A 144,179-nucleotide genomic window follows, 5' to 3' on the forward strand; every position below is an offset into this window, starting at 1 on the left:
CACAAGATAGATCTTTTGAAGAAGGAGATCAAGGAAATTACAAATATTGCTAGTTCGGGGAATAGTTTACAGCGAGAGATTCAGCTAAAAAAAGAGATTGAACAACTATAGATGAAAGATGAAATGAATTGAAGTATGAGATCGAGGATTCAATAGATGAAGTGGGGGGGACAAAAATACAAAGTTCTCTCATGCGATAACGATCTGGAGAAGGATGAGAAATTCGAATTTCTATATTGAAAATCGAAGATGAGTCATGGGTTCGTGGCAAAAGAAGACTGTAGCAAATGACACTTGACTATTTTGAGGGATTATATCTCTCAGTAGGCCATAGAAACTTCCAACCTATTTTGAAATGTATTCATGCCTCAGTCGAGAAAGAGATGAATCAACAGTTAATTATGGACATATCTCTCCAAGAGGTGAAGACTGCAACTTTTCAAATGGGTGCTTTGAAAGCTCTTGGACCGGAGGGTTTTAATGGTAAATTCTTTCATTTTCACTAGGAGGATATACAAAATGATGTTTTTAATGCTGTGAAAGATTTCTTTGATTCAAGCTGCATGAATTATGAGTTGAATAAAACACTGATTACTCTAATCCCAAAAGTCCCAAACCCATAAATATTAGATCAATTTCATCCCATTAGCCTTTGTAATGTGGCCTATAAAATTATACCTAAGATCTTGGCCAATGGACTTAAACCTTGGTTTCCCAGTTTAGTTGAAGAGAAGCAAAGCCTTTTTGCAAGTGGGAGACAAATCCAACACAGTATTATGATTGTCCAGGAAGTTCTACACCATCTAAAGACAGAAAGGAGAAAAAAAGTTTCAGGTTGTTTTGAAATTGGATATGAAAAAGGCATATGATTATATAGAATGGGATTTTTTGGAGGCTTGCATGCGAAAATGGGTTTTAATGAAACTTGGATCTGGTGGGTTATGCAATGTGTGACTACGATCTCATTTAACGTTAAATTTAATGGTTAACCACTCCCTTCTTTTCAACCTTCCAAGGGATTAAGATAGTGTTGACACTTAAAATAATTCAAGAAAGCCTCGTGACGAGCACGTGAGGAAGCAATGATCGCCTACGGGAAGGGACACTGGAGCAAGGAACGTGCCAATCAGAAAGGTGCCACGTGTCGGGGTAAATTCTGGCGCCACTTCCTTCTAGAGCAAGAAAAGTGCGCGGAGGAAGGCCACGATCGAAGCGGTTGGCGGTAATTCCCACGAGGTAAAAAGAAAAGGCGCGAAGATTGGGAAACCGTCATCCACGTGGCTTATGGAAAAGAGCAAAGCGTGGGGCCAAAGGAAGAAACCGCTCAGCGGTTACCAAAGAGCTTGCCTATAAATACCTCGCAATAGCAAGATACACACACACACAACAAATCCAAAACACTTGCATTTTCAAACTAGCTCTTAGCTCTTAACCTTTAGCCTTTAGCCTAGCCTAGCTGTAGTTTTCAGATCCCCGTCGTCGATTCAATTCCGGCGAGTATCATATCCAGAGTTAGGTGTCGTCGATTAGATTCCGGCGTCTACTCGTTAGATTCAATACCGTCGATTAAATTCCAGTGTTGTACCCTTCACCCATCTTGTCCAGCACCGTCGATTCGATTCCGGTATTGTGTCCTATAATTCCTCATCCAGTCTTGTCGATTGAATTCCAGCATTGTGTCCTACGTTATCTCCCGATCCCGTCGATTCAATTCCAGGGTCACGTCGAAGTCTGTCACATACTGTTACTATTGCACATTGGGCCGTCAAAGTTGTCGAAAGCCCGTTTGTAACACGCCTTTTTGTGTAAATCTATTGCATTTGACACTCTCGTGTCAAAACCGACCCATAACCCCTTTTCGTAAAACGAACGGATTAAGTTCGATAAAAGATTATCGCGTAAGCAACCTTCTTTGGGCCATAGTCAATCCGGGCTTAGAACCCATAACCAGCAAAGCCTTGTCGAGGGATTTTAACGCGCAACAATCTTTTTTGGCACGCCCGGTGGGACCTTTGGTGTCGGTTCGAGAGAAGTGCTATGCCACGCACACGAGGACGTAACAACATAGACGGTGGTGGAGACGAACCCCGAGAAGAAATACAACGAATGGAGTCGTCCACGGCCCACCAAGAGGACGTCGAGGTCTCTCGACAAAACATTGAGGAGCCAAGGAGAAATCCAGAAATGATGCCTGTCATGTTAACATCGATAAGGCGTACCATCGAAGAAGTCCGTAACGAGTTTGCCGATCACATGGTCCAGCGGATGACCGAAGTTGTCGGGCCGTTAATCATCAACACGTATCACGAATGTCTTTGCGGGGCAACATGGGACTACAATCAACCCACCTCATGCTCAAGAAGGGAATGGTTTCGTGCCAACAGCAAACAACGGTCTACCAGTAACAACACCGCTAAATGGAGGCCTTGCAGGGCAGAATGCTCAACCTTTAGCACCTCCGCGGATTCTGCAACGAGGGGAGACGTTGCCGGCCAATGAACCTAGACCCCCGGTAAATGCAGACACAGGTATGTTCCCTAGACATCCTATTCGACAAGATATACCAACGGATACCGTTATGCTTCCAGGACACCCTGTTCGACAAGACGAGAATATTGCTCGTCGGGAAGTAGCTGCCCAACATAACCCTGTCCCTATCAATGAACAACCGGTACCCATGATTATCGAAAATCGGGGGGCAATGCCCTTTAGGGGGCAATGGCAGGCTAGGGGGCAAGATCAATTACCCCAAGTCAGGGGGCAAGGACAAGATGGACACCAGCCCGTACGACCTGGATATTAGCAGATGAATCGGGCCCTACAACCACCAGGTCCCGAGCCAATGTTTCAGCCTGTTGTGCAACCCATATATCATCCGCCACAACCTGGATATCAAATGCCATATCAACCGCAGTACCATCAGCCAAGATTCGACCAGGTACCCGTATACATTGACCCAATGGTAGGATACCGGGCTAATGTTTACCGAAAACCGTACCCAGATTGGATGGATACGATCCCGTATCCAAGAGGGTTTAAAATACCTGAGTTCACACTTTTTTCTGGCGAGGATGATCGGTCCACGTATGAACATATCAACCGTTTTCTAGCACTATGTGGGGATGCTACACATGCGGATCACTGGAAATTAAGGCTATTTCCATTAACCTTGTCGAAACAAGCATTTACATGGTATACCGCACTACCACCCAATTCGGTGTTGACATGGGAACAGATGGAGCGTTTGTTTCATGGCCAGTTTCAAAGAGCGGTGTCGAACTTGTCAGTAGCGGATTTGTCGACAATGAAGCAAATGACAAACGAGATGGTCGACCAGTTTATTGCAAGGTTTAAACAGGCTAGGAACAAATGCTTAGTTCCTTTACCGGAAAAGACATTTGCTGAGTTCGCTTTCAACGGATTAAAATTCGAAATACGAGATAGGATAGTGGGGCATCCATGTGCAGATCTATTCGAATTATCCACGATGGCAACAAAGCATGAAAGCTTGCTCAAGGAAAGAGACAAAAGGCATACCCGAAGAGGAGATGTAAGTTTTGTCGAGCCACCTGATTTCGACGAAGAGTCAACGGAGCTCGTTGAGGTAGCCGTCGCCCAATTAACCATCGACAAACCATACACTTGCCAAGCACTGAAGCCAGCAAGGATGAAAGAAAAGTCAACTATAATGGCTAAAGCAAAATAGGCAGTGTACTATTCATTCGATGCGAATCGGGCGTAAGAAATTTTCGACATACTGCTGGCCGACGGACAAATCAGGCCGACTGAGGAGCGAAAAATACCGTCCAAAGAAGAATTAGCGGGGAAGAAGTATTGCAAGCGGCACCACTCATGGAGCCATAACACATCGGATTATCTAGTCCTTAAAAAGAACATTCAAGAAGCGATTCGACAAGGAAAGATCAAATTCGCTGAAGACAAAGGGAAACCCCCGATAGATGTGGACGCAGATCCTTTTCCAGTGATGACTGGAATGGTATCTTTAAAACAATCGAGTAAAGGCCATACGTCAACAAATTTATGCGCTTATTGCAGGCGAAAATTGGGAAACATGAATACACCCGAGGAAGGGTACCAAAAGAGCGGTCGAACTAGCCGGAGGGATAAGACGCCTTTTCACATCGAAAGTGCCGGACCTCGAAGAAGTTCCAATCATCGGAGAGTTTATAAGTCATTTAAGCAGAGATACGATGAAGGGGACCCCACAATTGGTACTTTAGGTGAGCCAAGCGGCAAGTTTGATTATTACGTAAGCTATGGTCCACCAACCCCACATTCTCAAGAAAGAGTCCACTATGGATGGGGAAAGGAGTTCGACGTAAATTTTCGACAAGGCCTTCATAAGCCACATCGTTGACGCACTCTTAAGATACCAAGCAACCCCGTAGAGGGGTCATGGTATGAGGTGACGGAAGATCAAGAAAATGAGAAAATCTTGACCCGAACTCAGAAGAGAAGGGTGCAAAGAAAGAACAGGGTCCGCATACTACGGCAACAGGGGATTCCAGCCGGTCATGACTCGATGGCAGCAGCTCCTAACCGTACCAAACTGTGGAGGCCGAGAAATCTGGTTTGGCGACGACGACCGTAAGAGACACACCCAGCTCAAGAAAAAGAGGACAAGGGTACAAAGACACGTAAAACATCTGCGTCTAAATCCCGATTTAAAACCCCTGTTAACATGTCGGTATCCCCTCTAAGCTCTTGTATGGTACGAGTTAAATTGCCACGCGAGTTTCGACTCGAATCGACCGCAGCTGACGGCGGCGACAAAGAAACGACGCAAGAAAAGGAAGGGGCTCGGTTTTGCTTCAGCAATGAAGAAACCATGGAATTCGAGAAACCCATGGAAGATCTCTCAAATCATTTGAGGTCGCTCAATATAAATGCCAAGATCAACGGACGGCCGGTAATGAAAGTACTTGTGGATGGGGGTTCAACGTTAAATCTCATTCCATACCGCTTCTTCAAGAAAATAGGAAGAAATGATGACGAAATAATCCCATCGAATATACAAATGTCTGATTTCATCGGCGAAATTACTGAAGTAAAGGGAGTATATGTCGCTAACCCGACCGTCGGATCTAAAACATCGAGGACGTCTTTCTGCGTCGTCGACGCCGACGGATCTTATAACTTGCTGTTGGGACGAGATTGGATACATGGAAACCAATGTGTCCCATCGACGCTTCACCAGATCCTGGCATTTTGAAATGGGGACAAAGTCGAATATGTAAAAGCCAATCCCCGCACTTGTGTTACCTGGACTCGTATATCCGGCCGGGACAAAGTAATGCCGGATAATTGCCTTCGCATATCCAAGCCGCCTGAAGTGGATCCAAGAGATATTGCATTCTGCCGTTTCGACAAAGGGAATACCGAATGGATCCCAAGAAAGGAACCGGTGGAACCAATCGACCCGTTTTCCGATGGAAAGTTAGTCATTTGCGCAAAACCTCGCTAAGAGGTATGCGGCCTACAGGGCCGAGCAAAGTGATCAAGCTAGATAGCTTGCTGACGGCATTTTAGATTTTGAAGAATCCCCAATTAAGGAGGACGACAAGGTAATTCAAGCTCAAGACCCACTAGAAGAGGTCAATCTCGGAGATAAGGCCTATCCTCAACCTACTTATGTGAGCTAACTACTCGATCAGCGGTACAAGGTTCAAATGGTAAACCCGTTGAGAAAATATAAGGATTGTTTTGCCTCGAATTACCATGAGATGGCTGGTCTTTCGAGGAGCATAGTTGAGCATCGATTGCCAATTAAGAGGGGATTTCGACCACACTAACAGGCTGCTAGAAGGTTCGCTCCCGAAGTAATCCTTAAAATCAAGGAGGAGATCGAGCGTCTCCTTTCGGCCGGATTCATAAGATCAACAAGGTACGTTGAATGGTTGTCGAATATTGTGCCTGTCAAGAAGAAGAATGGCAAACTCCGAGTGTGTGTTGATTTCCGCGACCTTAACGCGGCCACCCCGAAAGACGAGTACCGGATGCCCATGGCCGATGTGTTGATCGATTCGGCCTCCAATAATGAAATGATGTCCCTCATGGACGGACATTCCGGGTATAATAAGATATTTATAGCAGCAGAGGATGTTCACAAGACATCATTTAGATGCCCTGGGGCCATTGGTACGTTCGAATGGGTAGTCATGCCTTTCGGATTGAAGAATGCCGGTGCTACGTATCAAAGGGCAATGAATTACATTTTCCACGATATGATTGGGGAATTCTTGGAGGTCTACATCGATGACGTCATCGTCAAGACGGACCGTGTAAGTCATCCGGACTACCTAGAGCAAGCTTTTGAGAGAATGCGCAAATTTAAGTTAAAAATGAATCCTTTGAAATGCGCCTTCGGGATAAAAGCTGGTAATTTCCTTGGTTTTTTGGTTCATCAAAGAGGTATAGAGGTAGACATGAATAAAGCTAAGGCTATTTCGTAGTTACCGTCTCCTGATAATAAAAAACAGCTGCAAATGTTAATTGAAAAATTAAATTTCTTGCGGCGTTTTATAGCTAACCTCTCAAGAAAAATCGAAGTTTTCTCCCCGTTGCTCAAATTGAAGAATGAGCGAGAGTTTGTATGGGAAGAGAAATATCAGGTGGCTTTCGACGGGTTAAAAGAGTATCTCATCAAGCCACCAGTGTTGACACCACCAAAGTCGGGACGGCCATTGAAGTTGTATTTATCGGCCGCTGATACAACGATCGGGAGTATGCTGGCTCAAGAAAACGACGAAGGGAAAGAGCAGGCCGTGTACTACCTAAGTAGGATGCTCAATGATGCCGAGACGAGATACACGTCCATCGAAAAACTATGTTTATCATCGGATTACGCCTGTACAAAATTACGACATTATATGTTGCCGACTACGGTACATGTAATTTGTAAAACAGACGTGATTAAGTACATGTTGTCCAGGCTAATCATTAGGGGCCGGATTGCAAAATGGGCGTTCACTCTAATAGAAATCGATCTGATTTATGTGCCGCTCAAAGTAGTAAAAGGGCAGGCAATATCCGATTTCATTACCGAATACCCTTCAGGTTTAAAAGTCGAGGATGATGAAAATTATCTGGGTATTGCGCCTTGGATATTATATTTCGATGGGTCGGTGGCATCCGGTTCAGCAGGCGCAGGAATCATGGTCATATCACCTTTTCGACAGAAAACAAAACTCATATTCGGGCTCGACTTTGAATGCTCAAATAATCAAGCCGAGTATGAAGCCCCGATCGTGGGACTGAATGTTTTGATTGACATGGGGATCAGGTCAATTAAAGTGAAGGGCGATTCTCACCTGGTGATCAAACAGCTAAATGGTGAGTATCAATGTTTGAATGAAAACATTATTAGGCATCACCACCTGGCAAAAGAATTGTTGTCGAAGTTCGTCGAATACGAGCTAATCCATGTCAAGAGGAGTGAAAATTCAGAAGCTAATGAATTGGCTCGGATGGCGTCCGGATATCGTATATCAAAGGAACTAGCGGACCACATCATTACTCAGGTAAGGACCTTACCATCAATAGATGCTCGGGTAATGATGATTGAGCGATATGAAAGCTCGGGAGAAACCAGCGGCCAACAAGATTGTAGAACCCCTTTGGTAAACTACTTGAAAAACCCAGGTTCTCGCAGTAGGGACTTCAAAAGAAAAGCCTTAAAATATCTGCCGATCGACAATGAGTTATATCGAAAGACCATCGACGGATCGCTTCTCAAATGCTTGGGGCAAGAGGAAGTAATGCTAGTCATGACGGAAGTCCATGAAGGGATCTGTGGTGCGCATCAGGCTGGATTGAAAACAAAGTGGTTGTTAAGGCGACACGGGTATTTTTGGCCAACAATCACCCAAGACTGCATCGATTACGCGAAGGGGTGTCAATCGTGCCAAAGGCATGGACCAATCCAGCAAGTACCGGCCGCACCGATAAACCCAATTATCAAGCCGTGGCCTTTTCGGGGTTGGGCAATGGACATAATAGGGAAAATTTATCCTCCCTCGTCGAAGAAGCACAGTTTCATTTTAGTGGCCACGGATTACTTCACAAAATGGGTTGAAGCGGCGTCATACAAAAGCGTGACACAAAAAACGGTTAGGGAGTTCATCGAAGAGCGAATTATTCATCGATTTGGAATTCCGGAGACTATCACCGCCGACCAAGGGACAGTCTTCACGGAGCCAAGAAATACGAGATTTTGCTAAGTCGAGGGGTATCAAGATGATTCATTCGACGCCCTATTACGCTCAGGCTAATGGCCAAGCAGAAGCTTCCAACAAAATAATCATCGGATTGATTAAAAAGCATTTGGAGGACAACCCAAGGGAATGGGACTCATTGTTGTCGACGGTGTTATGGGCTTATCGAACTTCCAAAAGATCAAGCACTGGAGTCACTCCTTACATGCTAACATATGGACAAGAGGCCGTGTTACCCCTGGAGATTACGGTGCAATCATTAAGAGTAAAACTCCAGCATGGTATGGCTAAAGAGCAAGACGATGAAATGATGTACGCCAATATTGATGAATTGGGAGAGAGCCGAGCCACAAGACTGGAAAAATTGATGGCTCAGAAGCGAAGGGTTGCCAAGGCTTACAACAAACACGTGAAAGCTAAACGTTTCGACGTAGGAGACTTGGTATGGAAGACTATTTTGCCTATGAACCTCGATAGCGAAAAGTTTGGCAAATGGTCGTCGAAGTGGGAAGGACTATACTTGGTAATAGACGCCCTCCCAGGGAATGCATATCGAGTAATGGAGATCGATGGAAGAGAACTACAACGCTCGATCAACGGGAAGTATTTGAAAAAATTCTATCCATCGATGTGGGAAATGCAAGGAGAATCAGGAAGCGAAGAGTAAGAAAGATCAATTCCATTCATTCAGTAAAAACTTTTTACAATCTTCCTCCATTTCCCTCTCTTTCTCTCTTTCTCTTTCCTTCTTTCCCTTTCTCTCTTTCTTCCTCTTGCTAATTCGCCCCAGAAGCCCTTTACTGGAAGTGCTCCCTAAAACGGACCACGAAGCCTCGCAGCCGGCACTCCAACTTGGCATTCTCTTCTCTCGCGCGGTGATGAGCTTTAGCCAACTCTTCCAGCACCGCCTCCCACTTGTCCTTCTCACTCTCCAGCCGCTGAAGGTGCTCCTTCCGACCCCGCTGAAGACCATTAGTAGAGTCTAACATGGCCTTGGGACCCTCCAAAGGGGCCCCAATGGAAGCCAAGGAACGGGTCTCGCAGGCCTCGGCCGGTTCATGTTCCTACTGCTCGGTTTCCTTGAGAGGCCTTCGTAGGTGTCGCTGGCTGGCGGTCAAGCGATCGGAAACAATGTTCCGAAGTTAGAGGACGTTGGCGTGAGAGGCATGGAGGGCTTCCTGGACGTTGCGGAGTTCTTTGTGCACCACTTCCCCGTTCTCAATCTCTTCGATCTTACACCAAACTTCATGTTCGGTGAGATCATGCCGAGACATGGTCGCCGGATTCCGGCGAAACTTATCCAGCCCGTAATCGAAGAGCGTAACAAACTCTTCGTAGTCCGACTGGAACGGGTGGTCGGAGGGAAGATTTTGGGGCGCAGAGCGGCTGAGCAGGGCATGCGGGTTCTCGAGGGCCCACGGTTTCACCACCAGCATGGTATAGGTGTAACTCAGAAGGGAGATAATCTCCCTCCAGATAGCCGAGAACTCACGACTGAAGTATGTAGGAGGAGATGAAGCCGTAGAAGAAGACGCACGCTCCATTAGGGCTTTGAGAAGTTTTTCTCTAAGAATCAAAGGCAGAAGGGTTTGGATGAAGATGCACTCCCGGCAAGTGATCCTATTTATAGATAAAGGCCAAGGAACGGTTCGTCCCACGATACTGAGTATCCGCCCACAACCTTCCAACGATCGAGGCAGTAAAAGTTAGTGGACGGTTATCGAGGCGAGAAGGTATATCGCGATTGGTGAAACACGTAAGTAACCATAATGACGCGAGTGGCGGGTTTCCCGCTGGCTATTAACCACGACGAACCGTCATGACGATTTGAATTCAGAAGGAGAATCGGAAACGACGTCTTTCATTAAATGCCACATGGAAAAAGGATGATCCCGAGAAGATCATGTCATGATGAACTTTGGAGAATTGACACTAAGACCGGCAGTTCAATGATAGAATAAGACGATAAGGACAAGTGGCATTAATGTGGAACTAGCAACAGATGACTACAAGACGTCTTGTTCAAGACTCAAGACGAAACTATGAAGTTGCATTTCACTGTTGCAGTTGGCGTCAACAATTGCCTCCTTTGGATGACTGGCTTGCATCATATCAAGGTACAGTGATTCCCAAATTGCCTCTTGCTGTTTGATTGCCTTCAATTGTGCAGATAGTACTTGCGGGGTGGTACAACCGTCACTTTCCAGGGTATCAAGAACACTATGTTGATAAGCCGGCTCATTGTCGCCAAGAAGGGAATCTGTTTCCAACTTGTCGATGATCGCTAGTTCACGCTGCCTTGTCCCGAAGGACCTTAGAGTCGAGCCAAATGTGAGAAAGAGTTCATTAATGGCGAATCCAAGGGCACGACATTGGACGAGATAGGGCAAATGGGCGAGAAAAGCAAGGAGAGCTTTGATCTCGTCCTCAACAGATGCTTGGTTACATATGTAGGTATATCCTCCTCCTAGTAAGTCATGCAAGCGTGACCACTTGCCGCGAAGGTATAGATAGTCGTAGTGAAGAGTATTCGATGGGCCAACCGAGGCACTCGCCATGTTCATATGAACAACCCACGATTTGTTGGGTAAGTCGTCCGTGCGGCCATCAGAAGCCAGTGAATCATCCGGGAAGAAAGTCAGATCAATAATTACATCAAGCAAGAATGCAGGGAAGTACCCACTTTCATTATCAGATTGTTTATATCAACAAAGGGTTTACCTTCATCGACGGGTTGCTCAAGTATAATGCTCGGAATAACGAAAGAAGCAGGTCTTCTTAGAGGATGCAGTAAGCCCAATGAGTGTCGACGGACTTTCGAGAGAACGTCCATTGCCTTGGTTGAGAACAAAGAGGAGCGATAGGAGAGCCACCACTTGTCGAAAAATGAGGTGCTACAAGGATGGTCAGAGAAGGCGACAAATACAAAGCGCCCGAGAACGGCATGAACAACTTCGATATGGCCCATCATGTCGGTTACCTCTTTCTTGCGACCGGAGAAAGGGAAGTTCATGGAATACACCACCGGCATTGGAATCCCCCGAGTAAGCCCGAATTGGCGAGCACAATAATGAGGATTATAAATCTCAAATCCTGATGAGAATTTGCCGCCACCGGACAAATTCATGGCTAAGTCATTTGGGGCTAACACGCTCATCCGTAAAAGACAAGAATCGGGATCTGCCTTGGAAGAGCTATAGATATCATTATCGACGGGCAGCCTGGAGAAATCAAAACCGGTGAGAGACAACGGTTCAATAAGGAAGTCGTCGAAAGCGGTAAGATTGTCGGGGGCACAGTGAAGGGTCTGATTGAACACCATGGGTACATCATCCCTTTTAATTTTTGATGATTCGGTTGTCGAAGTGAGCGCTTGATCAAAAAACATATGAGGAAAGTACACTCGGACCCAATAGTGCGGAATTCATAAAGGACCCGAAAAGGGGGCGGGATGATTGTCCATCGGCGAAGATTGAGCATCCGATAATCCCCGATATAATGCAGCCAGGAATATCCGGCCTAGGCCAATATCAACACCACATGCCAGTTCATATGCCATATCAAGGAATTCTGAGGAAATTCGGCATGTGGGGAGACAAAAGACATATTTGCAAAGCCAACATAAAAGGAAGGCTGTATGTTCCCCGAGAAGGATGGGTCCCGAAGATTTAGCATGGCGATCCATGAATTTACCATATGGCAGGTTAATGCAGTAAGACATATCAAGGAAAGATTGGTCGTCCGGAGGTCGAGAGTCACCGTCGATAAATGGAGAAAGACCGGTTAGAAACCAAATATCAAGAAGGGTAGGGGTCACTGGACCAATAGGCAAAAAGAAACAGTTCGATGACGGTGACCAAAAGTAACACAAACTACCGACGAGGCCATACTCCGAGGGGTCAATAGATGTACCACAAAAGGACAATAGGACATCTATCCCGGCTTGTGCCCAGATGGTAGCTGCTTCTCCTTCTAGTCGTTTGTACCGGTTGTAAAACCGGTGATCGAAGGACGGGTATGAAGAAAATCTATAGTTACTCGACGACTAAGCGGAGGTACAAATAATAGATTGCTCAAAGGGTAAGACTTCTTCAGAGCAGCGGAGAAAGCAAGTAATCAGTGAAGAAGGGGGTGGCAAACTTGTGAGATGTGGACCCAAAATTATGTGACCATTGCTGGGTTGGTGATCCATGAAGGATAAGGAAAGTTCCCTTTTGGCATCGTTGTGAGAAAAAGCGTCGAAGCGCGACAAGCGGGGAGCCGCGCGAGTACTCATGTGAACTTGATAGCAAAGTTCGTATGAAATTGGCGTTTGGAGGCAATCATTATTTATAAAGGATTTTGAAGTAACCGACTCGGGATTGAGATGGCAGTTACTCGGGCGTGGGCAATTACATGGATCGTGGCGGAATGCAATACGGAAAATAAGGAGAAAGGAAGGGAGATTTTATTGACGAAAATCGGGATACTGAGCCGTCTTGATCCCCTCAAGCGGTTCACAGAGTAAACGTTCAAACTTCTTATTTTTATCTATGTACATATTCCTAGTATGACGTCGGTCTACTTGCGTCTGCATAACCCGAGCGCAATCGGCTCGTTTCCTCTCTTCTAAGGAAGCCGCGAGCGTTTTTGGTTGATCTTCTATAGAGGATCGACGAGAAAGTCTTGTCGATCGCTGACTTCGAGTCTCCTCTAGTTCTCTCTCTATCGCCGACCTTTGTTGCTCCAGGGTAGCCTCCTTCTTATCTAAAGCAAGAAGCTCGTCGACAGCGGATTGAAGAGACTGTTCTCCTTGAGTTACAAGTTGCCTCGCCTCTTGGGTCTCGGAGCTAGGAGAAAAGAGCCGATCGGGAAAATTCGACAGAGTAAGCACCTTGTTCCGACACCGTCGAAAATGCATAAAGGGAGTAGGAAAGTGCTCCAAGAATGTTTTCAGCCGGCGGACTAAGCCTCCGGGAAGCTTCGCGCTGATTTCCTCTTTGACCGACCACTCCATCACGGATTGGATGTTTCGAATATTCGATGGGTTGTCAACAAAAGAGGCTACCCCTAAATGAACAAGGTCGAGGGAGCAAGATAGCATGATTCCCAGTTTGCTGAAAATCTCTGAGTCGGGTGAGCCGCTTGATTCGGGCATACTCGGGTGATCCGAAGAGCGAGAAGATCCAGCGGGATGAGCTTGAACGTCTTCGATGGACGACGGAAGAAGAGAAGCAACAGGAAGATCCTAGATAATATCCGCAGATGAAGGGTCTTCAGGTGTTGAGGGACCTTCGGCTATTAAAGGAGCTTCGACCATCGGGGTCGGGACAATGGCAAGGGTCATCGAAGAAGGTTCCCCTTGAAGCTCACGAGGCGAAGGAGCCGCGGGTTCGGATGGATCCTCAGCAATGGTAATATTGCTAGACCCCCCAGCGGTTGGATCAAGATCTACCAAAGAATCTTCAGAACAAACGGTTGGAGACGCTTCGACAAGCCGAGGGACTATCGGAGATTCCACCGGAGATTTGCTCTTCTTCGCTATCATCTTTCGCCGTTTGAGAGAAGTGAGCGTCTCCTCATCGGCTCCGTCGTCCGAATCATCACCTAACAGCGAACATAAAGCAAAAATTACCTCGGGCCGCAATATCTGCGAAGACCATGAAGAAAGAGACCCACCTAAAACAGTCGTCGGACGTTTGCGACCACCAATCGAGAGGGCTCTAGTGGCACCCTTTTTCCCAGTTTTCTTCAAAGCAGGACCAAAGGGCTGTATCCGGCTACTCGGGAGGATGGATGAGATGGCGTCTTCGAAAGGGCTTTCGAAGGTAAAGGATGTCCACCAGGTCGTAAACTCGGAAGTCATGCCAGGGCTAGAGCGAAGTATTGTTGGGATATCCCCCGAAAACCGCTGGTACATCATGGTGGTAATCTCGGCACAGCAAGTGAACGGTTCGTCAATCTTGATATTATACATCTTCTTGTCCATCGATGGGAAATTCATGAGATAAGGGATAGGCATAGGCACCGCCTGTCGAAGACCGAATTGCCTGGCGCAATAATGAGGAGAATATGGTTCGAAGCCCGGATAGAACCTACCCTTAAGACATAGCCGGATTGGAAGGTCTCTAGGGAATAGGACAAAGGTCCAAAAATCACGGTGGTTGAACCGTTTCAAGGTTCGAGAGTTGAAACAAGAATTGAATTCGCCTGAGCGGTAAGGAAAGAAATCTATTCGATCAGCCTCGTGGAGACGAGGCTGTCGAAGGAAGAATCGAAAAGGCTGAACATCACCGGGGACCTTTGAGGGGACAGCTTGGAGTAGTCGTATACCAAGCTTCAAAGGAACCATGTTGAGATTGAAGGAAGGGACGCTCTCAAACATGAAAGGGAAGTAGAATGCAACCCAAGCTTGAAGAATCCAGAGCGGCCCCGACAAGACACCATCCTCTTCGGAATTCGACATTAGTCGAGCGGCGTAAGAAATACTCCTGTACGCAGACGCCAGAGCAAGAGGGCCAAGAGCAACAAGATTCCCTTTTGCTAAAAGTAAGGCAAGGTCGTAGTAGTCCTTGGATACTTTAAGGGTTGGGCTAAAGAATAGATATTTCGACAGCTAGAAAAGAAGAAAAGCCGTTCGTTCTTCGAGGGAAACTTCCCCGGATGTTCTACAATGGGCATCGATGAACTTTCCGTAAGCAAGGGTATCGTCGGAAATGGGGCAATCTTTGGTTTTTCCAGCATTCTTGACCGAGGCCCCATAAGGAGAGAGACCAGCTATGGCGAAAGTATCTAGAAGGGTTACGGACATGGGACCCCACGGGAAGAAAAAGCAATTAGTGGAAGAAGACCAAAAGCTTGTAACGGACCCAAGCGGACCTCTATTCAAATCGTGGGACAACATGCCGACCTCAAGTGCTGTCCCGATTTGCGCTGTTTCCCGGAGGCCAATTGTTGGAATATCCTCTTGAAGCCTTTGGAACCAAGTATAAGCCATGTCATCAAATGACGGAAAACTCCTAAATCGCTGAGCCGGCATGGACCAAATGTCCTTTAGCGAAGAAGCTTGAATGGGAAGCTGCTCGTCGGCCCGCATTGGAAAGCAAGACCGAAGAGATGATGGAATGTGGTGGTGATCATGGAGACTAGGCCCAAGAATGAGACCGGCGTGCTCTCGTTGAGTGTTCAACAACTTGAGGAAACAGTGATCGGCGTCATCACTATTGATGATCCCATCGAAGCGGGCGATGAGCTGGTGAGGAAGGAACTCAGGAGTTTCGGTCGCCATGAAAGCTTGAAATGCTCAAAGAAAGGGGTTTAGGGTTTAAGGGAAAACCGCTGATGAAGAAAGACGACAATTGGGAGCTTTTTTAAGATCCTTAAAAAGCAAGATGAAAAAAGCCAGCACACGGTGCGAAGTCGAAAAGGTTGCGTTTTGGGAAAAGAGATCAAGGGGAAAGCGTAATCATCATTTGTACAGTTGGAGATCATCAAACCAGAGGAAGATATCTTAAAAGAGGTAAATCTTCGATTTACATCTTTTAAAGGGGGCATATGTTGACACTTAAAATAATTCAAGAAAGCCTCGTGACGAGTACGTGAGGAAGCAATGATCGGCTACGGGAAGGGACACTGGAGCAAGGAACGTGCCAATCAGAAAGGTGCCACGTGTCGGGGTAAATTCTGGCGCCACTTCCTTCTAGAGCAAGAAAAGCGCGCAGAGGAAGGCCACGATCGAAGCGGTTGGTGGTAATCTCCACGAAGTAAAAAGAAAAGGCGCGAAGATTGGGAAACCGTCATCCACGTGGCTTATGGAAAAGAGCAAAGCGTGGGGCCAAAGGAAGAAACCGCTCGGCGGTTACTAAAGAGCTTGCCTATAAATACCTCGCAATAGCAAGATACACATACACACAACAAATCCAAAACACTTGCATTTTCAAACTTGCTCTTAGCTCTTAACCTTTAGCCTTTAGCCTAGCCTAGCTGTAGTTTTCGGATCCCCGTCGTCGATTTAATTCCGGTGAGTATCATATCCAGAGTTAGGTGTCGTCGATTAGATTCCGGCGTCTACTCGTTAGGTTCAAGACCGTCGATTAAATTCCGGTGTTGCACCCTTCACCCATCTTGTCCAGCATCGTCGATTCGATTCCGGTATTGTGTCCTATAATTCCCCGTCCAGTCTTGTCGATTGAATTCCAGCATTGTGTCCTACGTTATCTCCCGATCCTGTCGATTCAATTCCGTGGTCACGTCGAAGTCTGTCACATACTGTTACTATTGCACATTGGGCCGTTAAAGTTGTCGAAAGCTCGTTTGTAACGCGCCCTTTTGTGTAAATCTATTGCATTTGACACTCTCTGTCCAAAACTGACCCAGAACCCCTTTTTGGAAAACGAACGGATTAAGTTCGATAAAAAATTCTCGCGTAAGCAACCTTCTTTGGGCCATAGTCAATCCGGGCTTAGAACCCATAACTAGCAAAGCCTTGTCGAGGAATTTTAACGCGCAACAGATAGGGAGATCTTTTCTCCCATTATTTGTTCATATTGGTGACAAATGTTCTATCATTACCAATGAAGAAAGCATTCTCGGATGGGACTATAAAAGGAATATAGCTAAACAAAAATTGTCTTACATTATCACATCTATTTTTTGTCCGGATGATTCCATCTTCTTTCTAGGTGGGAGAATCCATGAATGTTGGAACTTAGTGGATGAGATTGATCTTAACAAGTCAAGTATTTACTTCGGGGAAAACTGTCCAAATCAATTGAGAGCTAATATGGCACGAGAGCTGCGTGTTCCAATTTTAGAAAAGACTGGAACATATCTTGGTGTTCCTTCATATTGGGAGATACTAAGAAACAAATGTTTAGCTGGATATTGGGGAGAATGAACATGAAACTGGAAGGTTGGAAAGAAAAATTACTTTCTAGGTGGGCTAGGAGATTCTATTAAAAGCAGTGGTGCAAGCAATTCCACATTATGCTATGTCTATTTTCAAAATCCCCATTTCCATTTGTAAGGCGATCGAACAAACAATAGCCAATTTTAGAAAAGACTGGAAAATATCTTGGTGTTCCTTCATATTGGGGGACACTAAGAAACAAATGTTTAGCTGGACATTGGGGAGAATGAACATGAAACTAGAAGGTTGGAAAGAAAAATTACTTTCTAAGGTGGGCAGGAGATTCTATTAAAAGCAGTGGTGCAAGCAATTCCACATTATACTATGTCTATTTTCAAAATCCCCATTTCCATTTATAAGGCGATAGAACAAAGAATAGCCAATTAATGGCAAAAGAATAGAGAATCACATTCAGGAATTCATTGGAAGAACTGGGGGAGCTTAAAATTGAGCAAAGATCGGGGAGGAATGGGTTTCAAAGACTTGCTTATCGTTAGTAAAGCCATGCTAGGAAAACAAGCTTGAAGAATGATACAAAGCCCTACATATTATGGAGCAAAATCATTAAAGGAATTCATTTTTCTCATCGAGTTAAGGGATGCACGAAAGGAAATAGACCATAATGGGGTTAGTGAAGCCTATTAGTGGGGAGAAATGCAATTTCCAATGTAGTAAAATAGACAGTGCGAACCGGGGAAAATATTGAAATCACTATATTTTCAAGAAGTAAACCCCATATCTAGAGAACATTGTGCAATAGACAGTTGCTTTACATGCATATTACAGTATGTGTAACTCAAAGAAAGAATCAACGCAAGAGGAACTTACGGCGAATAGTTACTGGAAACCCTCAAAGGCCGGAGCTTCAAAGGTAAGTATAGATGGGTCTTTTGATGGAGAAACCATGGAAGCCATGGTTGCAGGTGTATGCAAAAAATCAAAGGGGGTAATAGTGGACGATTTCTCCAACCGTGTTCCCGCTTCTTCGACTCTTTAAGCGGAATGTCGAGCTTTTACGGAAACCCCTGTCTTCCTCTTGTCCAGAAACCTCGAACACGATCGGATCCTCGCGGTTCTCTCCTCCTTCTCTTACTAAGGATATCTAAACCCGATAGTTGGCCAACTTAACAGCATTAGAGAAAGGCAAAGGTAAGGCACATCATGTAGGTACGAGGGTTGGTTTGGTTCGATTTTGTAAATGGCCTTTGGGGGAATGCAAATAGCATTTGGTAAAAAATACTTTGAAAAGTAAATTTGAGCTAACTAGTGTTTGGCAAAAAAAAAAAAATTGCAAATGAACTTTCTCACAATATATTTTTTTTCAATAAAAAGGAAAACCAAACCTAAGGCTAAGGCCGCCGGCAACCGACGAGCCGGATCTAGCATTGACGGCTGTTAACCGAGGCCACCGAGGGTCAACCTACACCAGGTAATAGCCGCTTAAGGTCAGCCGACCCTTGGCTAGGGTTGCTCGAGCCGTGTGACCCCCGACAACCATTGCTGGGGTCACGCATCTGAGGGCCACGGCCACCAATGAGTCAATCTAGCTTGTCGGCCTTCTAAGGTTTGATTTTTTATTTTATTTTAGTTTATTTTTTAATAAAAAATATTGTAACAAAAAAGATGGGGGTAAAATCGAAATTTGAAAGAATAAGTGAGGACAGTTTTGGGAAAAAAAATCCTAGCTCTAGAATTTGGCCAAATATTGAAAGCACATAGCTAGTCCCTACTAGCATTGAGTTTTCAGGTTTTCCAAGGCCAACTTTCATCCCAAAGCCCCTTGAAATTTGTCGCCAAACATTTTTCCCAATGGGCTTTGAGAAAGTTGAACTAAACCTACTTAAACAGTTTAAGTCTTCTAGCTGGATTACGATGTGCATATCAAGTTGCGTGGGATGAATGGCCACTGGCTCCCTTTTCATCCTTAGATTTAGCCCATTGGAACCGTGAAGCAAACTTAATAGTAGATTGGGTTGCTAAAGCCCAGCAAAAGAAAACAATCGCTTCAATCCGGCTTTCTTCCCAACCCTTGACTTATTAGACTTACTTTATACTGATGCTTATTTTAATGGGCTCAAAACCTTTTACTACTAAATAAAAGCAAGGTGTTGTTTTGACTAAAAAGCACTTGACCCATACTATCTTATCATCCAATTTGAGAAATAGAATTTCAATTTTGACATTTGGGCAAGTTCAAAATTTGGTCATGAAGCTCATGAGGCCAATTTGATAGGAATTGAGGAAATTCATGCATTAATTGGTCATTTGAATTGGTTATTTGACCAAACTATGCCAACCCAGATTTTTCAATTGCATTTATTCCTGTCCAATTTCATGTAAAAATTCTTTTGGTTCATTATAATTGGACAAAATAGGAAAATAGGATGAAATTGAACCATGATAGAGCTGGATTGAACACCAGTTCAATTCGGGTCCATCGAGTCTAACCAGATTCACTCGGTTCTAACCGGCATGGACTGGTCGACTAGAGGTACTTCTCTCTCTCTCTCTCTCTCTCTCTCTACTAATTCCTCTCTCTTGATTCCACCAGGTTTCGCCGATCAACGACCGGCTACCTGTCACTTTTCGACAAATCGTTGCCATATCGAGCAGTATCACGAAGTCCTTTGTCTAATCGCAAGGTCTAATCGGCCTTAGATTTGCGATCATGAAATATTTTCGGCAATTTCCTCGATGAATCAATCACGGTGATTTTGCAATTTACTTCTGTTGTCAACTTCGGTGTCCCGACTTCCAATCCTTGCGACACTAGCCTATATCTTGTCCTTGAGCTGGTGGTGGCCGGAGTTCATCTAATCGGCCACTAATCTTCCTACCTTCATATTTTTCTTTGATTTACCAGTGTTATCATCACAAATTGATTCTCATCTACTTCAATTTCATTTTATCAGTAGATTGTGAGCTATTCAATGGCCTTCTCTTAAGCTAAGTGAAGTGGCTGAATAGCTCCGCAAGCTTCACAATCAAATCTTCAAAAGATATGTTGCTCTAATCCTTAATTTTGTTCAAGCAAAAACAAAAATCCTTAATTTGGAAATTATTAGATAAATACTTTGTGGAGTATGGATATTGGCTGAAAAATGAGGAGTTTACGAGGCTATGACTACTGAATAGTTGTTGTTATTAGGCTAGAATGAGTATGTTTCATGCTTGCTTGAGTGTTCGATTGATTGATGATTGTTAGATGCATGTTAAGGCTAATATCTGATTTTCGAATCGAAATTTTTAGAATTTGAAGATGTGATGAACTAATAAAATGAAGTGGATGTATTGAGCTTCGATTTGATATATTATACGTTCGGAATGGATGTCATTTGCTAGGTAAAAAATAGCTCATAATCTATACGTAGAAATTTGAAATCTGATGTTAAACTTGAGTTTCCTCTTATTCAATCTGATGTCCCTTTGTTTCTAATTTTTTTATGAACCGAATTTGGAAAGGCTTTCTTCACAAAAGTTGTACATCACATCTGGATGCATCACATATAAAATATTTAAAAATATTCATGATCATTTGATATTATATAAATCTGAAAAGATTTTCAATTGTGACGGAATTTTCTATTCTCTACAACTACTGTTATGACCTTTGCATGTTACATGGATTATATGACCTCTTTGCGCACATTTTTTCAAAAATTGTTCTTCATAAGTTTTGTAAAAGACATTCATATCTTTAATTTGACATTAATTTCATGAAATTCAATATTATTTTGTTTGGCTAAAGGTTTGATCAACATGCCGATTTGTTACGTACTCAGATCTAGAATTTTGTTCCACTAACCAATCAAACTTATTTTCGTAATTTTGAGATCGCTTTTAGCAAAAGTTCAAAACATAAAAATTGTTTGTTCCACACATGTATAAGTGCCCGCAAAAATTTTAATTTTTTTATAGGTTTGTTATTTTTCCCACCTTTTCAGAAAAGCTTTTACCAATAAAATATGTTTCTAAGTGTTGCGTATATATGCACGATTTAGGGTATCACAATTAGAATCTTCAAAAGTGGTCCCCATGAAGTTTGAACTGTGCATCCTAAGTTTTCTATTGGTACTTGAATGGTTTCAATTGCACCTCGTTTGCTGTGTGAACTTGATTGAAACATAATCACAAAGTAATTGTCGGGCGATGTTCATAAAAAATAAAGTTTATAGCCATTCTCAAGTGTACATGCGCAACAACGATATGGTTCTTGATTCCAAAAATTTGTATACGACAATAACTGGTCCAATTTCGGGTTCTTTGTAAAGAACCGGACCGACAGAACTAGCCTATCTACATATACATGTAGAGTGTTGGTATTTATCCACCCGGATAATATTAATTTTTCACATATAAGAAAAAAAAAGTTACATACATACAAATGACACTCTGCTAATGAAAAGGAACATAGGGGGCCTTATGTTACTATAGAATGTGAGGTTTGACTTTATAATTCCAAGAGCGGCCCATTTAAGCACAATGAAGTCCTCCTATTGCCTTGGTATCCTTTTTAGGTGAACTCCGGAGGAGTGTGAGTTCAAGTGAGTTCAAGTGCATAAGAGCATGATGCAAAGAGAAATCCTGCATTTCTTTAGTAGAATCGCTGGATTTTTGTTGTATTATTTTTTCAACAAGAAGTCAAATAGTTGCAAGAAGAAAAACTCAACTGTTATTTCATAACTCTTGTTTTGAACTCCTTTTTCTATTCCCATTTTAAACAAAGTATTTGTGCACTTCATAGAGTTAATCAACTACTCTGCAAGGGTTCTTTTAATGATAACTTCGATAGTGAATAACCTAATAGATAATTTTCTATTATGGCAGATAATCTTTTGAACATTCGCTCTTTGTAAAATGAATTGAAAACTGTTGATTTTATGACAAGAAAAATTTAAAGAAAAAAAATCAAAGGTAGAAAAATAAACAATGTACAGATTGACTTATGTTTCTCGTCCGGTCGGTTTGGTCCGGTTCTAGGGTTAACAAGGTCGGTTTCCGGTTCCACGGACCGGGAACCCACCCTAACTAGATAAGTTCCGGGTTTTAAGGTGGGAACCGACCCACCTTGGAACCGATCACCGCTAGTCACACTTTTCCGGACCATACCCCAGTGTTGCAGACTCATGTTCTGAAATTGCTATTATACTTATGATGATGAGGGGACATTAGATACAACTAAACAGTTCACCCTATTATTGTAACATCCCGAAATTTTGATGTTTGTAAGATAACTAGATTCAATGAAAGTATTAAATCATGAATTCCAGCCTGGAAAATAAATTTGAATTTTTGAGGATTTAAGAGATGATAATTGGATATCCTTGAGACGTTGGTCAGAGTAGTCTAAGCTCCAATAGTTTAGTTGTTGCATAGTAGTATCGAGACCCTTCGTGCTCGAGCCAAACCCCGACCGAGCCCTAGCCTTGAATGTAACAAAATACCCTATATCGTTCATGCCAAATGACCAACCAGTCCCAAAATACCAAATGACCAAAATACCTTGAGATATTATACACTAGAGGATAAAATATTCAAATTAGATGTGACTTTAGTGGGCCCCCCTTCTTGTCAACTCCCCCAACTACCAATCACATCTTGTCACCTCATCTTCTCTCTCTCTCTCTTCCACTCCCTCTTTCGATGACCACCACCCCCAGCCCCTTTCTCTCCTTGGCCCTTGCTACTCCGGTCGACCACCAGTAGCCGCCGTTGCCCTCCATCCGCCGTCCATTGCCTTGGACGTCGCTGCTCTGTCCAGCTCCATCATGCCGTGTCCACACTACCCCCTCTTAGCCGTGACCCGAACCCAAGCCCGCGACCACCACCTCCTCTTCTCCCTTCTCTTTCTCCTCCTCCTCTTCTCCCTCTCACCCTTAACGCCACCCCCCACCTCCACCCGTCGTCGTTGTGCCGTTTGCCCGCTAGCTATCTATCTCTTGTCAAGCTCGTTGGCTCGACTTTCCGCCCACCTCGCTCCGCGGAGCTTCAAGCCCGTACTCGTGAACCCCGACCTTGAATCGCTAAGAACTAAGGACTCGTAGCAGGACCGCTGTTGCCCGTGACTGTTGCCGCCCCCTCGAACCGTGACCGAACCTTTACCGGCGTTGCCCTCCACTCGAGCTTTCATGGACCCCTATGTGCTCCGCCTACCGTACCAAGGACCTGTGTGGCCGAGAGTCCTCGCCGCTGCCACCGTTGTGTCAATGCTACTCACGTCCCCCTTGTCTCGGATCATTTAAAGTGAGTTAACCCCTAACCATCGATTAGGCTGTTTATTACGTTTTGGGATAGATTAATTAGCGTTAGGCGTAGATTAGCTAGTTAATTGTCGTCGATTTAAATTAGTGACCCTAGTTAGGTTAAATGATCACAATTAGTTAAATTAACATTGGTTAGCTAAATTAGATTGTGGCTAGTTAGTGGTAGACTGCACCGCATTTGATCGCGAGTGAGTTAGTTAGTTGAAGCCGAGTGGACTGATGATTGCCGGGTTAATTAATTAAGATGGACATAATTAATTGTAATTGAATTACTTAATTACGATCAGACTAATTAACCGTAATCAGAAAAATTAATTATTATTAATGAATTATGATTATTGAATTATGATTATTGAATGATTGATGGGTGATTATTGGTTAGCTGTTGTATGCATTGGTTGTGTTTATATTATTTATATACAAGAATTAATCACCCCGTATCAGATACAAAGTCTAGTGGATAATATAGAAGCTGGGGCCCTGGTCAATATTGGATCAAACAATAGAGGGCCGTAGTACTAACCTCTTTTTTTTTCTCAATACAATAGGGGAAAAGATCGTGCAGGTTCCCTACCAAGGCAACAAAACTCGCAACGGATCCGTTGAGCGCTGGGTATACTTTGTCCGCCCTTCTTTCTCATGGTGGGAATAGAACAACAGGGAAAGACCCGATTGACCTGCTAATTGTGCATTCATGTGACCATATGTGAAATCAATTTGCATATTTGAGCATGAAAAATGGCATGGCATATAGTCTTGAGCATGATCGCGTGATCATTTGATTAAATGAAAAAGATAAGAATTGACCGGTTGTCGGGTGTGCTTGTGTGGTCATATGATGGTTTCCTGACAAGTTCGTGTCGTATCGATCGGAATCACACGACCTATCAGATGCACGTCAATCCGTGATGCCAGGTTGGTCAGTTGCCGGCCGCAGCTTATGATGGACCGACGCTCCTTACGGGAATGCTTGTTATGCGGTGCCGTGTCGGTCGAAATCACACGACTTAACAGTCACCGTTGTCAAAGTAATAAAATGATGCTTGGTCATGCCAGTAGAGCACGAACTATCTAGTATGCGGGGACTAATTGTCTAGTATGCTAAGCCAAATGGCCATTAATAATCGAAACACATGTGGGTTTCCGTGCATGTAAATTGTTTAGGTGTTCTAGTTGTATGTCTTAGTTGAAGTGATTGTTAAGTCATGTTGAGTATTGCATATGCATGAACCAAAGCGCAGTAAGCCTACATGTAGTTGCGGATATATTGCTAGGTTGTACCAATTCCTGTTGTAGTTAAAGCGTAGCGCTAGTAGCATGCTATTGATTTGCTATCGACTTATGCTGTATGTTTAGGCTACCTTGAACAAATCTACGCCGTATGCCGAGCTTAGGTGTTGACTCATTGAGATCTATTTTCCACCTTGTTGTTGTTGACCCTTTTTCGGGACTAAGGTAATGGAGACTCATCCGAAGAGGGGCTGGAGCACTTAGTGCCCCATCCGGTCTCGAAGACGGATCGGGTCCGGGAGAATCATGTGATAACCATATGGATAGAGGAGGGGCTGGAGCACTTAGTACCCCATCATTTTAAAGCCTGGTTTGTATGCTACGGTGATACTTTCTAAGGGCCGATCTGTGGATTCAAGGGGCTACCTACCGTAACTCATAAGATCGAAACTTGGGACCCGAAGGACATCTTTACACCTGACGGGGAGGTAGTGAACCTTGAGTACGAATCGATCTTTGACGACCCGAACTACGTACTTACACCTCGAGTATTTTTGATGAGCTACCGTGGTCGTGGAGACCTTTTTGGGAGATGTGTGGATGGGGGTGACGTGACCCCTCTTTTGTAGTAGATATGACTTGAACCCCGCCCCGACCAGCTTATCTTTTTGCTAGTCTTGGGGAACCGCCTCGAAGTATGGGGTTGTATATATTTAGCTTTGTAGGATTAAAGATTATCTGCTAATGGAAATGAATTAGTCTTTTGCTGATTTGATTGTTGTTGATGGCTATTTGCTTTCCTATCCCCGTTCTTTGAATTGTCGTCCGGGAGTTGTACGTTCCGCATGTGCTTATTAAAAAGATAAAATGTATGGGTCGATGACGTGCTTGGGACGTCGTTCTTTATGACCCGAGGTAATTGGTATGGTTGTGGCGTACCTAAGGATCGAAGCGTGACAACCCCGCCCAAGGTGGTATCGGAGCAAAGTCAGCCTGATCCATCTAGTTTTGCTCTAGAGTGATAAGGAGTATTGGGATTTGGGATAGTTAATAGGATTGAAAACCCTGTGCATATAGTTGTTACCTAAGCTTTAAGCCGTAGATTCTATTCTCATCTCCCATTGCTTTGAGGTGAGCGGGGTTCCGTACGATACCTATAAAATGAGCAACCATGGTGGGAAGGTGCCTCGTGGAAGGGCGGCTCGAGAAGACCCAAGAGTGGATGGGATCCTATAGGCACTAGAAGCCTTAGGAGACTTGGTTGGGTAGCAAATGAGGAACCAAACTGCCGTTGCTGCTATTGTTGCTCCGCGAGGACTATTTAGCTAGAAACGGAAATGGAGGACGTTAGGCACACAAGTTGGTGGAGCAGTTTCTAAAGTTAAAGCAGCCCAAGTTCTCCATAATCGGAGATCCCGAGGCTGCCACCTTGTGGGTTAAGGATCTGGAGAAGGTTTTGCCCCGCTTACGTATTCGGAGGAAGACAAGGTCACACCGGCCTCATACCAACGGCAGGTGAATGCCAACACTTGGTGGGAAGCCTCCCGAGGTAGGATTTTACCCGAGGGTACAGTTTCGGTGTGGGATACTTTCATGGAAGCCTTCAACAGCAAGAACTTATCGGACTGCGCAAGAAGTCGGCAGAGTTCCTACGTCCGTGCTAGAATTAGTTAATAGTGGATCAGTAGAAGCCAAGTTTGTTGAGCTGTCAAGGTACGTGCCAAAGATGGTGGAAGACTCTGTTGATAGGGCAAGGAGGTTTAGGGATGAGCTGAAGCCCGAGATCAATGATTTACCGGTGCCGCCTGAATCGAAGGACTACAATGAGTCATGCGAGAGAGCCCAATTGGTGGAGCGAAACTTGGTAGAGAAGGTTGTCATATTTAAATCGCGATTCACGCCTTCGAGCGGGAATGACAGATCGTTTGTGAAGAGGCCGATGTCGGGAGGGAAGTACCCCATTCCGCTTAACCAGAGATGAGTTGTAAGTAAGCTGGTGCCTAACCGAGGAGAATTATGCCATTTGTACCATCAAAGCCATAGGTCTACCCCGTGTCCATTTCATGGAGGAGCCTGCTTTGGTGTGGCCAGCACAGCCACCAAGTGAGGGAATGTCTGCAGAGGCAAATGTTGAGGCAGGCACCGCTGCAACATAGAGGTCGCCCGAGAGGAATTGTACCCCATAATAACCAGAATTGGCTCCCAGCGCAAGGAAGGATATTTACTGTCCCTTGTGAGTATAGGAAGGATTCATCGATCGTTACATGCACGGTCGTCTTACACGATCATGTTACATATGCTTTGTTTGATCCTGGAGCTACACATTCTTTTGTTGTTGAGAAATTTGTTGAGGTAGTTAGTTTGAGTCCGAAACTGTTGGGAACTGTTTTTAGGATTTCTATGCCGTTAAAGGATAGTATAGTGGCTGCAATATGTTATCCTAACCGTAAGTTGGTGATAGTGGTCATGGGGATAGTATAGATCTGATTGTGTTAGAGGTGTTTGATTTTGATCTGATTTTTGGTATGGATTGGCTTATGGAGCAAAGGGCCACGATGGATTGCTATCGTAAAGCAATCCAATTTAACTCGTTAGATGGAATTAGCTTTGAATTTGTTGGAGGTCGAGGAGGAACCTCAACTACGTTAGTTTCGTCGTTGGAAGCGACTCGTCTATTAGGGAGTGGTTGTCAAGGTTACCCGGCGACTATGATTAACACGTTAGTTGAGGAACCAATGATGGAGGACATTGCTGTAGTGTGTGAGTTTTCCGATGTCTTTTCACGAGAAATGCCGGGGCTGCCGTTGGACAGGGAAATAGAGTTTGTGGTTGAATTAGCTCTTGGGACGGAACCGATCTCTACGGCGCTATATAGGATGGTGCTGTCAGAATTGAAGGAGCTTAAAGTGCAGATGGAGTTACAAGATAAATATCCATCCCAGTGCATCGCCATAGGGAGCACTTGTGTTGTTTGTGAGAAAAAAGGATGGATCGTTGCGATTGTGCATGGATTATAGGCAGCTTAACTAAGCGACGGTTAAGAATAAGTACCCATTGCCGAGGTTACACGATTTGTTTGACCAGCTACAAGGAGCTTCGGTATTTTCCAAGATTGATCTACGGACGGAATATCACAAGTTGAGGATTAAGAAGGAGGATATACCGAAAACAGCATTTAGGATGCCCTATGGACATTTATGAGTTTACTATGATGCCGTTTGCTCTAACAAATTCTCTTGCTGCTTTTATCGATATGATGAATAGGGTGTTCAAGGAGTACTTAGATCGATTTGTTATCATATTCATAGACGATATTCCAGTGTATTCGAGGAGTCTGGAGGATTATGAGCAGCATTTAAGGACCGCTTTGGGAACGCTTAGGGAGCATCAGTTGTTTGCAAAATTCAGTAAGTGCGAATTTTGGCTAACTCGTATGGCGCTCTTAGGCTATATGATTTCTGGTGTAGAGATTGCTATAGACCTATTTAACATTGAAGCAATCATGGATTGGCCGAGATCGACAAAGTAACTGAAGTCCGAAGTTTTTTACGCTTAGCGTGCTATTATAGACGTTTTGTGGAAAGGTTTTCTGCTATAGTCTCACCTTTGATGCGATTGTTAAAGGACCGAGGTTTGAGTGGACAGACAAGTATTAGCGTAGTTTTCAAGAGCTTAAGCACGAGCTAACTACGGCTCCTGTTTTGACAATACTGTCTGGTCCTAGAGATTTCGAGATCCACATTAATGCTTCATTGAGAGGTTTGGGTTGTGTTCTGATGCAACATGGAAGAGTAGTTGCTTATGCGTCTCGTCAGTTAAGACCCCATGAGTTGAATTACCCGATGCATAATCTGGAGTTAGTCACGGTGGTTTTTGCCGTTCGGATCTAGAGGCACTATCTGGTTGGAGAAAGGTTTCAAATGTATACCGATCACTATAGTTTGAAGTATCTGTTCTCTCAAAAGGAGTTGTGTCATACCCCAACTCTCGAGCACTCAACATCCCTACCAAATCTCCACAGGTCACGAAGGATAGCATTCCAAGCACACTATCGACCTATGAACTTACTATGCATGCGAAAACGTGAACTCTCCCAAACAATCAAACGTACATGGACATCAACGTAGGAAATAAACAGGACAGTCAATCGGGCAAAAGACATTTTCGTTTTCATAATAAGAATAGATGATCTTTAACCTTACAGAGCTACTAACAAACATGTACAACCCCATACTTTGGGGCAGCTCTCTACGACTTAAAAAAGATACACGGTAGGGTAAGGTTAAACTCTCGCCTACTCCACAAATCTCACAATCACCCTCGCCTTGACATAAACATGGCTAAAACAAAGAGGGCTATCACGCCTAAGCCCAAGACCTTTGACCAGAAGAGGGCTTCAACTCCATATCAAACTCGAGGTCCATTTCTTCCCCATTCGGCGTATCCAAGTCCATAGAATCCCAAGAGGGGATGTAAAGGTATGGGTTAAACGGTCCCTCAAATTCCCGTAGTGGGCCATGAAGCACACCATGGTCATTTAGAAATCAGGCCTTGAAGAGATGCAGCACTAGGTACGGCAACCCTTCGTCGACCTAGATCCGAGTGACATGTTGCTCCCGCACCCGCCCCGAGGGCACTTCCTCATGGTGGATAGCATCAAAGTACTAGTTAGTAGGGACACCGAATCAGATCGAACAGGTCACTCCATCACTTGGGACTTGAAAGGCTTAAATGATGGGGTGAGAAATAAATCTCAATGAGTGAACGCTTAAGCATGGCTAGGGAGTTGATTTGCTCAGAGTATTCTACCAAGCAACCACGAAAGCATCAAGTATATAGATCGACCACATGCAACTTACTAGTCTTCAGCCATACATAATGCAATGCTCGACTTGACTCAGCAGTCACATCAGATAACAAGCGGCAAGGTATTATATCAACTTGCATACACGGGACACCACATGAATTCCATCAAGACAGGTACGAACCGTAGGTCTAGCATACTAGTCGCTTAGTGCTCTTCTAATAGGACCAAGCATTGTCCCTTACTTCCGATGACGGCTTCTGATAGTCTATGTGACTCCGCTCGACCAACTAGAATACAATGATTGTCGACTTGGCACGAAGCTAACTAGAATTCCTATAAAGGCTTTGGTCCTTCACAAGCTACGTTCGGCAAACGAACAACCGGAAGACAATTACTGATAAGCATCCAACAATCAAAAGATAATGATTATCAAGACTGATCAATTAGAAGACAATGATTATCGGGATTCTCGATTACGCGACCACTCAAGCAATTCAACATCTAACCTTTTCATTTTTTTGAGTTTAGTCGAGTGCTCATTCATGCATGCTCAAAGACTTGGCCCAAGGCGCTTTTCATGCCAAAACATGCATTTGATCTCACACATGGTCACATGATGCACAATTTTATCGACTGACCTTTCAAGCAACTTGAGGTGATTAGCCCCCAAAACAAATATCCATGACAATTAGCAATCGATCAACGCATTCAAATCAAACAATTCAAGAGACAATTAATCAATCGAAGCTAGTCGATTACGCTATCGATTCCAATTCCAATCAACAAACGATCGTATACTTGTCTCTAACCTTTCGATCGTTTGCGATCAAACAATCTCAATCAATCAATTCTAATTCCCTATTAGCCACAGCCGACCTATCTAATCCAACTAATTTAATTAATTACAATCATTTAGCCTAAACTAAGTTTCTTACTAAACTGACCGTAATTAAACCGCCTAAACACCCTAACGACCTACTTAACTCACCCTAAGAGCAAATAGACCCCTAATCGAGGTTTAGGAGTTTAACACACAAGTTAAACTAGCTTGGGTGTCAACGACGACAGCGGCTCGGCTCGGCTCGGCGGACTCTCGACGACTCACGGTCAAACTCGATCCCCGGGCTCCAATGCTCGGCTATGGGTGGACGGGTGAGGTTGTGATACTTCGAAACAGTGGCGTTGGGGGCTCGAGAGAGTAGCAAGTAGCTCGAGATAGCCACGATCAGGGCTGTACAACTCGAAACAGGGGAAAAACAGGGCGGATGAGGTATCGGGAACAAGGGATAGTTGAGTTTTGGGCTGGTTTGAGGGATCTTGGGTGGTCTAAGGGCTGAAGAAAGCTCGACCAAGGCTAGGGGGCTTTCGGAGTGGCAGAGGGTGGCGGCGACCACGGTAGAGGGTGGCGGGAGGTGGTAAAACAAAGCTGGACAGAGCTGGGGCGTGGAATAGGGGAATTATATCAGAGTAGGGAACAACGTCGGGGTTTGATTTTCGGGGCTCCACCGATGTCCAAGGGTTACCACCGGCCACGGGAGACGACGGAGGTTGAGGTGGGTCACTTGGGGTGGTCAAGGGTCGACATGGTAGGTGAACCAGAAATAGGGGTCGTCGGCTTCCCGAGCTGTTTCGCGGCTCTACGACAGTACGCGACGGTAGGAGGAGTAGTGATGGTGGCGAGTAGAGGTCGATGGAGGGGGAAAAGGCGTTCGGTGGTGGTGGTGGTGGCGTAAAACAACCAAGGGAAGATGAGGAAGGATGTTCGGGTGGAAGGAGGAGGAGGTCACGCGATGTACAGGGCGGAAAAGAGGGAATGTGGGGGGAGAGAGAGAGAGAGAGAGAGAGAGAGAGAGAGAGAGCGGGTGAGAGATTTGACCAAGACTTGATAGGTTGGTGGTGGGGTTGTAAGAATGAGTTGACTTGAGGGACCCACCAAATTTGAATTGATTTGTCTCTTGTGAATGAATGGAGAGGCAAAAGGGTCAATTCACAATTCAGAACCGATTGGGCATTTGGCGTCTTGGATAGAGGATAGTTTGGCCTTATCGTAGGCTTGGCTCGATCGGGGTTAGGCTTGGGCGTGAGAATCTTGATCCCGCATCGCAATGGCTAAAATTTTCGAAGTCTAACATAAACCGACCGACGTCTTATAAAATATCTAACCATCGTCACTTAAATCCTCAAAATCCAATTTTATTCAACAAATTGGAATTCATAGTTAGACTTAAACCGAGTGCGGTTATCTTACGGACGTCGAAGTTTCAAGGCGTTACAAGTTGAACATGAGGTAGTGTCGCTGGATAGAGCCGCTTAAGGATTATGATTGTGAGATCCTATACCATCCAGGTAAGGCCAACAAGGTTGCAATGCACTAAGTAGAAAATCAATGGTTGCTCAATTACAGGTCCAAGAATGGTGTCTTCTTGAACAAGTGAGAGATTCGGATTTCAAGTTAGAGGTAAGCTGTTTGTCGAGTCTCGTAGCTACTTTGAGGATGGAGGCTGAAGTGCAGGTTAAAGTTAAGGCTTCGCAATCGACCAACCCCGTCATTCAAAAGATCCTTCAAGAGGGCTCATCTAAGAGAATGGTTAACTTTCAAGCAGCCGAGGATGGAATACCGAGGTTTCGAGGACGTTTGTGTGTACCTATCGATGAAGGTCTAAGGGAGGAGATTTTGTTAGAAGCACATCGTAGCGGTTACAGTATTCATTCGGGTAGTACGAAAATGTATCGGAATTTGAAGCAATACTACTGGTAGAGTGTTATAAAGTCGAACATAGCTAATCACGTGGCGAAGTATTTGACGTGCCAATAGGTCAAAGCGCAACACCGTAAGCTGGGAGGATTGCTGCAGCCGTTGGAAATTCCATAATGGAAGTGGGAGCATATCACAATGGACTTTGTGATGGGTTTCTGAGAAGTCAAAGAGGAAATGATTCTATTTGGGTTGTAGTTGACAGATTGACGAAGTCGGCGTATTTCATTGCAATGATGAAGGTTTTTGCCTTAGATAGATATGTAGAACTAGGGAAAAGTATACTAGAAGTGCCATAACTTTTGTACGGCGTTCACTTGAGTGCCATAACTTTCAAAACGTTCACTTAAATGCCATAACTTTCAAAAATCGTTCACTTGAGTGCTACGTCGGAGCAAAATCGTTCACTTGAGTGCTCCAAGAACTTTTCCGACGTGACACATCAGCTTTCCGGCGTGCCACGTCATCTTTCCGGCATCTACGATAACTTTTCCGGCGTGCTACAGTAACTTTTCCAGCTGCCACGTCAAATTTTCCGGTTGCCACGTCAACATGGCACTCAAGTAAACGATTTTTAAAAGTTATGGCACTTAAGTGAACGTTTTGAAAGTTATGGCACTCAAGTGAACGCCGTACAAAAGTTATGGCACTTCTAGCATACTTTTCCCGCAGAACCGTATACGCGACACATAAGACGACTTCATGGAGTGCTAGTGACGACCACTTCAAATCATGATCCCAAGTTCACTATCACATTTTGAAAAAGCCTACATAATGCGTTAGGAATGAAGCGACAGTTCAATACGGCCTATCATCCATAGATAGATGGCCATCCTAAAGGGATGATTCGGACGCTTGATGATATGCCGAGAGCCTATATTTTGGATTTCAAGGACAGTTGGGAGGAATAGCTGCATCTGGTCGAGTATGCCTACAATAACAGCTCTCAGTAGAGCATTAGAATGGTACCTTTCGAAGTATTATATGGCAGACCTTGCGGGACACCAGTGTGTTGGGATGAAGTGGGCGAAAGAAAGATCATTGGCCCCAAGTTGGTACAATAATCGTTAGAAGCCGTCAAAGTTATCGGAGAAAGGCTTGGAACAGCTCAGAGACCCCGTAAAAGTTACACCGATAGGAGGCATAAACCTTTGGAGTTTCTGTGGGAGATCACGTGTTTCTGAAAGTGTCGCCTATGAGAGGGACATCTCGTTTTGGCAAAAAAGGGAAGTTAATCCCAAGGTATGTAGAACCGTTTGAAATTTTGGAACTAATAGGAAATATGACGTATCGTCTTACACTACTGTCGAGAGTTGCTCGGGTGCATAACGGTTTTCACGTGTCGATGTTGAGGAAATATGAGCCTAATCCCGCTCATGTGTTGGGTTTTGAAGAGATTAAGTTGGATGAGCGAGCATCGTACATGGAGGGCCTGGTAAAGATTGTGGATAGGAAAGAGCAAGTACTCCGAAACAAGACGATATCTTTGGTCAAAATGGTTTGGCAACACCATGAGACAAAAGGAGCAACCTGGGAGCGTAAAGACATTATAAAGAGTAGTTATCATTTTCCTTTTGAAGGGTTATAACAGAGGTGTAATTTCGGGGACCAAATTTTCTAAGGGGAGAGTTGTGACGTCCCAAAATTTTGATGTTTGTAAGATAACCGGATTCAATGAAAGTATTAAATCATGAATTCTAGCCTGAAAAATAAATTTAAATTTTTGAGAATTTCAGATACGATAATTGGATATCCTTAAGATATCGATCGGAATAGTTGAAGCTCCGGTAGTTTAGTCGTTGCGTAGTAGTACCGAGACCCTTCGTGCCCAAGCCTAGCCCCGACCAAGCCCTAGCCTTGAAAGTACCAAAATACCCTCCGTCGTTTATGCCAAATGACCAACTAGTCCCAAAATACCTTCGGATATTATGCACTATAGGATAAAATATTCAAATTGGATGTGACTCTAGTGGCCCCCCTTCTTATCAACTCTCCCAACCACCAAGCACATCTTGTTATCTCATCTTCTCTCTCTCTCTCTCTCTCTCTCTCTCTCTCTCGCTTACACTCTCCCTTTTCGATGACCACCAACCCCGACCCCTCCCTCTCCTTGGATGTCGCTACTTTAGCAGACCGCCACTAGCCGCTGTCGCCCTTCGTCCGTCGTCCATCGTCTCGACACTCGCCATACTTCCAGCCCCGTTACGCCTCGTCCACACCACCTCTCCTCAACCGTGACCAAAACCCAAGCCCGCGACCACCTCATCCTCTCCTTCTTACTCGTGAAGCCAGCCCCTTTCCCCCCTTCCCGGTCGCCTCAGCCGTACCGTTTACTAGCCAGCTATCTGTCACCTATCGAGCTTGTCGGCTTGACCTCTAGCCCACCTCACCCTGTAGAGCCTCAAGCCTGTACCGGTGAACCCCGACCTTGAATCGTTGAGAGCCAAGGACCCATAGCAGCGTGCTACCGTTGCCCGTGGATGTCGCTACCCCCTCGAGCCATCGCCGAACCTCCACCGTCGTTAGCGTCCATGCGATCTTTCGTGGACCCCTGTGTGCTCCACCCGCCACGCCGACGACCTGTGTGGCCGAGAGTCCTCGTCATCTCGGATCGTTTAGAGTGAGTTAACTCCTAACCCTCGATTAGGCCATTAATTATATTTAGGGATAGATTAATTAGCATTAGGAGTGGATTAGCTAGTTAATTGTGATCGGTTTAGATTAGTGACCCTGGCTAAGTTAAATGACCATAATTAGTTAAATTAGCACTAATTAGCTAAATTAGATTGTGGCTAGTTGGTGGTAGACCAGACTGGATTTGATCGCGAGCGAGTTAGTTAGTTGAAGCCGAGTGGACTGATGATTGTTGGGTTAATTAATTAAGATGGACTTAATTAATTTTAATTGGATTAATTAATTACGGTCAAGCTAATTAATCAGAACCGCAATAATTAATAATTAATAATTATTATCAATTGATTGATGGGTGATTATTTGTTGATCGCTGTATGTATTGGTTGTGTATATATTATTTATATACGAGAATTAATCACCTTGTATCGGATACATAGTCGGTGGATTAATTATGCATTCATGTGATCACATGTGAAATCAAATTGTATATTTGAGCATGAAAAATGGCATGGGGCCCAGCCTTAAGCACGACCGTGTCAGCATTTGACTAAATGCAAAAGATAAGATTTGACTGGTTATCCGGTGTGCTTGTATAGTCATATGATGGTTTCTTGACAAGTTCATGCCGTGTCGATCGGAATCATACCACTTGTCAGATGCATGTCAATCTGTGACTACGAGTTGGTCGGATACCGGTTGCGGCTTGTGATGGACTGATGCACCTTACAAGAATGTTTGTTATGCCATGTCGTGTTGATTGAAATCACAAGGTTTAACAGTCGCCATTACCGAATTAATGGAACGATGCTTGGTCATGCCAATAAAGCACCAACTATTTAGTATGCTAAACACCAAGTGTCTAGTGCGTAGGCACCAACCGTTTAGTGTATCGGGCTGAATGTCCATTAATAACCGGAATATGTGTAGGTTTCTGTGTGTGTAAGTTGTTTGGGTGTTCTAGTTGTATGTCTTGGTTGAATTAACTATTGAGTCGTGTCGAGTATTACATTATGCATGAACCAAGATGTGGTAAACCTGCATGTGATTGTGGATATATTGCTGAGTTGTACCTATTCCTGTTGTAGTTAGAGCGTAGCGTTAGTCGCATGCTATTGATCCGTTATCTACTTGTGCTGCATGTTTAGGCCGCCCTAAGTGGACCAACGCCCTGACCAAGCTTAGGCGTTGACTCACTAAGATCTATTTCTCACCCCATTATTGTTGACCCTTTTTCGGGACTTAGGTAATGGAGACTCGTCTGGTTCTATTCGGAGTCCCTTTCGACTAGTTATTTGATATTGAGTACCATCCGGTCGCGGAGACAGATCGGGTCCGGGAGCATCATGTAACGACCATATGGGTAGAGGAGGGGTTCGAGCACTTAGTGCCTCACAGCTTCAAAGCCTGGTTCGCGCACCACGGTGATGCTCTCTATAAGCCGATCCGTGGATTCGAGGGGCCACCTACCGCGATTCCTAGGACCGAAACCTAGGACTTGATGGACATCGATACACCCGACGTGGAGGTAGTGGACCTTGAGTACGACCTGTTCTTTGACGACCTGAACTACGTGCCTATGCCCGAGTATTTTTGATGAGCTGCCGTGGTCATGGAGACATTTTTGGGAGATGTGTGGACAAGGGTGACGTGACCTCTCTTTCGTAGTAGATATGACTTTAACCTTGCCCCAACCCACCTGTCTTTTTGCTGGTCCTAGAGAGCCGCCCCAAAATATGGGGTTGTATATGTTAAGCTCTGTACGGTTAAAGATTATCTGCTAATGAAAATGAATTAGTCTTTTGCTGAGTTGACTGCTGTTGTTGACTGTCCTGCTTTCCTATCCCTGTTGTTTGAATTGTCGTCTGGGAGTTGTACGTTTCGCATGCGCTTACTAAAATGATAAAATGTATGGGTCGATGGCGTACTTGAGATGTTATCATTTATGACTTGAGGCGATCTGGTAGGGTTGTGGTGTACCTAAGGATCGGGATGTGACAATTATGGTTGCCACCGTGACTCTCACCTCTAGAAGGCGTCCTCCCAAGAGCTTTCAAGACGCGCGACCTGGCCAATCCAGGAAGCAAAGAAGCCTCAGTTTGATAAGTTGATGAAACACTTCCATACGTAGTCTCGAATGCTTCGGATATCTTCCTCAAAAGGCTTGGTTTAATAGTCCTTGCAGCGTTCAGTGGTTGCTCAAATGGATCCTCAATCTAACCAATCAGCAAAAGACAAAAAGGAGAAAACGAATGATGAATAAGAAGTGATAGTAGTAGCTGTTGATTTTACTTTCTGTTTTTACTTTCACGAAGAAACAGCGCAAAACGGTAATTACGAAGATCGCATAATTCTGAGGCATCCATTTCATATTGCCGCTTAGCGCTTCCCACTTTCCTGTGTAGGGGCAAATTCCCAGATCTTTTTAGCCTTCCGACTTATGTCCGAAAACTGCCAAAAGACACGCATAAGACGAGGCATGTTGCACATCAAAGTTTCCATACGAGTCATATTATATCATAAGAACTAACATCACATCAGCCATTGGTCAAAAGCAAGGGATCAGAAAAACATGATTCTGAAGAATGAAAAAGTAATTTAGGCAGAGCAAGTATCAATTCTACGTTATCTTTCTTTTCTCCAGAACTGTATGGAGTTTCATGGGGAATTATATTGTCAACTATTACCTTAGAAAAGAAGGAAACTGAAAGCTCAGACAAGGAACATAGGTTAACCGGCCTGTATCTGTTGGATTTCCACTTGGCTATGTTAGCAGCGCAAGTTTCGATAATTTTCCGGACTACATCAGCTCTTACACTTGCCAAATGTTGCCGACCAAGTTTGCCACTGAATCATCTCATAGTTGACTCACATAAGTTATCAAACTACAGCAAACAATGGTTTAACCCAAACCCTTGGAACCTCCAACATGCAAACAGCAACCTTTGAAACGGCTCTTCGCATGTTTCATCTTGTTAACGGTACACTCATTCTTTCTTTGTGGGGAGAACCCCCAAATACCTACAAGTTCCCATAATTGGCCGACCGAGGCTATAGGAGAGGAATACAATCTAGAGGAAAAGTGTTATGATTTGAAAGAGGACGTTAGGCGTTACGAAAGTACTCATGAAAAGGGGAAACCGCGGATTGCCTTCGGACTATGGAGTAGTGGCATTTTGGATCCCCAAGCTTCAAAATGTGGTTTTTCACTGAATAATCTAACATAGTTTTTTCATTGAAATATCATGTCAGCATATTTTGTTAACTTTTAAACCATTTAGAGGCTATTGCGTGACAAACAAAGAGTTCAGGGTCCAAACAGCGACAGAAGGAATGCCTTAAGTGTCGAAAAACTTCGATTTCATTTTATTTTTTATATGTTGACCTGGAGTTATTATACCAACTAGGGTGATATTCTGGTGGAGAAGAAAGAGTGGAGAAATTTAGACATGTTCGGATAATAAGAACCATAATGAAACAACAACACTCAGCTAGGATAGATTGTCTTGTGTAGGGAAAACTAGACATGCTTTTGATGATAGAAAGTACCTTTAACTTTAAGATCGCTTGCTATATCTCCCGGATATATATCTTTTAGAGGAGGTAAAATTGCAGGCACACATGTCTGCAAGAAGCCATTGATTCAAGTTATCAAAACAAATTCAAACAATCCAACTTGATACATCAGAATAACTGAACTGAAGAGATTTGTTCCACTTTCTTTAGGAAACGAATTTAAGTAAATATTGTCCATCCACCAACAACAGGAAATATATAGTAAGATCCCTCTAATCTATTCCCTAATTAATGGGAAGTTTCTAAACAAGAGCAAAGATCGAGCTGGTGCTACAGACTCGGTGACAACGATGTCCATACCTCATTTATGCATTCACAACAGCTATTAGGAATTAGGACGTTCTCCATTACATTGTTTTTTTTTTTAAAAAAATACCCAAAAAAAAAAAAAAAAACAAAAAAAAAAAAAAAAAATATAAATAAAACCCAAACAAAATTAATTTTTTATTTCTGGACCCTTCCCCCATTTTTTAACAAAAAAAAGGAGTGTGTAGGAAAAAAAAAAAAGAAAAACAAGCCCAACAAAAAAAAAAAAAAAAAAAAAAAAATATAAAAAAGAAAAAACAAAAAAAATTGACACTTAAAATAATCCAAGAAAGACTCGTGATGAGCACGTGAGGAAGCGATAATCAGCTACAGGAAGGAACACCGGAGCAAGGTACGTACCAATCAGAAAGGTGCCACGTGTCGGGGTAAACTCTGGCGCCACTTCCTTCTAGAGCAAGAAAAAGCGCGCGGAGGGAGGCCACGATCGAGGCGGTTGGCGGTAATCCCCACGAGGTAAAAAGAAAATGCGCGAAAACTGGGAAACCGTCATCCACGTGGCTTATGGAAAAGAGCAAAGCGTGGGGCCAAAGGAAGAAACCGCTCAGCGGTTACCAAAGAGCTTGCCTATAAATACCTCGCAGTAGCAAGATACACACACACACAACAAATCCAAAACACTTGCATTTTCAAACTAGCTCTTAGCCTTTTAGTCTAGCCTAGCTATAGTTTTTAGATTCCCGTCGTCGATTCAATTCCGGCGAGCATCATATCCAAAGTTAGGTGTCGTCGATTAGATTCCGACGTCTACTCACTAGGTTCAGGATCGTCGATTGAATTCCGGTATTGCACCCTTCACCCATCTTGTCCAAGACCGTCGATTCAATTCCGGTATTGTGTCCTACAATCCCCCGTCCGGTGCTGTTGATTAAATTCCAGCATTGTGTCCTACATCATTCCCCGATCCCGTCGATTCAATTCCAGGGTCGCGTCGAAATTTGTTACATACTGTTACTATTGCGCATATTGGGCCGTCGAAGTTGTCGAAAGCCTGTTTGTAACGCGCCTTTTGTGTAAATCTACTGCATTTGACACTCTCTGTCCAAAACCGACCCGTAACTCCTTTTCGGAAAACGAACGGATTAAGTTCGATAAAAGATTCTCGCGTAAGTAACCCTTTTTGGGCCATAGTCATTTTGGGCCTAGAACCCATAACCAACAAAGCCCCGTCGAAGGATTTCGACGCGCAACAATCTTTTTTGGCACGCCCGGTGGGACCAGTTGGTGTCGGTTCGAGAGAAGTGCTATGCCACGCACACGAGGACGTAACAACTTAGACGGTGGTGGAGACGAACCCCAGGAAGAAATACAACGAATGGAGTCATCCACGGCCCATCAAGAGGACGTCGAGGTCTCTCGAAAGAACGTCGAGGAGCCAAGGAGAAATCCGGAAATGACACCTGTCATGTTAACATCGATAAGACGTACCATCGAAGAAGTCTAGAACGAGTTTGCTGATCACATGGTCCAGCGAATGACCGAGGTTGTCAGGCCGTTAATCATCAACACATATCACGAATGTGCTACGGGACAACATGGGATTACGATTAACCCACCTCATGTTCAAGAAGGGAGTGGTTTCGTACCAGCAACAAGTGGCGGGTTACCAAGAACGACACCGCCAAATGTAGGCCTTGCGAGGCAAAATACTCAGCCTTTAGCACCTGCGCGGATTCTGCAACGAGGGGAGGCGTTACCGGCCAACGAACCTAGACCTCCCGGTAAATGCGCACACATGTATGTTCCCTAGACATCCTATTCGACAAGATATACCTGCGGATACTGTTATGTTTCCGGGACACCCTGTTCGACAAGACGAGAATATTGCTCGTCGGGAGGTTGCCGCCCAAGATAACCCCGTCCCTGTCAATGAACAACCGGTACCCATGATCATCGAAAATCGGGGGGTAGTACCCTTTAGGGGGCAATGGTAGGCTAGGGGGCGGGACCAATTTCCCCAAGTTAGGGGGCAAGGGCGGTTTGGACATCGGGCCATACGGCCTGGATATCGCCAGATGAATCGGGCTCTACAACCACCAGGTCCCGAGCCTATGTTTCAGCCTGTTATGCAACCCATGTATCATGCACCACAACCTGGATATCAAATGCCATATCAACCGCAGTATCATCAGCCAATGTTCGACCAGGCACCCGTATACATTGACCCAATGGTAGGATACCGGGCTAATGTCTACCGAAAACCGTACCTAGATTGGATGGATACGATCCCGTATCCAAGAGGGTTTAAAATACCCGAGTTCACACTTTTTACTAGCGAGGATGATCAACCCACGTATGAACATATCAATCGTTTTCTAGCACTATGTGGAGATGCTACACATGCGGATCATTGGAAATTAAGGCTCTTTCCATTATCTTTGTCAAAGACAGCCTTTACATGGTATACCGCACTACCACCCAATTCGGTGGTAACATGGGAGCAGATGGAACGTTTGTTTCATGGCCAGTTTCAAAGAGCGGTGTCGAACTTGTTAGTAGCGGATTTGTCAACAATGAAGCAAATGACAAACGAGACCGTCGACCAATTTATTGCAAGGTTCAAACGGGCTAGGAACAAGTGCTTAGTTCCTTTACCGGAAAAGACGTTCGCCGAGTTCGCCTTCAACGGGTTGAAATTCGAAATACGAGATAGGATGGTGGGACATCCATGTGCAGATCTGTTCGAATTATCCACGATGGCAACAAAGCATGAGAGTTTGCTCAAGGAAAAAGACAAGAGGCATACCCGAAGAGGAGATGTAAGTTTCGTTGAGCCACCCGATTTCGACGAAGAATTAGCGGATCTTGTCGAAGTGGCCGTCGCCCGATTAACCATCGACAAGCCATACACGTGCCAAGCATTGAAGCCAGCAAAGATGAAAGAAAAGTCGGCTATAATGGCTAAAGCAAAAGAGGCAGTGTATTATTCATTCGATGCGAATCGAGCGGAAGAAATTTTCGACATATTGTTGGCCGACGGACAAATCAAGCTAATAGAAGGACAGAAGATACCGTCCAAAGAAGAATTAGCAGGGAAGAAGTATTGCAAATGGCACCATTCGTGGAGCCATAACACATCGGATTGTTTAGTCCTCAAAAAGAACATTCAAGAAGCGATTCGACAAGGAAAGATCAAATTCACCGAGGACAAAGGGAAGCCCCCGATGGATGTAGACATCGATCCTTTTCCAAGAATGACCGGAATGGTGTCTTTAAAGCAGTCGAATAAAGGGCATACGTCAATAAATTTATGCGCTCATTGCAGACGAAAATTGGGAAACATGAGTACACCCGAGGAAGGGTACCAAAAGAGCGGTCGAATTAGTCGGAGAGACAAGACGCCTTTTCACATAGAAAGTGCTAGACCTCGGAGAAATCCCAACCATCGGAGAATTTATAAGTCATTTAAGCAAAGATACGATGAAGGGGACCCTACAATTGGTACTTTAGGTGAGCCAAGTGGCAAGTTCGATTATTACGTGAGCTATGGTCCACCACCCCCACATCCTCAAGAAAGAATCCATTATGGATGGGGAAAGGAGTTCAACATAAATTTTCGACGAAGCCCCCATGAGCCACATCGTCGACGCACTCTTAAGATACCAGGCAACCCTGTAGAGGGATCGTGGTATGAGGTGACGGAGGACCAAGAAAAGGAGAAAATCTTGACCCGAACTCAGAAGAGAAGGGTGCAAAGAAAGAATAGGGTCCGCATACTACGGCAACGGGAGATTCCGGCAAGTCATGGGTCAATGCCAATAGCTCCTAACCACACCAAACTGCGGAGGACAAGAAATATGGTTTGGCGGCGACGACCGGAAGAGACACACCCAGCTCAAGAAAAAGAGGACAAGGGTACAAAGCCACAGAAAACATATACGTCTAAATCCCGGTTTAAAACCCTTGTTAGCAGGTCAGTATCCCCTCTAAGCTCTTGTATGGTACGAGTTAAATTACCACACGAGTTTCGACTTGAGTCGACCTCAGCTGATGGCGGCGACAAGGAAACGACGCAAGAAAAGGAAGGGGCTCGGTTTTGCTTCAGCGATGAAGAAACCATGGAATTCGGAAAACCCATGGAAGATCTCTCAAATCATTTGAGGTCACTCAATATAAATGCCAAGATCAACGGGCGGCCAGTAATGAAAGTACTCGTAGATGGGGGGTCAACGCTAAATCTCATTCCATACCGCTTCTTCAAGAAAATAGGAAGGAATGATGACGAAATAATCCCATCGAATATACGGTTGTCCGATTTCACTAGCGAGATTATCGAAGTAAAGGGAGTATATGTCGCCGACCCGACCGTCGGATCTAAAACATCGAGGACGTCCTTCTGCGACGTCGACGCCGACGGGTCTTATAACTTGCTGTTGGGACGGGATTGGATACATGGAAACCAATGTGTACCATCAACACTTCACCGGATGCTGGCATTTTGGAATGGGGACAAAGTGGAATATGTAAAAGCAAATCCTCGAACTTGTGTTACCTGGACCCGTATATCCGGCCGGGACAAAGTGATGCCAGATGATTGCCTTCGCATATCTAAGCCGCCCGAGGCGGACTCAAGAGACATTGCATTTTGCCGTTTCGACAAAGGGAGCACCGAGTGGATCCCGAGAAAGGAACCGGTGGAACCAATCGACCAATTTTCCGATGGAAAATCAGTCATATGCACAAAACCTCGCTAAGAGGTATGCGGCCTACAGGGCCGAGCAAAATGGTCAAGCTAGACAGCTTGCAGATGGCATTCTAGATTTCGAAGAATCCCCAATTAAGGAGGACGACAAAGTAATTCAAGCTCAAGACCCACTGGAAGAAGTCAATCTCGGAGATGAGGCCTGCCCTCAACCTACTTATGTGAGCCAACTACTCGATCGACGATACAAGGTTCAAATGGTAAACCTATTGAGGAAATATAAAGATTGTTTTGCCTGGAATTACCATGAAATGCCCGGCCTATCGAGAAGCATAGTTGAGCACCGATTGCCAATTAAGAGGGGATTTCGACCTCACCAACAGTCTGCTAGAAGGTTCGCTCCCGAAGTAATCTTTAAGATTAAGGAGGAAATTGAGCGCCTCCTTTCGGCCGGATTCATAAGATCAGCAAGGTATGTCGAATGGTTGTCGAATATCGTGCCTGTCAAGAAGAAGAATGGCAAACTCCGAGTGTGTGTTGATTTCCGCGACCTCAATGCGGCCACCCCGAAAGATGAGTACCGGATGCCCATGGCCGATATGTTGATCGATTCGGCCTCCAATAATGAAATGATGTCCCTCATGGACGGACATTCCGGGTACAATCAGATATTTATAGCGGCAGAGGATGTTCACAAGACAACATTCGGATGCCCCGGGGCCATTGGTACGTTCGAATGGGTCGTCATGCCTTTCGGATTGAAAAATGCCGGTGCTACATATCAAAGGGCAATGAATTACATCTTCCACGATATGATTGGGGAATTCATGGAGGTCTACATCGATGACGTCATCGTCAAGACAGACCACTGTAAGTCATTTGGACCACCTAGAGCAAGCTTTTGAGAGAATGCGCAAATTTAAGTTAAAGATGAATCCTTTGAAATGTGCTTTCGGAATAAAAGCTGGCAATTTCTTTGGTTTTTTGGTTCATCAAAGAGGTATAGAAGTAGACATGAATAAAGCTAAGGCTATTTTAGAATTGCCATCTCCTGATAATAAAAAACAGCTGCAAATGTTAATCGGGAAATTAAATTTCTTGCGGCGTTTTATAGCTAACCTGTCAGGAAAAATCGAAGTTTTCTCCCCGTTGCTCAAATTGAAAAATGAGCTAGAGTTTGTGTGGGAAGAGAAGCATCAAGCGGCTTTCGACAGATTAAAAAAGTATCTCATCAAGCCACCAGTGTTGATGCCACCAAAGGCGGGACGGCCACTGAAGTTGTACTTATCGGCCGCTGATACAACGATAGGGAGTATGCTGGCTCAAGAAAATGATGATGGGAAAGAGCAGGCCGTGTACTACCTAAGTAGGATGCTCAACGATGCCGAGACGAGATACACGTCCATCGAAAAACTATGTTTATCATTGTACTACGCCTGTACAAAATTACGGCATTATATGCTGCCGACTACGGTACATGTAATTTGCAAAACGGACGTGATTAAGTACATGTTGTCCAGGCCAATCATTAGGGGGCCGGATTGCAAAATGGGCGTTCACTCCGATAGAAATCGATTTGGTTTATGTGCCGCTCAAAGCAAGAAAAGGGCATGCAATATCCGATTTCATTACCGAATACCCTTCAGGTTTAAAAGTCGAGGATGATGAAAATTATCTTGGTATTGCACCTTGGATATTATATTTCGATGGGTCAGTGGCATCCGGTTCAGCAGGCGCAGGAATCATGGTTATATCACCTTTTCGACAGAAAACAAAACTCATATTCATGCTTGACTTTGAATGCTCAAATAACCAAGCCGAATATGAAGCCCCGATCGTGGGATTGAATGTTTTAATTGACATGGGGATCAAGTCAATTAAAGTGAAGGGTGATTCTCAGCTGGTGATCAAACAGCTAAATGGTGAGTATCAATGTTTAAATGAAAACATTATTAGACATCATCACCTGGCAAAAGAATTGTTGTCGAAATTCGTCGAATACGAGCTAATCCATGTCAAGAGGAGTGAAAATTCAGAAGCTAATGAATTGGCTCAAATGGCGTCGGGATATCGTATATCGAAGGAACTAGCGGACCACATCATTACCCAGGTAAGGACCTTACCATCGATAGATGCTCGGGTAATGATGATTGAGCAATCTGAAAGCTCAGGAGAAACCAACGGCCAACAAGATTGGAGAACCCATTTGGTAAACTACTTGAAAAACCCAGGTTCCGCAAGTAAGGACTTCAAAAGAAAAGCCCTAAAATATCTATTGATCGACAACGAGTTGTATCGAAAGACAATCGACGGATTGCTTCTCAAGTGCTTGGGGCAGGAGGAAGCGATGCTAGTCATGATAGAAGTCCATGAAGGGATCTGTGGTGCGCATCAGGCTGGATTGAAAACGAAGTGGTTGTTAAGGCGACATGGATATTTTTGGCCAACAATCACCCAAGACTGCATTGACTACGCAAAAGGGTGTCAATCATGCCAAAGGCATGGACCAATCCAGCAAGTACCTGCCGCACCGATGAACCCAATTATCAAGCCGTGGCCTTTTCGGGGTTGGGCAATGGACATAATAGGGAAAATTTATCCTCCCTCGTCGAAGAAGCATAGTTTCATTTTAGTGGCCACAGATTACTTCACAAAATGGGTCGAAGCGGCGTCGTACAAAAGCGTGACACGAAAAACAGTTAGGGAGTTCATCGAAGAGCGAATTATTCATCGATTTGGGATTCCAAAGACTATCACTGCCGACCAAGGGACAATCTTCACAGGCCAAGAAATACTGGATTTTACTAAGTCGAGGGGTATCAAGATGATTCATTCGACGCCCTACTATGCCCAAGCTAATGGCCAAGCAGAGGCTTCCAATAAAATAATCATCGGATTGATTAAAAAGCATTTGGAGGACAACCCAAGGGAATGGGACTCATTGTTGTCGACGGTGTTATGGGCTTATCGAACCTCCAAAAGATCGAGCACTGGAGTCACTCCTTATATGCTGACATATGGACAAGAGGCCGTGTTACCCTGGCTAAAGAGCAAGACGATGAAATGATGTACGCCAACATTGATGAATTGGGAGAGAACCGAGCCACAACTTTGGAAAAATTGATGGCTCAGAAGCGAAGGGTTGCCAAGGCTTACAACAAACATGTAAAAGCTAAGCGTTTCGACGTGGGAGAATTGGTGTGGAAAACTATTTTGCCTATGAACCTCGATAGCGAGAAGTTTGGCAAGTGGTCGTCAAAGTGGGAAGGACCATATTTGATAAATGACGCCCTCCCGGGGAATGCGTACCGAGTAATGGAGATCGATGGAAGGGAACTACAACGTTCGATTAACGGGAAGTATTTGAAAAAGTTCTACCCATCGATGTGGGAAATGCGAGGAGAACCAGAGAGCGAGGAGTAAGAAAGTTCAATTTCATTTATCCAAAAACATTTTTACATTCTTCCTCTCTCTCTCTCTCTCTCTCTCTCTCTCTCTCTCTCTCTCTCTCTCTCTTTCCTTCTCTCTTGCTCTTTTCTTCTCTCTCTCTCCCTCTTCCTCTATCTCGCTCGCCCCAGCAAACCCTTACCGAAAGTGCTCCCTAAAACGAACAACGAAACCCCGCAGCCGGCACTCTAACTTGGCATTCTCCTCCTTTGCACGGTGATGAGCTTCAACCAACTCCTCCAGTGCCGCCTCCAACTTGTCTTTTTCGCTCTCCAGCCAGCTGAAGGTGCTCTTTTCGGGCCTGCAAAAGACCGCTGGTGGAATCCAGTGTGGTCTTGAGACCCTCCAAAGGGGCTTTGATGGAAGCCAAGGACCGGGTCTCGCAAGCTTCAGCCGGTTCGTATTCCTGCTGCTCGGAATCCTTTAGAGGCTCGCGCAAATGTCGCTGGCGGGCAATCAGCGGTCGGAAACAATGTTCCGAAGTTGGAGGACGCTAGCATGAGAGGCATGGAGGGCTTCCTAGACGTTGCAGAGTTCCTTGTGCACCACCTCTCCGTTCTCAATCTCTTCGATCTTACACCAAACTTCATGTTCGGTGAGATCGTGTTGAGACATGGTCGCCGATTCCGGCGAAACTTCTCCGACCCATAGTCGAAGAGTGTAATGAACTCTTCGTAGTCCGACCGGAACGGGTGGTCGGAGGGAAGATTTTGGGGCGTAGAACGGTCGAGCGGGGCGTGTAGCTTATCAAGAGCCCGTGGCTTCACCACCAGCATGGTATAAGTGTAACTCATAAGGGAGATAATCTCCTTCCAAATAGCCGAGAACTCACGGCTAAAGTATGTAGGGGGAGATGAAGCCGAAGAAGAAGACGCACGCTCCATTAAGGCTTTGAGAAGTTTTCTCTAAGAATGAAAGGCAGAAGGGTTTGGATGAGTACCCATTCCAGGCAAGTGGTCCTATTTATAGATAAAGGCCAAGGAACGGTTCATCCCACGATGCTAAGTATCCGCCCACGACCTTCCGATGATCGAGGCGGTAAAGTTAGTGGACGGTTATCGAGGCGAAGAGGTATATCGCGATTAGTGAAGCACATAAGTAACCATAATGACGCGAGTGGCGGGTTTCCCGCTGGCTATTAACCACGTCGAACCGTCATGACGATTTGAATTCATAAGGAGAATCGGAAACGACGTCTTTCATTAAATGCCGCATGGAAAAAGGATGATCTTGAGAAGATCATGTCATGATGAACTTTGGAGAATTGACACTAAGACCGGCAGTTCAATGATAGAATAAGATGATAAGGACAGGTGACATTAATGTGGGACTAGCAACAGCGGACTACAACACGTGCCGTTCAAGACTCAAGACGAAACTATGAAGTTGCATTTCACTATTGCAATTGGCGTCAACAATTGCCTCCTTTCGATGATTGGCCTGCATCATATCAAGGTGCGATGATTCGCAAATTGCCTCTTCTTGTTTGATTGCCTTCAATTGTGCATATAGTACTTGCAGGGTGGTACAACCGTCACTTTCCAAGGTATCAAGAATACTGCGTTGATAAGCCAACTCGTTGTCAGCAAGGAGAGAATCCGTTTCCAACTTGTCGATGATCGCTAGCTCACGCTGTCTTGTCCTGAAGGACCTTAAAGTCGAGCCAAATGTGAGGAAGAGTTCATTAATGGCAAATCCAAGGGCACGACATTGGATCGGATAGGGCAAATGAGCCAAAAAAGCAAGGAGAGCTTTGATCTCGTCCTCAACAGATGCTTTGTTACATATATCGGCATATCCTCCTCCTAGTAAATCATGCGGGCGTAACCACTTGCCGCGAAGATATGGATAGTCACAGCGAAGAATATTCGATGGGCCAGTTGAGGCACTCGCCATGTTCATATGAACAACCCATGATTTGTTGGGTAGGTCATCCGTGCGGCCGTCATAAGCCGGTGAATCATCCGGAGAGGAAGTTAGATCAATACTTACATCAAGCGAGAATGCAAAGAAGTACCCACTTTTATTATCGGAGTGTTTATATGCCTATATCAACAAAGGGTTTACCTTCATCGATTGGTTGCTCAAGTATAATGCTCGGTATAAGGAAAGAAGCGAGTCTTCTTAGAGGATACAGCAAGCCCAATGAGTTTCGACGGACTTTTGAAAGAACGTCCATTGCACCGGTTGAGAACAAAGAGGAGCGATAGGAGAGCCACCACTTGTCGAAAAATGAGGTACTACAAGGATGGCTAGAGAAGGCGACAAATACAAAGCGCCCGAGAACAACATGTGCAACTTCGGTATGGCCCACCATGTCGGTTACCTTTTCCTTGAAACCGGAAAAGGGGAAATTCATGGAATACACCACCGGCATTGGAATCCCTTGAGTAAGCCCAAATTGGCGAGCACAATAATGAGGGTTATAAATCTCGAATCTTGATGAGAATTTGCCGCCGCTGGACAAATTCATGGCTAAGTCATTTGGGACTAACACGCTCATCCGTAAAAAATGAGAACCGGGATCTGCTTTGGAGGAGCTATAGACATCATCATCGACGGGCAGCCTGGAAAAATCAAAGCTGGTGAGAGACAACAATTCAATAAGAAAGTCGTCGAAAGGGGTAAGGTTGTCGGGAGCACAACGAAGGGTCCGATTGAACGCCATGGGTACATCATTCCTTTTAATTTTCGATGACTCAGTTGTCGAAGTGAGCGCTTGATCAAAAAACATATGAGGAAAGTACACTCGGAGCCAATGGTGCAGAATCCATAAAGGACCCGAAAAGGGGCAGGATGTTTGTCCATCAGCGAAGATTGAGCATCCGATAATCCCCGATACAATGCAGCCAGGAACATCCGGCCTAGTCCAATATCAACACCACATGCTAGTTCATAGGCCATATCAAGGAATTCCGAGGAAATTCGACATGTGGGGAGACAAAAGACATATTTGCAAAGCCAACACAGAAGGAAGGCTGTATGTTCCCCGAGAAGAATGGGTCCTGAAGATTTAGCATGGCGATCCATGAATTCGCCATATGGGCAGTCAAAGGCAGATGACATATCAAGAAAAAATTGGTCGTTCGGAGGTCGAGAGTCACCATCGATAAATGGAGAAAGACCGGTCAGAAACCAAATATCAAGAAGGGTAGGGGTCACTGGACCAATAGGCAAAAAGAAACAGTTCGATGATGGTGACCAAAAGCAACACAAACTACCGATGAGGCCATACTCGGAGGGATCAATAGATGTACCGCAAAAGGATAACAGGACATCTATCCTGGCATGTGCCCAGATGGTAGCTGCCTCTCCTTCCAGTCATTTGTACCAGTTGTAAAATTGATGATCGAAGGATGGATATGAAGAAAATCTATAATTACCCGACAACCAAGCGGAGGTACAAATGATAGATTGCTCAAAGGGTAAAATCTCTTCGGAGTAGCGGGGAAAGCAATTAATCAGTAAAGAAGGAGGTGGCAAACTTGTGAGATGCGGACCCAAAATGATGTGACCATTGCTGGGTTGGTGATCCATGAAGGATAAGGAAAGTTCCCTTTTGGCCTCATTGTGAGAAAAAACGTCGAAGCGCGACAAGCAAGGAGCTGCGTGAGTACTCATGTGAACTCTATGGCAAAGTTCGTGTGGATTGGCATTTGGAGGCAATCATTATTTATAAGGGATTTTGAAGTAACCGACTCGGGATAGTGATGGCGGTTACTCGGACGTGGGCAATTACATGGATCGTGGCGTAATGCAATACGGAAAATAAGGAGGAAAAAAGGGGAGATTTCATTAACCAATATCGGGATACAAGGCCGTCTTGATCCCCTCAAGCAACTCACATAGTAAACGTTCAAACTTCCTATTTTTATCTATGTACACATTCCTAGTATGACGTCGATCTATTTATGCTCGCACAACCCGAGCGCAATCGGCTCGTTTCTTCTCTTCTAAGGAGGCTAGGGACGTTTTCGGTTGATTTTCTATGGAGGATCGATGGGAAAGTAGAGTAGATCGTTGACTCCGAGTTTCTTCTAGTTCTCTCTCTATCGCTAGCCTTTGTTGCTCCAGGGTAGCTTCCTTCTTATCCAAAGCAGCGAGCTCGTCGACAGCAGATTGAAGGGACTTGTTCTCCTTGAGTTACAAGTTGCCCCGCTTCTTGGGTCTCGGAGCTAGGAGAAAAGAGCCGATCGGGAAAATTCGACAGAGCAAGCATCTTGTCCCGACACCGTCGAAAATGCATGAAGGGAGTAGGAAAGTGTTCCAAGAATGCTTTCAACCGGTGAACTAGACCTACATGAAGTTTCGCGTTGACTTCCTCTTTGACCGACCACTCCATCACAGATTGGATGTTTTGAATATTCGATGGGTTGTCGACAAAGGAGGCCACCCCCGAATGAACAAGGTCCAAGGAGCAAGATAGCATGATTCCCAGTTTGCTGAAAATCTCCGAGTTAGGTGAGCCGCTTGATTGAGGCATACTCGGGTGATCCGAAGAGCGAGAAGATCCAGCAAGATGAGTTTGAACGTCTTCGATGGGCGACAGAAGAAGAAAAGCAACAGGAAGATCCCGGATAACGTCCGCGGATGAAGGATCTTCAAGTGTTGAGGGACCTTCGGCTATCGAAGGAGCTTCGACCATCGGGGCCGGGACAATGGCAAGGGCCAGCGAAGAAGGTTCCCCTTGAGGCTCTATAGGCGAAGGAGCCGCGAGGTTCGAACGAACTTCCAGCAACGGTAATGTTGTTGGGCCCCCCAACAGTTGGATCAAGGCATACCAAAGGATCTTCAGGGCAAGCGGTTGAAGGTGCTTCGACGTGCTGAGGGACTATTGGAGATTCCACCGGGGATTTGCTCTTTTTCGTTCCCATCTTTCGCCGTTTAAGAGAAGTGAGTGTCTCCTCATCAGCTTCGTCGTCAGAGTCGTCACCTAACAGCGAAAGTAAAGTAAAGTCACTCCGGGCCAGCAACACCGAGAAAATTAGGAAGAAAGAGACTCACCAGAAATAGTCATCGGACGTTTGCGACCACCAATTGAGAGAGCTCTAGTTGCACCCTTTTTCCTAGTTTTCTTCAAGGCATGACCAAAGGGTTGTATCCGGCTACTCTGAAGGATGGATGAGATGGCATCTTCGAAAGGGCTTTCGAAGGCAAAGGACGTCCACCAGGTCGTAAACTCAGAAGTCACGCCGGGACTAGAACGAAGTGCTGATGGGATGTCCCCCGAAAACCGCCGATACATCATGGTTGTAATTTCGGCACAAGAGGTGAACGGTCCATCGATCTTGATGTTATAGATCTTCTTGTCCATCGATGGGAAATCCATGAGATAAGGGATAGGCATAGGCACCGCCTGTCGAAGGCCGAACCGCCTGGCGCAGTATTGAGGAGAATATGGTTCAAAACCAGGATAGAACCTTCCCTTAAGACATAGCCGGATTGGAAGGTCTCGAGGGAATAGGACAAAGGTCCAAAAGTCACGGTGGTTGAACCGTTTTAAGGTTCGAGAGTTGAAACAAGAATTGAATTCGCTTGAGCGGTAAGGAAAGAAATCTATTCGATCAGCCTCATAAGACAGAACCTGTCGAAGAAAGAACCGAAAAGGTTGAACATCACCGGGGACCTTCGAGGGGGCAACTTGGAGTAGTCGTATACCAAGCTTCAAAGGAACCATGTTAGGGTTGAAGGAAGGGACGCTCTCAAACATGAAAGGGAAATAGAATGCGACCCAGGCTTGAAGAATCCAGAGCGGACCCGACAAGACACCATCCTCTTCGGAATTCGACATTAGTCGAGCAGCATAAGAAATACTCCATATACAGAGACGCCAGAGCAAGAGGGCCAAGAGCAACAAGATTCCCTTTTGCTAAAAGTAAGGCAAGGTCATAATAGTCCTTGGACACTTTGAGGGTTGGGCTAAAGAATAGATACTTCAACAGCCAAAAAAGAAGAAAAGCTATTCGTTCTTCGAAGGAAACATCCCCGGATGTTTTACAATGGGCATCGATGAACTTCCCATAAGCAAGAGTATCGTCAGAAATGGGGCAATCTTTGGTTTTTCCCGGATTCTTGACCGAGGCCCCATAGGGGGAGAGACCAGCTATGGCAAAGGTATCTAGAAGGGTTACAGACATGGGACCCCACGGGAAGAAAAAGCAATTGATAGAGGAGGACTAGAAGCTTGTAACGGACCCCAGTAAGCCTTTATTCAAATCGTGGGACAACATGCTGACCTCAATTGCTGTCCCGATCTGCGCCGTTTCCCAAAGACCAACCGTTGGAATATCCTCTTGAAGCCTTTGGAACCGTGTATAAGCCCTCTCATCAAATAATGGAAAACTCCTAAATCGTTGAGCCGGCATGGACCAAATGTCCTTTAGTAGAGAGGCTTGAATGGGAAGTCGCTCATCGGCCCGCATTGGGAAGCAAGATTGAAGAGATGATGGAATGTGGTGGTGATCATGGAGACCGGGCCCGAGAATGAGACCGGCATGCTCTCGTTGAGTGTTCAACAACTTGAGGAAACAATGATCAGCATCATCACTATTGATGATCCCATCGAAGCGGGCGATGAACCGGTGAGGAAGGAACTCGGGGGTTTCGGTCGCCATGAAAGCTTGGAATGCTCGGAAAAAAGGGTTTAGGGTTTAAGGAAAACCGCTGATGAAGAAAGACGACAATTGGGAGCTTTTTCAAGATCCTTAAAAGCGAGATGAAGAAAAAGCCAATGCACGGTACGAAGTCGAAAAGGTTGCGTTTTGGGAAAAGAGATCAAGGGGAAAGCGTAATCATCATTTGTACAGCTGGAGATCACCAAACCGGAGGAAGATATTTTAAAAGAGGTAAATCTTCGATTTACATCTTTTAAAGGGGGCATATGTTGACACTTAAAATAATCCAAGAAAGACTCGTGACGAGCACGTGAGGAAGCGATAATCAGCTACGGGAAGGAACACCGAAGCAAGGTACGTACCAATCAGAAAGGTGCCACGTGTCGGGGTAAACTTTGGCGCCACTTCCTTCTAGAGCAAGAAAAAGCGCGTGGAGGGAGGCCACGATCGAGGCGGTTGGCGGTAATCCCCACGAGGTAAAAAGAAAAGGCGCGAAGACCGGGAAACCGTCATCCACGTGGCTTATGGAAAAGAGCAAGCGTGGGGCCAAAGGAAGAAACCACTCAGCGGTTACCAAAGAGCTTGCCTATAAATACCTCGCAGTAGCAAGATACACACACACAACAAATCCAAAACACTTGCATTTTCAAACTAGCTCTTAGCCTTTTAGTCTAGCCTAGCTATAGTTTTTAGATTCCCGTCATCGATTCAATTCCGGCGAGCATCATATCCAGAGTTAGGTGTCGTCGATTAGATTCCAACGTCTACTCACCAGGTTCAGCACCGTCGATTGAATTCCGGTATTGCACCCTTCACCCATCTTGTCCAGTACCGTCGATTCAATTCCGGTATTGTGTCCTACAATCCCCCGTCCGGTGTTGTTGATTAAATTCCAGCATTGTGTCCTACATCATTCCCCAATCCCGTCGATTCAATTATAGGGTCGCGTCGAAATTTGTTACATACTGTTACTATTGCGCATATTGGGCCGTCGAAGTTGTCGAAAGCCTGTTTGTAACGCGCCTTTTGTGTAAATCTACTGCATTTGACACTCTCTGTCCAAAACCGACCCAAAACTCCTTTTCGGAAAACGAACGGATTAAGTTCGATAAAAGATTCTCGCGTAAGTAACCCTTTTTGGGCCATAGTCAATTTGGGCCTAGAACCCATAACCAAGAAAGCCCTGTCGAAGGATTTCGACGCGCAACAAGACCATATCGCCAAAACGTTCGTCAATGCCTCTAATCCATAACAAGAGCTTGGACTTCATCCGGCCCAACAGATTGTCAATCGAAACATCACAGGAAATGCTTCTGCTCTTAAACTTCACTATTGGAACTCTAACATGGGAGACCAATTGGAGTATGTGAAATCGACACGCCAAACATTGTCACGATGTATAATGATTGCTGAAATCTCTTTTTAATAAAAAAATACTAAAGCGATTCAAGAAGAAGTAACTCATTATGCACTTTGTTTTTGGAAACATATTGCATGACAAAATGTCATCTAAAAATTTGCTAATGTAAATCTCACACCTCTTTTCCGCAATCATAAGAAGAGTGACTTGGGACCGAATCGTAAACCGCAATACTAGATATTTGGTCCCCGGACACGTTTTATCTTGTTACAGCCATTATTCCGATTGCGTGCGCCGATTTCGTGCCGAGAACGGCACATATGCATGCTGTGCCGCGTCATATTTGTTGGGAATATTCTACAAAAAGAAGAGAGAGAGAGAGTAAAGGGAGGTGGAGATTCATGAGAGATTAATCAAATTGCCATAAACCAGGAAATCATGAAAAGATTGTTGTCCCATTTGCAAGGTGGGGACCGTGGGAATGTGAAGCCCATTCTATCTATACATTCAATTTGCAGAAACATGCCCAATGGATTACTTGAATTACTGATCAAAGCGGGTATATCACGATGACATACCTTAATTGTGACAAATTAAGTGCCTCTTTGCGATCTCGGAAGTTCTTTCGTGTTGAATGCCAATCAACAGTGAGTTAGGAGAAAGCATACGTCATTTTTGTCTTCTTGAAAGTGACAGACTAAAATAGGAGGACAGAGAGCAGTAGTTTTTACGTCATTTGAAGAAACGTGAGTTATCACGTTTCAAATAGCAGATAACTGCTAGTGGGCGGGTGATTGCCCGCATGGGCGTACACCGTAAGTCCTACGCACTAACATCTCCCACTCGTCCATGTAGAGCAAATAGTTTCACATGCCCACGAAGGACCAACAACTCTCACTCATCCACAAAGGACCAAACACAAAAAACTTTATCTTCGCAAAGTTCATATTGGCAAATAACTCATGTGACCAGCATATGTTGAGAGCTCGTTGTCATACATCCGTTGAGAGTATATGACAGCTCAAAATGGATATAGTCAAAGATAGATTTTCATATGCGATACCCTAGATCGATCGACCACATACATATTCCTCTCTCTTGATCTCATTTAAGTATGATATGTTATGATCACACTAAATAATCATAACTGACCGGTTTGTGAATATAATCCATAATGTGACTTAAAAACTCCATATCAATCTTCCTCCTCCATTAGACCTCTCAATCTCATTTCAGTTCGCTTTTCTCTAAGTGTCCCTTTAGATCGAATCAATTTCATGACCATAAGCAACACTCTTAGATAGCGAATACTACAAAAAAATCTCAAGAATAATGAAGAGTCATGAGAGTACGAAAATGAGGGATTCTAATCCTCGAGAGTCTCACACGGCTTAGAAAAGTTAAGATCTAAACTTTTGTCTACTCTCATTGGTCGATTCATGCATATGTAATATGAAATACGTATTACGGTATTTTCTCATTCCCCATGAAACGTATGTTTTTCTATTTTAATACCGTACGGATGATAACTTAGACACACTCAATATCTAACTCGAGTTCACATAACAACTTCAGCCAAGAGTTTCCATCAGAATTCCCATCCGACAATAAAGACAGAAAAAGTGAAATATGTGGGTTATTTCATTTTCGGACTTTAGGAATAATAAGTCATCATCTTAACATTCTATTAAGGCGGCTTAAGTATTGTAAGCTTGAGCTTTCAATTATCATCTAGAAAATAAGTTTAAAGTTGCCTCATCCCTATTCAACACGCAGTAAATAGAGGCGATTACCCATGTGAGTGGGTTAATCTCTCCTCCGTCCAACATACCTTCTCAATATAATGCACCAAGCATTAACATGCATAAATATCAAATAGACTTATAGACATCCCTATTGATAAACAACATCATCAACTATAAACATTCAAGGAAAATACAAATATTCAATACATCAATCTCTACGCAGCCCTAGAGTTTTTACATGACTTACGAAAACATCTCTAGGAATCGTCTTTGTCATAGGATCTGCTAACATTCTATGCGTAGATATATATATAGTAGGTTCACATCCTTTTGTGCTACCATATCCTTGACATAGTTATACTTGATGTCCGTGTGTTTGGTTTTACTGTGGAACTTAGAATTCTCAGTGTAAGCTATTCTTGCCTGACTATCACAATAAACCTTTACAAGATTTGCAGTATTTCTAGTAACACCCAAATGATCCAAAAATCTTCTAAGCCAAGCATCCTCTTGTGTTGCCACCGATAATGCTACAAACTCGGCTTACATGGTGGACAAGGCTATATAATGTTGTTTCTTACTACTCCATGATATGGCGCCATTATTTAGTAAGATTACATTTCCAGAAGTGGATTTCATCTCATCCAAATCTCCTCCCTAATCAGCATTAGTATAGCCTTCAAGGTGCGGATCACTTCCTTGATATGTCAGTGAGTAATCAGTAGTTGCTTTTAGATACCTCGGGATTCTCTTGACGACAGTCCAATGTGCTTAACCTAGATTGGATTGGTATCTACTCAACAGTTCTACTATATAACATATATCAGGTCTAGCATACATCATAACGTACATGAGACTTCCAACAGCATCGGCATATGGAACATTTTTTATTTGCTCTTGCTCATGTGGAGTTTTAGGATACATTCTACTACTCAATCCTTCACCTTTTGCAATAGGAGTATCAATGGATCTATAATCTTGCACACGAAATCGTTCAAGAACTTTATTAATGTACGTCTCTTGTGAAAAAGACAACAACTTTTTTGAATGATCTCTCGAAATCTTAACTCCGAGAATGTATGTAGCTTCACCTATATCTTTCATTTCAAAATTAGAAGATAGCTAACTTTTGATTGTCTCGACAAGCTCCATATTGCTTTCGACAATTAGTATATCATCAACAAATAATGATAAAATTACAAAATGACCTTTCGATCTTTTGATATACACGCAATTATCTTCATTAATCATGTCAAAATTGTATGCTACTATGGCATTATAGAAGGGTATATACCATTGCCTTGAAGACTACTTAAGGCTGTCTATCGATCTCAGAAGTCGACATACTTTTTTGTTCCTGGCCTTTAGCAACAAAACCAATAGGTTGCTCCATATAAATTTCCTCTTCTAATTCTCCATTGATAAAAACAGTCTTTACATCCATTTGATGTAACTCTAGATCCAAAAAGGCGAACTGAAGTAAATCTAACCACAAGGAAAAAAGTTTCCTCATAATCAATTCCCTCATGTTGGTTGTATCCTTTCGCAACAATGCAAGCCTTATACCTCTCAATTGAGCCATCGCCTTTACGGTTTATTTTGAGGACCCATTGGTCCCCAATGGCTTTACGTCCTTTTGGGAGATCAACCAAATCTCAAACTTGATTTGACTCTATTGACTTCATTTCCTCTTTCATCGCATCCATCCATTTTTCCTTATCGGGACGAGTTAGAGCCTCATTTACATTTCTTGGTTCATCCTCTTCTAGTAGAGCTATCATGAAAGCTTTCCCTTCAATCTCAAAGCATCGACGGGGAATACTTTTGCAACCAGTTCGTCGTGGAGAAGATTGTACTCTAGGTACTTCATTCTCCATTACGCTCCCACTCGAAACAAATAAAGGTATCATTTCATAAAGTGGCTGTAATTGAGACCGACTTGTACTCAACTCCCCACTTCTCACATTGCTCCTACTTGGATCATTATATCCAACTGTCTCATTATCCCGATCTAAGGTCTCATATAAGGAATACTCTTCATCTATTTCGCCCTTTTTCGAAAATTCATTCTCTATGAATGTGATATCTCGTGATTCAAATTCAGTCACACTTCCACTTTATTGCTCTCCTATGAACACATACCCTTTTAAGTGTTCTGAATATCTTATGAAGATACTCTTTGTACCTCTTGGTCTCAATTTTCCATATTTATGAGTGAACTCATGAGTATAGGTAGCACAACCCCAAGATTTAAGAAAGCTTAAATCGGGTTTTCAACCTGTCCACAATTCATATAGAATGGAAGAAACTAATTTGGAAGGCACACGGTTAAGTACATAGGCAGCAATCAATAAAGCATCGCCCCAAAAGGCGGTTGGTAGATTAACTTGCGCTATCATGAACCTAACCATTTCAAGTAAAGTTCTGTTTCTTCTCTCGGCTATTCCATTTTGTTGAGGAGAATAAGGGATGGATAACTGTCTATCTATTCCATTTTCATCACACAAATCTCTGAACCGATCGGATAGAGATACTCTCGACCTCGATTAGATCTTAAAGCTTTTATTTTCTTGTCTAACTGATTTTTCACTAAGAATATAAATTTCTTGAAGCAACTCAATGCTTCCAATTTATGAGAAATCAAATAAACATATCCAAATCGAGTATAATTGTCAATAAATATGATGAAATAAACAAGACTGTACCTTGCTTTCACATTCATTGGATCACAAAGGTCTATATGGATTAGTTGCAAAGGAAATTCAGCTCTTGTGCCCTTTCCAAATGGCTTTCACGTAGTTTTTCCAGCTAAGCAATGTTCACAAATAGGCAAATTGACTTTTGCAATATTGCCTAATAAGCCATCTTTGGCTAATCTATAAATTCTTTGTTGGCTAATATGACCAAGCTTAGCATGCCAAATATTCATATCATTTTCACTAGAATTGGAAGATGCAAATAGGAAATAACAAACCCTCACATTAGTATTTTCCTCATCCAACACAATAAAGTCATCTACAAAATAACCCGAACCATAAAAAATTGTACTTAACAACAAATCCACACCATTGTTATGGAAATTCATACTAAAATCAAGTTTGACTAACACTAACACAGAGACAAGATTTCGACGAATCTCTGGAGCATACAGGATATCATGCAAGAATAAAGTGCATCCACCACGCATGATGAGTTGCCAGTGCCAATTCCTTTAACTTTCACTCTGGAATTATTTCCTACATAGATTCATCTCAGTCTTCTTGGAATTCGTCGAAATTCCACAAAAGTACTTCTATCTCTGGTTACATCATTTGTAGCGCCCGAGTCTACAATCTACAAAGGATGAGATTCAGTTAAAAATGTCGAACTTGATACAAAACTAACACTTTCAAATGTATAAAGGGTTTCTACCTTCTTCGGCTCGCCACGGTTGCGAGTGAAGTGACCCTTCTTGCCACAGTTGTAACATTTCATCCTTGAAATGGTTTTCTTCATGGGCCGTTTCCCTTTTCTATGTTTCTCAAACTTCGATTTCTTGCCAGATGGTTCCACTCCTTTACCTGTCTTCTTCATGAACCCGCCAAAATACTTGCGCTTGGAGCCCGAAGCTCCATGTGAGCTAGAGCTAGCAAAATATACATCAAATTGTATCTTAGCTGCTTGACGGAAGCCCTTCTCTAGCTCCAAGAGGCATATAGCATCCTCGAAGGTATTGACATTCTCATTGTGAGTCGGGTTAACTTTCATGTGTTTCTAGTTATGGGACAAAGAGCAGATCACTACCCGCACCTGTTATTCATTAGATAATATATGACCAACATCATTTAGCTCACTAATCATGTTTGACATTTTTCTCAAATGCTGCTTCATATTATGCCCATGTGGCATCTTATATGTGTCGGATGTCTCGGCTTAGTGATAGAAGTTTGTCCAAATCTAGCCTTTAAGGCGTCCCACATATCTTTCACATTCTCATGCTGTATGAACTCTCGCATGATATCATTGTCCATGCTGCTCAACAACGTAATGCGAGCAGTTGAGTTGTTTTTCTTCCAAGCAGCGAATGCTTCCTTATCTCTCCTATGTTGTGCAGTAATTCCATCATCCGGCTCAATCATGATCGGGTTAAGAGCTTCTAGTGCCTCTAGCTCTTCTAGTACATACTAGATTTTCATATTCCAAATCTCATAATTTTCACCATTTAACTTCTCGTTCTTATTGAGCTCGATCACAATGTTCTTTGAAGCCGTTGCCATTGTATTTGACTATAAGGTAATTTAAACATTTTTCACGAATCATTAAGTTTATTTGAATGCAACAAATGCATCATATTTATGCATTTTAATTGTATTAACATACGATCTCACAAGAGACCCTAAAATCGACGGTTTACTAAGTTCCCCATCATCTTCTAAGAATTCTAATCTAAAACTAACATTAATACAATAATTCCTTTTATGTTCATGTAAAGTTACTAAAACTCATGAACACTCCCACACAAAAATATTTAAAAAAATTATGTGCGAGATAAGATATTGCATTAAATAATCATATTCCATATTCCAAAACAGAATATCCAACAAACATAATATTCTCAAAGAACACTAATTCAACAACAAAAATTCCTAAAAAAAGATTTCCTAGACATACTATGAAATGAGACTAACATAGAAACAAACTCATATGTAATAATGCATTTTGATTCTTTTTCCGGTTCCAACTTCAACCCATGTTATTTCATTCCTACAAGGAAATGATGATTCAAGATCTCTAGGGGATGTTCTATTATATTGGGAACCCATATCGGTGCCCTCGGATAACCCTTCGAGAACCTCTCGTTGATACGCCAAGGTGCATACTGTCTATGCAAAGATCTGTTCATCCCAAGCGATGATGTCTTCACCGCCATGATCTTCATGTATTCGTGCGAGAAATGTAGCACGTAATTCTTATGTGTCACGCTCAATTATTGCACGAGTGAGCAATTCATGCCATTCCTCAAGCATAGAGTTCCTCGGTGTACAAAAAGGCATCCATAGATGATACTTCATGTTCTTCCCATATGATCTCTTGGAGCATGCTGTTGACCCTCTTTACATGGGTTATAATGTCACATATATTAGCCCATCTATAACGGCCCAATCGACCAACCTTTTCATTCAGGACTTATCTTTGCTCATCTGTTCTTGGCCTTCTAGGTGTTATCGTACTTCCCCTTAGTCGTGTAGTCACGGGGCCTGGTCTTGATGGCATTGTTCCCGTAACGAATGCAGAACAAAGAGGATTACTAAAATCCATCAATCATGTAATTATTACAAACATATTGTAACCAAAAACATGCAAAGCTAGGTATTAAACAAGCCTATGTAGGTTGATTGCTTTTTTTTGGGGTCAACGGTCGGTTAACGGGTCAACGGTCAAACTCGGGTCACGGCGTGGACCGGGCGAGTCGGGACGAACCCGGTCCGCCGACGTCGCCCAAAGGGCTATGGCTCACGTGTTTCGTACTCACCGATGACAGCCACACGAGCGACATTTCACCTACATGCAGCATACGTGGTGCATGGGTCGCAAACACAAGATCCCCGCCAGCACCTATCGGCACGTGAGCTACCGTCCGGCCTCCTTCGGCGCCCATACATCCACCAAAATTCTCATCTCGTCAATACGATTCTGATGGTATATACAAACCTAATTTTTTTTTAACTAAAAGTGACAAAAGATCAACAAAAATGTCGTGGCCTCGAGGGACTCCGCTTTGTCATGGCGCGTGACGCGCATACAGCGGCTGCCGGCGTCGTCTCGCGACGTACGACGACTCAAAAAGGTCGTCTCGGCAAGCCCGTTCCATCTATATATCCAAAAACCATTTTTTATGAACAGAAATCAAACAATCACGAACAAACAATAACATCGCAATTAGGTCTAAAATCACTCAATAATACGAAATCATCGGGAAAAACAATTTGGAAACAAGTAATCACGCTCTAATACCAATGTGGGAATATGAAGCCCATTCTATCTATACATTCAATTTGCGGAAACATGCCCAATGGATCACTTGAATCATTGATCGAAGCGGGTACATCACGAGGACATATCTTAATTGTCACGGATTAAGTGTGTCTTTGCGATCTCGAACGTTCCTTCATGTTGAATGCCAATCAACAGTGAGTTGGGAGAGAGCATACGTCATTTTTATCTTCTTGAATGTGACAGACTAAAACGGGAGGAGAGAGAGCAGCAGTTTTTACGTCATTTGAAGAAATGTGACATATCATGTTTCAAATAGCGGTTAATCGCTAGTGGACAGGTGATTGCCCGCATGGACGGACACCATAAGTCCCACGCACCAATAGGGACAAATGGAAAAAACTTAAAAAACGCATGTTTAGAAATGAGAGAACTACAATCCTTCCGAAAATATATATGCACATAATATTACCGATGGCTCGAAGTATCAACCGTAAAATTGCCAACATATGGTTTTTCCGCTTCTTGTTTGCTGTTGAGGAGATGTCTGAATCGTTAGGTATGTCAATGGAGATGTCCAAGTCCCTCCATCTAGTGAAAAGACCATAGACGAATGATCCAAATGGTTCCACAATCGCACCTGTTTGAACAATGTCAAAAATCTCCAATGCCACAACATTCTATATTTGTGACACATTCAAAATCTACTCAGTACTCATTACACAGGCATCAAGTAAGAGAAGTGTAAGCCTTCCAAAGATGGGTCACTGTTAATACCTAAATTTTATTTTTCAAAAAATCATTCATTTCAAGCAAAAAAAATGAGAACTAGTCATAGTTCTCATCAAAAATAAAATTCTCATGCATTACATATCTATTTTTCATCGATCGTGCATATCAATGCATTCAGGCCAGAGGTGAGTCAATTGAGCTTAATTTGGAAGGCATTTGGACCAAACACAGTTTGAAATTTTCAACCAAGCACAAAACAGATGTGCCGAATTTATTAAGCAAATTGAACCTGGTTTCAAGCCCATTTTAATTCATTCAAGCTTAATTATTTAAATAAGGCTTTCAGTTAAATGTCCATTATTTAGAAAAAAATCCTTAATTGGAATCTGAGAATGTACTATGAGCCCATAGTTTGATCAAGACAAATTTGACTAAGGCATTACAAGGGCTGGCCAAAATTCCATGATGGGTTTGGTCCTCAATTCGATTTCAAACTAGCCCATTTTAGCTCTTATAATTATGTAAGGCCCTTAGGTAATTATCCATTTGATTAATTAAGGTCCGATTAGGCCCGAAATCATGAAATAAGCCCATAAGAGCTTAGGAATTTTGGCCAACTCATATGGAGCTCCATTTGGCAAAAAATTCTTAGTATTTTAATTGATTATGACTCTTTAAAGATCAAAATTCAGAATTTATTAAAAGAGTCTTATCTTAACAAGATATTAGGATTTTAAGGCACTAAAACTCTATCCCTATCTAGCTGAGAATAACAAAGAGTTTTGCCGGATCAAGACTCTTCCGGGATCAAAAAATTTGATCCAACGGTTATCATTGAATCCTACTCTAGCTAGGATTACAAATCCGATGGTCCACGGCAACTCCTACTCCAACTAGGATTGCTTAATTGAAGCTCTATATATACGAGACCTTGGCTTACACAAGAGAGGATGAGGGGCATTCTCTAATATATTCAGTTAAGAAAATTCAGAACAAAGAGAGAGAGGCATGTGTTCGGTTCTTCCTTGGCCGAAGCTCTTGCATCGACGGCACTTTTTACCACCAGCGACGCGTGCTTGAAGCTACTTCTGTTCTTGCTCGTGTCTTTATTTCTGCTCCCGTTGGTGGTCTCCTTTGAGGTGGTAGAATCCCAGCCGTGTCCACTCGGGTTGCGGTCACCATCATTGCGCCATCTGCTCTTCATTCAACCGAAGTGCTATCCATCATCCTTGCCTCATCTTGGCGCCACAAAGAGCTGTTGTTTCTCGTCTTTGAAGGATTTGTGAGCTGCCGCAAATAACCAGGACAAGAATCCCGTCACAGCCTTTTGCACCATTGTTCCAGCCACATATTCAGGTTGATCAGCCCCTGTTTTACCAATTTTGAAAGTCTAACCTTATTACTACTTGTGTTAGGCTGTTTATAGTATTTTGGCAGCAAATCGAGCTCAAAAAGTGATAGTTTTGGATGAAAATCTCAGGTTGTACGTGCTGCAAATTTAGCTTGAAAAAAGGTGAATCTCTCAACTTTTGGATTGCAATTCATGCTCATTTACTTGGAAGCTTGCATAGATGTCCCAATACCTTGATGAACATATTTGATTTGCAATTAAAAATTGAGAAGTTCAAGCTTTTTCTATCAAATTCGTGCTAGAACCGAAAATTGATATTTGCCACGTAAAAATTCTGACCTTATTGAGTAAATTCGGTTTAATCATAGAAATTGCTTGAATAATCTCGAGAATCGATGTAATTTGGTTGGAAAAACTCTTTTCTCAAAGCTAAAATTGGTCAACATTTTTCTATGATCTAAATCGAATCGGAAAAGGTTGAATTTTTGGTGAATTGGATAATGACATTCGGCACACATGTCACACTTGGCCGAATTACTCTATGCTCGTGGATGATCCATGCTTTGAATTTTATCTAGGATTAGTTAATCGACATTATCCTCGGTTATTTGATATTATCTCTATGTGGTGGATGAGGTTTATTAGCCTAAACTCTATCTAATCTTTGAAAACATTTGAATTGGATAATATCGGATTTGCTATGGATTATTCTTAGCTTTGAATGTTTATCTCTAATATGTGAGTTAGTTGGATGCCTTATCTGATCTTATCTTTTGTGGTTTGAGTGAATATCTAATCTTGTGGATAAGGTTTGATCTAGATTTGATGTTTATCTTATTTTTAAGAATTATCTGAAGCTTAATTTTCAAACCTTAAAGATAATTTTCTCAAATTGCATCAAATTTTGGATGAGGAAAGGTGGACCCTACTCTAATATTTTTGGCCAACCCTTTTAATTTTTAAAAATTTAAATTAATTGACTTATTTTTATTTTATTTTTGTCATTTTGTTTGATTGCTTGGTTGTTATAAAGTTTGCACAATCATAAACAAGCATGCCCATAATATATGCTCCCACGGAAAATAAATTGCATGCCTTGATCATGATCTTATGGAATGGGATTGTAATTTAGTATAGAATTTTTGTGTTTTGCCCTTTGGGAAAAGGGATGATGTTATTCTATACGTTTATCCACATACTGGCTCGAATCTTCGAGGATGTAGGTGATAAAATTCTGCTATAGCCCAAATCTTTGGAAATGAGTGAATTTATTAGAAAATTCGGAATTAAAAGGTATATTATGTGCATTTTTGTTTATTTTTGTTCAAACTTTTGGTTGTTTTATTTTGCTGAAAAAACACAAAAAAATCAAATCCTTTTTTCGCATATCATACAGTTCCATTTTTTTTTTCAATTAATCATTAAATTCATTTCGATCAATCGAAAAGGGCTTTTTGCATGAAAATTGATATGGAAAGGGCGTTAATTTTTCCAATTAGCGTAACCAAGTCCCCGAACTCACTTTCTCTAGTTCGTAGGAATAAAATACTCCTCCCGCTATTTTATATAGGTTCCTAATCAACCTACCGTAAACGATTAGTGGCGGCTCCAATTAAATAATTTTTTCATGAATTAAACCTAAGTTGCAATTCGGTATGATTTGGGAGGGTCCGAATTAGGTTAGTTGATTTAATTAACCCGATAATCGGTTAGCCCAAGTTTAGGTCACCACAGCTACACTTCCAAATACAAAGATTGAATATAGTTGAACGGAAATGGAAAACCTAGGGAGAACTTAAGCTCTGAGATACATTTTGAATGGTAAAATCTGGAGAACAAGCATGCACATGGTGCATAATTTCCTGCGAGAGGACACAAGCTATACCCCAACAACCATAAAACACACCGTCCCACTACATTGAAGCAAGCATACCTCGAAAAATGTCCATAGAATGAACACTAGTTCACGGCTCGTCGATAATTTGGTTTTGAGCTATCATGTCCTCCGGTGATGGTTTAATTGCAGAAAGAATATCATCCAGTGTTTGCTCCATTACTCTACCTATAAATCAGTAACAAGAAGTTTAAACATGTGGCGGGAGGTGAGGATGGGCATGAGAACTACTCAAAGAAATGGAATAACACATATACCCTATGCCTTGCACAGCAATGTTCATGTCTTTTATCTTCGATACAAGTAAAATGAACACAATGGCACTAGTTTTTCATATCATTCCATCCAAGAGAAGCTCAAAGCTGCTGGTTTCATGGCATAACAAAGAGCAGCAAATCAATAATACCAATAGGCAGTCATCCAAGAAGTATAGGGAATTTCATTCTCCAAGGAAAATTTTCAAAGTGAAAGTGCTCTCTGGACCACTCAAAAGCAACCATCGACTACATGAAAAGAGAATTTATTGGAAATTAATTATTGTCTAACATATAATGTACAAAATCCTTCAACTGCAGTCCCTTTTGCTTTTGATAATTGTAAATGCTAGCATGATGAGCACAAATCACTCATGTGCATGATTGATGTGAGAGAGTGGGAGAGTGGTTCTTGAAAGAGAGGATGGTGAAGAAAGTGGGGATGATGGAGAAAATGGCATTACAAAGGTAATTTATCCATCAAAATGACAGCTACAACCTCATTAACGCAGAGGAATAGTAACAAGAAGCTCTTTCCAAGGGATATCTTGAAAAACCGATTGAAAAATATATCCAATTACATAGGGTGGGTGTCCTTTATACAGATAGGACCCCTTTAAGAAATTAAATACGAATCAAATCTAATCCTAATCAAATAAGAATCAAATCTAAATCAACAAAATTCAAATCAAATATCGCGATTGGATATATCGCAAAGTTGCCTAAAACATAAAACTACTCAAAAACCTATCTAAACGACTCCGAAATGCGAAAATCCATCGTACATCACGGAAAAGCTGTGAGTATTGATCAGAAGGTCATTTCTCTTCAACGGACCAAATTAGAGCGCAATCCGAGGTCACCAACGCCAAATCAGTGAAATCTACCTCATTTCTGAAAATTACGTTTTTCCAAAAAATCACACGCCAATTGTTCTACATCATTCTCCTCCTCTTCGGAAGAACTCATCCTCGAGGTATGATCGGGATAAAAGGGAGTCACTAGAGAATGATACTCGAAAAGGTCAGCAACATTGAATGTCGGAGAGATGTTAAATCACCAGCAAGATCAACAACATAAGCATTATCATTAATCTTCTTTATGATTTGGCGGGGGCCAACTTTCTTTCGCTACTGCTTGTTATACGTACCAACAGGAAAACGTTCTTTGCGAAGGTAGACCATGACTTCATCACCCACATCAAATACCCTCAAGTAGCGATGTTTATCTGCAGCAACTTTGTAGGTAGCGGTGGAAATTTCTTCACATTGCTTCACACCATCTTGTATCTCCTCAAAACTTTGTTGCTAAATGTTCAGCCGTAACATTATACCTTGGGACTTTAGGCAAAGGTATAAGTTCTAATGTATGCTGTGGAGTTCGCCCATAAATGACTTCAAATGGTGATTTGCTAGTGGAACGAGCAACCGTATTATTGAAAGCAAACTCAGCAGGAGCAAGATATCGGTCCCATTGCTTTGGCATGTCACTACAGAGGCACCGAATGATATCTGCCGTGGTCCGGTTGACGACTTGGGCCCGACTATCGGCCTAGGGATGAAAGGAGATGCTATATTTTAAATCCGTCCTAAATAAATGCCACAAAGTCCTCCAAAAATGGCTCATAAACTTGGTGTCACGATCGGAGGTGATCGTCTTGGGCATACCATGTAGGCAAACTACTTCACAAAAGAATAAGCTTGCCACGTGTGAAGCATCAGAAGTCTTTTTGCAAGGAATGAAGTGTGCCATCTTTGTGAACCTATCTACCACCACAAAAACAGAATCCATACCTCGTTGGGTTCGAGGAAGACCCAACATGAAATCCATTGAAATATCCTCGGACCCGAAGGAATTGGTAGAGGAGTGTATAAACCAGTGTTTTGAGAATGACCCTGGTAGTCCGACAAATGTAGCACTTTTGAACAAATCGCCCAACATCCCGCTTCAATTGAGGCCAATAGAACCGCACTTCAACCAACGCAACAGTCTAATCTCCTCCCAAGTATCCTCCGAGTAAGCCTCCATGACGTTCTCGAATGAGTTGTTCTCGCAAAGAGCTACGGGGAATGCACAATTTATTACCAAAGAACAAGTACTTATCTTCAATTATCATGTCTCCATGAGAACCTGTCGTCGAACACCGCTTCCAAACATCTTGGAAATCGTCATCCTCCTCATAAAGAGAACAAAGATGGCCAAAGCTTACCATGTCGGTGCCCATGGTCACAAGTGTTTCAGCACGTCGGCTGATTGCATCCGCGACCTTGTTCAAGTGGCCCGCCTTACGACGAAGCACAAAGTTGAATTGCTCCAAAAAAGAGACCCAGCGCGCATGCATTCGCTTTACATGCTTCTGACTCTTTATATACTTCGGTGCCTGATGATCGGTGTTAAGGACAAACTCATGCTAATAAAGATAGAGTTGTCAATGCTTAATAGCTTGCACCACAACGTAGTATTCTTGCTCATACGTAGACCATCACTCGCGGACATCATTAAGTTTCTCGCTAAAATAGGCAATAGGCTTACCTTCTTGGGAAAGGACAGGGCCAATTCCAACACCAGAAGCATCGCAGTCCAATTTAAATACCTTCTCAAAATCAAGGAGCATCAATATTGGCGCCATGGAGAGCTTTTCTTTGATGAGTTTAAAACTGGTCGCAGCTTCATCACCCTAATAAAACTTTCCTTTCTTTAGGTACTCGGTGATTAGGGCCATAATGGTAATGAAATTTCGAATGAAACGTCGATAGAATGTCGCAGGCCCATGGAAGTCGCGCGCCTCACCAATGATCTTGGGAACTAGCCAATCGCGAATGACAGCTACCTTTTCTGCATTAACCTGAAGGCCCTCCTCCGCTCCCACAATATACCCCAAGAAAAGAAGTCGATCTGTCATGAAGCTACATTTCTTTATATTAATGTATAGTTGGTCTGCCCGCAAGGCTAACGAAAAGTCCATTAATTGCTCCACGTGTTGACGATCATCTTAACTATATATAAGGATGTCATCAAAGAAAGCCACTACGGATTTGCCAATAAAAGATTTGAGGACTTGAGTCATCAGACGCATGAAAGTGCTAGGTGCGTTGGTGAGTCCAAACGGCATGACAAGCCATTCATACAAACCTTCACTCATTTTAAAAGCTGTCTTCCACTCATCACCAGGGCGGATGCGAACTTGGTGGTATCCGCTACGTAGATCAAGTTTCGTGAAGAGCCTCGATCTAACTAGTCGATCAAGCATATCATACGGTTGAGGAATTGGAAATCTACACTTGACAGTAATCCAGTTAATGGCACGGCTATCAATGCACATACGCATACTTCCTTCTTTCTTTGGCGTGAGAAGTGCAGGGACGGCACAAGGGCTCTTGCTCTCGCGCAAAAAACCCTTTCGAAGCAGCTCTCCCACCTGGTCTTGTAGCATTTGATTCTCCTTTAGATTCATCGGATAATGCGATAAATTAGGGAGGCTTGCACCTGGAAGAAAGTCAATCTCATGTTGGATATCCCTCAAAGGAGGTAATCCATCGGGCAAATCCTCCGGCATAACATCGCTGAATGCCTTCAACAAGGGTTGTAGAGCCTCGGGAATACAAACCACAATTCGTTCATCACCCCTATCCACAAGCATGTACATTCCCTCCCGTTTACGAACATTTAGCATAACATCAACACCTTGCTTCTTCGGGATCCGGGGAGAATCGTTCTTCGATTTCAACGTAATTTTTACTTTTTTCACACAAAAGAATAAGTATTCTCTCGGGCCCGGTAAGTGATGTCAACATCATATTGCCATGGTCATCCCAGCAAGAGATGGCGTGCATCCATCTCCATAACATCGCAAGTAATAGTATCCATATAGGATTTCCCAATTGACATAGGCAAACGATATAATTGCTTTACCTTGAGTTCGGCTCCCTTACGAATCCACCCGATTGTATAAGGGGAGGGATGCGACACTATTTTCAATTGTAAGTGATCCACCAAGGTCTTTAACACTATATTCTCAAAGCTTCCGCTGTCTATGATGATATCACGGACTTTTCTGTTGACAATACATCAACTACGAAAAAGCAGATTTCGTTGGGTGACTTTTCTTTGCGAGGCGAGTAATAATCTTCGGACGACGCAATTAACATGCTCGCCCTCCTCATCCTCATCCTCTTCTTCATCTACCCAGTCGTCTTCATATACGTAGTCATCGTGCTCAACTATATTAACCATCTTCCGTTGTGGACAATCGCTTGAATGATGGCCCCGTTCGTTACACTTGTAGCACTTAATCGATGGCGGTATGGCATAAGGCTTCTGGGAATTCATATTGGAGTTACGATTGTTTGCACCAACTAGTTCCTTGGACGATGGCCCCGTTGTACTCCTCGAAATTCGGTTCGTATCGCCGGGTTGCTGATTTGAAGAGCTCGACACGTCTAATTGCCTTCCTCTTCCGAACGATCCACGACCAAAGTAATTGTTAGCCCGAGTAGTTGGACTCGTCTTCTCCAGTTGCATCTCAATCTTTCATGCCATCTCTTGGGCATCCTCAACAGAAAACACACGGTGTAAAGAAAGGCGATCCCGAATATTTAGTCGCAAGCCGTTGATGTACCTAGTGGTTTGTTGGGCTTCCGACTCGCCTTGGTTGTTGCGGGCGTAAAGTCGAAAAAACTCTTCCGTATAGGCTCGAACCGATCGGTTAGCTGCTTGCAATTCTGAAATTGCTGAAACAATAATTGTTCATAATTAGTTGGGAGGAACCGTACCTTCAACATTTGTTTCATCCGATTCCACGTTCGGATGGGAGCTCTTCCTTGTTGACATCAAGTTAGTTGCGTATGCTCCCACTAGGCCGAGGCGCCGCCCTTCAACTTATATGCTATGAGTTTTACTTGGCGATCCTCTTCGATCTCCATGGCATCGAAGAATTTTTCAACCTCCCAAAGCTAATCAAGAAAATCTTCAATATTTAAATTACCATTGAAGGATGGAAGATCAACTTTCAATTGGTATTGCTCAGGATCTCGTCAGTATCCCCTATGTTGGCGACCCCCACGAACATGGTCATCTTGGAATTCCCCATGTCGGCAGCCTCCACGAACAAGTTCATGCTTGTCCTGGAAATCTCCTTCTTTTTCTTCTTCTTCGTAATCCTCAACATAGGCTGGTTGCCTTTGTCGGAGATTTGCCCCACGTTCTATAGCTACTTCCGGAACTCGAATGGCCTAGTCACGTTCGACTAGAAGATTACCGTGTATGGGATTTGTGGACAAACGCTGGATGGTAACAAGGAATTCTTGAAACCTCCGTTCATTTTGCTCCACGAATTGGTTGAACTCAGCCCGCGTAATCGGGTTGTTCATACGGCCCTCGCCTACGGGGTGATTGATATTGGCGTTATTAACCATCGTCATAGGAGAAACCTTGCTCCGATACCAAATGACGCGGAGGAATAGTAACAGGAAGCTCTTTCCAAGGGGTATACTAAAAAATTGATTGAAAAATATATCTGATTACATAGGGTGGGCGTCCTTTATATAGATAGGACCCCTTTAAGAAATTAAATATGAATCAAATCTAATACTAATCAAATAAGAATCAAATCTAAATCAACAGAATTCAAATCAAATATAGCAATCGGATATATTGCAAAGTTGCCTAAAATAGAAAAACTGTCGAAAACCTATCTAAACGACTCCTAAACGCGAAAATCCATTGTACGACACAGCCCAAGTGTAAGTATTGATCAGAAGGTCGTTTCGCTTCAACCAACCAAATTTGAGCGCAATCCGAGCTCGCCAGCCCCAAATCGGTGACATCTACCAGATTTCGGACGATCACGTTTTTCTAAAAATCACATGCCGGTTGTTCTATATCATTCTCCTACTCTTCAGAAAAACTCGTCCTCAAGGTATGATCGGGATAAAGGGGAGTCTCTAGAGAATGATACTCGAAAAGGTCGGCAACATTGAATGTCGGAGAGATGTTAAGATCGCCGGGAAGATCAACAACATAAGCATTGTCATTAATCTTCTTTATGATTCGGTAGGGGCCAACTTTCTTTCTCTTCACCTTGTTATACATACCAACAGGAAATCATTCTTTGCGAAGGTAGACCATGACTTGAAGCGGCAATGTTTATCTGCAGCAGCTTTGTAGGCAGCGGTGGAAATTTCTACACGTTGCTTCACACCATCTTGTATCTCCTACAACTTTGTTGCTAAATGTTCAACCGTAACATTATACCCCGGGACTTTAGGCAAAGGTATAAGGTCTAATGTATGCTGTGGAGTTTGCCCATAAATGACTTCAAATGGTGATTTGCCAGTGGAACGATTAACTATGTTATTGAAAGCAAACTCAACAGGAGCAAGATATCGGTCCTACAACTTTGGCGTGTCACTACAGAGGCACCGAATGATATCCCGCCATGGTCCGATTGACGACTTCAGTTTGACCGTCGGCCTTGGGATGAAAGGAGATGCTATATTGTAAATTTGTCCCAAATAAATGCCACAAAATCCTCCAAAAATGGCTCAAAAACTTGGTGTCACGATCGGAGGTGATCGTCTTGGGCACACCATGTACGTGAACTACTTCACGAAAGAATGAGCTTGCCGTGTATGAAGCATCAGAAGTCATTCTGCAAGGAATGAAGTCTGCCATCTTTGTGAACCTGTTTACCACCACGAAAACATAATCCGTGCCTCGTTGGGTTCGGGGAAGACCCAACACGAAATCCATTGAAATATCGATCCACGGACCAGAAGGAATTGGTAGAGGAGTGTAGAGACCAGTATTTTGAGAATGGCCCTTCGCGTACCGACAAATGTAGCACTTTTGAACAAATCGCCCAACATCCCACTTCGGTTGAGGCCAATAGAACCGTTCTTCAGCCAACGTAACAATCTTATCTTCTCCCAAGTGTCCTCCGAGTGAGCCGCCATAAAGTTCTCGAATTAGTTCTCACAAAGTGCTACGGGGAATGCACAATTTATTACCAAAGAACAAGTACTTATCTTCAATTATCATGTCTCCATGAGAACCCGTCGCCGAACACCGCTTCCAAACATCTTGAAAATCGTCATCCTCCTCATCAAGAGAACGGAGATGGTCAAAGCCTACCATGTCGGTGCGTATGGTCACAAGTGTTTCAGCACGTCGACCGAGTCTATCACGACCTTGTTCAAGTGGCCTGCCTTATGATGAAGCACAAAGTTGAATTGCTCCAAAAAAGAGAGCCGGTGCGCATGCATTCAATTTACATGCTTCTGACTCTTTATATACTTCGGTGCCATATGATCGGTGTTAAGGACAAACTCATGCCGATAAAGATAGGGTTGCTAATGCTTAATAGCTCGCACTAGAGCATAGTATTCCTACTCATACGTAAACCATCACCTGCGAACATCATTAAGTTTCACGCTAAATTAAGCAATAGGCTTGCCTTCTTGGGAAAGGACAAGTGCCAATTCCAACACCAGAAGCATCGCGATCCGGTTCAAATACCTTCTCAAAATTAGGGAGCATCAATATCGGCATTGTGGAGAGCTTTTCTTTGATAAGTTTAAAACTGGTTGCAGATTCATCGCCCCAATAAAACTTTCCTTTCTTTAGGCACTCAGTGATTGGGGCTATAATAGAACTGAAATTTCGAATGAAACGTCGGTAGAATATCACAAGCCCATGGAGCCGCGCGCCTCACCAATGATCTTGGGAACCGGCTAATCGTGAATGACAGCTACCTTTTCAGCATCAACCCGAAGGCCCTCTACTCCCACAATATATCCCAAGAAAAGAAGTCGATCTATCATGAAGCTACATTTCTTTAGATTAATGTACAGTTGGTCTGCCCGCAAGACTAACAAGACACCCCTTAAATGTTCCATGTGTTGACGATCATCTCGACCGTATATAAGAATGTCATCAAAGAAAACCATTACGGATTTGCCAATAAAAGATTTGAGGACTTGAGTCATCGGACACATGAAAATGCTATGTGCATTGGCCAAACGGCATGACAAGCCATTCATGCAAACCTTCACTCGTTTTAAAAGCCGTTTTCCACTCGTCAATAGGGTGGATGTGAACTTGGTGGTATCCGCTACATAGATCAAATTTCATGAAGACACTTGATCCAGCTAGTCGTTCAAGCATATCATCCAGTTGAGGAATTGGAAATATATACTTGAAAGTAATCTGGTTAGTGGCGTGGCTATCAATGCACATACGCATACTTCTATCTTTCTTCGACGTGAGAAGTGCGGGGATCGCACAAGGGCTCTTGCTCTCGCGCAAAAAAGCCCGTTCAAGTAGCTCTCCCACCTGGTCTTGTAGCATTTGATTCTCTTTCTGATTCATCCGATAATGCGATAAATTAGGGAGGCTTGCACTTGGAAGAAAGTCAATTTCATGTTGGATATCCCTCAAAGGAGGTAATCTATCGTGCAAATCCTCCGGCATAACATTGTTGAATGCCTTCAATAGGGGTTGTAGAGCCTCGGGAATACAAACCACAGTTCGTTCATCACCCCTCTCCACAAGCATGTACATTCCCTCATGTTTACGGGCATTTAGCATAACACCAGCACCTTGCTTCTTTGGGATCTAGGGAGAATCGTTCTTCGGTTTCAACGTAATTTTTACTTTTTTCCACACAAAAGAATAAGTATTTTCTCGGGCCCGGTAGGTAATGTCAACATCATATTGCCATTGTCGTCCCAACAAGACATGGCATGCATCCATCTCCATAACATCGCAAGTAATAGTATCCTAATAGGATTTCCCAATTGACATAGGCAAATGATATAATTGCTTTACCTTGAGTTCGGCTCCCTTACGAATCCACCCGATTATATAAGGCGAGGTATGCGACACTATTTTCAATTGTAAGTGATCCACCAAGGTCTTTAACACTATATTCTCATAGCTTTCGCTGTCGATGATGACATCGTAGACTTTTTCGTTGATAGTACATGGACTACGAAAAAGATGATTTCGTTGGGTGTCTTCTCTTCACGGGGCGAGTAATAATCGTTGGACGACTCAATTAACATGCTCGCCCTCTTCATCCTCCACCTCTTCTTCATCCATCCGGTCATCTTCATATACGTCATCATCGTGCTCAACTATATTGGCCATCTTCCGCCATGGACAATCGTTTGAACGATGGCCCGATTCGTTACACTTGTAGCACTTAATCGATTGCGGTTTGGCATAAGGATTCTGGGAATTCAAATTGGAGTTATGATTGTTTGCAGTGACTAGTTCCTTGGACGATGGTCCTGTTGTACTCCCCGAAATTTGATTCGTATAGCTGTGTTACTGATTTGAAGAGCTCGACACGTCCGATTGCCTCCCTCTTCCGAATGATCCACGACCGGAGTAATTGTTAGACCGAGTAGTTGGATCCATCCTCTCCAATTGCATCTCAATCTCTCGTGCCATCTGTTGGGCATCCTCAACAGAAGACACACAGTGTAAAGAAATGCGATCCTGAATATTTAGTCGCAAGCTGTTGATGTACCTAGCGGTTTGTTGGGCTTCCGACTCAACTAGGTTTTTGCAAGCGGAGAGTCGGAGAAACTCTTCCGTATAGGCTTGGACCGATCGGTTCAGCTACTTACAATTCTGAAATTGCTGAAACAATAATTGTTCATAATCGGTTGGGAGGAACCGTACCTTCAACATTTGTTTCATCCGATTCCACGTTCGGATGGGAACTTTTCCTTGTCGGCGTCGGGTTAGTTGCCTTTGCGCCCACTAGGCCGAGGTGTCGCGCTTCAACTTGTACGCTACGAGTTTTACTTGGCGGTCCTCTTCGATCTCCATGGCATCAAAGAATTTTTCAACCTCCCAAAGCTAATCCATAAAATCTTCAATATTTAAATTACCATTAAAGGTTGGAAGATCAACGTTCAATTGGTATTGCTCGGGATCTCGTCGGCATCCCCCATGTCGGCGACCTCCACGAACATGGTCATCCCGGAATTCCCCATATCGGCGGCCTCCACGAACAGATTCATGCTCATCCCGGAAATGTTTTTCTTCGTCTTTAGAATCCTCGACATAGGCTGGTAGCCTTTATTGGGGATTTGTCCCACGTTCCATAGCTACTTCCGAAACTCGAACAGCCTGGTTACGTTAGGCCGGAAGATTACTAGGTATGGGATTTGTGAATAAACGCTAGATGGAGACAAGTAATTTTTGAAACCTCCATTCATTTTGCTCCACAAACCGGTTGAACTCAGCCCGTGTAATAAGCACGTTTACACGGCCTTCAGCTACGGGGTGATTGATATTAGCCTTTATTGGGGATTTGTCCCACGTTCCATAGCTACATCCGAAACTCGAACAGCCTGGTTACGTTAGGCCGGAAGATTACCAGGTATGGGATTTGTGAATAAACGCTGGATGGAGACAAGTAATTCTTGAAATCTCCATTCATTTTGCTCCACGAACTGGTTGAACTCAGCCCGTGTAATAAGCACGTTTACACGGCCTTCAGCTACGGGGTGATTGATATTAGCGTTGTTAGCCATCGTCGCAGGAGAAACCTTGCTCTGATACCAAATGATGCAGAGGAATAGCAACATGAAGCTCTTTCCAAGGGATATACTGAAAATTTGATTGAAAAATACATCCGATTACATAGGGTGAATGTCCTTTATATAGATAGGACCCCTTTAAGAAATTAAATACGAATCAAATCTAATCCTAATCAAATAAGAATCAAATCTAAATCAACAGAATTCAAATCAAATATCGCGATTGGATATATCGCAAAGTTGCCTAAAATAGAAAACTGCTCGAAAACCTATCTAAATGACTCCGAAACACGAAAATCCATTGTACGTCACAGCTAAGATATATGTATTGATCATAACGTCGTTTCGCTTTAACTGACCAAATCTGAGGTCGCAATCCGAGGTTGCCAATCCCAAATCAATGAAATCTCTGATTTCTGACGATCATGTTTTTTCAAAAAATCACACTCCATTTGTTCTACATCACTCATTTTGCCAGCTAAACACAAATTAGCATCAAGAAAGAGTAATGTGTGAAACATTCAATCAAAACTATCATCAGCTTCCAGTCTTTGCAATAACGAGTGGGCTTGGTGTCGCAACCCTCTCAATTGGGGAAGACAGATTTTGAGGTAATGTTGAGTTTTTTTTTTTTTTTTTTTGGATCGATAAGTTATTGTCGAGTAGAGGACCGTTAAAATATGATCCATTTTTGGAAAGTCCTAGGTCGGCCACAAAGAAATGCAACAAGCAGGAGCAAGGGAAGTCGGTCTTAGGCGGTGAAGAAAAGACAAGAAAGGAAAACCTCCAAGTTAAGGAAATGAGCTGGAAGTTGTAGTCCGCATTTTGAAGTCAAAAACTAAACAAGAAGAGTATCCAGCCAGTTTGTAGTTTATAGGCGGTTATGTTTGTCTTTAATTTTCTAGGCGGTGGACCATGCCTATAGATAGGCTTTTGTGTATCGTTTATGTAGTTTATGCAGTGGAAACAAAAACTACAAACTAAGAGCCTGCATGAAAACTATTCTGGTTCTTTGATTCTACTCCTTAGAACAAAAAAAAGATGAGAATCCTGTTTGGTATTGTAAATTATTCGATTCTCGATTCTGTTCTTAGAATCGGTTTTAGAGCAAAATCCAAAACAAAACAAAAAAAAAATTGGTTCTAAAAAAGAGAATCACTTTGGAGAATCACAAAATAGAATAAAGTCTCATAACTCTCTCTTTTCCATTTCAATTCTCTCGTCACTTTTCCCTCAACCTAATAAAAATAAAAATAAATTGAAAAAAATTGGAATTTTTTTTTTAAAAGATCGCAAAAAATTTAGAAAATTCCTAAAAATAGAAGAAGCTTAGATTATGCTGGTTTGATCTCATTTTCCTAAATTTGGGTCTAAATTTCCTAGATTTCATAGATTTCACTCTTCTGCAAAAAAATGTCGCAAAAGATGAGAGCATCCAACATGCGGATGATAATATATATACTCGTAGCCATGCATCACAAAATGTGACCATTTGTACGTGGAGCTAGAGCCAAACACCAACTTGGATTTAGCACATAAGCTGCAAAATGATAATGAAGAACTTATACTTTGTATCAAAAAGGATAATTTGGTTTTTTTTTTTTTTTTGTCGGTGGATAATTTGGTTATTCGGCTGTTATGTTTGTATGTATTTTGGACAACGCATAACCTATTCAATGATGAAATGCTTCTAAAACACTCAAGGCAGGGCAAATTAGGCTTGTCTTTTCTTTTCCTGAAAGTATATTGGCCTGGATAAAGTCACGTCAATTGCTTTTTCAAGTCATTTCAATGATCGAATGCATTCTCTACATCTTCGTTTTCTCTGTCTTGCATTCCATATTCTCATGGTTACCAATGGCAGTCGGCGTAGTGTCGATGCTGAATCCGAGGCCTGGATGATGATTAAGGCTATCGATAGTGAAATATGTTCAGTATACTGTTGTATTTGTGTGATGAGCTCCACCAAAATAGACTTATATTCATCAAACCTGGCTAAGCCCAAATCCATTAACTAATCAAACCCAAAGATCATTGAGGCTAATCAAACTTGTTTCTATTTTTTTCTTTCCTTCATTTCCATTTGCTAATTAATTTATTTTTCTCTCTCCCATTGTCTTCTTCGTGTGGCCTCCCTCGGTACCAATCCAGAACACACAAAACCCAAATCAAAGCTCAACGTACCAGGCCAGCACATCAACACTCGGAGCTTATCACACCAGAACACCAAAAGATTGAACCTACATACTTAACAATCGATCTCCTATATTCATCACATGACCATTGCCATCGGCTATTACCTTCGACCATTGCCATTCGCCGGACGTTACCCCCCTCTGCTACGACTTACCGAAACCGATGGAAACTGAGGATATGAAGTAAGACCACCATAAGGAGATAAACTAAAACGTTTAAGGTAAAACGGATGGTAAGTAATACCACCATATGGACAAATAGCATATTGAAAAAAATATTTAAAAAACTGATGTTGATCGCTCTTTCTGCGATCCTTAGATCTTTTTAATCGAAGCAATGTCAAATACAATAAAGTAAAGTAAAAAAAGAATGGCGAAGCTTATAAAAAAAGTAAAAATAAGGTCTGACCATATAGATTTCAATGGTAATCATTAAAATTTTTGTCATCAAAGTTTGCACTTCAAGAAGGTTATCCAACAACAATACCATTATCCGATGTCATGTGCGGGAATGTCTCTCTATTGGAAGCATCGAGCACTTCAAAATTCCCAAATAATCGCGGCCCACTATTTCTCAATAATTAAGGCCACTTAGAGAGCTAAGACTAGATTATCTGAAGTAAATCAAGATTGCAAATACTCTTCTAATTATTCTCTCAGATTCTCTACTCCGAATGTTTCTAAGAATAGCATCAGTGGAGAAGAGAAAGAGAAGCAGTCTGACGAAGATCCAACCGTGACCAATGGCGGAAAATGGAGTTAGCGATGATCAACAATGGAGGTCGGTGACTATCACTTCCAGTCGGCCAAAGAGATTCGACTCCCTGACCAAAAGAATAAAAAAAGAAGGGAAAATTTCGTTTAAAGGCCTGAAGTGCTCTCGATTTCTCAAATAAAGTCTCGAAGTGGACGTTGTTTCAAATAAAGACCTAAAGTGCCCTTTTTATTTCAAAAAAAGGCCTAAGTATGGGTATTTTAATCATTTTCCCTTTTTTTTAAACTTTTTTCATTTTCTCTTTTTTTCCTTTCTTTTTTTCCTTTTTCCTTTTTCCTTTTTCCTTTTTATTTATGCCCTAGCTCACCAGTGCTTGGCCACCAGCGAGGGCGGTAGCGGGCTCGCCTGAGCGAGCCGAGGGAGGCCCTCGCTCGGCCTCGACTCGCCCGAGCGAGGTCGAGGCCAGCCCTTGGCTCACCCCGGCAAGACCGACGAGGGCAAGATCCGCTTCGACGCCTTATGCATTGCGATGCTCGCCTTCACGGCGAGGGCCACCCTCACCTCACCCGAGCAAGGTCGAGGCTAGCCCTTGGCTCACCCAAGCGAGGCCGGCAAGGGCGAGATCCGCTTCGATGCCTTCTGCGTCATGACGCTTGCCTTCACGGCGAGGGCTGCCATGTCCAAGGCCGTTAAGCGGTGCTAGAGCTTCAACTTGGGGAGCATGAAGTAGATCTAGTTCTGCACGAGCTTGTCCTCGTTGGCTAGGGCCGGGATGAACTCCTCGCAAGGAGTTGCGGATGAAGCCCGAAGAAGAAGAAGAAGGTGGAGAAGGTGCGCTCTTGGATTTGACATTTTTGTGAGGGCTAGAGGCCCTAGCTAATTACCGACAAGGTCGTTGGCCTTCGCCACCCCAATTGACCCCACTCTAGTGGTGGGTCGGTGACCATAAGCGGGAGGGACAACCCTCTCACCCGTGTGGCTTTTTTTTCCTTTTTTTTAAAAAAATTAAAAATTAGAATAAAAGGAAAAAAAATAGAGAAAAAATGAATAAAAAATTAAAAAGTGAGATGACGAAAATACCCTTCGTGCCAGACCCTTTTTTGAAATACTATGGCCCCTTTAGGCACTTAATTAAAACATACTATGCCACTATAGGCTCTTATTTGAAACAAGATCTACTTGGGACTCTTATTGAGAAAATAAAAGGACTTCATGCCTTTTTTTTGGATTTTTCCCCAAAAAAGAAAATTCCCCCAAATATGTGAATTATGTCTACTTTCTCTCCACTTCATACCTCCAAACTCATTTCGTTATGCCCTTTCCAGCTCAGCATTTTAGAATACTCTAGAAACTTTCCTGGCACTCTCCGATCCTACATCGTTGACGTTTGTTCTCACGTATTCCTCGTCCATCCGGGAATTATATATATATATATATTAAAATTTTTAAAAATAAATTTTAAGGATACAAATGGTCATTTTTATGAATATATTTTTAAAATTATTTATTTTTTATTAAATAAATAAAACTAAGCATTTATACAAATACGATCATTTTGTCGATATGAGGACCGAGCACTTGTCGAAGTAGTGGACCATAGACAAAAGAAAGAGGAAAGGGCACAACCATTGGATCGGCCAAACCCCATCAGAATTAAGAATTATGAAGCTACTTTATTATTAAAGCCGTAAAGCCAATGGGGCAGCGTTGCTTGGCGAACAAGTTTCATGTCGTCTTTTCGGAGAGAATCCCCCCCCCCCACCCCCAAGTTTCGTTCTAAAGATTAGGGGATCAACCTTCTTATTTATCGATAGGAAAGCACAAGAGTCTCACTTCCTATCGACAAGAAAGCACGAGAGTCTCACTTATCGTTGAATGGATCGGGGTTCGGAGGAGCCGCCCAAGCAGGGATCTCAAGGAGGCAGCACCCACTAGATACTAGAGAACTTTTATAATTTAAACCCATATTTTTTCATTTGTAGCTTGTGTTTGAGCCTATGAATAACTATTGTTATACATATATATAATAATTTTCTCTTGTAATTAAAGAATGTAACGAGCAGCGCGATGTGCTAATTATAGTAGAATTATTCGCCGAACGTAACCCTATTTTAAGAGTAAATTAGGATAAATCTTATGTCTATTTCTCTTTCTCGCTTTACGCTTCACTTCATTATGGTTGTGCGCTTAATCCTAACAAGCCATAATGGTAAACATGCAACCGAGTGATCTAAACGTACATTTAACACAATTAGGATGGTCGAAAAAGACACAAAGTCTATCCAATTGGAGTCGTATTACAAGTACAACAACCTAAAAGAGGGTGATGTGCAGTTAAAGATATCTAGAACGCTCAATTTTTCGACCTAGGCCCAAATACCAATATGAGCAACCTCACCAAGCAAGCTGCTATTATGAGATTGTCGCCTCTACTCTAGTTGTGCCTCAAATGAGCCCCGCATGGCTTTAAAACGCGTCATCCTAATTAGTCTTCTCTATCAATGCATTAATTTAGCTATGAGTTGTGTGAGATTAGACACATACTCAGTGCCCATGACACTACCTAATTCTTAGACTATGGTTGATTAGATAAATTACCCTATGCTCTATTTGCATATATCTCTACAAATGTCCACAAGGGATAAAATTTTATATTGAAAAGCACAACTAAAGCACACCAAGTAGATATAGTGAATCTCTTGTCCCTCCTCGGCACCATGCTTGTTCAACATTGGATCGAAGAACAAAAAATCACATCCGTATGTTTAAGCCGAGATTTGCTAAACGGTTGTGATCTATTACATTTTAGTCAAATGATGAATGATTGTGAAGCATTATGCATGTAGGGAATACAGCCAGGCGCGAGAGTATGTGGGTGTATATATGCACACACACTCTATTAACAGCTACATACACTTTCAAGATTAACAACCGTAAGTCGGGCTGGAATGCACTAGTAATCTGCTCAATAAGTTACAATTGGCAAGCATTGATCCTTTTACTTGATAGGTCACATTATTAAAACTTAGCCGTTGCTCTTACTCTTGCATACTTGATCTTTCTTATGATAACAATACCAAAAGATCACTACAGTGAAGAGAGAACAAAGAAACATCAACAAAAAAAGTAGCTCTGAGCAAATATTTGCATTCTACATTATGATTTCCAACATTTTGGCCTAGAAGGGCTTCTATTATATAGTCATCTTCAATCTTCCCATTGGAGATGCTTCAAAAAATCAACTAGCCGTTATAGATCCGTTGAAGGTCCTACGGCTACTATTCTAACGCCGATTGCTCTAACAATTCTAATGACGCTCTGTCATTGTTTCCCTAGAGACTTTTTGATCATTCGTTGCACATTTCCACCTGCAAACAAATATAATCTTTTTGCCAACAAACATCCTCACATGCTCATTGTTCAAGCATCACCAATGAGTCGACAGTTCTAGTATCGATATAAAAATCGTCATCCACTGATTTTTGGGTTCGTTGGTGTTGTTTAGAGAAAAACCGTTTGGATAATTTGTGATCAATTATCCAATGATTTTCTTGAATATCTCGGCTCCCAAAAATGGCAACTTGATGATAGATTGATCATAGTACCTCCAAGTCATTGTGAACGCCTCGTCATCCTTGACTTGTTCTTCCTCTTGTCAAGATCTCATCCTTGTACCTTATCTTCACTAAAGACACATAGGCCACCAATATCATCACACTCTTTGTAATAGCTATATTTTTCTTGATTAAATGTATGAATAGTTGATTAAGTGACCAACACCTTTCAAGACTAAACGTCGGCATGATCCCTTACCCATAATCAAGACTTGCGGATCTTTACTAGTTAGTTGATGTTGTTCGCTAAAAAACCTTGTGGTCAACTTACGATCAATCATCTAATGATCCTCTTTGCTTCTTCAGCATATAGAGACTTTCAAGAACATCAACATCCCCACTGATTCCTCATCATTACCGAACTCACAAGGATCATCAATATTGTCATAGTCTTCCACCTCATCCTTACAAGACAATTGCTCTTTGCCAATAATATGCTATTCCGATAACAACCCACTGTACCTAACCTTTCATCTAGTCCTTCCAAGCATTGCGACTCTACCAAGCTGTTCACATTTAGAAGTGCTGTCCTTCCAAAATTCAACGAATATCACAGTTCTAAGCTTATTTACTATCACCAGGTCCATCTAACCGTTCACCAGATCTTTGTATCTCCAAGCCATAACAAATATCCTCGTTCTTCTTAGTTTGTTCACCCTCAATTAAGGTCCTTCTAAGATATTCATCTTATTTGAAGATCCTTCCATTTTGTAAACATCTTCAACACCCGATATCTTGTTCACCTTAGAAATCGACAGCAATCCCTAAACATCAGCATAGCACTCCATTCCAACTAAAATTGACCATATGGGCAACATTTGAATTCCGCGATAAAGTTTAGAAATAAATTGGCAAAACCGAGAAACTTGATGTTACCATAATTCTTTTTTTTTTTTTTTTTGTTACAAAAAAATTTCCATTTCACAAGATAAAGATGCAAATTTAACAAAATAAATAAATTCAAAAGATAAATCAACTCAATACAACTTGAGACTTGCTCATTAGATGAATCTGTCATAGCATTGAAGTACAACCGATGGCTGATCACTAAATCTTGCATCAACATCCGTGATTCTCTCTCCAATAGCTACGATTTTGCCAAAAGGCGGTATGCACCTAGCTATGGTGTCCATGCACCATCACCGTATAGAGATAACAATAACAATAATAGATTCAATAAATGCAAAAACATTTTGAAAATTCCAAATTTATTTCTAGACCTAAATATAATAGCACCCCAAATCTAAATTTAACTTTAAATCGGGAGAGATAATCTGCAAACGATATACAAGTTGATTACAAAATCACTTTCCGATAAGTTGAACGCTAAAGGTAGCAGCAAAGGAGCTTTGTAAACTTGCAGAGTGCTCGACTATATGGAGCAAGCACCGGAGTCTGAGAGAAAGCATATCCGAAAGAGAAAATTCTTCCAAAATGTTCACGCTTCGAACTTTTGAGCTCGCGGGACAAAACTCTTCACTTTTGTAAAGTAAGTCGACGATGTCGTTCGCGAAATTAATGAAAAAGTCACGAGGATGAGGAGATAGAGAGATAGAGAAAAGGCAAGGGGCCCTCATATGTCTGCTACAGGTGTGGCCGATTAGGGGAAAGGGGAAGAGACAAACCCCAGGAGAGAGGAATGATCTTTTTATTGTTGATGCTACCATAATTCGAGTAATATGATACCAAATGCTTGGTATATTTGTTGATTAGTGTGTGTGATGGGTGTCTCCTCCATGACTTCTCCTCGATTGGACATAGAAGGTAAAACATGGAGTTAACACACCAACCCCTAAGCAAGCAGCAAACCTCCGGATTTTTAAGTGGTGGGGATGGCTGAGGGTTCGCTGAGCCAATATTTCGTGTGGACCAATCAATGACCGGCCCATGCAAAATAAAATTTGGGCCTTGCAAAAGCAGTGGGACGACGCCGTACATGCGACGTGATTTGTGAGGCCAATAATTTGATATGATTTGCTTTGTAACCGAAGCAGGTGGGGGAGAATGTCAATCTTCAGGCGTACGGAAGTGTTGGGCCAAAAGATTTTTAACTCGAAACATTTGCGGTTGCTATTGTGAAAACAAAACATGTGCATATCAAGTTTTGTTTCTTCATAGATGACTCCTCCTTTTACGAATCTCCACATGTTATATGACGGATTATGGTAAGCCCTTTTTGGGTACCCTATGAGGACCACTCTTGCTTTTGGTTATTGAATTGTTCTGTGTCATGAGAAGAGAGAGAGGTGGAGGGTGGGATCAGTGATGGGGCTAGGGGAGGAGGTGCGTTATAGAATGAAAAATTATTGCAATTGTGCTAATTCAATTTCAAATCTTAATGGTGTTAATTTAGGCTCCGTTTGTTTCACGGAAAATATTTTTTCGAAAAAATTTTCCCTAATTTCCGGTGTTTGGGGCAGAAAATGAGCAGTCAACGGAAAATATTTTCCGGTCAACAAAAAAAAACCTTCTAAAACTAAGGAAAATGATTTCCTCATTTTGAGAAGAGGAAAACATTTTCCACACTTTTCATTCCTCCTCTCTTTCAACTATTTTTTTCTTTTTAATTATTTTTTTGCTTTCTTTTCGTTTTTTATTTATTTTTTCAAAATTCAAATATTTCATTTTTTATTTTTCAGATAAAATCTATTTTTTAATTACTTTCTTTATTTTTTTATCCTTTTTTTTTTTTAATATTCCTTCCTCTCCCTCGGCGGGTTGCCGATCACGACTACAGCCGGTGGCTCCGGCCTTGAGCAAGGAAAGCTATAGCGAGGAACAAAGTCGTGACGTTCGTCCCGAACTTCTCGTGCTCCATGCAAAGCTCGGCGGCGGACTCGCCGCGCAGGATGACGTCGGCCTTCCGGTTTTGAGGCTCACCGCCCCGACGCAGTTGACGTCGACGAGTGGGTCGACGAGACATTCAAAGGTCGATTCCGAGTCGTCGCCAAGGGTGGCCTCCAGGAGACGCTGCGAGACCTCCACAGCGTAGTCAACGAGGACCACCTTCATTTGTTTCCACAAAAATTAAAGGCGCATCTCTTTTCCTCTGTTCTTGCACTTTTACTAACGGCCAAGCGAAGCTCCATTCTCTCTATTTTCACAAGTTTGGCCGATGGTGAGCATTCGCCGAGAAAACGATTCATAGCGATCACCCATGAGCTCCCTTACTAAGCAAGGACGACAATCAGGCGACTCTTCCCGCAGATTCTGATCACGGGAGACTTTTGAGGCCACGGAAATTCATTGAAGACTTCACGGCCACAATAGAGAGCACGGTTACGAGTCCCCCGCCTTGCAAGGTGGCAATTTCCGTGGGTGCAATAAGTTGACATACGAAATTGATTTTGATTTGAGATTCCCGAAGTATCCCCGGAACTCACCATGAACCGTGAGGCTCCTTCGTTTGAGACACCGCCGTTCGCACCATCGCCGACCCTATCCGCAAGTAGGATTGAATCGATTTGATATTGTTTCAAATTCGGAAAGGTAACCTTGAACCAATTCACTTTAATTTTCCTTTATTTTTTAATTTCAAAATATAAAAAAAATCATAAAAAGAAAATCCAAAAAATTGCACCTTTGAACTTCAAGTCAGAATTCATCGAAATTGCCAAATTGAGCTTTTTTCATGAAATTGGTACCCGGAAGGGCATTAATTAAAAAATTAATATAATCAAGTCTTCGAACTTAAAATAAGACGAATTTTCCTTACCAAACAGCGGAAAATATTTTCCGGAACTTTTTCAAGTTTTTGCCAAACATCAAAAAAGGAAAACATTTTCCGAAAAGGCCATATTTTCCGCGAAACAAACGGAGCATTAGTTCTAAATACTTTTATATTTTGTCAATCGAGTCCATCCAACAGATTTTGGCCGAAAATCGTTGACATGAACGACAGCCATCCTATATGGCACAATCAATGCTAACGTGGATATTTCTAATAATATTTAAATAAATACATCGATTTTTTGTTCTTACATTTTATTTTCTTTGCTTTTTTTGCTATATATTTTTTTATTTTTTCTTTATTTTTTCCTTTCATTTTGGCCTGCGATGGCCTTTGTGCCCTCCACCGTGGCCAACGGGGCCGCAGAGGCCTTGGACGAGCGCCTTGACGCGAAGCCAAAATGAAAAGAAAAAAATAAAGAAAAAAAGGTGTCAAAATAACAATTCAATTTTTTGAAAAATTTGTAAAAATTGTCTATGTCAGTAATTTTCAGTTAAAATTGACTAGAAATACTTAATTAACACATTATGAAAAGGTTTACGACTAAATTGGTATAATTGAAAGGTTTAGAACTAAATTAACACAATTACAATATATTTAGAACGTTTGTGGTACTTTTTCCCTTGGAGAAGCAATTGGTGTTTTATGTTATTATCAAATTTTGTATTCTTGTCAAGTTCTATCATAGAAAAATCCTATGTTTTTGTTAATTATGCCATAGGATTGATGCATATTAAGTTAGAGTCACAATTCATGTCACTGTCAGATTCATCACATAATCGTGCATAAACTTGCTAATTCGTGTCAAAAATCGCCGGTCCAGACAACTTGTAGGCGACCAATGCCTATGTTTAAACAACGTCGAATACCTATTAAACGTTGTAATGCTAAAAATGGACAAAATTGAAAAAAAAAAATATATCTACATGAGCGGCTACGTGATGAGTTAAAGGCAATAAGTTAGAATCAGGCGTGACAGGATATGAATATGATAGCTATACTAGAATATTTGAATCATTCATATTTTACGATTTTCTTTTTATGATTATGTTAAAGAAAAGTACGTTTAATGATAGCATCAAGAAATCATCGATATATCAAGTAACCCAGAATTGTCGAAAAAAATCCTAAACATATTGCACTTTTGTCAATTGAGTCCTAAACTTTTTCATATTTTACCAGTTGATTCTATTGGATCAATCTAGTCCGGAATTCGCCGACGTAGACACCGATCATCTTATGTGGCACGACCGATATTGATGTGAATAATTTTATTGATGTTGTAACATTTTTGTGATTTTTCCTTTATTTCCCTTTCTTCTTCCTTTTGCCGTGGTTAGCCACCGACCATAGGCGAGACTTGACTGGTTGAGGGCGAGCCGCGGCGAGGGCTCCCCTAGCCAAATTTGGCCTTGGCGAGGTTAACCCTCATCAGGCCTTGCCCGTGGCGAGTGAGGGCAACCCTCACCTAGTCGATGCCAACCCACCTAGTCCTATCCAGTGGCCGACCATCACTTGTAGTTGGTGACCGACCATCGGCCAAAGGAAGAAGAAAGGGAAAAAAAGTATATAATCGAAAAAAATATTAGAATATTATTAAAAATTGTCCACATCAATATCGACCATGCCACATAAGACAGTCGGTGTCAAAATCTATAATTTTCAGTTAAAATTGGTCAAATGGACTCAATTGATAAAGTGTGAAAATGTTTAGGACCCGATTGACAAAATTGGAAGGTTTATGATTGAATTCGCAAAAGTACAATATATTTAGGACTTTTTGGACAATTATCCCGTCAAGGAATTCATTGCAAAGTTAAAGGAATAAGTTACTTAAATAGATTTTAACCAAAAAAATCAATTAAATAGAAGTGACAGGACATTAGATCGATCCAACAATGCTTTATTAAAAGCGGATTCCCTGCATTGACCTGGAATAATTATAATTACGTGGAACTATATTCATGCTTATGAAAATTAAAAACTTCTATTTTCAAGATAATGGATTGTCGTAACGAATACAGATGATTTTCTGCCGTTGATTTACTTGAGTAATCAAATAGATATAGATTTTCTACACTTGCACATTATGGTTTCCTATTATCGAATACGTAGGAGGGCTTTTCTTTTCTTTTTGTGTTTAATCACTACAATGTTAAATTTCAGTAAAGATTTAAAGGGAAAGGAGAATGACAAAAATGAGTCATACAGGATATAATAGAACATATGGAATGGGGAAGAAGCTTCTTCCACTTCGTACTCAGCATGGCCCGACAGCCATTTTAGCTCGGATTCATCAGAGTTGATATCGAAGGACTTGATTATAAAATATATGCAAGTTCGAGGACTTGATTAGACAAAAGAAAAGTTCAAGAAGTTGATTGAAAAACGTGCATAATTTCAGGGAAGAAAACTAGGATTTTACTTAATTCATACATGTGAAGGGAGTACAGTTCCTTCAAGGAAGAAGAGAATGACAATGATCCTTCTTTACTAGAGATAAAACCTGAACACACTAAACTGAATTCAGATGGATATGGGTAGCAAACTTTGACTAGAAAATCATCTCAGCACACAAACAAGTCCACTTCCTGTGCAAGAGCCATGTTTAGAAGACCTAGGTAACGTTTAATGCTTACAAATGTGCCCGGATTCATGTCATCCCAACTGAAAAGCGCAAAGCAATCTGCTAGAGAAAGTTCAAAAGTACATCGAAAATTGCAGATACCTCCAACGCTAAGCAACCATTCGATGCAAGCAACTATTTCAAGAAACTGTGGCAAGGTGCCTTACTTTCATGTCTTCCGACATCCAGCATTTCCCTTCAATAATTTCCTTCCACTCATCTTGATTTTCACAAGTCAAAGAACAGGTCAGTGTTTCTGCGCGGTTGGCTGTTCTGGGCCATGCCACGGTTTTGCAGACTCATGTTCTGGAATTGCTGCAGCACTTGTGATGACGAGGCAACAACTGAACCGTTCGTCCTATTGCGGTTGCCACTGGAACTCCCTGCTCTAGAAGGAGTCCTCCCAAGAGCTTTCAAAACGCGTGGCCTGGCCAGTTCCGGAAGCAAAGAATCCTCAGTTTGGTAGTTTGATGAAACTTTTTGATAAGTTGTCTCGAATGCTTCAGATATCTTCATCATAAGGCTTGTTTTAACAGTTCTTGCAGCATTCTCCGGTCGCTCAAATGGGTCCTCAATCTAACCAATCAGAACAAGACCAAAAAATAAAAATAAAAATAAAGCAAAAAAGAAATGATGAATAAGAAATGATAGTAATAGCTCTTGGTGTTACTTTTCTTTTTTTCCTTATACAAAGAAACATTGAAAAATGGTAATTACGAATATCGCAGGAGTCTGAAGTCACCATCTCGTATTGCTCCTTAGTGCTTCCCACTTTCCTGTATAGGGGCAAATTCCTAGATCTCTAGCCTTCTGACTAATGTCCGAAAACTGCCATAAGAAATGCATAAGACAAGGATTAATGCATATCAAAGTTTCCATGTTATAGTCCAATACATCATAAGAACTAACATCGCATCAGCCATTGGTAAAAAGCAAAAACATCAGAAAAAACATAATTTTCTGATGAATGAAGAAGTAATTTAGGCAGCGCAAAATATCAATCCTACGATATTTTTCTTATCTTCTGAACCGTACAGAGTTTCATGGGGAATAATATTATCAAATATTACCTTAGAAAAGAAGGAAATTGAAAGCTCAGACAAGGAACTTTGGTTAACCGCCCTGTATCTGTTGGATTTCCATCTGGCTATGTTAGCAGTGCAAGTTTCTGTAATTTTCCGGACTACATCAGCTCTTATACCTGCCACATTTTGCTGACCAAGTTAGCCACAGTACCGTCTCATAGTTGGCGTATAAGTCCAACCATAGCAAACAATGGCTTAACCAAAACCTTAAAACCTCCAACATGCAAACAGCAACCTTCAAAACAGGTCTTTGCACGTTTTATCTTGTTATTTGAGGCTATAGGAGAATAATATAATCAAGAGGAAAAGTGTTATTCTTTGAAAAAGAGGATGTTTGGGGTCATGAAAGTACTCATGAAAAGGGGAAACTGCGAATTGCCTTCGGACTATGGCGGTAGTGGCATTTTGGATCCCTAATCTTCAAAATGTAAGTTCATACTAAATAATCTAACATATTTTTTCACTGACACATGATGTCAGCTTATTTTGTCAACTTTTAACTCATTTAGGGGCAAAGCGTGACAAGTGAATGTTCAGGGTCCAAGTAAAGAAATACCTTAAGGGTCAAATAGCTTCCATTTTGTTTTCTATTTTTTTTTAAAGAATAGCGACATATGCTGACCTGGAGTTCTTATATAAACAGTTTAAGAGTTCATAGGTAAAATGCCACTTTTGAAAATTGAGAGAGGCATTTTCCCATAATAAAATAACAAAGCCCACTAGGACAATTGAGTAGAAGAGAAGAAAAAGTAGAAAGATTAGACTCTTTTGGAGATTAAGAACCATAATGAAACAACAGCAGTCATGTGTTATAGAGGGAAAGCTAGACATGCTTTCAATGACAAAAAAGTACCTTGCAGATCGTTAACTATATCTCCTGCATATATATCTTTTAGAGGAGGTAAAATTGCAGGCACACAAGTCTGCAAGAAACCATTAACACAAGTCATCAAAACAAATCTGAACAAACCAGTGGTCATAATTGTTAATGAATCCGAAAGAACAGAGTATCCTGATAAATAAAAAGTAACTGAACTAAAGAGATTGGTTCTGCTTTCTCTAGGAAAAGAAAACAAATAATTTTCATTAATCAAAGACAATAAATATCCTGTAAGATCCCTCTAATCTAATCTCTTTTTCATTAAGAAGCTTCTAAATAGGAGCAAAGAATCGAGCCGGTGCTACAGACTCAGAGACGACGATGTCCATGCCTTATATAGTGCACTCCCAAGACCTATTAGGAATTAGCAAGTTCTACATTAAATAAGTTATTTGCCACAAGGTTTACCTGAAAATGAAAAATGACCAGTAAAGTGAGACTATATGAGTTGAAGCTTCCAGACTTTGAATTGTTGATTTCCTGAGCCTTGGCCCATTCTTTAACCTATCAAAAGAACGGTGTCATGTAATAAGATAGGATCTGGCCCTGCTTTAGGTAAGCAATCTATATCCAGTATTATTTAGAACAGACCAATAAGACCATATCGCCAAAGCGTGCGTCTATGCCTTTGATCCATAACAAGAGCTTGGACTTCATCTGGCCCGACAGATTGTCAACTGAAACATCACAGGAAATGCTTCTGCTCTCAAACTTCACTATTGGAACTCTAGCACTGGAGATGAATTGGAGCTTCTGAAATCGACCTGCCAAACATTGTTTTATGCTGTAAAATGGAATACTAGACATTTGGCCATCAGAGATGTTTATCTTGTTGAATTGTCTCCTAGCAAATGAAGCTGTTGGATTCTTGGGTGAAGCTAAAATAAATAGGTGGTAAATGAATCTCACATGTCACGTTTAAATGAATGGCCAGGCAAGGTTTCGAAGTGTAAGATGCATTAGAGAGAAGTGCAAGAAGCACAACAGTGAGAAGTAACAGAGAAACTAGTACAAAGCCAGAAAACTTGGTGTAAGACTCGAAAAGGTGCAAAAGCATAATTGCAGAAGGTACATAATGGCAATGCCCCTAAAAGTTATCATTTAAATTCCAAGACTTGTTGATGTTGGTGCATTGTAGCATCTCGCTCACCACAGTAGCAATTTAAGCTTATCTTGGCAACTTTCACCTTTCACCATATAGAATAGAGAAGAAAATCAACAAGATGTCAAGTGCCATTGTTAATTGTTGTCGCTTACACTCTCTAAATACAAAGGCCAATGTCATAAACTCGAGTGTCTCTCATATTACAAACCAATGTCGACCATTTGAACTAATAAGTCTTGTTTTGCTGGTAAATATTATAGAGAGAGAGAGAGAGAGGGGACAGCAGGGCGAAGTATCATGAGAGATTAATGAAATTGCCATAAACCTGGAAATCTTGAAAAACTTCTTGTTGCCTTTGCAAGTTGTTGACAAATGGAAAAATTTAAAAATGCATATTCAAGAATCAAGACAACTGCAAACTTTCTGAAAGTATATACGCACATAATATTTACCTATTAGTCTCGACTGCAAAAATCCCAACATAAGCTTTTTCCGATCTCTTGCAGCAGAGGAGATATATGAACCGTTGGGTAACTCAATGGAGATGTCCAAGTCCCCCCATCTTGTGAAAAGACCAGAGACAAATGATCCAAATGGTTCCACCGTTGCACCTGTTTGAACAATGTCATTAACCTTCAATGCCACAGCATTCTGTATTTGTGACACATATAAATTCTACTCAATACTCGTTGCACTATCAAGTAGGAGTTTTTATTCAGTGCACAATTACAATGTTATATTTCAAAACCAAGCTACAGGGAATGTGAAGACACCCTATATAGATAACTATAGTACAACTTCAAAGAAGTGCAAGCCTTGCAGAGATGGTTCACACTTGAATTATAAACATTTCAACACAGTAAATAGAGATGGAAAACCTTGGGAGAACTTAAGCTTTGAGGTACATTTGAATGGTAAAATCCACAGAACAAGCATGCACATAGTGCAGAATTTCCTGCACCACTAAACTGAAGCAAAAATACCTCGAAAGATATCCATAGACTGAACAATAGTTCGCAGCTCCTCAATAATACGGTTTCGAGCTATCTGGTCCTCCCATGATGGTTTGATTACAGAAAGAATATCACCAAGTGTTTGCTCCAATACTCTGCCGGCACTCATCTTTTATCACTGCGGATCAGTAACGTAGAAATTAAAACATAGGGAGGGAGTCGTGGATGGGCATGTGAACAACTCATAGAAATGAAATAACACATGTAACCTGTGCCTTGCACAGCAATGTTATCTTCTATGTTTGATACAAGTATAACGAACACAATGGCACCAGCTTTTCAGATCATTCCATCTAAGAGAAGCTCAAAGCTGCTGGATTGATGGCCATCGCAATTAGTCCATAACAAAGAGAGGCAAATCAATAGCACCATTAGGCACTCATCCTAGCAGAATAGCAAATTCCATTCTTTCCAAGGAAAATTTGCGAAGTAAAAGTGCTCTGTGGAAAATTCTGGGGTAGCAATTGACCAAATGAAAAGGAAAATTTCCTTGAAATTAACTGCTGTCCAACATAAATGTACAAAATCCTTCCACTGCAGTCCCTTTTGCTTTTATAACTGTAACTTCTAGTATGATGAGCACAAATCACTCGCGTGCATGATGGATGTGAGAGAGTGGGAGAGTGGTTCCTGAAAGTGAGGATGGTGGAGAAAGTGGGGAAGATGGAGATGATATTATGATAAAATCAAATCCCTACAACAGCCTTGTTTTGCTAGCCAAAATGCAAATTAGCATCAAGAAAAGAGTAATCGAAACTAATCGGCTTTAAGTCCTTTTTAATTACGAGCAGAAACTTTTTGTTATCCATGAACAGAATTTAGAGGATTACGAATCAACTCATCATGGAACCCAAGAGAAAAAAAGGAACCAGCAGTCTGCATTTCTCATGTTCATGACATCAACTCAAATGCGAAACACAATCAACCCCACACAAAAAGGGTATACTCCAAATGTGTTCTTCAATGGAAATGACCATCTTTAACAATGATCAAAGACAGTACTCCTGAAATTCTCAAAAGAAGCTCGAGAATCAAATTTAACGTCAGACCCACATTTTCTTTTGCTGGGTGGAATCAAACCACAATGAGAATAAGCGAGGGATCCGCCAAAAGCAGTAAAGGGACTGAGCATCAGCCCCATGTACTAGCCACGGACAGAAGAGAGACAAAGGGAAGAGAACGACGTCCGTCGAAGCAATACCTGAGAAGCGGGGGCGTGTTGCTCTTTGAAGTCAAGATTGCAGTGTGACCCTTCCACTGCCTCTGCCAGAGGAAGACGATCACTGGGTCAATGCGTAGTCAACACAAAGGTTCGATTGGCCAAACCATTCAGAATTAAAGAAGTGGTGGGAGCCTACTTTGTTATTAAAGCAGTAAAAGCTAATCCGGCCCCGCGTAGCTTAGTGAACACGTTTCGTGATCGTGTCCTTTTTTTCGGGAGAATTACGCCCCTAATTTCTCAGTGTTCTCGCAATTTGCACGCTCAATGTTTCAATATTTGCAAGATTGCCTCAAATATTCTGGAGTTTAGTTGCAATCTACTCCCCTTGACCCCACCCAATTTTTTTTGTGGTCGAAACTACGGTACTACTTTCATTCAAATTGAAATGGAATTACAATATTCACAAATTCGCAACAAAGTAGACCCAAAGGGGTTCACTTTAGAACTTTGGCCACATACTCTCACGTGGTCGGTGTTGTGCCTACTACCTGCTATGAATGACAAATCAGTTCACTGAAATTGATTTTGGGAAAAATAAGTGGAGAGAATTATTAAAAAAATTCATACACCTATTGCAATTATGTCACTTCATTACTAAAGCTTTTTTTTTTTTTGGATTAATGACACAAAAAATCTCAAACTAGTACACTAGTGATAACTTTACTCTAAACTATTTTTTGACCACAAAAATTTCAAATCGGTACACCTATAACAAATTTACATATAACTATTTTTTTGACCACCAAAAACCTCAAACTGCTATACTTATGACAAATTTACTCAAAATTAATTTTTTTTATTATCAAAAATCCCAAATCGGTACATCCGTGACAAATTTATCCTCCATTACTTTTTATTAAATGGGGTTAATATCACAAAAATCTCAAACTAATACACATGTAACAAACAGAAAGTAAAAATCCCAAATGAATACACCCGTTAATTGTCACATGCCATCCAACTTAGCAATTTGATGATACAATTTAATGAAAACTAATATAGGGTAAATTTATCATAGGTATATCAATTTGGGATTTTTAGTGGTAAAAAAATTGATTTAAAATAAAATTGTCACAGATATACCGATTTGGGATTTTTATGATAAAAAAAAATAGTTTACGGTAAATTTGTCACATGTTTACCAGTTTGAGGTTTTTCGCAGTATTAACATTTTTTAAATTAAGTCTTAAACCTTTTTACATTTGTATCAATTAAGCTCATTCGCACATTTTTTATCGAAAATTGTTGACATGAGCACCGGCCGTCCTACGCGGTGAGGTCGGCGTTGATGTGGGCAACTTTTAATAGTATTTTGATATTTCTTTAAAAAAAATCATTTTTTTACTTTTTTTCTTTTCTTTCTCTTTTTATTTTCTTTTTTCCTTCCTTCTTCCTCCAACCAGGATCGGCGAGGCCCTTACCTCACCCAACTTGCGAGATAAGGCCTCGCAAGGGGTGAACTAGGTCAACCACGCCAAATGTGGGCGACGTCGACCACGCCAAATTTGGGCGAGGTCGAGCCTTGCCAATGGTTGGCGGGGGTGAGCTTTGCCGTAGACCGGCAAGATGGCCAAAGGAAGAAGGAAGGAAAAAAGAGATAAAGAAAAGCAAAAAACAAAAGGAAAAGAATAAATTAATAAATAAATAATTCAAAAAAATATTAAAATATTATTAAAAAGTGATTCCAACGTAAACGTATTTGATAACCGTATAAAAATTATGTTCCTAATTTTTTTCATTTAATTAAGGGGACTCTATATATATATATATATATATATATATATATATAAATTAAGATGTCTTTATCTATTTAACTTATTAAATCATATTAAGTCTCATTTATTCAATTTACTAAATCAAATTAAACCAATATATGCATAAGTAATTTATGCACGATTTATTAAATTACAATATGGATGAGATCAATTATAACAAAAAAAAATTACAAGAGAAAGATGAATTGGAATTGAACAATAAGAACATCAAATATGTTTTCCATACATAGGAAAAATTACAATTACAAGTCATACACAAATGTTCCCAAGTAGTTAAAAATATGATTACGTAATTGAAAAATACAAAGTCATGGAATTTGAGGCATATTGCAGTCCATTGCCATTTTATTTGCAATACTTTTTCTAAGTATGTTCATCTCACTTACCCGCACATCCGATACACCATTAGCAACCTCTTTTTCTGTAGATACATATGCATAGTGAGGAACACCATAAACGGAAAAGTTTCTATCCATCCTATCTTGGTCACGAATATAATTGTAAAGAGCGCAACACGCAATCACAATAAGCGCTTGCTTCCGAATTGGAAAGGAAGGCATGTGTTGCAATATAAAGAACCGTTTCTTGATTGCCCCAAATGCTCTCTCAATTACGTTCCGAAGTGAAGAATGCCTATGGTTGAACATTTCTTTTGTTGTTGTAGCCCGTCTCCCTCTACCTCTACCTCTATAATCATTGAAATGATATCGTTCACCTTTAAACGGCGTTAAAAATCTAGGAAGTGCTGCATAACCATAATCTACCACATAATATTTGCTTGCAACAAGGTACAATATAGATTTGTTATGAAATGCAACCGCAATATGATCATAAGCAAACTACTGGCGATAGACAAAGAAAATACCTGGTAGTGGTCGAGGAAAATTCTGTTAAGAATCTTTGAGTGCGGCCGAGAGCACCCGATAATCATTGGCTGATCTTTCCCATCCAGCATACACGAAGGTAAATTTCATGTCAAAGGAACAAGTACATAGCACATTCTGGGTGGTGGTTCCTTTCCTATTTCTATACGGGATCTGTTTAGACAAAGGCACAATAGCACTAATATGCTTACCATCAATAGCATCTATGCAATCCCGTAATTTGACAAAAGTATATTGTTACATAAGATTATCAATTACAAGTGTAGCGACCCGCCTTCGACCTCCCTCGAGGGTCCGACGGGTTTAGATGTATTGCCATCGGTCAATGGCGTAAACTCTTCCAAGTCCTACATCGCGTAACATTGAATTTCTTTTTACCGATTAGCAAATTAAAATGCTATTGAGAGTTGCCACTAGCCTATTGGGGTCGGCTAGAAACCAATCGAGACATGAGAGCTTCTAGGTTCCTGCGCAACCAAAGCTTCTAGGTTCGGGGACTTGTTTACGCTAACTAGATAATTAGCGCCCTTTCGGTACCTAACCAATTAATATTCCCTAAGGTGACCACACATTCTGCATATCATTTTAAGCTTATCGTGCATCTAACCAGTACTAAATGATCATGCATAATGTTTTTCTATCATTTCGTGCAATTACCTATTTATCCTTAACCTAATAATATAGGGAAAACGATTAACATGCAATTTTTCAAAAGACAGTATTTGTAAACGCTCAATCGGGTAAATATGCCAAATACAAGATCGGAATAAGCACATGTAGATCAAATCTATGATGGCGATATTTAAACAAACAATTTCGACTCGAAGGTCGAATTGCAACGAAGATCGATCGGATTCGAAATCAATCTTCAATCAACGCCACTTTTAGGCTTGAAAATTCACATTAGGGGTAAAAAAAATCATGAGAATCAATTTTCTAATTTCCTGAAATTTTTCTGAATTTTCGAATTTTCATTTTATTTTCGAAAATTTTTATTTTTTATTTTTTATTAATATTTTATTAAAGGGAACTGGGCCCGGGTTAGGTTCTCGAGTGCGGGCCTAGATCGGGTCATTGGACTAGATCAGGCTCGGGAAAGAGGACCCGAAACGGGCCCGATCGTCACAACAAGGTTAGGCCCACTTTTCCATGCCTTGACCGAACCGGGCCTAAAACCTTCTGGCCTAGCCTCCAGCACCCCAAACAAGCACAAGCTAGGCAGGCTTTGTTCATTTTCTCCCAACAAAAAAAACTATGCCCAACTTCCCTTTCTTTCTCTTTCATGCCAGCCTACTTAGCCAACCTAGACCCAACAACTTTTCTTCTTTCTTCACCAGCCCAATCCGCCCAACCCGGTCTCCTCTTCTTCTTCTCGAGCCAAACCATCCAAGCAGCCCATATCGCCCAACAAAAAAGAACGTGGAATGGCCCTTCACATATCGTTCATCATCTTCATCCTACAACATTTTCTCCTCTGCAACGTCGGTGGTGAGGCAGCTCTTCGGACCCCAAACAACCTTCGTTTGCTTTGCCACTTCATTGCCCATTGGGCCCGCTGGAAGCCGATCGGCTCTGCCCACTTTCGACTATTGGCCGCTATAAACCTTATTGTGGCTATCCCCGAATCACCATAGTTAGAAATAGAACGCTATAGGGAGAAAATAAGGAGTTTCGCACTCCGATTTCGAATCCATTGTTCTTCAAGCGGAATCGCAATGATCCGACGCTCTAGATCTTCTCCTCTATTGCCCACCATATGACTGGCTCGATGAGACGTCCTTCACTTTCTTTCCGAACTTTATGTGAAGTGATTTTTGAATCCTTAAGGATTAGAGGAGGGACTAAACGCTATTTATAGAGTTTTCGGCGGGCCCTCTCATCACGGGCTGGGCCGAACTCGGTCCGCACTAGCTAGGCCCATATTAGGCCCATTAAGAATCTTTATATCCAATCTTTATTAAATCGAGTCAATTATTACAATCCCAATTAATATAAGCTCACATTAGGATAACTCTAACATTCTCCCACTTGGGCTATATTAATTGAAAGTGTATTGTAGTGCGCACCTTTATGCTGGTCTAGGGATTATTCTCAACGGCCAATCCGATCCTATAGAGTCTCAAACATCGAATCATGGCATGAATCGCATAAAATTGTACACAGAGCCATCCATGGTCACGAGTGCTCTTAATTCTACTAATATGGATTCAATATGATAGTGTGACAATTGGATGACACTTCATAATTGTCGCGACCCTCGATTTCGGACCCCGATCCGATAGAAGGTAAATGGATTACCGAGCGGGCCCTCGACTTCCTCGTTGAGGAGGCCTCGGGCCTTTCTCGGCGCGGGCCCTCCCAAGCCCATACCAAATCGCGGCAGGAGTAAAAAAAAATTGAGTTTAAGTTTTTCGACGATAAGAGTCGGTCATGCTCGACCTTGATGTGGTCCGGGTGGCATGTGCGAAGTGTGGGTACATTTGGAGTCGCCACCGGTCCTTCTTGGAAGGTGGACCGGAAACCTCACCGAACGATTGGGAGAAATCGTTCAGTTCTGCGGAACCAGAGACTTGGGTTCGGGAACTTGGTTACGTCGATATCATTGCCGACGCCCTTTCGGTACCTAACGCGAGTGATTTTCCTAACTAAGATTCCGTGCGGGCTCGATTTTGGTGCGAGGAGCGGGATCGGGAATTTTCATACATGTCGAGAAGACTAATCCTATCATCCACGGTCAATAAACGTGTAATCAATTCGAGGCCGGAGATAGGTTGGAGAAATTTAGAGACAATTCGCCATAAGGGCGAAGTCGTCATTTTTGAAGATTCGGGTGTCAAAACACCCAAAATAGGTCTTGGCCAGTTGATTGTGGCCCTTTCCTATTTTTGGGATTTTTTGGAATTTATTTTGATTTTTTTGGAGACGACTCGCCATAAGGGCGAAATCGTCATTTTCGAAGGTTCGGGTGTAAGAACACCCAAAATAGGTCTTGGCCAGTTGATTGTGGCCATTTCCTATTTTTTGGGATTTTTTTGGAATTATTTTGATTTTTTTTGGAGACGACTCGCCATAAGGGCGAAATCGTCATTTTTTGAAGATTCGGGTGTCAGAACACCCAAAATAGGTTTTGGCCAGTTGATTGTGGCCATTTCCTATTTTTTGGGATTTTTTTTGAATTTATTTTGATTTTTCCAATATTTACTAATTTTCTATGATTTTTCCATTCTTTTTTTTTTGAATTTTCTAATTTTTTTTTACTTCTTTTTTTTTTATTATCGGAATTTTGTTTATTTAAATAATTCTTCGGACCGGGTCAACCCAGCCCGCGCCTCTCGGACGCCCGGTCCGACCATATGGGTCGAAAACCGGCCTAAAACGACGTAGTTTTGACTTTTTGCGAAAATTCTTTTATTAATTCGTTTTCCCTAATTAGCAGAAATTCTCTTATCAAACGCTCTAGAACATGCCACGTGGCCTCTCCCGGTACGTCCGATCCAACCCTATTATTATTATTATTATTATCGATTATTATTATTTTTTTAAACAAAAGGAGGAGAGCCTCGCGGTCGACGTGGTGCACCACGTGGCGCCACGTCGCTTGCTGACCCGATCAACTACCTTTGACCGGTCAAGAGGTTCACCGAGGAAGACGACCGGTGCCGGGAATTGTCACCGGCGTCTCGCCGGAGCTCCTATTCCGACGCAAAAACACCGCGGTTTCGACACCATTCTAAACCCCATACATCACACAACAATATATATTCATTTTTACATATAAACAACCTCCAAAAATGAAGGAACCAAACACCTACAGAACCGGTTTTCCGACGAGGGTGAAAACTTCCTCCTTTCTCACCGAAACTTCCATCCAGTTGATTATTTACTACCAAACAAAGACAAAGAGACTTACCTGGGTCATGTTTAGGCTCGGCTTGAGCGTGGGATGAGCTCTCGAGCTCAAGACGGGTTTTCGGATTCACGGCCGACTCGATGGATTTTAAACGACGAAAATGCAAAGCCAACACACGAGAACGATCAGGGCAAGCTTATGTGGAAAATGAACTATAAAACACGAAAAATGACGACGGGATTTACGCGTTGCCATAGGAGGCCAAGCTCAAAACTTGAACGTGACTCACCCGTGTCGGAGGTTTCTGGAAAGGCCGACCGAGCTCGGTGTGTTCTCGGGGCTGAAGCGAAGCTAGTGAGCGTGATGGGGTCGGTCGGCGTTGTCCGGATCAACGGGAACCCGAGCTTCGAGCTCTCGGGTTAGGAGCTTCAATGGCCGATTTAATGCGTCGTTCTTTTTTTTCCTTTCAATATCTCACGCCCTCTTTTTTGTCTCTGTTTCCTCCTCCTCCTCTCACGAACGAGTCCCCCCCTCTGATCCTCCTCGACAAAACCTCCGCCCCTCCTCCCGTACACCCGACATTCTCCCAAAACGGCCGTCCTTTTTTTTGCGGATCCCTATACGCCAGCTGCCTTGTACGATCGATGAGGTGCGCTAGCGGACAAAGGTTAGAACTCGCGATGTGAGGGAACGGTGTCGTGCGGAAGGCCGCGTCTGTGGAAGGGTGTAGAAACGGGTGTGCGGAGCTGTGGTGTGTGAGTGAATGAAGGAGATGATGAACAGTTCCGGGTTGGCGGGTCGGATCCGCCCGACCCGGTTTCATCATTTTTATCAAATTGACCCCCAAATTGACATCTTTCCACCAAATTGAAGCTGGAATTGGGTTCTACAACATGTTTTACATCTAAGAGAGGTGTCTTGGGGATTAAATGGTTTGATTTGATACAAAAACCCCAAATTCAAAGTTTGACCCGGTAATGATTTTTCGATAATTCAAAGCCTAAACGGTCGAATCAAGTCGAGCTACCATCACCAATTGGTTCAGAAAGATGAAAAACATGGGGTGGTGGTCCTGGATTTGCATGGGTGTTCATAGGAAAAATTTAATTTCAATATTTGTGAAACCGGGGACTAAATTGTAAAGAACATGTGCAATCAAGCCCTTTTGGTTAAAATTGAAGAAATTGGAGGGCAAATTGACACAATTGCATTTTAGGGCTCTAGACATTGATGTCATGGCTTATTAAAAATGTGAATTGCAAATTAAAACACTCGAAGTGGAATTTTTATGCTCGATTCGGATTCACGTTTGTGAAGGAACATAGTGACCCGAATCAAATTTTCGAAATTTTAAGTGACCAAAGTGAAGAGGGAATTAAAATAAAAATACTGACTATTTTTTTGTATTTTTACGACCACGAATGGCATTTTTTTATGATTTTTTGGGGTATTTTATAATTAAATAAATTCGAAAAAATATTAAAAATTATGAAAAATATTTTTTGTTCAAAATTGGTTCCTAAGCTAGGCTAAGGCTTCCAAAGTTGATTTTGCCATTTTTATGATTTTTTTACCTATTTTTAATAATTTTCTAAAAATAAAATAAAAAATAAAATAAATAAAAACAAAAATAAAAATAAATAAAGGTGATAAAAAGTCGGGTGTCAACAGCTGCCCCTCTTCGAGAGTGAGCTCGTTAGAGGTTGCTCTCAAAGACAAGGTGACACCTAAGTCTTAATCGACTCGACTAGGAAAGGAAAGAAATACTATGACATTGTGTTCTGAGAGTCTCTTCCCTGTAAGCTCAAAATTCAAATTAACCCCCATTTTTGGACAATACTAGCATGGGTTGGAGAAAAGGAGAAGCTTACCCGATACTCACCTGTTCGGGGATGATGCTTCGAGAGTGGTTCGGATGTGGCACTTAGGGGTTGATTCTTGTGCTCTTGGGGCGTTAAAATCGCGAGCTCGGCGTGACTCTTAAATTTAGAGACATGACCAAAAGGATTTCGCTCTTATGGACTGAGACATGACCATTTGGGGAGTTCGCTCTTATGGGTTGAGACATGACCATTAGGGGGGTTCGCTCTTATGGATTGAGACATGACCATTAGGGGAGTTCGCTCTTATGGATTGAGACATGACCATTAGGGGAGTTCGCTCTTATGGGTTGAGACATGACCATTAGGGGAGTTCGCTCTTATGGGTTGAGACATGACCATTAGGGGAGTTTGCTCTTATGGGTTGAGACCCGACCATTAGGGGAGTTCGCTCTTATGGATTGAGACGTGACCATTAGGGGAGTTCGCTCTTATGGGTTGAGACATGACCATTAGGGGAGTTCGCTCTTATGGGTTGAGACATGACCATTAGGGGGGTTCGCTCTTATGGGTTGAGACATGACCATTAGGGGGGTTCGCTCTTATGGGTTAAGACATGACCATTGCGATTTTCTAAAACCGAAGGCGGAAGTCCGGTCCGTAAGAAGATAGCTCTGCGGCTATTAATCCCGCAGCATTTCCCTAACGGTTTATCAAAGCGAACATACCTTGGAAACAATAGGTCGTGAACCGCTTGTCCCTATCTTGGGTTTGGTCCTCTGGCACCTGCATGTTTTAGCTTAAAGGAGAGGTCCCATGACGATGGCTTTACAAAGTCAGAGGGGATTTTGCTTTGATTTTTTTGAAAAAGGTCCTGAAGCTTCTCGGGAATCCAGTTTTAATGTTGTCGAAAATTTCATTTTGGTATGTTAATGATGCATGGGGTTATCCGGAACATTTTGCAATACGATGATCAGAGTTTTCCTATGAGAATGATCTTAATTCAACCGGTATGAGGTTGCCAAAAGAATTTGTCTAAACGCCAATTGGAGTTCACTCGTCTAGGAGGGTTCCTCACAATTTTTAGAAGGGTTTCTTTTCATTTGAAAGCACTCGAAATTTTGCTCGAACCTACGCCCAAGGCTTCGAAACTATTCGCAGTGTATATCCTCCCATTGATCGGAAAGGGACTTTTAAAGGATTGTAATGTTGGGCTTGGTCAATGGTTTTCAAAGGGGACTCGTGATCGAGTCGAGGTCGATGAATTGAAAATCTTCATCATCTACTCCGGGTTTACAAGTCAAGAATCCAACAGAAATGAGATAGAAATAATATTGCCCGTACCTCCTCGAGTGCTACTTAAAATCACTTAACCCTATGTCAATTCAAGTGCCCTAATCGGAAAAGGCTTTCAAGGGTTGTGACGTAGGTGAGGATTGGGGACCGAAAAAGGTCCGATTTTGGCTCGGAGTTTATAGGGGGTTTAATGTCGGTGATCCTTGCAGAGTTTGCCACCGGTCTTGCCTCATTTGAATTGGTCCGATGATGTGAGCTCTTGCTGGTGCTATTGTTGCTTGAGTGCAATTCGATCGGGGAGTGTCTTTCATGATTTGACTCCCTTGAAGATTTTCTTTTACAACCGAGATCTCACCGAGATTTACATGTTGTGCGATTCCTCAATATTCACATGATTTAAGTGTATAAGAATTTGAGTGGGCATTGGCCTTGCTTTTACCGGGCGCTTTGCTCTTTTTTTTTTTTTTTTTTTTTTTTTTTTTTTTTTTTCGGGCCCGGGAATACCCCCTTTTTTTTTTTAAGAAAACTTTCAGAAACAACGCTAGACATATGCGTGAATAACATTCCCGCTTAGCACTTTTGCCAGGTTTAATGAGTAGATCTTTTGTGGACCCGACTCCTTTCCACCCCTCTGCTTTGAAGTGGTGCTAATTTCATTTTGGAATAGGCAATGATCACCCATGGGGCTTGTGAAACGAATGTACAGGCTCAACCGGGCTGTGCAAAGGATGAAAGTGTGTAGGATAGAGAAACGAATGCTTTTCGTCGTCCTAAGGCACTTGAATTGCAATATGAATTTAAATGCAAAGAAACACTCGAAGATCGAGATTAGCTCGGGCAAGAAGATTTCTAACCATTTACCTCTTACTCCCGCTGGAATCGTTTCTGTTCTGCCCCAATGTGGGGTGGTTCTTGACAGGGGTATAAAAATGAAACCGCCGCTCAAAAGGGGATTACGATGGGCAACCTGTAGTGTTTGGGATAGAGAAATGAATGCCTTTCGTCTTTTCAATCTAGATAACCACCGCGAATGATCTCTACATCCTAGAGCACAGTTCCTATCCTAGCGCTCACTCAACACTCGAGTGTGTGGGGACATGTTTGGGCATAGGTTATCTCCTTTCATTCGAGATCCTCCTTGTGGCTAGTTCAAACAAAGGCCTTTTGGGAACATCGCTCCAGTTTGAATCAAAACCCTTCCCCGTAGGCTTCTGGACATCCGACGTATATTTTGAAATGTTCGGATAACCCGGATAATGATGATTTTTTTGAAGACATGCATGTGGATGTTATTTTTTCGAAAATTCTTCAAAAGACTTGAGATTCTTCTCTGTTGCCTTCTGTTCGTTTTCCCGTTTAGGTATTCCGCCCCGACCGATATCGCCTCCGGTGATCATGCGGCTCGCCTCTGTAAAAAGTAAAAGCAGATGATTAGTGAATTTTCACATTTAAGGGCGGTCAAGTTATAACCAATTCTCCTTCGTAGCCTCCTCCTATCTCCCGCTTTGGAGGTCGGTGATTGGAAATCTGTCCTTCTTACTGGTCATTCCTCCCGAAGGTTTCCTGCAAAAACAAGGAAATGCATATGTATACGTGTATGTATGCATGAGATTTTTTCTTTTAAATGTTTGGGAATAAGCTTTTGTTTCGAAAAAGAGGTATGGGGCTAGTCCTCCTATCATCGGACATCCTTGCTTCCCAAAATCTTTTTTTCAAAACTAGGAGACATGCGAGAAATCGGGTCTCGGGTTTTTGCCCTTTTTTTTTCCAATTTTTTTGTTTTGTTTTGTTGTTGTTTTTTTTTTCTCCTTTTTTTTAAACATCATTGACCGATTTCTAGCTCCTGCATGTCTCCATTTTTTTTTATTTTTTTTTATTTTTTATTTTTTTTGATTTTTTTTTTTATTATTTTTTTTTTATTATGCATGATAATAACATTAAGGTAAAAAGAGTGAAGACACGAGGCATCTAATGTGCAGCAGACTTAGATGCATCGAAGAGAGATAGAAATCTCTTTACTCAAGAGTAGGAGTGTCGCCGTCGTCGACCCATTCGATGATGACGTTGACATAATCCTCTTGGAACAGGTTAGCCAGATCTGGCTCTTCAACTACGATGTCGACTGTTTCGTCCTTCAACCATTTGGACGCCCTATTAAAAAATTGATTCAAGGGGGTCTCAAAGACCTTCCCTTTGCCTTTCCGGGCGCTCGACCCCAGAAAATGGCCACTCCGACCTCTCCTGCGGCTACGGCTCTCTGACCCATAAAGGTGTCTTGGCCCCGCCTTATAGCCTAGGCCATTATGATTCTCCACTACTGCCGGACTTATCGGTTTGCGAATCCCTTGGCGGTGTTTGCCTAAACCCAAGCCCGGGATGAACCCGTGTCGTATCGATATCTTGCTCGCCATGATCGACGACTTGGAGAGACTTGGAGTCCTCATGATTGTACCAGCTGGTATGTGCATAATGTACATTCTCTCGATAGCACGGAAGCTCGACTCTTCTCCGGATGGTGGTTCTACACGTGGAATAGCGTCAATCCGACATGTCCGGTGATCGGTTTCAGAGTGGATGATGACCAGCTTGTCGTTAACTACCATCTTAACCTTTTGGTGCAGACCGGATGGCACTGCCCTGGCTGCATGAATCCAAGGCCTCCCCAATAGTAGCCCAAACGAAGCTGGAATGTCCATGACTTGAAAGTTGATTAGGAACTCGGTTGGCCCGATGGTAGCGGACAGTTCAATTTCCCCCAAGACTTCACTCCTGGCTCCGTCAAAAGCTCGGATAATAGATTTCGCAGATTCGATGGTTTCTTCTTTAACTCCCAAACTCCTTAGAGTACTCAGCGGACATATGTTAAAAGCAGACCCATTATCTACGAGGACCCGAGATACCCTCTTTCCACGACAAGTTGCCGATATGTAAAGTGCCTTGTTATGATTGCGTCCTTCCGGTAAAAAGTCTTCATCAGAGAAGGATACTTGATCTTTCAATAACACCGAGCCGACGAAATCCTCTAGCTGAATCTCATTAATAGTTTCTGGTACGTGAGCCTCGTTGAGCACCTTCATGAGTGCGCTGCGATGCTTCTCGGAAGTTTTGAAAAGCTCCAAAAGTGAGATTTGCGCTGGCATCTTCCTTAACCGCTCAACTACCTCGAATTCACCGGTTCCGATAAGAGATAATACTTGTGTGGCGTCATCTTCAGTGATTCCTTTCTTTTGAGTACCATCGTCTCTTTGAACCCGACATCTCCCGGAGCGGGTGATGGCATCTACATCGTCGGTGCCATAATTCCAATGTACCGCCTTAGGGTTATAAGCCTCGACGGAAGGAAGGGCGATCACCGAGGGTCTGTCTTCACTTTTAGAATGTTCACTGGGCGTCTCCACCATTCTAGCCCTAGCCTCATTGTTGCTATCGCGCGTGATACCAAACTCGGCAAGGTTAATTACGAGCGGAGTCACGCCTTCTACCATATAAGTTGACTCGTTCAAATATAACTCTTCGTAATTGTATCCATTCCTTGGACTAGATGGACATGTCTCAATAGACGTGGAGCCCGACTCGGAGGGTTGAAACTCATGATGCGTCTTATTCGGAAATTGGATTGCGCTCCGCATCTTGGAAACTCTTGAGCCTACGATCCGATCCTGTTGCCAAGCCCATTCTATTCTCTCCAATTCTCCTACCAGGTGAGCAAAAGATTGATACCTATAGGCACATATAGACAGGGCGGTCTCATGTGGTATGGCCTTTGTGAAGTACTCCACCAATTCTTCCTCCGTTAATGGGGGATATACTTGAGCCGCGATCTCCCTCCACCCGTACGCATAGGATCTGAAGTCCTCATCCTCATCTTTGATTACGTGGATCATGTCCTCTCGAGTGAGTTGAAAAAATGCATTAGTATCGTATTCTTCTATAAATTGGGCTATAAACTCATCCCGGGTGGCGGACTTGCGACGGTCGAAGGTGAGAAACCATGTCGGGGCGGGGCCCTTCAAGCCGAGTCCAAAATTCTGAATAAGGGCTTCATCGTCCCTAACGGGGCCAAGTACCGTCCCTAAATAATATAGGGCATGCTCTCTCGGACATCCATCCCCGCTATATGTCCGAGGGAATACAACATCATCCATGTGCCTCGAGGAACGGGCTTTGAGCTGCGCGGTATGAGAGTTAACAAGGGCTTTTACTTCAGCAAGGTTGTTGGTCGGGTCCAAATACCGCCCTTCCAGCTCGACGATTTTATGACTTCTGTCTGTTTAGTTCTTTTTGTGTTCCCCTAGCATAAAGCCATTTTCTACTAGCTCGTCCGTCATCATCCGTCGGATCAAATCGATCGTAACATTCACCAAACTAGCTAGTCGTGTCTCCATATTGGCTAGTCGTGTATGCATCCATTGATCCTCCTCCCTTTGAGCTCGCATCGAGGGTGTTTCATCGATTGCCTCTATAACTTCCGGTTCCCGAGGATCGTTCACATCTTCCCAGCCGCTTGGAACTATATCTTCCGGATCAATAAAAAAACTCGGAGGGACAGAGTACGACACCTTGAAATTGTAACCTCCACTATCCCGCCCCGGGTTGTCGACTATCTCACCTCTTCGAAGGGCCTCTCGCATGAATTTTGCATCACCACGACGTGCTTTCTCTAGGCGTTCCTCATACTCGTCCGACTCTTCTATTGCTTCAGTATCTTTAAGATTCAACAAATAACCCGAGGGAACATTCCAGGTTTCTCCTCTAGAGGCTTTCATCACAAATTGCTTAGAATCCACATTAACCCTCACGTAGTATCCCGTAAAGGAACGATCGTCGATTTTGCCAATAACGCCCATGCCGATCAGCTTGGCTAGGCATGACATTTTCTGCTCTCTCGTGACTTCACCTTCCTCGGGGTACTGAGAAGCTATGGTTAGTACCTCTTCCATCCTGGGTGCATTCAAGAGAAATTCCATGTCCCCTTCCAAATCGACGTCAAATACTGCATTTACCGTGTGTTCAGGCAAAGGGTTTTGATGGACATTTGGATCCGTGCCATCAAATTCCAGTAGGTTGTTATCAACGAGGGCTTGCACATCATATTGCAACGTCCGACAATTGTCTACGCTATGCCCCCTTTCACCCATGTGATACGCACAGCTCTGGGTCTCGTCAAAACCCGGAAACCTTGGCGGTTTGACCCTCGGCGGCCTCTTGGCTAATAACCTCGCCTCCGGAAGCTTGGGGAGCAGCTTTGACATTGGAAGAGGGAGCGGCGTAAAAGATGGAGGAGGACCTCTTTTCCTTGGTTCAAAAACCCTTTGAGCTATGCCGGAGGCATTCCCTTGGGTCGTGGTCGAATCTTCAAACCTCCCGGGTTCTGGTGGGTTGGAAACAAAAGCTACCTCGGCATTCGAGTCTCGTTCTTTCTTTACTGGAAATGGCCGCTTAAATGCTGCTTCGGGTGTACGTCTTTCCCTCATCGCCCACTCATGCCTTTCTGCCACTTTGATTAGGTGTGCAAAAGTCTGACATCCAGACGTGTTCAACTTATCGAAGTAGTCGTAAGAAAGCGCCTTCAAAAAGATGTCTACCAATTCTTCCTCGGGAATCGGTGGTTTCACCCGAGTAGCTAAGGCCCTCCACCTTTGAGCGTACAAGCGAACGCTTTCATTTCTTCCTTTAGCAGTCCGAAGCGGGTCTTCTCTAGTAGGAGCGGTCATCGCATTGAACTTGTATTGGCGTAAAAACTCTCCTGCGAACTCGTCCCAATCGTCAAACTTCTGAATGTCCAACTCTACATACCAAGTTAGGGCGGCATCAACCAGGCTCTCTTGGAAGGTGTTGATGAGTAGAGGTACGTAGTCCGAATATTTGGCCATTTTGTACAGGTAATATTTCAGATGGGTCTTGGGGCAGCCTGTCCCGTTATACTTCCTCGAAAAATCAGGCTCTTTATAATCTGCGGGAACTTCGATCTTTGTGAACGGCACAATCTTATCAAATTTTGAAAGTTCGAACCCTTGACTGGTCAAACATTCTTCGATCTTAGATATCCTCTTGACTCCATCGTCGGCCTTGATGACCGGTTTCTCTTTCTGCTTCTCCTCGAGGTCGGCCATGACGGGCGATGCTTTTGTCGGGATTTCAACAGCCGGGGTTTGCTCAAGGTTAACCGCAGGATTTGCCCTAGCAGGCCCATTCACGTTAGAGGTGGTAGGTGAATTCGGATCGGCAGCTTGATTGAGGTCAATCGAAGTAGGGGGCCCCGTGTTGGCCGCGGTCATCATAGCCTTCATCTCAGCCATTAACGCAACCATCTGATTCATCGTAGCTCGAGATTCCCTACACGGGAACCGATTTCCTCTTGCTCCATGCGTGCTCGTCGACGAGCCCGTGCTCGAGTCCTCGTGATTGAAAATCACCTGGTGTGGAAAGAAGAGAATCGGTAATGTCGAAATGAAGGACGGATCACACAACGTGAGGCCTCCTTGATAACATGTCCTAATGTGAATGACCGTTTGTTTGCGAGTGTGCTCCCCCACTCGAGGCTTTTTGTCATCCACACGGATAAACACATTATTAAGAATGTAGTAATCCATGATAATTGCAATGGGGATTTGGGAAAAGATACTTCATATGCATAAACATGGATTAAAAACATTCATATTAAAGTTCTCAAAAGAGTTTTGTTGAAAAGCATAAATGGAAATATTCTGATATCCTAAACTCGACGGGAAATCTCTCTATCCTAGCCTTGGTCTCCCATCCTCCGTCATCTTACGAAGTCACTGCGGGGCCGTTCTCTAGTCGTAAAGCTCTTCGTCTTCGGGGTAGGCGGGTGATCCCACGTCCTCGGGTACGTACGGCTCCACTCCCGGCACATGTGGAACGATATACTCCGGGACATATGGCTCGGCGGGAGTTTGGCGAATCCTCTTGAAGGCTTGAATATACTCCTCGGAGGCCCGGTGCGAGTCCATTTCCTTGCTCAACTCATCCGGCCATTCCACCTCTTGGAGGGGGGAATCCTTTAGTGCTTGCTCTATGGCGTCAATCCTTGCTTGGAAGCGAGCCTTATTCTCCTTGGTTAGTGTTCCATGAGGGAGTTCGAAGGCGTACTCGTCGGGATGACTCGGGGGAGGGATCTCCCGTAGAATACCAAACTGTCTGACGACCCGAATCGGATAATACGCGACCCCTCCAGTGAATCCCAAGAGCGGGATTGGTCCTCCATCACTAGTCATAATCCGAGCCTCATACATCTTGGGCCATGTCAATCGCCATCGGATTTGGTCGGGTTCTAGGTTCTCAAGGAGCTTGTACCAATCGTTGAAAGAACGATCGGTAATGAGTGATTGGCACTTAAGAAAGGACTTGAGGGGGTAAACGTGTTGGCTAATTTCATAGCAGCCAACACGTAGTTTGAGACTCTTGATATGCGAAGTGAACCACATGTACGGAAGACCATTTGACGCTTGGAAGGTGATTTTTCGGGCGGATGCGGAACGATTTAAGGCAGCTTTGTAACGGTTCAATGAGAGGAAGGTTTCGGCGAGAATCATGTGGGAATAATCCAATTGGTCACACACTTGTTGGGCTACATGGACAATGAGAGGGTTAAAGGTTGTTACGGAAGTGGGCAAAAGGACGAACCCGAAGAAGGCTAAGATGAATACCTTGCCAGCTCTATGACCAGTGTTGATGGGAAGGTTGGAGTAGTTGTCAAAGAGGAACGAGAATGGGAATCTATCAGAGTTAGCCTTGAAGATTTTCTCAACTTCAGAAGTCTTGAGGCGAAGGAATCTAGAAAGTAATTTCGAGGGATCTAGACCTAAAGGAGGGTGAACTAGTTGTTCTTTGAACTCAACCCCGATAACGGTCGTATATTCTTCCGATGTAGGCGTAATTTCCAAGCCGTCGAAATTGAAGGTCGGTGTGGTCGGGTCCCAAAATCGAGCCAATGCTTGGATAAGGGCCGGTTGGTACGTCACCTTGAGTAGATCAATGAGATGTCCTAGCCTGCGCTTGACATAAGCCTGGTTGGTTTCATTGAGACGTCCCCACCAAATCAGCAACTCTCTGTGCGGGATCGGAATGACTTGGATATCGTCTTTTCCCATCGAGTCTAGAATAATGAAAATGATGCCCCAAATCAATTATCATGGATTACTAGGCCATGAGACTCATTCCACTCATTATTTCCTCTTGATGTAACGAGGGTCAAGTCCCCTCATTTGATTAAAGAGTATATCCAACGAGGGTTTCGACCCAAGTTTCATCAAAGGATATAATAGGTCGAATGGGAATCACAAAGCCATGCAAATGATATGCTCATGCATGATGCAAACCGGTTCAGTTCCATGTCTCATGCACCGTGAAATGAGGATTAGATTCTCGTACTTGAGTTAAACACGCCAAGTATGAGCTCTAATAAAAATTTCATCGGGATGAGGCATGCAATTGAACGGGAAAATCCGAATGGTTGAGAGAAATTCCAATGTCGTGTTTTTTTGTAAGGACACCTAGACATGACTCTAAAAGGACTTTTGATGTCCATATCTAAAAAAGGGATAGGAGCGGGTTCCACGGGCGGAAACCCGATACGGACTCGATGACTCAAAATAAAAAGAGACGGTCAGAACACGACCCTAAAGAACCTAAAGAAATGCCCCAAGTCGGGTCTTCATGGGACGCTCTTGGTGCCTTCGATCCAGCTACTTCGGGTCATCGTCTTCATCGGATGATACTTGAACTGGGACCGATGAGGATGCATGAATCCCAGGAGGGTCTTCTCTATCAGGCGATACTTCAATGACCTCTGCCGACTGTCTCGGAGTAGTTCTTGCCTTGTGGAAGGCGTCCTTCAACTTCGGGTAGAGGTTCCACATCCTTTCCTTCCGGTGTTTTCGCTCAATTTCTTCTGCGGACTTAGTGTAGAAACAATCCGTTCCTCGGATGAGGCTTCGCCCAGTGAGCTCCCTTCCTTGGATGAAACGGAGGGACCGAAACCCGTTGAACGTCTCGGTGGTTGGTAGGCGAATGGTGTGTCGCTCGTACTCGAACATCTCCGGGATCTTGGAGTGACTTGGGGAAACCATCTCTACTCTATCCGCACTCTAGAAAGGAATTAGACTCAACCATCGGACTCAATGAATGCAAAATGTCGTGCAAATTAAGAGTAAGTTAAACAAACAATTACAAGTAAATTGAGTGGAGAAGTAAAAGGATCTTACCAAGCATGCTACTTAAAGAATTTTGGTTTTAGGTATACCAACCGCCCATAGACACGCGCATGAGACAAGTGAGGCTTGACTCTAAAACTCGAAAAATAGGATAAGGTGTGGACCTAAAAGGGCTCAAACTATTCGGATCGATGAATTCGTCCACAAGCGCAATCAACAACAAGTGGATAAAATCATCGATTCGGATAGTAAGTGGGATCGAATATGGTCAACCCCAGCGCAAGCCGACGCTAGAGCCTCGCATATCGATTCCCTATCTATGGCTACCTAAATGGGTGGTTCGCAGCCTGGGTTTGGGTGCTTTGTGCGATGTGTCGTGATCCTCAAATATGCAAGTGAATCATGCACGACAATTTATATTCAAAACAGCGCTTCAAATTCATCCATATGACATACATTCCTACTCCCAATCTGCATAAAACAATGTTAAGCACGGACTACACCCCTTATCACTCCAATCTGCAAAACCATATAACACCTATCGTGAGCGGACTTACCTCACCTTCAAGAGCATCTGCAGAAAATGCGTTAGAAAAATCACTCAAAGTATTAATTACGGCCTAAGTTCACTTGGAAACCCGAAACCGGAGATTCTGGGTTCGATTCCCCAACGGAGTCGCCAAGTCCGTCGCGACCCTCGATTTCGGACCCCGATCCGATAGAAGGTAAATGGATTACCGAGCGGGCCCTCGACTTCCTCGTTGAGGAGGCCTCGGGCCTTTCTCGGCGCGGGCCCTCCCAAGCCCATACCAAATCGCGGCGGGAGTAAAAAAAAATTGAGTTTAAGTTTTTCGACGATAAGAGTCGGTCATGCTCGACCTTGATGTGGTCCGGGTGGCATGTGCGAAGTGTGGGTACATTTGGAGTCGCCACCGGTCCTTCTTGGAAGGTGGACCGGAAACCTCACCGAACGATTGGGAGAAATCGTTCGGTTCTGCGGAACCCGAGACTTGGGTTCGGGAACTTGGTTACGTCGATATCATTGCCGACGCCCTTTCGGTACCTAACGCGAGTGATTTTCCTAACTAAGATTCCGTGCGGGCTCGATTTTGGTGCGAGGAGCGGGATCGGGAATTTTCATACATGTCGAGAAGACTAATCCTATCGATCACGGTCAATAAACGTGTAATCAATTCGAGGCCAGAGATAGGTTGGAGAAATTTAGAGACAATTCGCCATAAGGGCGAAGTCGTCATTTTTGAAGATTCGGGTGTCAAAACACCCAAAATAGGTCTTGGCCGATTGATTGTGGCCCTTTCCTATTTTTGGGATTTTTTGGAATTTATTTTGATTTTTTTGGAGACGACTCGCCATAAGGGCGAAATCGTCATTTTCGAAGGTTCGGGTGTCAGAACACCCAAAATAGGTCTTGGCCAGTTGATTGTGGCCATTTCCTATTTTTTGGGATTTTTTTGGAATTATTTTGATTTTTTTTGGAGACGACTCGCCATAAGGGCGAAATCGTCATTTTTTGAAGATTCGGGTGTCGGAACACCCAAAATAGGTTTTGGCCAGTTGATTGTGGCCATTTCCTATTTTTTTGGGATTTTTTTTGAATTTATTTTGATTTTTCCAATATTTACTAATTTTCTATGATTTTTCCATTCTTTTTTTTTTGAATTTTCTAATTTTTTTTTACTTCTTTTTTTTTTATTATCGGAATTTTGTTTATTTAAATAATTCTTCGGACCGGGTCAACCCAGCCCGCGCCTCTCGGACGCCCGGTCCGACCATATGGGTCGAAAACCGGCCTAAAACGACGTAGTTTTGACTTTTTGCGAAAATTCTTTTATTAATTCGTTTTCCCTAATTAGCAGAAATTCTCTTATCAAACGCTCTAGAACATGCCACGTGGCCTCTCCTGGTACGTCCGATCCAACCCTATTATTATTATTATTATTATCGATTATTATTATTTTTTTAAACAAAAGGAGGAGAGCCTCGCGGCCGACGTGGTGCACCACGTGGCGCCACGTCGGCCTTTGACCGATCAACTACCTTTGACCGGTCAAGAGGTTCACCGAGGAAGACGACCGGTGCCGGGAATTGTCACCGGCGTCTCGCCGGAGCTCCTATTCCGACGCAAAAACACCGCGGTTTCGACACCATTCTAAACCCCATACATCACACAACAATATATATTCATTTTTACATATAAACAACCTCCAAAAATGAAGGAACCAAACACCTACAGGAACGGTTTTCCGACGAGGGTGAAAACTTCCTCCTTTCTCACTTCGAAACTTCCATCCGAGTTGATTATTTACTACCAAACAAAGACAAAGAGACTTCACGGGTCATGTTTAGGCTCGGCTTGAGCGTGGGATGAGCTCTCGAGCTCAAGACGGGTTTTCGGATTCACGGCCGACTCGATGGATTTTAAACGACGAAAATGCAAAGCCAACACACGAGAACGATCGGGGCAAGCTTATGTGGAAAATGAACTATAAAACACGAAAAATGACGACGGGATTTACGCGTTGCCATAGGAGGCCAAGCTCAAAACTTGAACGTGACTCACCCGTGTCGGAGGTTTTCGGAAAGGCCGAGCGAGCTCGGTGTGTTCTCGGGGCTGAAGCGAAGCTAGTGAGCGTGATGGGGTCGGTCGGCGTTGTCCGGATCAACGGGAACCCGAGCTTCGAGCTCTCGGGTTAGGAGCTTCAATGGCCGATTTAATGCGTCGTTCTCTTTTTTCCTTTCAATATCTCACGCCCTCTTTTTTGTCTCTGTTTCCTCCTCCTCCTCTCACGAACGAGTCCCCCCCCTCGATCCTCCTCGACAAAACCTCCGCCCCTCCTCCCGTACACCCGACATTCTCCCAAAACGGCCGTCCTTTTTTTTTGCGGATCCCTATACGCCACCTGCCTTGTACGATCGATGAGGTGCGCTAGCGGACAAAGGTTAGAACTCGCGATGTGAGGGAACGGTGTCGTGCGGAAGGCCGCGTCCGTGGAAGGGTGTAGAAACGGGTGTGCGGAGCTGTGGTGTGTGAGTGAATGAAGGAGATGATGAACAGTTCCGGGTTGGCGGGTCGGATCCGCCCGACCCGGTTTCATCATTTTTATCAAATTGACCCCCAAATTGACATCTTTCCACCAAATTGAAGCTGGAATTGGGTTCTACAACATGTTTTACATCTAAGAGAGGTGTCTTGGGGATTAAATGGTTTGATTTGATACAAAAACCCCAAATTCAAAGTTTGACCCGGTAATGATTTTTCGATAATTCAAAGCCTAAACGGTCGAATCAAGTCGAGCTACCATCACCAATTGGTTCGGAAAGATGAAAAACATGGGGTGGTGGTCCTGGATTTGCATGGGTGTTCATAGGAAAAATTTAATTTCAATATTTGTGAAACCGGGGACTAAATTGTAAAGAACATGTGCAATCAAGCCCTTTTGGTTAAAATTGAAGAAATTGGAGGGCAAATTGACACAATTGCATTTTAGGGCTCTAGACATTGATGTCATGGCTTATTAAAAATGTGAATTGCAAATTAAAACACTCGAAGTGGAATTTTTATGCTCGATTCGGATTCACGTTTGTGAAGGAACATAGTGACCCGAATCAAATTTTCGAAATTTTAAGTGACCAAAGTGAAGAGGGAATTAAAATAAAAATACTGACTATTTTTTTGTATTTTTACGACCACGAATGGCATTTTTTTATGATTTTTTGGGGTATTTTATAATTAAATAAATTCGAAAAAATATTAAAAATTATGAAAAATATTTTTTGTTCAAAATTGGTTCCTAAGCTAGGCTAAGGCTTCCAAAGTTGATTTTGCCATTTTTATGATTTTTTTACCTATTTTTAATAATTTTCTAAAAATAAAATAAAAAATAAAATAAATAAAAACAAAAATAAAAATAAATAAAGGTGATAAAAAGTCAGGTGTCAACAATAATATATCTTTTGTGTCATTCCCTTTGTGAGTTGTCATTCTCTCACTTTATGTATCACAAACCTTAATGTGTCACTAGAGAATATCCATATGGTTCCAATGAACCCATATATGTCTTATATTTATAGTTAACTGTACTTTATGTGTAACAAAACATATTAATACGGCTAGTAACCAAATGCCCATAGCCAATACTCAAGGTTTACACACACCTCCAGATTTTCATCAAATGTATGTATTTATCACAAATATTGTATACAAACTTTAATACATATCAAAATGTTACAATATGTAACAAACACATATGTAATCTTTATTAGAGCAAAACAAAATGGCTCCCCTTGGACAACAACATCCAACGATGCCATTAAGCCCATGTTGATGATATGTCGTTCAAATACACAAGGGCAAAGATCTTTAGTCGGTGGGTGCGCAACCATATCATCTGTGGAAATATACTCTACTGCAACGTCACCATTTTGCACAGATTCCTTTATGGTCAAAAACTTAACCTCCATGTGCTTGGACCCCGTGAGACATTTGTTGTTGTTAATAAACAACTACGCATAGTTACTATCACAGTACAACTGTATGGGCCTATCAACAAAATCAAATACGGTCAACTCCCCAATGAGGTTCTGGAGCCAAATAGCTTGAGTAGCGGCTACATAGCTTGCTATAAACTCTGCTTGCATGGTAGAGGATGATCTCGTTTTCTGGTTCTCGCTTTTCCAAGATACTGCACTGCTTGCTAACATGAAAATGTATCTTGATGTCGACTTTTTGTCATCTTGACGGCCAGCATAATCCGAATCTGAATATCCAACTAGGTGTAGGTATTGAACGTGTCCGTAAATTAGCATATAGTCTTTCATCTTCTTTAAGTACCTCAATACCTTCTTGGCAGCAACCTAGTGATTGTGTTTTGGATTTGACTGATATCTGCCTAGAAGTCCTATTGCAAAAGCAATATTTGGTCTAGTGCAAACTTGTGCATACATGATACTACAAATTGCTCTAGCATAAGGTATATCCTTCATCTGAGCTTTCTCAATATCTGAATGAGGACACTATGAAAGACTCAATTTATCACCTTTGCTGACAGGAACAATTCCCGGCTTACAATGCTGCATATTAAATCTTTCCAGAATACGATCAATATATGCCATATGAGATAAACCCAATACCCGGCGAGAACGATCCCTATGGATCTCAATGCCAAGGACAAAAGACGTATCACCAAGGTCCTTCATATCAAAGTTCTATGACAACATCCGTTTTGGTTCACGCAGTAATTCAATATCACTGCTTGCAAGTAGAATGTCGTCCACATAAAGAATGAGAAAAATGAATTTCCTCCCCTTGACCTTGCAGTATATACATTGATTCACTCTATTCTCCACAAAACCGAAAGAAGTTACAACACTATGAAACTTTAAATACTATTGTCTGGAAGCTTGCTTGAGACCATAAATAAACTTTCTCAATCTACACACAAGCTTACTCGAATCATCGGCTACAAAACCTTTAGGTTGTACCATATAGACTTCCTCATCAAGATCCCCATTCGGAAAAGTAGTCTTTACATCCATCTAGTGTAACTCCATATCTAAATGAGCTACTAATGCCATGATCACTCTAAAAGAATTTTTAGAAGAGACTAGAGAAAAAAGTTGCTTTATAGTCCACTCCTTCTCTCCGAGTGAAACCTTTGGTTACTAGTCTAGCTTTAAGCTTTTCTATCTTTCCTTTAAAGTCTCTCTTTGTCTTATACACCAATTTGCAGCCAATTGCTTTATGACCGTCAAACAATATAACAAGTTCCTAGACACCATTATGTCTCATACACTGCATCTCATCTTTCATCGCATCCATCCACAGATCTGATTGAGGACAAGAAACAACATCTGTATAAGTAACTGGATTAACCACACAGGTGATATCGTAGTCTTGCTCTCCCGGATAGACTATATAGTCCGGTGGAATAGTTGATCTTCTCTGCCTAATAGACCTCCTAAGTGGAGCTACCTTAGCTTGATCCCGCAACTATAGGACCCGAATAACTTCATCGGGAACTGTTTCGATAATTGGATCCTGAAGCCCAACAGGCTCGGTTTGTGGTATAGAAGGCTCCACAATGGTCTGTATTGGTAGAGGAAATGATCTGATAGTCTCCACCGTCTTGTTATCTTCTATAATCTTCGAACAGATACCCTTTTCGATTGTATGTGACTCCACAATTCTTGTACCTCCATTAGGGTTATAAAACCGATATTCCTTCGAATGATCTGGATAAGATACAAAGTGGCATCGAGTGGTTCTAGAGGCCAACTTACTTAATGTTGGATCGTATAATTTCACTTTTGCGGGACAACCTCAAACTTTTAGATGATTTAAACTGGGTTTACGTCCAGTCCATAACTCAAAAGGAGTCAATGGTACGACTTTAGTGGGAACCCGATTTAATACATAAAGGGCTGTTTTCAAATCCTCACCCCAAAGAAAAGCCGGCAAGTTGGTTCTACTAATCATACTCATCATCATATCCATAAGGGTGAGATTACACCTTTCGGCTACACCATTCTATTCGGGACTCCTAGGCATAGTAAACCGAGCTATTATCCCGGAATCCTCTAAGTATATGGCAAATGGCCCTTTAAGCTGTCCAGCATCGCCATGTCAACCATAATATTCGCCACCTCGGTCAGATCCGACAACATTTATGACTTTTCCCAATTGTTTCTCGACTTCGGTTCGAAATATCTTGAACTTATCAAGAGACTCATACTTTTCCTTAATCAAGTACGGGGGAAAAGTACACTAGAAGTGCCATAACTTTTGTACGGCGTTCACTTGAGTGCCATAACTTTCAAAACGTTCACTTAAGTGCCATAACTTTTAAAAATCGTTCACTTGAGTGCCATGTTGATGTGGCAGCCGGAAAAGGCGACGTGGCGGCCGAATAAGTTATCGTAGATGCTTAGGAAAATTACTTGTAGCACTCCGAAAAAGTTACTTGTAGATGCTTGGGAAAGATGACATGGCATGTCGGAAAGGCGACGTGGCACGCCGAAAAAGTTACTGTAGCACTAAAGTGAACGATTTTGCTCCGACGTAGCACTCAAGTGAACGATTTTTAAAAGTTATGGCACTTAAGTGAATGTTTTGAAAGTTATGGCACTCAAGTGAACGCCGTACACAAGTTATGGCACTTCTAGTGTACTTTTCCCCAAGTACAGATAACCATATCGGGAATAGTTATCGATAAAAGTGATGAAGTAAAAATTTCTACACAAGGTCGCAGTATAAGGTCCACTGATATCGGTGTGAATAACCACCAACAAGTCAGATCTGCGGATCGCTATTTTCTTCTTTATCTTAGCCATCTTACCTCTATAACAATCTACGCAAGTTTCCGTGTCACTTTTAAGAGTAGGTAAGATGTCAGCTTTTATCGACCTTTCTACTCTTTCCCTAGAAATGTGACCAAGACGTTTATGCCACAATGTGTAAGACTGTTCCTTAGGTAGAGTTCTTTTGGAGATAATATTTTCAACTGTATAAGTGACGTATATATCATTGGGAGTTAAACACAATCTGTACAATCCATTGGACATATTGAAGTACCCAACTTTATTTGAATTAAAAAACATGGAAACCACATTGTTCTTTATTTCAAAAGAGTAACCACACATGTCCAAACATGATACAGACACTAAGTTCCATTCGAACGAAGGTACATAAAAAGTATTCCTTAACATCAAGTTGAAACCAGATTCTAAAACCAAAATTATATCTCCCACGAACTCAACGTCGACTTTATTGTTACCTCCCACTTTGAGGTTTGATTCATCCCGATTTGGCTTCCTCCGGTTTATGAATCCTCGCATGGTAAACGCAACATGATTAGTTGCACCGCTATCTAACCACCATGAACTGGATGGGGCTTGAGATAGGTTGGATTCACAAATAGATGCCAAAGAATCAATACCCGCATCTTCATGTTTAGACACCCAATTCTTATATTTGAAGTAGTCCTTTTTCTTGTGACCTCTCTTCTTACGGAAGAAGTAGCGGTCATTATCCTTCTTAAAGGATGCTTTCTTATGACCCGTACTATCGGTTGAACCGGTGGCGAAATGAGTTCCTTTACGAGTACGAAGTTTGAACCCCTTACCTTTCTTAGTGCTAGAATTGGAGGCAACCAGGGCGTAATGCCCTCCTTCCTTTTTCAGCTTTTCTTCTTCTGTCACCACCTTGGCTATCGGATCATTGATAGACCAAGTCTCATCCTGTGTGTTGAAACTGGTCTTGATCATACCAAACTCGGGAGGAAGGGTGTTCAAGGCTTGATGTACCATAATGGCATCAGCAATTATAATACCTAGAACTTTAAGTTTTGTTTGCAAATCTAGCATTCTTAGGATATAATCCCTAACTCCTAATGTACCCATATTATACTTCATGTTAAAAAGTACCTGGATGAGTGTCCCAACCTCGGTATTAGATGATACTCGGTTTCTGGCCATTAAAACTTCCATCATTTCTTTCGCGGTGCGATCAATTGGCAGGCTACTCTTTAAATGTTCCTGTATGGATCGCTTCATTGATAACAAGCATATCCTATTGCTCTTTTCCCAAGCGACAAAACGTGCCATCTCAATTGTTGTACTGGTCTCAATGAGATTAGCTGGCTTATCTTCATAAAGAGCCACATAAACATCCGCCGGTTCCATAGCAAATAGAAAATCCTCTCTCCATTTCTTAAAATTTGAACCATGAAGAACCTCAATCGTAATGGAGTTGCCGTTCACAGAGAAGGTGACCGGAAAAAAACAAGCAATGCATATAATCAGCATCAAGTGAGTGCTGTGTAACTTAAAATATCGTATAAGTACACGATTAGAAAGTTACATGCACCATCATACAATCACCTTTGGGTATCTTGTATAACGTGCGGTTGTAATCTCTCCACATGTCAACGGTCATCGGAATATATTCCAATCTTCGTGAATCACCACCTTTGGGTGTATGAACCACTAGAATTAGTCAATCCTCAACCATATGATGTACATGTATCCCTCCATAATCAATACACAATAACCTTCCTTTAGGAGTATGATCATGCATTAGAATAAGAGACATCCCACCACAATACGAGATTGATATTTCTCAAACTCAATCAAGTGTGCCACTTTGGTGGTCACGACCTAATTGAGTCTTTGAAATTCTCTCATGTCAAGGATATAGTCTTTATGTCTCACCTTTATCATAAACATGTAATTTTAAACTTGAAGACATGGGCGGTTGTCATTAAAATTACATACGATGCTAATGACATTGCTTCGTTTATTGATGCATGTTAATCTTTATACATGCCAATATTTAAGAATACTCTACACATCCCGTATGTGGTCATACACATATGAGCTAGCCTTAGTATTTCCGAAACTATATGGAAATATAAGAAAAATGGGGAAAAGTACACTAGAAGTGCCATAACTTGTGTACGGCGTTCACTTAAGTGCCATAACTTTCAAAACGTTCACTTAAGTGCCATAACTTTTAAAAATCGTTCACTTGAGTGCTACGTCGGAGAAAAATCGTTTACTTGAGTGCTACAATAACTTTTCCGGCGTGTCACGTTAGCTTTCCGGCGTGTCACGTCGGTTTTCCAGCGTGTACAGTAACTTTTCCAATGTGCTACAGTAACTTTTCCGGTGTCTACAGTAACTTTTCCAGTTGCCATATCAGCTTTTCCGGCTGCCACATCAACATGACACTTAAGTGAACGATTTTTAAAAGTTATGGCACTTAAGTGAACGTTTTGAAAGTTATAGCACTCAAGTGAACGCCGTACAAAAGTTATGGCACTTCTAGTGTGCTTTTCCCAAGAAAAATGCTAAAAATACCCCTAGAAATACACATATAGAGGGTTTTTATGCATTTTTCAAACCAAAAAAGCTCAAAAAATTTACAAAAAATATACCACAATGTAGAGAATCTTCATACGAGCACGTCGGTACCAAAATCGCCCCAAACGGAGCCTGGATGCTCCCACACGCGTCGCCTAAAGCCTCGGCGCGTAGAGGTCACGCGCCATACGTGCCATGCATACCGGTTCAACGACCGGGTCGACCGGTTTGACCGGTCCACATAACACCTAGTCCAACCGGTTTTCCAGTCCGACCATTGACCGGTCGAACCGGTCAACGGTCCACGGATCGGTCGGATTGACCTTGGTCAATGGTCAAATGGGTCGGTCAACGGGTCGGCTCGGAGCAGGTCAACGGGCGGGGTCATCGGATCCGGGTTAGGTTGACCCGGATCGACCCGGACGCAAAGCGATGGCGCGCCGACGTCATCATGATGTGAGCAGCCACGTGGGCCACCGCTTTGCCCGGAGGCGACACGTGTGAGGACACGTGTCATACGTAGGATGTGCGCATGTGACTCGGGCCATCCGACGTTGCGGTAGCACGTGTGCGGCGCCGTGTGGCCTCCTCCGGAGGCCGGCCACCACTCGAAATGCTCGAAACGACGAGTAGATCCCAAATATGTAATAAAATTCAACTTTCATTCGTCTAAATTTTCGGAAACAAGCAAAAATCGAATGTTCCGGATCTAGACTATCGAACCGCTCCGATATCAACTATTGGCCGCTATAAACCTTATTGCGGCTATCCCCGAATCACCATAGTTAGAAATAGAATGCTATAGGGAGAAAATAAGGAGTTTCTGCACCTGATTTTGAATCCATTGTACTTCAAGCGAAATCGCAATGATCCGACGTTCTAGATCTTCTCCTCTATTGCCCACCGTATGACTAGCTCGATGAAACGCCCTTTACTTTCTCTTTGAACTTTATGTGAAGTGATTTCTGAATCCTTAAGGGTTAGAGGAGGGACCGAGCGCTATTTACGGAGTTTCGGGCAGGCCCTCTCATCACGGGCCGGGCCAAATTCGGCCTACACTAGCCAAGCCCATATTAGGCCCATTAAGAATCTTTATATCCAATCTTTATTAGACCAAGTCAATTATTACAATCTCAATTAATATAAGCTCACATTAGGATAACTCTAATATCGACGCCCTTCTCTGTGACCCATACAATGATCCCCGCTTTGCGACGCCAGCAACCTTGACTCGCCCCGCCGCTATACCTTCGAGACCTGCTCATTGCCGCCGATAAGTCACTCTCACCGGACCTTCTCGCTGCAAATGTCGGGTTCACCTACTTCGCGAGTTGCTGCTGGTCCAATCCTGTGTTGCCCGCGGTTGAGCTTCTACTTGCTTATCTCGCCAACTCGGTCGGCCTCACCTCACCTCGGTTCGGGCTTGCGTCGTCTCCGTTCACCCTCGTGTCGCCCGGACTCGCTCGTTAGCTCTGCTCGTCCATTGCTGGTTCGAAACGCCTCACCGTTCGTCCTCTTCTTTTTGGCATCCCGGACACGACAAACCACCAAATCTAGCCCTCACGCCTAGCCCTCCAACAGGCGGGACTCCAAATGTTGCCGGGTTGGCTAGTAAACGTTAGTCGCCTCCAACTAGACCCGAACGTCCTCCTTCACATTTCCTTCAGTCCATTAGCTCAAATGGACCAAACCGACAAAACTGTCTCATTTCCCCTCCTCCCTAGATCTGTTCCTACACCCATGTTCGAGACGAACGAAGGCAACCTTACCCGAGCTGGTACACTTCCAGCTACCAACGATCCAACCACCCGAACAGCCCTATCATTCCGGAACACGGCACAAACCACAATCTCGACGGAAGGACGTGAACGCGGGAGGAACACCAACCGAGACGAGGGGGACAAGGAACGCAGAGAGTTTGAGGCCACGTTCAAGCTTAAAGCAGTAGGAATTTCAACGAAAAAGTAACAAGCAACAATCCTCGCACTTAACATATGTAACGACTAACGTTGGTAAAAACCTGTCTCTAGTTTGAGTATACAGGGCAAAGATGAGACCCGAGTTGCCTAGTCCAAAAGCGTCGTTCGCTGCAAGGCTGTTGGAGGTGTAACGGTTTTTGTGGTCGGATGGGATTGATGAGGCGGGTAGCGTGGTTGGGCAAGTCGTTCGCTTCTCGGTCTTCAACCTTTGCTCCCATCTTTCTTCTCAAGCCTTTCCTCCATCAACAGATCGAGTTCTTTGCCCCTTCCCATCATTTTCTTTTCTTCGTTCTTGCCCGGCCGAACCAACCCACAGCCTGCCACCCTCACCTGCTTATATTGTTCATTTTGCCTCCTTCTCCAAGTTTCATTTTGTGGACCACAGTGAATCCCGCCTAATGTGGACATGGTTTGGTGAGAGACCACGTGCGGTGTGCGGTGAAAACATGAATGACGTGAGTGTATGCGGGTGAGTGAATTATGGCAAGTGGGGAGATGTTCACGTGTGGGAAAGGGCTGAAGGGAAGAAGAATGAAAGAGAGAGATGGGCTATTGAGAAAAAAGAAGGAGATAGGTTGAGGAAAAATAAAAAGGAGGAGATGGGCTATCCGCTTGGGGGAAAAAGAAAGCCCAATTGGGCTGGCCCACGTAGGCCTGCTCCGTGGGAGAGGAAGAGAAAGCGTGGGCCGGGTCTCGCCCGAGCGGGCCTAGGCTAGGGTGACCATTTCAGATTTTTTTTTCTTTTTCCTTTTTGCTTTCTTTCTTTTCTTTCTTCTTTTTTTTAAATAAAATTTTTTGTAAGATTTATATTTTTTTTTCTTTTCCATTTTGGGAATAAAAATAAGAGAACACATATATATGTATATATATATATAACACATAAAAATGCATAATTAATCCATTAGACAATATTCTAACGGAATAAAATAAAATAATATAAAACAAAACAAAATACGGGATCGCTAAAATTAGGTTTCAACAACAAGTATTTGATGATGTAAACTTAATATGGAAAACATACCTTAAAGTAACGTGAGTGGTTAGGATCCAACATAATATCCTCCAGGATTACATCAAAGGAAGGTGCTTTGATAACTTCATTTGAAAGTTTGATCAATGCTTTCAACACTACAAGTAAAATACCGCTAATTGTTTTTGGAGAATGTTGGAATCTCTCGCATAAAGCTCTCATAGAGCTCTTGTGACCAACCATTAATAAAAAGATACCCACTTGTTCATCCACCTTAATATACCGACTATCTTTCAACCAACCCTTTTCACTCATTAAATCACACATATTTAGAAAAACATGTCTTTCCAACCAAACGCCTCGTATATTCTATCCGAGTGTCCATGAAGAATCTCGCTTACCCATTCAGCTCCGGTTTGTTTATCGTCCCCGCATGGTTCTTTCACATTCAAACACTTATCCAGCATATGAGTATAGATCCATGAACGTATTATCGTAATATGAAACTCATTCAAGCATGTTTCAACTAGAGCTAACTGTCTAGTAGATACAATACTTGATTCCTCTTCCATTGTATCCATACCATGACACGAACACAATCATATTAATGTAGGAAATTGGAAAAAGAACACATATTTCACGCAAACCGTCATACTTATAGCAAATGCAAACAAAAGAGTCTCAACATGAATATCCTTAAAACCAAACAACAACCGATGAGTTATGTCCATCAGAAATTAAAATGAAACCGAACACCACATGAAAATCCACAATACATTTCCAAACATCTACTAAAGATTTTGGAGAAGTGCATTCCTCCTTTCGGAGGTGCTTATGATGAAAGCCTCCCTCCATTCGGCACTAGCATATGCTTTGTCCACTCCTTTAGCATAAAGACCATCATCCAAACCAGGTATCTCAAGTAGGATAATAACCACAGCAGCTACGGAATATGAGTTCACAGGTGGCTATGAGGTGGCTAAGGAGGATTTGATCATATATTCAATGGCTTTACAAGTCGTGGTTAAATTGTACTGGCTGCTCTTTTTTCTTCTCTTGGTATTCAGAGTCCTATCCAAGTTGTGTTTATCATGAACTGGAGTACTATGATTGGCAGGTGTGAAGCCTTCCTCATCAAGCTGGCGATCACCAAAACCCTCTTCAAAATCATTATTGCCATCTTCATAGTTATCACCATCATCGGACAATGTCAAATTTTGGCCACTTTCTATTGCCTCGCTCCTCGTAGCATATGTATCACCAAATATAATGCACAACTTAAGATAAGAAGGAAACCCATCCTTCTTGAATTTCGCCTACTCAATGTTATCCTACAATTTTCATAAAAAAAAATAACGTATATCAATAATATAATCAAACATGTTAAGACTTACATGTACAATGGTCTAAAAATGACAAAATGATACCTTGACGTGAAGTTCCCATATGCTTGGATCATCGACGGTGACTCTTTTATTGACATTATCCCAACCAAGTCCAGATTGACCAAGAAGCTTCTTGAAACTAACATACCGTGATCTCGGCTTGTTCGCCTTATTTCTCAATTGTACTCGGGTATATTGGACTTCGATATTGTTGTTGAATGCGGTCCTTATGTTTTTCCACCCTGCTTTATTAAAAGTACAAGATGTGTGATTTCCCTTCTTCACCTCTTCTACTATCAAACTCACAAACCAGTTGATGGAAGTCTCGGTCCATTTTGCATTGGATGTGTCTTTTCGGGATGCCATCTAATCTTAACTAATTCACCATCATATTGACAATGCAATCACAAGCTCAATCAATTACAAGCAAAAAAACAATACCAACAAAAAAATAACTTGGCATCAGGATGAGAAAGCGTAAAACTCCAATTTTGGGGAGGAAGGGCAAGCATCGGGAGGAGAAAGAAAATTCTAGTAACAAGCTCAATCAATGCAACCTTCATAAGAGCACACATCTATGAAAGAAAATTCCATTAACAACCTCAATCAACGCAACCTTCGGATCGTATAACTTGGCATACAATTGGTAGCATCTTCGAAAGTAGAAGCAAGACCACAACACATAGATTCAGAAAAACTCTGCACAACTCTAGCTCTATACCTCCAAGAACAAACAATTAAAACAAAAAAGTAGCTACCTCAAGAGAAGACCGACACACGCAAGACCGTAATTGGGCGTAATATTCATATGTAATTTCATCGCCAAACTCAACAAGTTGTCAATGCATGACCTACTGCAAGAAATGGGGAGGGAAATTATACACAAGGAGTCCCCCAACAATCCTAGTGAACGCAGCCGATTATGGCACTCGGAAGACATTGTTCATGTTACGATAGAAAAATTGGTATGTCTCATGCAAAGTAGTCATTAGATGTGCCATTAAGCATTCTACTTACTTTTTAGAGAGAAAAAAAAATAGAATGACACTTTATTTTGTTTAGTAGGTTTCAGCATGCCGGTGAATCTTCCGACTAAACCATGAATTTGCTTTTCGGGGAACAAATAAAGTAGAAGCAATAAAACTAGTTTTGCCTAAAACAGAAGAGGTGTACTTGAATGCCAAAGCCTTCAAAAGGATGAGAAGACTCAGAGTGCTCATAATTCATAATGCATATGTATCGGGAGACTTCGACTATCTCTCCAACAATTTGAGATGGGTTGATTGGGAGGAATATCCCTTACCGTCTCTACTAGCTAATTTTCATCCAAAGAAACTTGTTGGGCTCTTCATGCCAAACAGCTACATCAAGGATTTGGGTCAAGGGTACGAGGTTGAAAACTCTACTTCTTTGAAGTTTTCTTCATTCATTAAAATAGAAAAGCAGCTACCTCAAGAGAAGACCGACATGCGCAAGACTGTAATTGAGCGTAATCTTCATATGTAATTTCATCGCCGTAATTTCATCGAGCGAACAAAAAAGAAACAGATCAAAGCTCGAATCGGAAGAGTCGCAAGAAAATTGTCACGCCAAAGACGAACAAATCACAAAATGATAAGCATTACGTCGGAATTGAAAGAGAGATAAAAGGGATGGCATGAGGCTAACCCGTGCCGGAGCGAGGCCGACCCTCGGGTGGGTCGCCCACGCGAGTTTGGGCGGGGCTTGACCTCGCGCGGCGAGCGCAAGCCAAGCATCGCCCAAATCTGGGGGAGGCCGACCCCTTGGTGGGTCGCCCACGCGAGTCCGGGTGAGGCCGACCCTCGGATGGGTCGCCTAGGCGAGCCCCGCCCGGATTTAGGCGGGGCTCGGCCTCGCGTGGTGAGCGTGAGGTTGACCCCTGCCATCTCCACATCGCCTAAATTTGAGGGGCTCGTGCAAGCTCACCCGGTGTCGCGTCGTCAAGAAGATGAAGAAGAAGAGGATGAAGCGGCGGAGACTCACCGAAGGAGCGGCAACTTCAGGTGGTCGACGAACAGCGTAGCCTGTCGAGGAACACTTTAGGAAGGAACTACTCTTGTCCTCAAACGAGAGTGTAAGGTAGTAGAACGTTGAGGAACAGAGGTGTCTTCAAATGTGTTCCCATAGTGCCGTAAAAAGTGTTCCAAAAGTTTTTGTAAAAAGTGTTCCCAAAACCCGGAAGCAAGTATTTTATATTTCTCATTTTTGCTCCAAAATCAAAAGTGTTCTCAAAATACTTTTGGAATAATTTTTTGCCATACGCATTTCTGGAGTGTTACCATACGGACCCTTACCTAACAACATATATTGCGGTATATTCGCGTCGGTCTGATTGTGCCACGTAAAACGGTCGGTGGCCATGTTAGTGATTTTCTATCAAAATTAGACGAATGGATTGAATTGACATAATTGCAATATGTTTAGAATTTTTTTTGGTAATTCTTCCCCAAAATAACTGTCTTCGATGTTTTCTACTTTGCTCCTACTTACAAATAAGACTTTACACCTTGAGTGTAGAGAACCTAGCTTTTGAAACTAATTCTTTGGCATTACCAAAGAGAGGGCGCAAAAAGTAAAACGTTTTGAATCTATAAGATGAAAGTGTAAATGAAAGAAAAGTTGACGAGGACAATTAGGCCCGCGCACTGCTCGCGCGCCAAGTTATGATAAAGAAAAATTGATCGGGCACTCGAGAAGTGCGGGCGATGTGCAGATCAAGGTCAAAAAGGAAAATTGATATTGTTGGATGGACCTCCTTATACTTACGGGCGGGTACGCTAGATTGAAAATAAATGTGAAGATCAAGGTTAAAAAGACAATCTGGGAAAGGAAATTCGTAGATGCTCATATCAGAACAAAAAAAAAAAAAAAAATCAAATAACAATGTAACATGAAAACTACGCATGCTCGTTAGTCTTCTCTACCAATGCATCAATTTAGGTACGAGTTGCGTGAGATTAGAGACATACTTAATGCCCCTGGCGCTATCTAATTCTTAGACTCTGGTTTATTGGATGAAGTACCCTATGCTCTCCTCAGATTTTCAACGTCGAATCGAAAAGCCAAAAATTGCAACCGTGCGTCCAGGCTGAGATATGTTGAACGGCGGTGGTCGGTTGCATTTTAATCAAATAGTGAACGATTGTGAGCGTATCGTGCGTCCTGTAGGGATGAGTTAGCAATTGATTTTGTTGTTCATGGCCTCAAAAAGATTGCCTTCTGTTTAAGCCCGTGCTTATACCTATGTTACTGTCCCATGAAAAGAACTTTCAGGTCTATCGCACTGTACCTTCCACAAAATTATTCGAACTCTAGATGAGAAAATCACAAGGCGAGTTGAGCATTTCTAATCCCAAAATTAATGGATGGGATAAAGATCCCAGTTAACGAGAGATGATTAGAAAGCTCTTTTTGATTGGATAATCGATTTGGCATAAAAGACAAGCTTAATGATTAAAAAGATAATCGAAAAGAATTGACTTTTTAAGGATAATTTTTTTCGATGGAAAGAAATTTACCATTCATTAGGTAAAATAATACTCGAGAGTACATAGCATATAAAAAAAAAAAGTATATACTATGTAGCTAAAAACACAATATCATCCCTTAAGAACATATATGTCGCCATAAACGTTAGATAGCCGATCACCGGATTCAGTGATGAGCACACATTAAGATCTCCCAAGTCATTTTTTAACGGCTTGCTGTGCGTATCTAGGTTCGACGTTCTGATTATCATTGCCGAGCAATATCACCAATACCAATTTGTTAAAAGTACCCAGATCTATATCTAGGATCTAAAACTACATCTAAATTAGGAGAGGAAAACGGCATAATCTTATGAACATGTTACTCGACTTTTGTCGACTAGACGAGTGACTGAACTGGTTTCCATGTTCAACTAAGATCAGTAGCAAAAATTTATCCTCATACAAAACCTCCCACCCAGCATTCTCTCTCTTTTTACTCCGGCACACTTCTTGATGGAGAGCTCTCTCTCTCCCTCCCTCCCTCTCACCCTCTCTTTCTGTCCCTCTACGGTCTACCTCTCCGTCTCCCAATGTTCAAAAAAAAAAATTTTTCAAGGATTCTCGAGGATGGCCGCACATAATGTTAGGTCACAGAGAGCCCTCGAATGGTGGCATTCCGTGACTTTGAACAAAATTTTAATCCCTCAAGAAAGTAAAATCGTCAATGTTCTCAAACTTTGGTTGGCTTGATATTCTTTGGCGGTCCAGCGATCTGTCTGGTTGGGTTTCTAATGGCTCATTTCACCCTAGTTTATATCCTGAACAGGTTTCTAATTGCTTAAAGATACATTGGGTGCACGAATCGGCATCAGTAAGCGACTGATGCTGAAGGTCCAATACTCTTTTCCAGGTAATTTTCTCCACATTAAAATATATTTAAATCTTCTTCGAACGTAACATGCGAACTTTCTTTGAAGAAATACGATTGTTTGGACGTGTTTTGCGAGGTTGTGCTCTCCGAAGCCCCGAGTGTGTTTAGCCCAGCGGCTTCAGAAAAACTGAGATGAAAACTCCAGGCAGCTTCATAAGTCCTGAGATGAACACTCCAGGCAACATCCAAAGTCCTGACATGAAAAGCGTCGGGTTGCTTCCGAATCCTGCCATGAGAAACTCCAGGTACTTTTGTTTTATCCATCATTACAATCGTGCGATGAGAAGCTTCGGGTACTTTTTTTCATCCATCACCGGAATCTTGCGATGAGAAACTCGTCTCCTATCCATCATTGAAATCCTGCGCGGAGGAGCCGTAAGTGCTTCAGGGGACATTGAAGTCCATGGTAAGCAATCCCATGTATGTTTCTATCCTTTTTAGCTTGCATTTACATCCTACAAAAATAAAAACAAAACATATATCATCCTCATCACTATATTTGTATTTGCATTTTTGCCGGGCTGTTGGACGAATATGTGTTATTTATATGTGAAAGATAGCTTTTCGTGCTTCTCGAAAAAAAATTGTCCAAAAAGTTCTAAACCTTCTGTACTTTTATTAATTTAATCCTAAACATTTCAAATTTGCCAATTGAGTTCTAAACATTTTTACGTTTTGCTAAGCGAGTCCATCTGGCCAATTTTGAGCGAAAATCAATTACTTGTACGTCGGCCGTCCCATGTGGTACAGCTGGCACTAATGTTGATAATTCTAAAAATTATTAATATTTTTCTAAAATATTATTAAAAATTATCACATCAAATTTGGTCATATCACATAAAAAGGTCGACGCCCAAGTCAGCGATTTCTTGACAAAATTAGTCATATGAACTCAATTGACAAAACGTAAAAATGTTTATGATTCAATTGGCAAAGTTAAAAAGCTTAGGACTGAATTGGAAAAAATGCAATAGGTTTAGGACTTTTCAAACAATTTTCTCAATATCTCGATTAGTAGACTTATCATTCATTTTGTATGAAAATTAGGGATCAAATTTGACCCCTACAAAACTATCGATATCGCATCTGCAATCTTTATTGTATTACTCTGCATTTAGGTAGTAGAGGTATTTAGGTTTAGGATTGCGATGATAGCGATTCCATATTATTCATAGGGGTAGATGATTCCTACTTAAGTAGGATATATTGAGTATCGGGGGAAATTATCAAAAAAGTCATAAACCTATCACAATTGCGTCAATTCGGTTCTAAAAAAAAAAAAAAATTGGCCAATTGGTCCGAAACCTTTTGATTTGTGCTAATTCGGTCCATTTGACAGCTCGGCGCTACAAAGACTTTTTTTAACAATATTTTAATAATTTTCGAGTTTATTATTATTTTAATTTATTTAATTTTTTTCTTAGGGCCGATAGGAGGTTGTCGGCCAATAGGCCAGGGCCTATGAGCCAACACCCTACGAACCCCCCATCGGCCTAAATTGTTATTCGGGAATAGAATAGAGAATTAAGAATTGACACATCATTAAACCCAAGGGAAAAAGGAATGAATGGCTTGCATTTGTTATATGTATACCTATCAAAATGGGTCATAGATTCATTTCTTAGTTGATATATGATGAATTGAATTATAGAATGTGTTAGTTGTATTCAATGAGTGGGTCATAAACGAGTTTAAATAGAGTATGATTAATGGGTCATAAATGAGTTTATACTCACCTCTATGACTCCCTCTTTCTTTTCTTTTGCTCTCACTAGATCTTGCGCTCGCTCAGTCCGCACTCTCACCTCGATTTGAGTATGGATTTTCCTAGACTTGATTAAATATAAACATGCTTTTAGAATATGAGTCGGGTTGGTTATTAATTACTGGATTTGTATTATAATGAATGAGTTAAAAAAGGGTTAAATGTGATTATTTGGATCGGACCATTTATGATTCGACCCAAACTCGATTCGACCTACTCATTTGATAGATTTAATCATGTGTGTAACGTTCAATGGATCAAATGCAAAAGATAATTAGTATAATCAGCCCCTTATGAAAAGGGTATACCCCAAATATGTTCTTCATTGGAAAGATTGATAATGCCCAAATGATCCAAAAGAAATTACTCATGGAATGGTCAATAAGAAGCTCGAGAATCAAATCAATGTCAGACCCACTTTTTGTTGTTTTCCTTGCAGAGTAGACTCAAACCACATAGAAAACAAACGAGTGATCCACCAAAAGCAGTATTTAAGTGCCAGTACAAACACAATCATCCAGTCATTAACAGAACAGAGCATCAGTGCCCGGTACTAGCCGCGGACAAAAGAAAAACAGAGGAAAGAGAACAACGTCAGTGGAAGCAGTACCTGAGAAGATTACGAGGTCAATGGCTGTCAACCGTTGGATTGGCCCAAACCAATGAGTATTAAGAATTGTAAACCTACTAGGCGAACAAGTTTCTCCTACTATAACCCTAATTTCTCATTGTGGTCGCAATCTGCTCCCAATGTATCGATACTTGCAAATTTTCCCCCCAATTTTTGGAATTCATTTGCAATATCCTCACGTTCACTCCACCGAACTCTCTTTAGAAATTTAGTGGTATACTCTAATTTGATTGGATTGTGCTAACTTGGATGGTAAATGACTTTGGTCAATTTGAGAGAAATAAGCATGTTCAATCTCTTACCCGGCACTTTGCTCCTACTTTTCCAAGAACATTTTTGCACCTTGAGTTTAGAGAAGCTAGACTTTAAAAATTAATGTCTTCAAATATCAGAGAGAGAGAGAGAGAGAGAGAGAGAGAGAGAGAGGGTGGTTTGCAAAATATAAGTGTTTTTTCTAATCTAATGGACAAAACGTATGAACCATAAAAGAAAATACCTGAAGAAAAGTTAAGGATGACCCTTAAGTTTTTGATTTGATTGTTATAATTTAGGCTCGACATGGTCGCTTGCACAAGCCTTCTCTATCAATGCATCAATTTAGATATGAGTTACGTGAGATTATACAAATCTAATGGCTATGATGCCATATAATTCTTAGACTCTGATTTATAAAACAATTTACCCAATGTTATAACCCCTGCTTTCCCTTCTCCCCCGGGAGATGAGTCAAACTCGGGCGTATATGTCTCTACAAATGTCCTAGAGTGATAGGGTTCAATACTTGACAGCACAATCGCAACACAAATAGATCGGACGAGTTTATGGCCCTTCTTAGGCACCGTGCCTATCTCTAACGTTGGATCGAGAAACTAAAAATTTAAGTCCAGGCTCAGACCCGTCAAAGGGTTGATAGTTCAACCCAATAAAGATCGTAAGGGCACCATGCCCCGTGAGAGCTACGGCTAGACCCAGATGCACGGAAAGGGCGAAGGACAGGCTGGGAATGTGCATTCATTCTCTCTTCTGGAAGGTGTGGGAACAGAGGAAAAGAGGCATATCATATGACCATGTGCACCTTAAAAACCTGTGTCAGACCAGACTGCAGAGCAACTTTTTAGCAGACCTTGCTGGCTGGTGGTGGGGCTGCTCCAAACGAGAGACACCCACGACACGCCCCTTCTCTCTCCACCAATACCGGACAAAATCCAACCGATCGTCCTTAACTTCTTACACAAACCAGGTTCTTCGTAGAAACCCCCTGTCTCTCTGCCTCAGTTTCCGTCTTTGTTCACCTGTTACATCTCTCCTCTGTCCCTGTCTGGGGTTCCACAGTTATTGCACAGTTGACATTGGAGTTGTTCATATTCTGTGAGTCTAAACTAAAGCTAGACTAGACGTTTTACGTTGTCCTGAAACAGAGTTTTCTACCCACGATGGACAAGACAAAAAACAAAAACTTTTAGTTGCCTACGTTATGTACACTCAAATCTGTTCGCACCTTTTACAAAAAAAATAAAATAAAAAATTAGCCTATGTATGCGAAATGCAGTGGGCTGGAAATTGGCATAACCCTTGGACACTTTTCTGTACTGAGGCACGTCTTCACATGCTGTGTCAATGAAGTTCACGAGCGTCTATAAGCCTACGCAGAAGGACTTAAATGTCGAGCAAGTGGGCTTCTCTCTGTCTCTCTCTCAGAACCCACACGTAGGAAACCAAGTCCCCGCGCCTCAAGAAACACGTCAAGAGCATCAAAAGCAATCTGAGCAAGGTTCACGTCCACGAATGGATAGAAGTTCCCTGGGGTAACATAAATTCCTTGCCATGCACAGCAATGTCTCGCTTTCGTTCCCTGCAACGCGAGCGTGACAGAGACACCCGTGAAGTCGAGACTTGGGTCGGTCGATGGTTTCCTCACACTTTCCTAATCAAGAAAAAAAACGTCGAAAAAACAAACGGCCCCACTTCGAGATCGCCGTGTATTCTGGAGGAACCGTCGGTATCACAAGGTCGTCCCTACAGAGTCTCTCTCTCTCTTTCTCTCTCTCTCTCTCTCTCTCTCTCTCTCTCTCTCCACACAGTGTAGAGCTTTCGAAATTAAATTCATTTAAATTCAGGGTATATATTGGTAGGGTTGTAGGTTGGTCTCCGAGAGGGTGTAATAACAGCTACATGGCAAGAGTAATTGCCAAAAAGGAAAATGAAGCAGAAGAAGAGGAAGAACAAACATGGGACCGTAAATAGTGGCAGCGATGTGCAATAATCAACGCCCTTCTCTTTGGCTGTCTAAATGAATGCGTACATAAATGCCTATGTATATAGTAACATTTGTATCTTGTCTTGAATACTTAGTCAAGTTGAGTTGATTCTCTAGAGTTGGTGGCTGGCTTGGAGTCGAGAGAGAAGAGACCATACATTTTTTGGAACTATTTGGGAGTTGGAACTTGATCTTGTCTTGGAAATCAAAGGACTGGGGGCCGTTCTCTTGACGCGTACTAATTTGACTCCGCGTGAAATTGAGCAAAAAGCCGCCGGATTTTGTTAACATGCGACAATAATTAACAAAGGTAAAAAGGGTATACCCGTTTTGGTGTGTTTATGTTCTAGCCATTAGTCTTGCATGGGCATCGGTATGACTTTATTCCATTCAAGTTCCTAGAGTCAAGTCCTTCTTTATGATCTCAAAATAACAAAATGGAAGTCACTGTGCAGACATTCTGATCGTCTCCATCTGTCTTATATGTTCCAAAGCACCTATGAAGAGCAATGCTCAATAGTTGCGTCAAGTAGGGTGCTGTGGAGACATGTCACAGGATTAATAATAACTAGTTAAGAGGGGTGTGGTTGGTCTTTTTCAATTATCATTGTCAGACCTATAGTTAGATTCATTGCCCTCGATCTCTCGATGAAACTTAGTTTCCCAGATACCGCATAAGGCAAACGTGCGTGCTAATATGCGCGCTATAGGGGAACCAAACTCGAGAAGTAGCGAGCACAAATTTACTTCTTGAGAGAATAATAGATCTTTCTTGGAATAATTAAATTGAGAAATCAATCAATACTCCAAAAGAAAGAGAGGCATTTGCCCAACAACTATTACTTTGACCACTTAAAACAAGAAAAAGAAAAGAAGACCTAGAAAATCAAAGCAATCAGTGAGAGAATTCTTCCTTCTGCCAGCTTTTTCTTAATCTGTATCAGTCTATTTCACCTTTGGAGGATCGCCAAGTCTGAGCTCAAGGTCCAAGTCCTCCATGGAGCTGATCTTGAGCCCAATTTGCACATCTGATTTCAGAGTATAGCCACCAGTAGATGAACACGGATCAAGAACAGTCAGCCAAGATGACTCCGTTGTTTTCGGCCTTTTGATATTGATCGCTTCATCGCTGTGAGAACCAGTCGCTGGTGGACGGCGGCCTAAGTTAGAACTCAACCCGACAGATAAATCAGTCACACCGGATGAACCATCTAAACACTCGTGCTTGTCCCCCCTTAAACTTTTTTGCACCTCGAGCCAATTTTTGTCTGATGAGCAGCGGACCTTCACAGTCGCCGGATTGAGTAAAGAGCCGTTCCCAAAAGGCTTTCGCCCTTCCTTGACAAAGACAGAATAATAAGGAGAGTAGGCCAACTCTTCAGTACGAGTTAGCTTTTTATCCGATGATGATAACCCTAAAACCCTAGATGAAAGGGACTGTGTGAAATAGTTGCTAGGCTTTGAATTGAGGTCATTTTCCTGATCCAAACATGAAACATCGGATTGGAGCTGATAGGGAAGAAGGGTACAAGGAAGACCCGCGTTTGAATTCTGGCTCGGGATTTCATCGCTTTGATTGCGGAGAGCTGACTGTTTGAGCCTCGCCCTATCTCTCCGGTGCACATTCATGTGGCCCCCTAAAGCTTGAGCAGACCTGAACTCCCTATTGCAGAAGCTGCACGAGTAAGACCTCGGTGGCCACACGCACCCGAAATCCTCTGCAAATGCCTTCTCCTCCCACGAGTCGCTGCCGACCGGCGCCATTACCTGCCCGTAGTGCGACTTCAGAAGTCGGTGAATCCCCGTCGTCGACATCGAATACTGGGATTGCTTCATCGATTGGCAGTCACGAAGAGCAGAAGAAGAGAAAAGACTATCAAAGAGAGCCGTGTAATTTCGGTGCAACAGTTTGGAGAAGAGTGAGCTAAATATAGAGATGATCAAGAAAGGAGAGGGAGTTTATTGTTTGCCAGAGATCATATTGAATGCCATGAAAGCAACTCTCTCTCTCTCTCCGGGGAAGAGAATCTGTTAAGAGAAAAGGCTCAGATGCAAAAGTCTTCTTACTAGCTTTGCGGTGTGAAATTGCTAGTTTGGCTTTTGCAGCGAAGCTATGTCTGTTGGATTCTTTTGGTCATTTTTGCTATACGGTCATTGTTATATGCATGATTTAGGCAAATTTGCCGTAAGGATGGGGTCCCATCCGGCGCAACTGTCATGCATTTGATCCCACATGCTCGAGGAACGAACCAACCAATGATCTTTTCTTATAGTATGTAATCATCGGATAACTGTCATCCTTGGAATTAATTCTAGTCTAATTATGTGTTTCCGTGGGTGATTAGTAGATGGGGGTTACTTGAAAGACTCAACTAACTGGTTTGAACTTGGGGGAAATTGCTAAATTATTATTTTAGGTGGGGGAAGTAGACCCCTTAGTCAAGATCTTGCACGGGACAATCGAGCACTTGAGTATTAGGTTGGATTCAACTCCTTAAATCTAGAATCTTGATATAGAATATGAAAGATAAACAGGTTTTTCAATCCCCCAGCCGAGCAAAAAAATTAAAATAAAGAACTTTAATTATTAGGGTCTTGTTCTGGGCAGAAAAATAATATTAGGGTTTCGTTCAAGTTATGAAGCATGGTTAATGCTGTAAATAAGGTTGTTAACCATCGTATATGGTTTAAATTATCGATATACATACACAATAATACCAAAATTGTAGCATAAAAAAGAATGATATAATGTACTTACTAGTGTTTGTGTGTGCAAAATCTTAAGGCCTAATTTTGGCAACCTACATATATATATTTTTTTGGTAAAGGCAACCTACATATATATATATATATATATATATATATATATATATATATGATAAGCCGGGATCCGCCAACTTACCAGCCACCCTTCGGGATGGGCGAAGGCGACTATACTTGGAGGGAGGCTGGCCCCGCAGCCCACCCGCAAGGGCCCACCACTTAAGTCCGCGGAACGAGTTGGGAGAGATTCGAACCCTTGACTGTAGCTTACGCCGGTGCCAAAGGGTTTGATTCTCACCAACAACGCCATACGCGTGGTGATACCTACATATATTTGATCGCTCCTAAAATCATAATTTGTTTTAGAGGCTTGTAATCGTATGCTCCCAAGTGTCAATGACTTATAATGGCACCGGAGAATAGTGCAAGACCTACACTTTTAACCGAACAAAATATTGGGTGAAATCTGAATAGAAATGCTGACTAAGGACTTATATTGGCACCGGAGAATAGTGCAAGACCTACACTTTTAACCGAACAAAATATAAGGACCAGACTTGAAATCACTTAGGTTTCTTGCACTTTGTTATACTTTTAGGTTGGCTGCGTGTGTTTGGCTATGAATATTGCATTTCTATACTTCTATTTAGTGCAATTTAATTCATATATACTATGAACTTATAGAGTCCTTTCGATTGTGGCACTTGATACATGTCCACCCTTTTTTGAGTGAATTCGCGTGAGTGTATCGCCAACCAATGGATTGTCCCAGAAAAGATCCATTACCATCTTCATTAATTAGAATGGAGAATGAAAATTAATTTACCTCCTCTAAATGGATGTCATATCAGTCTCTCTATAAATTTAATTTGCTATCACTAGACACATAAGAAATCCTCACAAATAAGAACCATCTCTCTCTTGAATTATTTCCACTAGAAGCTTATGCAGGGCACGAAATCATGTGATGAGCTATTACTTTGCTATTGAGAGATTAAGGTCTTGTTTCTTTCGTGAAAAATGATTTAAAAACAAAATTTGAAAATGATCGCTTTTATAGCTTGAAATATTAGTCAATGAAAAAATTCACTACCGATAATAATTTATGTCTAAACATTTTCATGTCAAATGATTATTTTTAGGAAAATATTTTCCAAATCATTCATTTTTTCGCGAAATGGATGCACCCTGAATGTTAATGGTTTGAAAGATTCAGCTACCTTAAATTATTTGTTCATTGTTTATTTGATTTATTTAAAGCGAACTCAATAAAAGGTGTGAACTATTTCAACGATTTCTTCGGACAGTCATCTTCATGATGTCACCCTTGAAAATGAACATTCCAATTGACTAGTATGGAGGATGTACAGATAATTGACATCCCAATCACCATGCACGGAGAGAATTAATTTTTTTTTCCTTTGCAATCAACATTTTTAGCTGGCCCGAATTTAGCACAAGCCGAAAATAATAATCTAAGTTCTAATATAGATAGAAATATTTATTAAATATTCTTTTCCATCACCTCGGAGAGCAAGTTCTAATAATTAATAAGGCTTGAAGCATTGATTTCTCTCCCTTGCAAACACAGAGAACTGAAGATGTTGATGAGACAGGCTCCTCGTCATCCTTTTGTTGTCAATATACCAACATTAAACTTCCATATATTCAGCATGATTTACTAACAAAGCATGACATAAGCACTGACTAAATTCAAACTTGCTTGACCCGCTTGATCATTGTGGGTCAGTACCCGAATGGATTCATCTAAGAGGAGCCTTTAAAGCAACTTGCGAAAGAAAGGATTCCCTTCCCATTGATTGACAGAACTCTAGAATGCCAAGAACTCCTTTTCTATAATCAGGTGGTCAAGAATCAAGATTGCGTTAGCTCAAACAGCACAAAAGATAAGAGAGATGGACCATGCGATTTACTTTTTGCTTATCGGCATCACTAACCACCAGGGGCCAAATTCTTTTAATGTTAATTAAATATTGCTAAGTTTTGTCTCATAACAGATGGATATATTCCACCTAAAATGTCTCTATTATCAACTAGTGGAAGAAGGAAAATATATTAATTGGGACATAATGGCACCCCTTCCTAAATTCTATGACTTGAGCACAAAGCAACAAAGAAATGACCATTTATAATGACCCTTTGGAAATGAATGACTTATGAATTGCTTAGAAAATTCTTTGTTGAATAGGACATTCATTGAACTCATTGATTGGGTTTCTATATGAAGGCCGAGGGGAAATTGCTCGATTGGTCCCAAATCTATTATACGAATGGCAGTTTGGTCCTTAATTTTTTTCATTTGTCAATTTAGTTCCAAATCTTTGAGTACAATTTCAATGCAGTCATTCCGCCCAATTTTCGTTGGAAATTGCCGACGTGGTGGTCTAGTCATCCATTCAATAGACTTAGAATTGATTGGACAATTGTCCTTGTCGAGTAGTGTTCTACTATCAGATTATAGACGCACCAATGGTCAACCTTGTGTATCGAAGAAGATATACGAGATCTAGATGCACTCAATTGTAAGTATTTTCTCTTTTTTTTTTTTTTATTATCACGATCATGTGTACGAACTATTTTATCGTGAAGGAGCTCAAAATGTCAATGGCTACATTACGCCCTAGTATCGTAAAGGGTATCGCATAGGTCAATCTTCTAGACGAATCATGTACGTATAAGATGCCATTTGGAATTGTGGAGAAACATTCAAAGTACACGTAAGCCCTTCCTTGGAAAATAGGTGCTTTTGTTTATTCATCAAAGGGTCCTACTCCACAAAAAAAAAAAAGGGTCCTACTCCATATTAATAAGGAAATTCGTGACCTTGTTCTAATATAGACGATAGACCACATCATTGTTAGATAGCATATAATTTAGAGCGATTGAGGCGGCTTGGGAAAATTTTCTTTCGCACTGACGGTGTATTCTATAAATACTCTTTTGTCTATGATAATTAGAAGTAGCGTAGGGTTAAGGAATTCTATCTATGTCTTAATACAGCTTTGTTGCTCCCCTCATTAACTTGTAAGTTCCATGTGTAGTTGAATATAATATTTTTAGAACAGTTTCGTGGTGCAGTTGATTGGAGGAAATTCATGCTGAAGAATTGGAGGTCGCCCATTCGAATTCCATCAACTGCTTACAAACTGCTTAGGATTTTATGGTCAAGGCCATCTGTGTGAGCCAAATACCTATTATTAATCGGTTAATGGGCTTTACAGGATGTCTCATGGACTCCAGGTGGCCAGGTCTTCACCCATGTGCTCCTGGATAAAAAGTAAAAACACATACGCTCATGCAAAGAAGGGCTTAGAAAAATTTCCAAAAAATCTTAAATCTATTGTAATTATGCCAATTCAGTCCTAAAGGATTTATTGGCCAATTGAATATTATGCCTTTTGCATTTGTGCCAATTCAATCCATTTATTAAGCTAGCCTTGACGAGAAAAATTTTTAATTAATTTTTCTGTCTTTTTTTTTTAAGGGTCGGCAAGGGGCCACTGGATGAGGGTTTACGGCAAGACGCAGCCCTCGTCCAGCTATGAGAGAGGGCTTGCGACCCTCGCCAGTGGCCGGAGAGGGCTCGCGGGCCCTTGGCTAGTGACCGGCGGCCTCCTGCTAATCCTATGAAAAAAAAATACTAAAAAATAATAAAAAATTGAAGTAATATTAAAATTTTGCCACGTCAATGTTGAATGGCAAAATGGACTAAATTGGCATAATTGTAAGATATTTATGACTCAATTGATAAAAAAAGTTTTAGATTGAATTGGCACAATTGTAATAGATTTAGAACTTTTTTGGTAATTTTCCCCACATATATACAAAAACCAATGGGAAGGTATCTCA

At 42.2% G+C, this 144,179-nt stretch overlaps 2 protein-coding genes and 1 long non-coding RNA gene across 8 annotated transcripts; all 3 read right to left on the reverse strand.

Annotated features, from left to right (window-relative positions):
* Positions 1-22,116: 22,116 nt before the first annotated feature.
* LOC115730414 (protein HESO1-like) lies at positions 22,117-95,552 on the reverse strand. Of its 6 annotated transcripts, none has more exons than XM_048284410.1 (9): positions 95,437-95,552; positions 94,206-94,353; positions 93,675-93,833; positions 92,709-92,881; positions 92,526-92,621; positions 38,357-38,432; positions 37,495-37,625; positions 36,813-37,023; positions 22,117-22,320 (listed from the first exon to the last, which is right to left on the reverse strand). In XM_048284410.1, exons 2-9 carry the CDS (start codon positions 94,342-94,344, stop codon positions 22,271-22,273), a joined length of 1,035 nt encoding a protein of 344 aa, XP_048140367.1. In that variant the 5' UTR covers positions 94,345-94,353; positions 95,437-95,552; the 3' UTR covers positions 22,117-22,270. The 6 variants fall into 6 exon arrangements, with proteins under 6 accessions (XP_048140367.1, XP_048140372.1, XP_048140370.1 ...); XM_048284415.1 differs by lacking the exon at positions 22,117-22,320 and adding an exon at positions 37,146-37,258 and having other exon boundaries at positions 36,884-37,023; positions 37,543-37,625; XM_048284413.1 differs by lacking the exon at positions 22,117-22,320 and adding an exon at positions 37,146-37,258 and having other exon boundaries at positions 36,884-37,023.
* Positions 63,020-66,633, reverse strand: LOC125316341. Its single transcript, XR_007199579.1, has 2 exons — positions 66,505-66,633; positions 63,020-63,168 (listed from the first exon to the last, which is right to left on the reverse strand). It is a non-coding gene; the product is annotated as an uncharacterized LOC125316341 (long non-coding RNA).
* Positions 95,553-138,305: 42,753 nt separating the features above from the next.
* LOC115727463 (zinc finger protein 10-like) lies at positions 138,306-139,639 on the reverse strand. The gene has a single exon (XM_030657682.2). It carries the CDS (start codon positions 139,380-139,382, stop codon positions 138,492-138,494), a length of 891 nt encoding a protein of 296 aa, XP_030513542.1. The 5' UTR covers positions 139,383-139,639; the 3' UTR covers positions 138,306-138,491.
* Positions 139,640-144,179: the final 4,540 nt, after the last annotated feature.

Source organism: Rhodamnia argentea, chromosome 8 (genome assembly GCF_020921035.1).
Source record: "Rhodamnia argentea isolate NSW1041297 chromosome 8, ASM2092103v1, whole genome shotgun sequence".
Lineage (NCBI taxonomy): Eukaryota > Viridiplantae > Streptophyta > Magnoliopsida > Myrtales > Myrtaceae > Rhodamnia > Rhodamnia argentea.

Coding starts and splice junctions, on each gene's coding strand:
- LOC115730414 (XM_048284410.1), bottom strand. CDS start 94,344: ATGAGTGCCGGCAGAGTATTGGAGCAAACACTTGGTGATATTCTTTCT. Junction 93,834..94,205: donor GTCTATGGATATCTTTCGAG/GTATTTTTGCTT, acceptor TTGTTCAAACAG/GTGCAACGGTGGAACCATTT. Junction 37,024..37,494: donor CAGTTTCCTTCTTTTCTAAG/GTAATAGTTGAC, acceptor CTGATTGGTTAG/ATTGAGGATCCATTTGAGCA.
- LOC115727463 (XM_030657682.2), bottom strand. CDS start 139,382: ATGAAGCAATCCCAGTATTCGATGTCGACGACGGGGATTCACCGACTT.